The sequence below is a fragment of the Heptranchias perlo genome, chromosome 23 (genome assembly GCF_035084215.1).
Source record: "Heptranchias perlo isolate sHepPer1 chromosome 23, sHepPer1.hap1, whole genome shotgun sequence".
Classification (NCBI taxonomy): domain Eukaryota; kingdom Metazoa; phylum Chordata; class Chondrichthyes; order Hexanchiformes; family Hexanchidae; genus Heptranchias; species Heptranchias perlo.
Genome location: NC_090347.1, coordinates 724,379 through 861,878, shown reverse-complemented (window position 1 = coordinate 861,878; position 137,500 = coordinate 724,379). Strand labels below are relative to the sequence as shown.

Below are 137,500 nucleotides of genomic sequence, written 5' to 3'. Positions count from 1 at the left end.
GAGAGGGGGGCTGGGGGCTGTGGGCGGAGAGGGGGCTGTGAGCGGAGAGGGGGGGCGGGGGCTGTGAGCGGAGAGGGGGGCGGGGGGCTGTGGGCGGAGAGGGGGCTGTGAGCGGAGAGGGGGGGGCGGGGGCTGTGAGCGGAGAGAGGGGGCGGGGGCTGTGGGCGGAGAGGGGGGCGGGGGGCTGTGAGCGGAGAGGGGGGGCGGGGGCTGTGGGCGGAGAGGGGGGCGGGGCTGTGGGCGGGGAGGTGGGCGGGGCTGTGGGCGGAGAGGGGGGCGGGGGCTGTGGGCGGAGAGGAGGGCGGGGGCTGTGGGCGGAGAGGGGGGCGGGGGCTGTGGGCGGGAGAGGGGGGGCGGGGGCTGTGGGCGGAGAGGGGGCGGGGGGCTGTGGGCGGAGAGGGGGGGCGGGGGCTGTGGGCGGAGAGGGGGGGCGGGGGCTGTGGGCGGAGAGGGGGGCGGGGGCTGTGGGCGGAGAGGGGGCTGTGAGCGGAGAGGGGGGCGGGGGCTGGGAGCGGAGAGGGGGGCGGGGGCTGTGGGCGGAGAGGGGGCTGTGAGCGGAGAGGGGGGGGCGGGGGGCTGTGAGCGGAGAGGGGGGCGGGGCTGTGGGCGGAGAGGGGGCTGTGAGCGGAGAGGGGGGGGCGGGGGCTGTGAGCGGAGAGAGGGGGGCGGGGGCTGTGGGCGGAGAGGGGGGCGGGGGCTGTGAGCGGAGAGGGGGGCGGGGGCTGTGAGCGGAGAGGGGGGCGGGGGCTGTGGGCGGAGAGGGGGGCGGGGCTGTGAGCGGAGAGGGGGGCGGGGGCTGTGGGCAGAGAGGGGGGCGGGGGCTGTGGGCAGAGAGGGGGGCGGGGGCTGTGAGCGGAGAGGGGGGCGGGGGCTGTGGGCAGAGAGGGGGGCGGGGGCTGTGGGCAGAGAGGTGGGCGGGAGCTGTGGGCAGAGAGGGGGGCAGGGGCTGTGGGCATGGGCGGGGGGCGGTGGTACGGGGTGGTGTTGCTGGCCTTATCTCCTCCATTTTGCCCAAACTCAAACTCCCTTCCACCGTCCAGTGCCCCGGACACTCCTTCAGGTGAAACAGTGATTTACTTGGACTTCTTTCAATTTACTGGACTGTATTCGCTGCTCACGATGCAGCCTCCTCCACACTGGGAGACCAAACCCAGACTGGGTGATCGCTTTGCTGAACACCTCCGCTCTGTCCGCCAGCGTGACCCTGACCTGCCGGTCACTCGCCATTTTAATTCCTGTCCCACTCCCACTCTGACCTCTCTGTCCTCGGCCTCTTACACTGTTCCAATGAAGCTCAACGTAAGCTCATGAACAGAACCTCATCTTTCATTGAGGGACTTTACAACCTTCCAGACTCAACACTGATTTCAATAACTTCAGATCAGAACCACTGCTCCCATTTTTTCGGACAGCAGGTGCTGGTCATGGTTCTGATGTTACCATTTACAGCTCCTCCACACCCATCTTTTGTCTCTTTACCTGTCCCATTCCCACCCTCCTTGCCTTGCACCATCATCCCTTATGTCATTTAATCACTCTGCCCCCACTCCAACACAGACCTTCCCTTTTATTCTTTCCTCCCCCCCTTTCCCTGGCTCTGTACTTGCTTAAAAACTGTTTAATGTTTAATATTTTCCAGTTCTGACGAAGAGTCTTCGACCTGAAACGTTAACTCTTTCTCCACAAATGCGGCCTCACTTGTTCAGCTTCAGCAGCATTTTGTTTCCATCTCCTTTACCAAGATGGCGGCGGGGAAGGCACTGCCGCCATGGCCACTCGAGCGGGGCGCTCCTTTACCAAGATGGCGGCACTAACTTCCTTCGTCACCATGGCAACAGCCAAAGGGAGACGCGTATTAGCGCCACGGTGTATTCGGATGTTCAGCTCCATATTTGAATTTAGATTGTGAGCCGAGGGCTGCGGCTTTGCATTGCCCTCGGTTCCTGCCTTATAATCTGTATATTCCCGCTCCAGCGACAGGCCGCCGGAGACACCGGAACTCAGTGACCGCCCGCCCTCCGCGCGCTCCAAAACATCGCCGCGATTGACGTCTCGGGCACCCCAATCAGATCTCGGAGTACGGTACGCCTCACGCCGCAATAACCAATCAGACAGGAGCGGGGCGGGTTTCGCCAGGGCCGCCCCCTCTAGGCTGCGCGCGCAGCGCCGGGATGCTTGCGGCCTAAGATGGCGGCGGTTCGTGTGCGCCTGGTCTTCGATTACCCGCCGCCGCTGCTCCCCGCCGGCCGCATGTGCTGGCTCCTCCTGCAGCTCGAGCAGTGCCGGGTGGTGGCCGACCTGGAGAGCATCATCCGGCAGCGCTTCGGCTTCAGCGGCCGCACCCTGCTCCATCTCTTCCTCGACGGCTGCCTGCTGCCTCCCAACGAGAGCGTCTACCTGGTGCGCGACAACGACTCCATCAGGTAGTGTTTGTGGCGGGGAGCCTCCGCATCGGGCCCGAGAAACAGGGCTCTCCTCACCGACCCGCGGCCTGACAAGCGGCCCGCCCAGCTGTGCAAAATCCCCCCCGCCCCCCGGGATGGGACTGTGCAAAATCCCCCCCGCCCCCCCGGGATGGGACTGTGCAAAATCCCCCCCGCCCCCCCGGGATGGGACTGTGCAAAATCCCCCCCGCCCCCCCGGGATGGGACTGTGCAAAATCCCCCCCGCCCCCCCGGGATGGGACTGTGCAAAATCCCCCCCGGGATGGGACTGTGCAAAATCCCCCCCGGGATGGGACTGTGCAAAATCCCCCCCGGGATGGGACTGTGCAAAATCCCCCCCGGGATGGGACTGTGCAAAATCCCCCCCGGGATGGGACTGTGCAAAATCCCCCCCGGGATGGGACTGTGCAAAATCCCCCCCGGGATGGGACTGTGCAAAATCCCCCCCGGGATGGGACTGTGCAAAATCCCCCCCGGGATGGGACTGTGCAAAATCCTCCCACCCCCCAGCTAAAGTAAACATTGGTCCCTTAGAGGATGAGACTGGGGAAATAATAATGGAAACAAGGAAATGGCAGAGGAATTGAACAGATATTTTGTATCTGTCTTCACAGTAGGAGACACTAATAACATACCAATAATAGTAGAAAATCAAGGGGCAAAGGGGAGGGAGGAACTAAAAACAATCACTATCACTAGAGAAAAATGATGTGGAGATGCCGGTGATGGACTGGGGTTGACAACTGTAAACAATTTTACAACACCAAGTTATAGTCCAACAAATTTATTTTAAAATCCACAAGCTTTCGGAGGCTTCCTCCTTCCTCAGGTGAATTTGAGGAAGGAGGAAGCCTCCGAAAGCTTGTGGAATTTAAAATAAATTTGTTGGACTATAACTTGGTGTTGTAAAATTGTTTACAGTTACTAGAGAAAAAGTACTAGGTGAACTAATGGGTCTAAAGGCTGACAAGTCCCCTGGACCTGATGGCTTGCATCCGAGGGTCTTAAAGGAAGTGGCTACAGAGATAGTGGATGCATTGGTTGTAATCTTCCAGAATTCACTAAATTCTGGAAAGGTTCCAGCGGATTGGAAAACCGCAAACGTAACACCCCTATTCAAGAAGGGAGTGAGACAGAAAGCAGGTAACTATAGACCAGTTAGCCTAACATCTGTCATTGGGAAAATGCTAGAATCCATTATTAAGGAAGTAGTAGCAGGACATTTGGAGTCTCATAATACAATCAAGGAGAGTCCACATGGTTTTATGAAGGGGAAATCATGTCTGTCAAATTTATTAGAGTTCTTTGAGGAAGTAACGGGCAGGGTGGATAAAGGGGAACCAATGGATGCAGTATATTTGGATTTCCAAAAGGCATTCAATAAGGTGCCACATAAAAGATTACTGCACAAGATCAGAGCTCATGGTGTTGGGGGTAATATACTGGCATGGATAGAGGATTGGCTAACTAACAGAAAACAAAGAGTTGGGATAAAAGGGTCATTTTCAAAATGGCAATCTGTAACTAGTGGGGTGCCGCAGGGATCAGTGCTGGGGCCTCAACTATTTACAATATATATCAATGACTTGGATGAAGGAACAGAGTGTCTTGTGGCCAAATTTGCTGATGATACAAAGATAGGTGGAAAAGCAAGTTGTGATGAGGACACAAAGTGTCTGCAAAGGGATATTGACAGGTTAAGCGAATGGGCAAAAATTTGGCAGATGGAATATAATGTGGGAAAATGTGAAGTCATCCACTTTGGGAGGAAAAATAAAAAAGCAAAATATTATTTGAATGGAGAAATATTACAAAATGCTGCGGTACAGAGGGATCTGGGTGTCCTCGTACATGAAACACAAAAAGTCAACATACAGGTGCAGCAGGTAATCCGGAAGGCAAACGGAATATTGGCCTTTATTTCTAGGGGGATGGAGTTTAAAAGCAGGGAAGTCATGCCAGAACTGTACAGGGTGCTGGTGAGACCACACCTGGAGTACTGCGTACAGTTCTGGTGCCCTTATTTAAGGAAGGACATACTTGCATTGGAGGCAGTTCAGAGAAGGTTCACTAGGTTGATTCCGGGTATGGAAGGGTTGTCTTATGAGGAAAGATTGAACAGGTTGGGTCTATACTCATTGGAGTTTAGAAGAATGAGAGGAGATCTTATTGAAACATACAAGATTCTGAGGGGACTCGATAGGGTAGATGCTGAGAGGATGTTACCCTCATGGGGGAATCTAAAACTAGGGGGCATAGTCTCAGAATAAGGGGTCGCCTGTTTAAGATGGAAATGAGGTGGAATTTCTTCTCCCAGAGGGTCGTGAATCTTTGGAATTCTTTACCCCAAAAAGCTGTGGAGGCTGAGTCATTGAATACATTCAAGGCTGAGATAGACAAATTTTTGATCAGCAAGGGAGCAAGTGTCAGTGGAGGAGCATTTATGGAACAGCGATCATAGTATCATAAGGTTTAGATTAGCTACGGAAAAGGACAAGGAGCAGTCTAGAGTAAAAATACTCAATTGGAGGAGAGCGAATTTCAGTGGTTTAAGAACGGATCTGGCCCGGGTAAATTGGAATCAAAGATTGGCAGGTAAAACTGTAATCGAACAATGGGCGGCCTTTAAGGAGGAAATGGTTCGGGTACAGTCTAGGTACATTCCCAAGAGGGAGAAATGTAGGGCAACTAAAGACAGAGCTCCCAGGATGACAAAAGCGATAGTGAGAGTAAGATGAAGCCGAAAAAAGAGGGCGTATGACAGATGTCAGGTTGATAATACAAGTGAGAACCAGGCAGACTATGGAAAGTTCAGAGACGTGTAAAAGGAAATGAGAGGCAAAGAGAGAGTACAAGAATAAATTGGTGTCCAACATAAAAGGGAATCCAAAAGCCTTCTATAGGCATGTTAGCAGTAAACGGATAGTAAGAGGAGGGGTGGGGCCAATTGGGGACCAAAAAGAAAACTACGCATGGAGGCAGAGGGGATGGCTGAGGTACTAAATGAGTACTTTGCATCTGTCTTTACCAAGGACAATAAAAGAGGAGGTAGTTGAGATTCTGGATGGGCTAAAAATTGATGATAGGAGGTACCAGAAAGGCTGGCTGGACTTAAAGTAGATAAGTCACCCGGTCCGGATAGGATGCAGTTTAACCTCGGTGGTGGGGAAACTTAGAAATGATAATCTGGGACAAAATTAATAATCACTTGGACATGTGTGGATTAATAAGGGAAAGCCAGCACGGATTTGTTATTTATATTTAACTAACCTGATAGAGTTTTTTGATGAAGTAACAGAGAGGGTCCCTGAGGCAATGCAGTTGATGTGGTGTATATGGACTTTCAAAAGACGTTTGATAAAGTGCCACATAATAGGCTTATCAGCAAAATTGAAGCCCATGGAATAAAAGGGGCAGTAGCAGCATGGATACAGAATTGGCTAAGTGACAGGAAACAGAGAGTAGTGGTGAGCGGTTGTTTTTCGGACTGAAGGGAGGTGTACAGTGGTGTTCCCCAGGGGTCGGTGCTGGGACCACTGCTTTTCTTGATATATATTAATGACTTGGACTTGGGTGTACAGGGCACAATTTCAAAATTTGTGGATGACACAAAACTCGGAAGTGTAGTGAACAGTGAGGAGGATAGTGAAAGACTTCAAGAGGATATAGACAGGCTATTTCTTATGTTCTTACGGTGAAATGGACAGACACATGGCAGATAAAATTGAACACAGAGAAGTGCGAAGAGATACATTTTGGCAGGAAGAATGAGGAGAGGCAATATAAACTAAAGGTACAATCCTGAAGGGGTACAGGAACAGAGAGACCTGAGGATATATGTTAACAAATCGTTGGAGAAGGCGGTTAAAAAAGCATATGGGATCCTGGGCTTTATAAATAGAGGCAAAGAGTACAAAAGTATGGAAGTCGTGGTGAACCTTTATAAAACACTGGTTCGGCCGCAACTGGAGTATTGTGTCCAATTCTGGGCACAGCACTTCATGAAAGATGTGAAGGCCTTAGAGAGGGTGCAGAAAAGATTTACTAGAATGATTCCACGGATGAGGGACTTCAGTTATGTGGAGAGACTGGAGAAGCTGGGGTTGTTCTCCTTAGAGCAGAGAAGGTTGCGAGGAGATTTGATAGAAGTATTCAAAATTATGAAGGGTCCAGACAGCAGATAGAGAGAAATTGTTCCCCTTGTCGGAAGGGTCAAGAACCAGAGGTCATAGATTTAAGTTGTATGGCAAAAGAACCAAAGGCGACATGAGGGAAAACTTTTTTACGGAGCGAGTTGTTATGATCTGGAATGCACTGCCTGAAAGGGTATCTTATTGAAACATACAAGATTCTGGGGGGACTCGATAGGATAGATGCTGAGAGGATGTTACTCCTCATGGGGGAATCTAAAACTAGGGGACATAGTCTCAGAATAAGGGGTTGCCCGTTTAAGACGGAAATGAGGAGGAATTTCTTCTTCCAGAGGGTCGTGAATCTTTGGAATTCTTTACTCCAAAAAGCTGTGGAGGCCGAGTCATTGAATACACTCAAGGCTAAGTTAGACAAATTTTTGATCAGCGAGGGAGTCAAAGGATATGGGGAAAGGGCGGGAAAGTGGAGTTGAGGTAAAAATCAGATCAGCCATGATCTCATTAAATGGCGGAGCAGGCTCGAGGGGCCGAATGGCCTGCTGCTGCTCCTGTGTCTTACGGTCTTATGGAAGCAGATTCAATCGTGGCTTTCAAACACTGCACTGTGTAGCGGATAGCACAGGTCCGCTCTCCTGCCCGCTGTGCATTTCATTGCTTTATTGAAATATCACCTTCCTGGGTGTTAAAGGGAAATAATATTTGACTCTGTTTGCATTCCTTTATCTGTGTTCCTCAGTGCTCCCTTTTTCCTGTGCTTTATGCTTCGACTGCTTGGTAGCTACAGTCTGGGAGTTGACACTCTGTGTAGATCCTTCTATCTAGTGCCTACGTGATTGGCTGCTCCCAAATGACGGTGTCATGGGGGGAAGGGGCCTGTTCTCCAACTGCATGAACCAGAGGTTGTAAAAGCTCCAAGTGCAGGAGGTGACAGACGCCGATAAGGACACAGGTAGACTTTTAAAACGTACAATAATAGAAAACGTAATGGTCGATGCAGTGAGATGAATGTAACCTGTGCCGGTGTTTAAATCTTACACGATGGTTACCAGGAGCTTTAATTGGCTTAGAGGAATTTTCCTGGGCACCAATGGGTAAGTTGCACAGCTCCAAGAGCATTTCCAACATTCAGGATTACATGGCAGTCTAGTTAAAGCATTGCCATTGAACGGTGAGTCAAAGTGTGAAGCTGCCACAGTCCAAGTGGGGCCATATTTTCCTTGCATGTTCTCAATAACAACGTGCATTTATACAGTGCCTCTAATGTAGTAAAATGTCCCAAGGCGCTTCACAGGAGTGTAATCAGACAAAGTTAACACCGAGCCGAAAAAGGCGATGTTGGGAGGGGTGACTAAAAGCTTGGTCAAAGAGGTAGGTTTTAAGGAGGGTCTTGAGAGGGTAGAGAGGCAGAAAGGTTTAGGGAGGGAATTCCAGAGCTTGGGGCTCAGGCAGCTGAAGGCACGGCCGTCAATGGTGGAACGTAGGAAGTGGGGGGATGTGCAAGGGTCCAGAATTGAAGGAGAGCAGAGATCTTGGAGGGTTGTAGGGCTGGGGGAGATTACAGAGATAGGGAGAGATTTGAAAACAAGGATAAGAATTTTAAATATGAGGCGTTGCCGGACTGGGAGCCAAGTTAGGTCAACAAGCACAGGGGGTGCTATTCTCGACATTAAATAGCCAACATCTCTCGACAATTGTCCCCTGGTCCCCGATGTGCCTATTACGACGTCTTCTCCCACTGTGAGTAGTCTTAAAGGGGCCACCAGCTGGGTTAAACACAGCTGCGTGTTTGCAACTGAACAAGGCAAGTATTTGGCAGATTGTCCGAGGGCAGTGCCAATGCAGCAGCTGGCGTAAATCGTTCCTTGTTAGTGCCTTAAAAATACTGGTCATTTGACTGTTTTATGTTCTCCATTTGCAGAGTCAAACAGGAGGAACTGATAACAGAAAATGGATTTGCGACCAGCAACTCTCCAGATCGGCCGAGCGTGAAGCCAAAGAAGAGACATCGACACCGGTCTGTGGAAAAACATCAGCTGGGGAGTGAAAATGGTCAGAAAAAGAAAAGGCGAAAAGATGCAGGACTGAGTGAGGAGCAGAGGCACGATTCCACAGGAGAGACAGTTTCGAACGTAAGTACAGAGTGTTCGAGGAAGAGAAAGAAGGAGACAGAAGGTGATGAGAAGTATAACGTTCAAAAGAAGCACTGCAAAAAGAAAAAGGATAAATCTGGCAAAGATCAAATGGAAAGCGATCGATCCACCAAAAGAGCCCAGTCTGGAGCATTGGGAAAAGCTTTCCCAGAGCCCACTGCTGTGAGGTCCCTCCCTAAACTGGGGGGGAAGAAAAATGCTTCAAATAACCCCGCCTTTCAGAGAAAGGTGGCAGCACAGGATTCGGACAGCGAGATATCGTCCGGTGACCTCAGTGAGAATGACTGTCCGCGGCCAAAGAACCCAGCACCGCCAGCTGCCAGCACCAGCACCAAGGGCATGAAGGGCCTGGACTCTGGCAGCTCGGCGAGTAAGAGTTGTACTGCTCAGAGCACCGGGAAGAGGCCTGTGCAGACAAACACTGCCACCAAAATGGTGGGAGCAAAGGCAGACAGCAGCTCCGACTCACTGAGCAGCGACTTGGAAAGGCCCCCGGTTAAGAAAGCATCTACCCCAAAACCTGGAGCCCCGTCTTTGGCGGACGGAAGCATTTCTGGCCTGTCTAAAAATGGCGCCATCTCTAACGCCGCAAGGAGCTCGTCTGAAGCTTCTTCTGACTCCCAAGATTCAGAATCGGACAGACCCGCGGGAGCAGAGACTACCGAGCAAAGCAAAACCGGACTTCAGCCCACCGCTCCCACCCTGCCACCCAATCAAGCAAGGAATGGCGGCTTTGGACGGGGGAACGGACGGGGCCGCGGGCGAGGGTTTGGCACCTTCCCGTGGGATGGTGCTGGCGGTCGGCAGCATCGCAATCTGTTCCGAGGGAGGGGCCGGGGAGCTGCTCTCTTTTGCTATAACTATGAAAACAGCCAGGACCCAAAACCCGGAGAATCAAATGAAACTGTAACGGACAAGCCTGCTATTGTGGAGGTGAGTGGACGTGAGAGGAAACATGCAGCCGTTTCATTGTGTTAAACCCCCCCCCACCCCCCCCCCCCACGCCCAGAGAAGGTAAATAGATTTATAGTACAAATCTAATCTTCAAACCAATTCTCGATTGGTGCAGCAATAATTCTTGGGAGGGAGGAACAGGGTAAACAGTAGAAATGGTGAAACTGCCCCCAGCAGTGGGCCTCCAGCCTCTGGCAGACCATCCACTGTCATTCCTTTGACACCCATTGGTAGATACCCTGCTGTGGGTCGTACTACACCACACAGACTGGAGATTTAAACCCTGACTCGTGGCGTGTGTGTCAATCTCAGACAGGGCACTAAAAGTGGCTTCAGCAATTTTGTTATGGGGGCAGAGGATGGGGAGGAAAATCCTGCTCCTGATCATTGCCCAGTGACCCCTGCTGGGGGGGGCGCTGTTGGATATCTGGCGAGGACAGAATCAGGCTTGGCTGTGATGCCTCTCATGGTCAAATAGCTTGGCACGGTTTCTGGACTTACACATAAATTGCCAGTTTGTTGAGGTCCCAGACGGCTAAGTAACCACTGTGGACCTGTACCCCAGCAAGAGGCAGTGCCTTCAGGAAATGGCAGGGGATTGGCCATAAATAAAATGTTTCCTTGGAGGGATTGGAAACATTCTGCTTTTCTGGAATTTGTTGAAGACAGGATCTGATTTTTAACAAGTGTTTTGCAGTTTAGGGGCAGAGCTGTTGGTCTGAAGAGCTTTATCACCTTTTCTGCGCCCCATTGGCTGGGCATTGCTAAAAACCACGGCAATTTGGTTACTGAGGTCACAGTGACGGCATGACTGGTGTTACTGTCATGGCTTCCCACCCCCACTCCTTCACTGTGGATACTTAGAGTATCTCTGGGTACTGCGAGGATCGGTGCTTGGGCCTCAGCTATTTACAATCGACATTAATGACTTAGATGAAGGGACCGAGTGTAAAGTATCCAAGTTTGCTGACGTTACAAAGCTAGGTGGGAAAGTAAGCTGTGAGGAGGACACAGTCTGCAAAGGGATATAGACAGGTTAAGTGAATGGGCAAGAAGGTGACAGATGGAGTATAATGTAGGGAAATGTGAGGTTATTCACTTTGGTAGGAAGAATAGAAAAACACTTTTTTTTAAATGGTGAGAAACTATTAAATGTTGGTGTTCAGAGAGACTTGGGTGTCCTTCTACAAGAAACACAAAAAGTTAGTATGCAGGTACAGCAAGCAATTAGGAAAGCAAATGGAATGTTGTGGAATGTTGGCCTTTATTGCAAGGGGGTTGGAGTACAAGAGTAAGGAAGTCTTGCTACAATTATACAGGGCTTTGGTGAGACCTCACCTGGAGTACTGTGTACAGTTTTGTTCTCCTTATCTAAGGAAGGATATATTCGCCTTGGAGGCGGTGCAACGAAGATTCACTAGATTAATTCCTGGGATGAGAGGGTTGTCCTGTGAGGAGAGATTGAGTCGAATGGGCCGATACTCTCTGGAGTTTAGAAGAATGAGAGGAGACCTTGTTGAAACATATAAGTTTCTGAGAGGTTTTGACAGGATAGATGCTGAGAGATTGTTTCCCCTGGCTGGAGAGTCTAGAACTAGGGGGCATAGTCTCAGGTCAGCCATTTAAGACTGAGACGAGGAGGAATTTCTTCATGCAGAGGATTGTGAATCTTTGGAATTCTCTACCCCAGAGGGCTGTGGATGCTGAGTCATTGAATATATTCAGGGCTGAGATCGATAGATTTTTGGACTCTCGGGGAATCAAGGGATATGGGGATTGGGCGGGAAAGTGGAGTTCAGGTCGAAGATCAGCCGTGATCTTATTGAATGGCGGAGCAGGTTCGAGGGGCCGAATGGCCTACTCCTGCTCCTATTCCTCACATTCTCTCACGTCCCCTGGAAAACATGACAGTTCTGTCACACAAGAGTTTTGAACGCAGAGAGGCCCGAAACCTCCTGTGTACACACTCTGCAGAGAGCCCTGATACCGTCGTGTGTACGCACACTGCAGAGAGCCCTGATACCGTCGTGTGTACGCACACTGCAGAGAGCCCTGATACCGTCGTGTGTACACACACTGCAGAGAGCCCTGATACCGTCGTGTGTACGCACACTGCAGAGAGCCCTGATACCGTCGTGTGTACACACACTGCAGAGAGCCCTGATACCGTCGTGTGTACGCACACTGCAGAGGGCCCTGATACCGTCGTGTGTACGCACACTGCAGAGAGCCCTGATACCGTCGTGTGTACACACACTGCAGAGAGCCCTGATACCGTCGTGTGTACGCACACTGCAGAGAGCCCTGATACCGTCGTGTGTACGCACACTGCAGAGGGCCCTGATACCGTCGTGTGTACGCACACTGCAGAGAGTCCTGATAATGTCGTGTGTACGCACACTGCAGAGAGTCCTGATAATGGCGCGTGTACGCGCGGGGCAGGGCGCCCCGGCCCCGGCGCGTGCACGCGCCGGGGCAGGGCGCGTGCCCTCTAGTTTATATTGCCTCTCCTCATTCTTCCTGCCAAAATGTAACAGTTTGCACTTCTGTGTTAAATTTCATCTGCCATGTGTCCGCCCGTGCCACCAGCCTGTCTGTATCCTCTTGAAGTCTATCACTATTCTCCTCAATGTTTACTACCCTTCCAAGTTTTGTGTCATCTGCAAATTTTGAAATTGTGCCCTGTACAACCAAGTCCAAGTCTTTAATATATATCAAGAAAAGCAGCGGTCCCAGCACTGACCCCTGGGGAACACCACTGTACACCTCCCTCCAGTCTGAAAAACAACCATTCACCACTACTCTCTGCTTCCTGTCTCTTTGCCAATTTCGTATCCATGCTGCTACTGCCCCTTTTATTCCATGCGCTTCAATTTTGCTGACGAGCCTATTTTGTGGCACTTTATCAATGGCCTTTTGAAAGTCCATATACACCACATCAACTGCAATGGCCTCATCAACCCTCTCTGTTACCTTTTCAAAAAACTTAATCAAGTTAAACAGGCTTTGCCTTTAACAAATCCGTGCTAGCCTGATGCTGACCTGCGTGTGCACACTGCAGAGAACCCCGATGCTGTCCTGCGTGTGCACACACTGCAGAGAACCCCGATGCTGTCCTGCGTGTGCACACACTGCAGAGAACCCCGATGCTGTCCTGCGTGTGCACACACTGCAGAGAACCCCGATGCTGCCCTGCGTGTGCACACACTGCACGGTCACTGTAGATAGCTATGTGGATGTTGAGACTGTGTGAGACTCTTGTACTCAGTCTAACTTTGTACAGACAATGAAACACGTTCCCCATGAATAGAGAAATGGGACCCTTTTAATTCAACAATTCATTACATTGCCTTTTCATTAACCCGTCTGTTTCGTTCTGAACCGTGACCACCACTGTTCCATTGCCATATTCTCCTTGCCCTCCTCCGTAGTGAGCAATAAGTTTGTAGAAATGTGGCCCAGTTGGGGGACACTGCAGTCGGGCCTGGGTACGGTGCAGAAAGTGACAGCCTGTGGCGCTCTCCACTCCCTTCACTTTGTTGCCTTTGTGTTTCTCCCTTTGAACAGAATCCCCCGGACGTTCCAAAGAGGGACTACAGCAAGTTTCCACTCCTGGCAGCACCACCTCAAGTGGGAGAAAGAATTGCCTTCAAGGTAACCCCTCTGCATTGTTTCTAAACGTGTTCTGAATTTGTTTTATGAAAGTCCCGACCTTGATTACACTAAAGACTAAACTATGTGTCTGTAACAATAACTCTACGAGATTCTTTGCTGTAAAATTGATGTTGCCGTCCTTGAGAGGGTTGCAGAGACTTGCAGGGAAGATAACTCCAGACAGCTGGCATTTCAATTATCTGACCAAGTTAGATAAGTTGGCGACTTTGAGTTTACATCCTTGAAATTTTCAAGCTTATGAAGAGAGTTGACAAAAAGTGGGTGAAGGGTTGAAATCCCTGGGACACGAGCTTAAAAATGAGAACCTCAGGAATAAGAGGAGAAATCGGGGTGACGTATTCACCCAGCGGGTAATGGAGCCGTGGGATTAGTTCCCAGGGGTGAAACTGGGGTCAGGGGATAATTGGACGTGTTTCTCCAGGGAGGAGGGGTTCAGGGTTATGGTGACAGGGTGTGAGGAGGGGACAATATATCAGGAAGGATCGAGCTTTTCCTGTTCTCATGAATCTCCACAATCTAATGTTACTGTTTTTGATTTTCTCCCAAGGTGTTGGAGCTGTCTGATAATTACACACCTGAGTTGTCAGATTACAAGGTATTTTAAAAATATTTAAATAAAACAAATGAACATTAATTTTGCACTAGCTTCAATTTAATTCAACATACCTGGTGGGAATGTGTACGCACACAGCACACTCAAGTCATTCAACAAACAGCTGGATGCTGTGAGACAGATTGTAGGTTTAATGGGAGGATCAATTAAGTGGACTGAATGCCGTCCCTCGTCTTCAATTGCCTTTGGAGGGAGGTGGCGAGAGTTGGCACTGGCTGGTGCGGGGAGGGTGGGCGCTGTGCGGGGAGGGTGGGCGCTGTGCGGGGAGGGTGGGCGCTGTGCGGGGAGGGTGGGCGCTGTGCGGGGAGGGTGGGCGCTGTGCGGGGAGGGTGGGCGCTGTGCGGGGAGGGTGGGCGCTGTGCGGGGAGGGTGGGCGCTGTGCGGGGAGGGTGGGCGCTGTGCGGGGAGGGTGGGCGCTGTGCAAGGCTCGGTGATGAAGCAGGATTAAGTGGAGAATGGTAGTGATACCATTGTATTGGAGATGGAGTGGGGGTAGGGTAGGGGGTATTGTTGGTGATGGAGAAGGGTTAGTTGGAGATTGAGCAGAGCGAGTTGTAACAGCCAGGGCCCTTTCCATGTTCTTGCAGTCTGACTCTTCTGAAAATTCTCTCTTTTGAAGGAAGGAAGAATCATGAATTACAATCCCAGTACACAAGAGGTGGAACTCAGTGTCGATTCCATATCAACAGGTGAGGGCCTCTGCGGCGATTGTTGTGCACACAGGAAAAGCATTGAATCTACGAGAGCTGACAGTTACGTAGTGCTTTAATGTAATAAATATCCCAAGTTTCTCAACAGAGGCAGAAACAACAGTAGAGGAACATCTGTGAATTGTACATAATTTCAGTAATTGAAGACCAAAAGTACTTCCTTTCAAATATTTCTCGGTGGCTCCCCTGCTGGCTCAGTGAGTTTATCCTGTGTGGTACTAAGCCATATAAGCCGGAGAGGCCTAGGTTCCCTCCCATGCCTGTGCTCAGCCAGGGCTATGGTAGAGGCTACAATTAACCTGAGTGACCATGGGAAAGGGAGGGGAGAAATCAGCCCGGGTACCTGTTCCTGCTTTACTACCCTGTGATCTCTGCTGGGAGCCATGTGTGTCTGTTGAGTGAGAACAGGATTGGGTTCAGTTGTGATGCCCCCACAGTTGAGATGCCCGGTGACTCGCTACCTAGGCTTATGGATAAAGTATTGGTGAGATATTAATGGGCAGGTGGCACTTGTGGAACCTGTACCCAGGAGGGGGAAACTGGCAGGTCAGATGTGAGAATGTTCACCAATCTCCCTTGTTATAAACACTGGTCTCAATAATTTCATGGTGACACAATTATCAAAGCTGATTGAAACTTCAGTCGCAGGGAGCCGACTGTTCCAGACTCTTGTACTCCAGTCCCTGTTCGTGGTGGAGTGAGTAGAATTCGATAGTTCACTGTTCCACTCATATTTCAGGCTTGCTTCATACATTGTACTACTTTATTCCAGAAAGTTCCAAAGAGCCTGGAAAGTTTGACCTTATTTATCAAACTGAGAATGGAGAGGAGCTGGTGGAGTATGCAGTGACTAGGAAGCCTCAGGTACGTGCAGTGGGATATTAATACGACCCTTTATCTTCACCGAGGGAAGCTCAGGCACTCGTTATATTTCTATTGTATATCACGTGGAGGGGTTACAAAGAAATATAAATGCAAATCTTTCTAACACCTTTCACGACCTCAGGACGTCCCAAATCGCTTCACAGCCAGTTAATTTTTGAAGTGTAGTCACTGCTGTAGGAAATGTGACAGCCAATCTGCGCACAGCAAGATCCCACAAACGGCAATGTGATAATGACCAGATCATCTGTTTTTAGTGATGTTGGTTGAGGGATAAATATTGGTCCAGGACACTGGGGAGAACTCCCCTGCTCTTCTTTGAATAGTGGCCGTGGGATCTTTTACATCCACCTGAGAGGGCGGACGAGGCCTCGGTTTAACATCTCATCCGAAAGGTGCCACCTCTGACAGTGCCGCATTCCCTCAGTGATCAGTAGTCTCTGGAGTGGGACTTGAGCATGTTGGAGATGGTGGGTGGGTGTGAGTGTGAGAAAGAGGGGTTGTGGGCACGAGGTTGTGTTCAAATCGCACTGTCATATTTAGTTACAAATAATTTCAGTGTCAAAATATAAAAGTATGACTGGTTTTGATAGTGTGGATAGGGAGAAACTGTTTCCAGTGGTGGAAGGGTCGGTAACCAGGGGACACAGATTTAAAATAATTGGCAAAAGAGCCAGAGGGGAGATGAGGAGAAATGTTTTTAAGCAGCGAGTTGTCCTGATCTGGAATGTGCTGCCTGAAAGGGCGGTGGAAGCGGATTCAATAATAACTTTCAAAAAGGAATAAAAGAAAAGAAATTAATTGCATTTATGTAGAGCCTTTCACGACTTCAGGACATAAAGGCTATGGGGAAAGAGCAGGATAGTGGGGTCTAATTGGACAGTTCGTCCAAAGAGCAGGCACGATGGGCCGAATGGCCTCCTGCGCTGTATGATTCTATAATGTGAATTCCCAGCCCATTAATAGTCCCCTGTTTCTGTCCTTGCCGTGTTCTTACAGGTAACGGAAAGTTGGAACTCGCTGGTTGAACCTCGTCTGATCATCACACCCGCTGCTGAGGCAGTGCCCGTGGAGCTGGCCTAATAAACTCTCCCACCTCCCTCTCTCGATGTGCGCACTCTGCAGCAATGGTTCTGCTAACCCAGCTACTCCCCTGTATAACACGAGTCTTCATTACACTTACCTTAGGGTCCTGTGTCCGGGGTTTGAGGAACGGTGGGAGGCTGTACATTTTCAGATTTTTTTAAATGAAAGATCTGAGGTTGCACTTGTGGTGAATCGGTACCTTGTGAATTGTTTAATAAATGCTTTTTTTGTAATCTTGTTTTTATTTTTGTTTCTATTGTTTTCTATCTTCGCACACTTTCCTTGGAGAACAGTGTGAAGTAGAGGGAGGATTCTCAGGCTGATTAACAGTATGACAGGCCGTGACATGAACACTCCTCCCATGGCTGGAACCATCTTTATGCCGGCCAATAGGGGGGTTAGTCCTATCTGGGGATGGGTTTATGGGCTCCCACAACCCGTACGATGAGGGGGGGGCCACCCAAACCCACCGGACACAAGAACCCCGCTGGATGGCAACCCAGAATTCAGAGCCGGGGGTTCCGGCCCCCGCTCCCCGCGCCTTCTGACTCATGCGGGAATGTTACCACTAAACCAAAGGCTATGTTTCTGATACTTTTGCTCTAGTACTAATTACATTCCCCCATCCCTCCTCACTGACCTTCTAGTACTCCTGCAGTTTGGTGATTATTCTGGTCATTTTCTGACACTTCCAGGAATTCCCTCCCTAACAGCACTGTGGGAGAACCTTCACCACACGGACTGCAGTGGCTCACCACCACCTTCTCGAGGGCAATTAGGAATGGGCAATAAATGCCGGCCTCGCCAGCGACGCCCACATCCTGAGAATGAATCCATCTTTTTAATCTTCCCCTGCCGCTCTGTAACAATGGGCCCTGGTGTTCTCTGATGCATCATCTTATTGTTATGCACTGGACCATTTATTAAACTAATGTTTTAATTTTTAACAAAATCATAATTAGAGTGGAGCTTAGTGCATGGTATGATGTTGGTACTGAGTGCGTGCAGCCCTGAACATCTCTGCTTCTGTGCTGATTTATCTGATCTCTGCTGGAACAGATAGTGCTATTAGTCTCAGCTTATGGGTTAGCGTGGGGGGAAAAGTCAGCCAGCTCCTTGCTCCCAATCACCATGCACTGACCCCTGCACCATGAGGACAGAATTGGCTCAGTCGTGATGTTCCCCATAGTTGAATAGTCTGCCGTCACGTATTCTTGGCACAGATGGGAAGAATGGTCGTTCTGCTATACCATGCTCTTTTCCTTGCATAAAACACTGCACCCTCGTATCGTGGGAGGGAGAAGTCGAACTGAGATTGGCACCTTAGTGGCGAGGTGCTGGTTTGGAGCAGACACTTACCTGCCGAGCTCACACTGGCCAAGTCCACAATAACCAACTCAGACTGAAACCAGGTCAATGCCGGTGTTCACTAATAACTCAAATGCACAGAGCCTAGGCCTGGTGCTGACTCTGGACATCAGGTCTGTGTGCTGCATCACCCCTAACAGGCTCCTTAAAAGCTACAAGTGGGAGGCAGGAGAAGGGTTTGTGTTGGAGGTACCCGTCCCGGAGCTGTACAGGCGAAGGTTTCTACTGGCGAGTCCCGCCTCACACAGCTGCCAGAAGCAGCGAGACCCCTTCACCGGAAACACCCTGCGATCGGCCAGGTGAAGTAATCTCCGTCATGGAGTGAGTGCACTGAGAAGCAATGCAGTGAAAAATTTCCCTGCAGCAATGCAGCAAATCTTCACAAAGAAAAGTGGAGACTGCAAGGAACAATCCCATAGAATCAGAAATTTCAATACCAAATGAGACCGACGTTCAGCCCCCGGTCCCGCTGGCACTGTTTCCCTCTCCAATCTCATCCCATTTTCCCAAATCCTTTAATTCTTTTTCAAATCTTTAGCAAACTCCCTCCTGAATGCTTGACTCTGTTTCAGTAACCCTTGTGGTAATGTAGTCTGCATCATAATCATCCTTTGCATAAAAATAAGATTCCTTCGAACATCCCCTTTTGCTTCTAATACTAATCCTGAATTTATTCTACCTTGTGCTGATTCACTGACGAGTGGAAGTGATCTCTCTCAATTCCCCCTCTCAAGCCTGTATTTCCCCACTGACCCTCTCTGTTCCAGTGCGTGCATCCCTAGTCTCTCCTGATCACAGAGCCCGTCTTTCTCTGCTCTGCTCCCCACTTCTGCCTATTTTTGAGCTGCAAAGCGGGGACCTGGTGACACCATCTCCCCCCCCCCCCCCCCGACTTGTAGTTTTGCTGGATGCACTTCCTTGTGCCTCTGAGACGATGCCATGTTAATGATATTCAAACTGGGGTCAAGTGATGTCAGTGGTTAGTAGGACTAAGAAAGAGGTTCTGCTGAGGGAGTTTGAGCAGCTAGAGACTAAATTAAAGAGCAGAACCACAAAGGTGATAATCTCCGGATTATTACCTGAGCCACGAGCAAATTGGCACAGGGTAAATCAGATCAGAGAGATGAATGTGTGGCTCAAAGATTGGTGTGGGAGAAGTGGGTTTCGATTCATGGGGCACTGGCACCAGTACTGGGGAAAGAGGGAGCTGTTCCGTTGGGATGGGCTTCACCTGAACCATGATGGGACCAGTGTTCTGGCAAACTGAATAACTAGGGCGGTAGAGAAGGCTTTAAACTAAATGGGGGGGGGGGGGTGGAGGGCTCAGGTGGGGCGAAGTTTAGATTGATAAAGAGAAAAGACAAGGAAGTAGTACAGGAAAGTGATGGGGGTAATGATAAACACAGTGTGTCAGGAAGGGACAGAGTGTACAAACATAAGAGTGCACTAGCAAATGGGGCCGGGGTAGGAAAGAATGGTAAAAAGACAAAATTAAAGGTTCTTTATCTGAATGCGCGCAGCATTCGTAATAAGATAGATGAATTGACGGCACAAATAGAAACAAATGGGTATGATCTCGTGGCCATTACAGAGACGTGGTTGCAAGGTGACCAAGGTTGGGAGCTAAATATCCAGGTTATTTAACATTTCGGAAGGATAGGAAAAAAGGTAAAGGTGGTGGGGTAGCTCTGTTAATAAAGGATGAAATTGGTATAATAGTGAGAAATGATCTTGGCTCAGAAGATCAAGATGTCGAATCAATTTGGGTGGAGGTAAGAAATAGCAAGGGAAAGAAATCACTGGTGGGAGTAGTATATAGGCCCCCTAACAGTAGCTACACTGTCGGGCAAAATATAAATCAGGAAATAAGGGGGGATTGTAAAAAAGGTAATGCAATAATAATGGGCGATTTTAACTTTCACATAGATTGGACAAATCAAATTAGCAAAAGTAGCCCTGAGGAGGAGTTTATAGAGTGTATTAGGGACTGTTTCTTAGACCAATATGTCGGGGAACCAACCAGGGAACAGGCCATTTTGGATCTGGTAATGGGTAACAAAACAGGATTAATTAATGATCTCAAAGTAAAGGATCCCTTGGGAATCAGTGATCATAACATGATAGAATTTCACATCCAGTTTGAGAGCAATTATCCTGGGTCTTAAACTACTGTATTAAACTTAAATACGGGCAATTATAAAGGAAAGAGGGTGGAATTGGCTAAAGTGGACTGGGTAAACAGATTAGATGGTATGATGGTGGATAAGCAGTGGCAAACATTTAAAAAGATATTTTATGACTTGCAACAAAAATATATCCCTGTGAGGAGGAAAGACTCCACAAAAAGGGTGAACCAACCATGGGTAACTAAGGAAGGTTAAAAGAAAAAGCATACAACATGGCAAAGATTACTGGTAAGCCCGAAGATTGGGAAAACTTTAAAAACCAGCAAAGGATGACTAAAAGAATAATAAAGAGGGAGAAGATAAATTCTGAGAGTAAACTAGCAAGAAATATAAAAACTGACAGTAAAAGCTTCTACAAGGATATAAAAAGGAAGAGGGTAGCTAAAGTAAACATTGGTCCCTTACAGGATGAGACCAGGGAAATAATAATGGAAAACAAGGAAACGGCAGAGGAATTGAACAGATATTTTGTATCTGTCTTCACAGTAGAAGACACTAATAACATACCAATAATAGTAGAAAATCAAGGGGCAAAAGGGAGGGAGGAACTAAAAACAATCACTATTACAAGAGAAAATGATGTGGAGATGGCGGTGATGGACTGGGGTGGACAAATGTAAGGAATCTTACAACACCAGGTTATAGTCCAACAGTTTTATTTGAAAATCACAAGCTTTCGGAGGCTTTCTCCTTCGTCAGGTGAGTGGGATTCCATGGAAGGTACCGCATATATAGTCAGAGAACAATGCCTGGTGATTACAGATAATCTTTCCAACTGCCCGTTGTCAAGGCAATCAAAGGAGTCGAATAGTGTTCAGACAGAGAGACATTACATACAGGACTACTGAATATACAAACGGTCAGAACCCAAAGACAGAGAGAGAGGGAGAGAAACATCCGAAAGGAAGAGAAAGAAAGAGAATGATCAGTTGTATTAAAAACAGATAACTTTTTTTCGCTGGTGGGGTTACGTGTAGCGTGACATGAACCCAAGATCCCAGTTGAGGCCATCCTCATGGGTGCGGAACTTGGCTATCAATTTCTGCTGGACGATTTTGCGTTGTCGTGTGTCTCGAAGGCCGCCTTGGAGAACGCTTACCCGAAGATCGGTGGCTGAATGTCCTTGACTGCTGAAGTGTTCCCCGACTGGGAGGGAACCCTCCTGTCTGGCGATTGTTGCGCGGTGTCCGTTCATCCGTTGTCGCAGTGTCTGCATGGTCTTGCCAATGTGCCATGCTCCGGGGCATCCTTTCCTGCAACGTATGAGGTAGACAACGTTGGCCGAGTCACAGGAGTATGAACCATGTACCTGGTGGGTGGTGTCCTCTCGTGTGATGGTGGTATCTGTGTCGATGATCTGGCATGTCTTGCAGAGGTTGCCGTGGCAGGGTTGTGTGGTGTCGTGGACGCTGTTCTCCTGAAAGCTGGGTAATTTGCTGCAAACGATGGTCTGTTTGAGGTTGGGTGGCTGTTTGAAGGCGAGTAGTGGAGGCGTGGGGATGGCCTTAGCGAGGTGTTCGTCGTCATCGATGACATGTTGAAGGCTGCGGAGAAGATGGCGTAGTTTCTCCGCTCCGGGGAAGTACTGGACGATGAAGGGTACTCTGTTGGTTGGGTCCCGTATTTGTCTTCTGAGGAGGTCTATGCGATTTTTCGCTGTGGCCCTTCGGAACTGTCGATCGACGAGTCGAGCGTCATATCCCGTTCTTACGAGGGCGTCTTTCAGCGTCTGTAGGTGTCCATCGCGTTCCTCCTCGTCTGAGCAGACCCTGTGTATTCGCAGGGCCTGTCCATAGGGGATGGCCTCTTTGACGTGGTTAGGGTGGAAGCTGGAAAAGTGGAGCATCGTGAGGTTGTCCGTGGGCTTGCGGTAGAGTGAGGTGCTGAGGTGCCCGTCTTTGATGGAGATTCGTGTGTCCAAGAAAGAAACCGATTCTGAGGAGTAGTCCATGGTGAGTCTGATGGTGGGATGGAACTTGTTGATGTTATCGTGTAGTCTCTTCAGTGATTCTTCGCCGTGGGTCCATAGGAAGAAAATGTCGTCGATGTATCTGGTGTATAGCGTTGGTTGGAGGTCATGTGCAGTGAAGAAGTCCTGCTCGAACTTGTGCATGAAAATGTTGGCGTATTGGGGTGCGAATTTGGTCCCCATGGCTGTTCCGTGTGTTTGGGTAAAGAACTGGTTATCGAAGGTGAAGACATTGTGATCCAGGATGAAGCGGATAAGTTGTAGGATGGCGTCTGGAGATTGGCTGTTGTTGGTGTTGAGTACTGAGGCTGTTGCAGCGATGCCGTCATCTTGGGGGATACTGGTGTAGAGTGCCGAGACGTCCATCGTGGTAAGAAGTGTTCCTGGTTCAACTGGTCCGTGGGTACTGAGTTTTTGTAGGAAGTCTGTAGTGTCGCGACAGAAGCTGGGGGTTCCCTGTATGATGGGTTTCAGGATGCCCTTGACGTATCCAGAGAGGTTCTCACACAGGGTTCCGTTGCCTGATACGATAGGACGTCCGGGTGTGTTGGCTTTGTGTATCTTTGGGAGGCAGTAGAAGTCTCCCACGCGGGGAGTACGTGGGATGAGAGCACGTAGGATGCTTTGAAGGTCTGGATCGAAGGTCTTGATCAGTTTGTTGAGCTGGTGGGTGTGTTCTTTGGTCGGATCTGCGGGTAACCGTCTGTAGTGTTCCTGGTTGTCCAGTTGTCGGTATGCTTCTTTGCAATAGTCCGTTCTGTTCTGTATGACGATGGCTCCTCCTTTGTCCGCTGGTTTGATGACGATGTTGCGGTTGGTCTTGAGAGCGTCGATGGCGTTGCGTTGTGCTCGGGTGACATTCTGGACTGTCTTGTGAGTGCGGCTGATGAATCTGGCGTTGACGCATCTCCTGACAGCTTGAGCATACATGTCAAGCTTAGGGCAGCGACCCTCCGGAGGAGTCCAGTTTGACTCTTTCTTCTTCGGTTGCTGTACCGCGGATCCCTCTGCTGTTCCGGATCGTTGATTGTCTCATTGGGTTCGCTGCTGAAATCTTGGGATTTGTGGAAGAATTCCCGGAGTCTCATTCTCCTGATGAATTCCTCTGTGTCCGCCGCGAGACTAGTGGGGTCCATTTTGGTGGTGGGTCTGAAATTGAGCCCTCGGCTGAGAACTTCGATTTCGTCTGGTTGAAGGGTGTGGTCGGACAAATTGACAATAGACTTCCCTGTGGTTGCAACCGTGGTACCAGGGGAGGCTCAGTTGATGCCGAGTTTCTCAAGCTTCCTGCTCTTGGTTTTCATGTAGGCAGGGTAGTTCCGTTGCCTCGTCTGTTTGGCGATGTCTCGTAGCTGGTCTGCTGTGTCCTGAGTACAGGTTGAGAGTATGGACTCTATCTTGGTTTCGAGGTTGCGGCGTCTGCGGTAGAGTTGGTGTACGAGATGGTTGCGGAGTGTGCGAGAGGTACGACGGCAGAGTCTCTCAGCGTAATCTGAGTTGTATGTCGACTTGAGTGGGTTCGTGATCTGTAGTCCTTTCGGGATCTTGTCTGCTTTCTTGCAGCTCTGTAAAAACTTGATGTCTGTGTCGATATGCGCTATCTTCTTGGAGATCCTCTCCACTGTGAGCCGGCAGTTTGTGGTGTCGATAGTAGCCATGATGTGGAGATGCCGGTAATGGACTGGGGTGGTAAGGAATCTTACAACACCAGGTTATAGTCCAACAGTTTTATTTGAAAATCACAAGCTTTCGGAGGCTTTCTCCTTCGTCAGGTGAGTGTGGGATTCCATGGAAGGTTACCGCATATATTGTCAGAGAACAATGCCTGGTGATTACAGATATTCTTTCCAACTGCCCGTTGTCAAGGCAATCAAAGGAGTCGAATAGTGTTCAGACAGAGAGACATTACATGCAGGACTACTGAATATACAAACGGTCAGAACCCAAAGACAGAGAGAGAGAGAGAGAGAGAGAAACATCCGAAAGGAAGAGAAAGAGAGAGAATGATCAGTTGTATTAAAAACAGATAACTCTTTTTTCGCTGGTGGGGTTATGTGTAGCGTGACATGAACCCAAGATCCCGGTTGAGGCCGTCCTCATGGGTGCTGAACTTGGCTATCAATTTCTGCTCGACAATTTTGCGTTGTCGTGTGTCTCGAAGGCCGCCTTGGAGAACGCCTCCGAAAGCTTGTGATTTTCAAATAAAACTGTTGGACTATAACCTGGTGTTGTAAGATTCCTTACTAGAGATAAAGTACTAGGTAAACTAATGGGTCTAAATGCTGACAAGTCCCCTGGAACTGATGGCTTGCCTCCGAGGGTCTTAAAGGAAGTGGCTACAGAGATAGTGGATGCATTGGTTGTAATCTTCCAGAATTCACTAGATTCTGGAAAGGTCCCAACGGATTGGAAAACCGCAAACGTAACACCCCTATTCAAGAAGGGAGTGAGACGGAAAGCAGGTAACTATAGACCAGTTAGCCTAACATCTGTCATTGGGAAAATGCTAGAATCCATTATTAAGGAAGTAGTAGCAGGACATTTGGAGACTCATAATACAATCAAGGAGAGTCAACATGGTTTTATGAAAGGGAAATCGTGTATGACAAATTTATTAGAGTTCTTTGAGGAAGTAACGGGCAGGGTGGATAAAGGGGAAGCAATGGATGCAGTATATTTGGATTTCCAAAAGGCATTCGAAAGGTGCCACATAAAAGATTACTGCACAAGATAAGAGCTCATGGTGTTGGGGGTAATATACTGGCATGGATAGAGGATTGGTTAACTCACAGAAAACAGAGAGTCGGGATAAAAGGGCCATTTTCAAAATGGCAATCTGTAACTAGTGGGGTGCCGCAGGGCTCAGTGCTGGGGCCTCAACTATTTACAATATATATCAATGACTTGGATGAAGGCACAGAGTGTCTTGTGGCCAAATTTGCTGATGATACAAAGATAGGTGGAAAAGCAAGTTGCGATGAGGACACAAGGGGGTCAATTTTCAGATGGCCGAGCAGGTGCGTTCGTGGCGGCGGGGCTCCTAGAATTGGGAATTCCTGGAGCGGGTCCGGAGCCCGGCTCCATCCCGCCCACTTCCAGGTTCCCCAATGACGAGAATCGGTGCGTGCGCAGCCCCCGCATGTGGGACTCCCACTGGCAATCAAAGCCGGCGGGATTCACTTAAGATCATTATCTGGGTACTTGAGGTCGTTTACAGACCTTGTTCGTTGGAGATTTTAGGAGGATTCGGATTTTGGACTACCCAGACCGTGTTTCCCATGCTGGGGGAAACACTCCCTGTTCAAACAGACATGTTGCAGCCAGCAGCCAGTGGCAGCTGCAAAGGTCCATTTAACAGGTGCGGGGTAAACCCTCATTCATTGCAGCAGGGCACTCTGTCACCTCAGGCAAAGTTTTGCCTGCCACACCGTTGTCTCCACACTCCAAATTATTAAATCATACCCTAAACTCTGTTGTCCAAACACATTTACCTCCTTTGCGGACTCCCTCACACTCACACCGTCAGGATGGTCGGCGGGGGGGGTCCATTGTTGCATTCATCACTGCATTGGAGGATGAGCAGCATCACCACCCTCGCCAGGCACGCCGTCCACCTCCGCCACGTGGAGCTACACAACACAGTGCTGCGCCACAGGCACCTGCACAAAGTAGTCGTGAACTACACATACACCCACTGTAGGGTGACCCAATGGGTGGCATCAAGGGTGTTCATGGAGAACCTTATGAAAGGGCATTATTGCACAAGCCAGTCAAGAATGGCCAAGACGTGGCAGTAGTGGTGACAATATAATATGTAATGTGAGTTGATCAGAAATCAAATATAAGTAAAAACCATGACAAACCCTCAAACACCCTTGTGCATCCCCTTCATGCTCATGACACGTTTGTCTTACGCTTCCTATTACACATATGTGATGCATGCCCTGTGGCTGCAGCACAGGTAGTGGCAGGTGGGGTGAGGCTGACTGTGAAAGAGATGCATGAGAAGGTGAGTGTGAGACAGAGCCATGAGATTGTATGAGGATTGGGTTGAGTGGTAGTGGTGGGATGAGTACTGGGGAGGTGAGTAAGTGCAGGTAAGATGAGGATGAGGTTTGAGTGGGTGTGAGGAGTGATGTGATAGAGTAGTGTTGGCAGTGCAGAAGAGATGTGAGGTGAGGGCGGTGATGTGGCAGACTGAGTGTAGGGGAATGAGTAAGTGTACTCACTTCGGCTGACCTGGTTAGGTCATTGGAGCGCCTCCTGCACTGTATGCAGGTGCGTGATATGTTGGTGGTGCTGGTGACTTCCTCTGCCACCTCGAGCCAGGCATTGGTGGTGGCAGAGGCAGGCCGCTTCCTCCCGTCTGCCGGGGAGAAGATCTCTGTCCTCCCCCTCCTCCTCACCCCATCCAGTAGGACCTGGAGTGAGGCATCGTGAAACCTGGGAGCAGCCTTCCCCCTGGGCTGCTCCATGTTGTAATTTTGCCTATTTTCTGCAGCATTAGTCAGTGGAGGACTGCCCCTTTAAATAGAGCTCCTCCAGCTGACAGCCGATGATGCGGGTGCGCAGTCCGCCCTCTGCGCAGCTTTCCAGCGCGAAACCCGGAAGCCAAGGTAAGTGGCTTCAATTTATTTACGATCGCATGGGGAACCCACCGATTTTACTGGGCGGGTTACCCACGCACCCAGTCGACCCCCCACTGGCAACCCACCTCCCTCCTAATATCATTCCCAAAATGTCTGCAAAGGGATATTGACAGGTTAAGCGAATGGGCAAAAATTTGACAGATAGAATATTATGTGGGAAAATGTGAAGTCATCCACTTTGGAAGAAAAATAAAAAAGCAAAATATTATTTGAATGGAGAAATACTACAAAATGCTGCGGTACAGATGGATCTGGGTGTCCTCGTACATGAAACACAAAAAGTCAACATACAGGTGCAGCAGGTAATCCGGAAGGCAAACGGAATATTGGCCTTTATTTCTAGGGGGATGGAGTATAAAAGCAGGGAAGTCATGCTACAACTGTGCAGGGTGCTGGTGAGACCACACCTGGAGTACTGCGTACAGTTCTGGTGCCCTTATTTAAGGAAGGACATACTTGTATTGGAGGCAGTTCAGAGAAGGTTCACTAGGTTGATTCCGGGTATGGAAGGGTTGTCTTATGAGGAAAGATTGAACAGGTTGGGTCTATACTCATTGGAGTTTAGAAGAATGAGAGGAGATCTTATTGAAACATACAATATTCTGAGGGGACGCGATAGGATAGATGCTGAGAGGATGTTACCCCTCATGGGGCAATCTAAAACTAGGGGACATAGTCTCAGAATAAGGGGTTGCCCATTTAAGACGGAAATGAGGTGGAATTTCTTCTCCCAGAGGGTCGTGAATCTTTGGAATTCTTTACCCCAAAAAGCTGTGGAGGCTGAGTCATTGAATACATTCAAGGCTGAGTTAGACTAATTTTGATCAGCAAGGGAGTCAAAGGATATGGGGAAAGGGCGGGAAAGTGGAGTTAAGGTAAAAATCAGATCAGCCATGATCTCATTAAATGTCAGAGCAGGCTCGAGGGGCCGAATGGCCTACTCCTGCTCCTATCTCTTATGGTCTTATGGTCTAATACAGAACCAAACAATACAAATCGCAACCCCTCAGATAATGAAGCAGTCCGAGCCCGCACACAGCAAGACCTGGACAACATCCAGGCTTGGGCTGATAAGTGGCAAGTAACATTCACGCCAGACAAGTGCCAGGCAATGACCATCTCCAACAAGAGAGAGTCTAACCACCTCCCCTTGACATTCAACAGCATTACCATCGCCGAATCCCCCACCATCAACATCCTGGGGGTCATCATTGACCAGAAACTTAACTGGACCAGCCACATAAATACTGTGGCTACAAGAGCAGGTCAGAGGCTGGGTATTCTGCAGCGAGTGACTCACCTCCTGACTCCCCAAAGCCTTTCCACCATCTACAAGGCACAAGTCAGGAGTGTGATGGAATACTCTCCACTTGCCTGGATGAGTGCAGCTCCAACAACACTCAAGAAGCTCGACACCATCCGGGACAAAGCAGCCCGCTTGATTTGCAACCCATCCACCACCCTAAACATTCACTCCCTTCACCACTGGTGCACAGTGGCTGCAGTGTGTACCATCCATAGGATACACTGCAGCAACTCGCCAAGGCTTCTTCGACAGCACCTCCCAAACACACGACCTCTACCACCTAGAAGGACAAGGGCAGCAGGCACATGGGAACAACACCACCTGCACGTTCCCCTCCAAGTCAGACACCATCCCGACTTGGAAATATATCGCCGTTCCTTCATTGTCGCTGGGTCAAAATCCTGGAACTCCCTTCCTAACAGCACTGTGGGAGAACCTTCACCACACGGACTGCAGCGGTTCAAGAAGGCGGCTCACCACCACCTTCTCAAGGGCAATTAGGGATGGGCAATAAATGCCGGCCTCGCCACCGACGCCCACATCCCATGAACGAATAAAAAAAAAATCAACTCACCAATACAGAACTAAATAATACTAACCAACTCAACAATACAGAACCAATTAACACTAACCAACTCACCAAGACAGAACCAAACAATATTAACCAACTACCAATAGGGAACCAAATAATACCAACCAACTCAACAATACAGAACCAATTAATAATAACCAACTCACCTATACAGAACCTATAACGGGTATGGTAGCATAGTGGTTATCTTATTGGACTAGTAATCCAGAGGCCTAGACGAATATTCTGAAGTCATGAGTTCAAATCCCGCCATAGCAGCTGGGGAATTTAAATTCAATTAATTAAAATAAAATCTGGAATTGAAAAAATACTAGTATCAGTAATGATGGCCATGAAGCTACCGGATTGTTGTAAAAACCCATCTGGTTCACTAATGCCCTTTCGGGAAGGAAACCTGCTGTCCTTACCCGGTCTGGTCTACATGTGACTCCAGACCCACAGCAAAGTGGTTGATTATTTAATCGCCCTGTGAAAAGGTTTGGCAAGCCACTCAGTTGTTCAAGAAGGCGGCTCACCACCACCTTCTCAAGGGCAATTAGGGATGGGCAATAAATGCCGGCCTCGCCAGCGACGCCCACATCCCATGAACAAATTTTAAAAAGGAACAAATAATACTCACCAATACAGAGCCAAATAATACTAAACAACTCACCAATACAGAGCCAAATAATACTAAACAACTCACCATTACAGGGGCAAGACTGGCAGCTCAATATTCCGGGGTACAGAATCTTCAGGCGAGACAGAGGGGGAGGTATAAGAGGAGGGGGGGTCGCAATATTAATTAAAGAATCAATTACTGCCATAAGGAGGGATGATATATTAGCAGGTTCCTCAAATGAGGCCATATGGGTGGAGCTTAAAAACAAAAAGGGGGCAAGCACTTTGATGGGAGTGTACTATAGGCCCCCAAACAGTCAGGGGGAGATAGAGGAACAGATATGTAGGCAAATCTCAGAAAATTGTGCAAATAATAGGGTAATAATAGTGGGGGATTTCAACTTCCCCAATATTAACTGGGATACTCAGAGTGTAAAAGGCTTAGAGGGTACAAAATTCTTAACGTGCATCCAGGAGAGCTTTTTGAGCCAGCATGTAGAAAGTCCAACAAGAGAGGGGGCGGACTGGACCTAATTCTAGGGAATGTGGCCGGCCAAGTGGAAGAAGTGCTAGTAGGTGAGCACTTTGGTGACAGTGACCATAATTCGGTGAGATTTAAGGTGGTCATGGAAAAGGACAGGGAGGGGCCGGAAATAAAGGTTCTAAATTGGGGGAAGGCCGATTTTAATAGGATAAGGCAGGATCTGGCCAAAATGGACTGGGATCAGCTGCTTGTAGGAAAATCCGCATCGGAGCAATGGGAGTCTTTCAGAAGGGAGATTGAGACCATACAATGGCAACATGTTCCCGTAAAGGTCAAGGGTGGTTCCAAGAACTCCAGGGAACCTTGGATGTCAGGGGATATATGAGAATGGATTAGGAAAAAAAGGAGGGCTTTTGGCAGATACAAAAGGCTAAAGACGGAGGAAGCCCTAGAGGAGTACAAAAAGTGCAGGGGGATACTTAAAAAAGAAATTAGGAGATCAAGGAGGGGCCATGAAATAACACTGGCGAGCAAAATAAAGGAAAATCCTAAGATGTTTTATAAGTATATTAAGGGTAAGAGGATGACTAGGGAAAAAATAGGGCCTATTAGGGACAAAAATGTCATAACTATGACTCTAACTCACCAATATCGAGCCAAATAATACTAACCAACACAGAACCATAAAACTGCTAACTAATACCAATCAAATCTCTTATACAGAAGCAAATAATAGGAATGAATTCACCAATAGAGAACTAAATAATACTAACCAGAACCAAATAACAGGCACCAACTCACCAATACAGAGCCAAATAATAGAGTCATAGAGTCATAGAGTTATACAGCACGGATAGAGGCCCTTCGGCCCATCGTGTCCGCGCCGGCCATCAGCCCTGTCTACTCTAATCCCATATTCCAGCATTTGGTCCGTAGCCTTGTATGCTATGGCATTTCAAGTGCTCATCCAAATGCTTCTTGAATGTTGTGAGGGTTCCTGCCTCCACAACCCTTTAATACTAATGAACTCACCAAAAGTAGAACCAATTAATACACACAAATACAGAACCAAATAATTCTCACCAATATACAAGCAAATAATAATAACCAACTCAACAATACAAAACCAAATAATACTAATGAACTCATCAATAGAGAACCAAATAATACTAACCAACTACCAATACAGAGCCAAATAAAACTAACCAGCTCAACAACACAAATCCAAATAATACCAACCATCTCAACAATACCGAAACAAATAATACTAATGAACTCACCAATACAGAGCCAAATAATGCGAAACAACTCACCAATACAGAGCCAAATAATGCGAAACAACTCACCAATACAGAGCCAAATAATGCGAAACAACTCACCAATACAGAGCCAAATAATACAAACCTACTCACCAGTACATAACCAAATAATACTAACCAACTCAGCAATACAGAACCAAATAATACTAACCAACTCACCAATACTGAACTAAATAATACTAATCAACTCACCAATACAGAACCAAATTATACTAACCAACTCAACAATACAAAAAAATACTAACCATCTCACCAATACCAAAACAAATAATACTAACAAACTCACCAATACGGAACCAAATAATACTAACCAATCACCAATACAGAGCCAAATAATACGAACCAAATCACGAATACAGAACCAAATAATACTAACCAACTCAACACAGAACGAAACAATACTAACCAACTCAACACAGAACCAAATAATACTAAGCAACTCACCAATAGAGAAGCAAATAATACTAACCAACACACAAATACAGAACCAAATAACACTAATCAACTCACCAATATAGAACCAAGCAATACTAACCAACTTGCCAATGCAGAACCAAATCATACTAACCAATCACCAAGACAGAACCAAATAATATTAACCAACTCACCAAAACAGTATGAAATAATACTAACCAACTCACCAATACAGAACCAAATAATACTACTGTGGCTACAAGAGCAGGTCAGAGGCTGGGTATTCTGCGGCAAGTGACTCATCTCCTGACACCCCAAAGCCTTTCCACCATCAACAAGGCACAAGTCAGGAGTGTGATGGAATACTCTCCACTTGCCTGGATGAGTGCAGCTCCAACAGCTCAAGAAGATCGACACCATCCAGGACAAAGCAGCCCGCTTGATTGGCACCCCATCCGTCACCCTGCACATTCACTCCCTTCACCACCGGCGCACCGTGGCTGCAGTGTGCACCATCCACAGGATGCACTGCAGCAACTCGCCAAGGTTTCTTCGACAGCACCTCCCAAACCCGCAACCTCTACCACCTAGAAGGACAAGGGCAGCAGGCACATGGGAACACCACCACCTGCACATTCTCCTCCAAGTCACACACCATCCCGACTTGGAAATATATCGCCGTTCCTTCATTGTCGCTGGGTCAAAATCCTGGAACTCCCTTCCTAACAGCACTGTGGGAGAACCTTCACCACACGGACTGCAGCGGTTCAAGAAGGCGGCTCACCACCACCTTCTCAAGGGCAATTAGGGATGGGCAATAAATGCTGGCCTTGCCAGGGACACCCACATCCCATCAACGGATAAAAAAAAATAATAGTAACCAACTCATCAATCCATAACCAAATAATACTAACCATTCTCAGCAATACAGAGCCAAATAATACTAACCAACACACAAGTACAGAACCATTTAATACTAAATAACTCACGAATATAGGATCAAAAAATACTAACCAACTAAGCAATACAGAACCAGATAATACTATCCAACTCATCAATAAAGAACCAAATATTAATAACCAACTCACCAATACAGAACCAAATAATACGAACCAACTCACCAATACAGAATTTTTTTTTTATTCGTTCATGGTGCTCTTGTAGCCACAGTATTTATGTGGCTGGTCCAGTTAAGTTTCTGGTCAATGGTGACCCCCAGGATGTTGATGGTGGAGGATTCGGCGATGGTAATGCCATTGAATGTCAAGGGGAGGTGGTTAGACTCTCTCTTGTTGGAGGTGGTCATTGCCTGGCACTTGTCTGGCGCGACTGTTACTTGCCACTTATCAGCCCAAGCCTGGATGTTGTCCAGGTCTTGCTGCATGCGGGCTCGGACTGCTTCATTATTTGAGGGGTCGCGAATGGAACTGAACACTGTGCAATCATCAGCGAACATCCCCATTTCTGACCTTATGATGGAGGGAAGGTCATTGATGAAGCAGCTGAAGATGGTTGGGCCTAGGACACTGCCCTGAGGAACTCCTGCAGCAATGTCCTGGGGCTGAGATGATTGGCCTCCAACAACCACGACCATCTTCCTTTGTGCTAGGTATGACTCCAGCCACTGGAGAGTTTGCCCCCTGATTCCCATTGACTTCAATTTTACTCGGGCTCCTTGGTGCCACACTCGGTCAAATGCTGCCTTGATGTCAAGGGCAGTCACTCTCACCTCACCTCTGGAATTCAGCTCTTTTGTCCACGTTTGGACCAAGGCTGTAATGAGGTCTGGAGCCGAGTGGTCCTGGCGGAACTCAAACTGAGCATCGGTGAGCAGGTTATTGGTGAGTAAGTGCCGCTTGATAGCACTGTCGATGACACCTTCCATCACTTTGCTGATGATTGAGAGTAGACTGATGGGACGGTAATTGGCCGGATTGGATTTGTCCTGCTTTTTGTGGACAGGACATACCTGGGCAATTTTCCACATTGTCGGGTAGATGCCAGTGTTGTAGCTGTACTGGAACAGTTTGGCTCGAGGCGCAGCTAGTTCTGGAGCACAAGTCTTCAGCACTACAACTGGGATGTTGTCGGGGCCCATAGCCTTTGCTGAATCCAGTGCACTCAGCCGTTTCTTGATATCACGTGGAGTGAATCGAATTGGCTGAAGACTGGCTTCTGTCATGGGGAGATATCAGGAGGAGGCCGAAATGGATCATCCACTCGGCATTTCTGGCTGAAGATGGTTGCAAACGCTTCAGCCTTGTCTTTTGCACTCACATGCTGGACTCCGCCATCATTGAGGATGGGGATGTTTGCAGAGCCTCCTCCTCCCGTTAGTTGTTTAATTGTCCACCACCATTCACGACTGGATGTGGCAGGACTGCAGAGCTTTGATCTGATCCGTTGGTTGTGGAATCGCTTAGCTCTGTCTATAGCATGTTGCTTCCACTGTTCAACACGCATGTAGTCCTGAGTTGTAGCTTCACCAGGTTGGCACCTCATTTTTAGGTACGCCTGGTGCTGCTCCTGGAAGCCAGTCTTCGGCCAATTCGATTCACTCCACGTGATATCAAGAAACGGCTGAGTGCACTGGATACAGCAAAGGCTATGGGCCCCGACAACATCCCAGCTGTAGTGCTGAAGACTTGTGCTCCAGAACTAGCTGCGCCTCTAGCCAAGCTGTTCCAGTACAGCTACAACACTGGCATCTACCCGACAATGTGGAAAATTGCCCAGGTATGTCCTGTCCACAAAAAGCAGGACAAATCCAACCCGGCCAATTACCGCCCCATCAGTCTACTCTCAATCATCAGCAAAGTGATGGAAGGTGTCGTCGACAGTGCTATCAAGCGGCACTTACTCACCAATAACCTGCTCACCGATGCTCAGTTTGGGTTCCGCCAGGACCACTCGGCTCCAGACCTCATTACAGCCTTGGTCCAAACATGGACAAAAGAGCTGAATTCCAGAGGTGAGGTGAGAGTGACTGCCCTTGACATCAAGGCAGCATTTGACCGAGTGTGGCACCAAGGAGCCCTAGTAAAATTGAAGTCCATGGGAATCAGGAGGAAAACTCTCCAGTGGCTGGAGTCATACCTAGCACAAAGGAAGATGGTAGTGGTTGTTGGAGGCCAATCATCTCAGCCCCAGGACATTGCTGCAGGAGTTCCTCAGGGCAGTGTCCTTGGCCCAACCATCTTCAGCTGCTTCATCAATGACCTTCCCTCCATCATAAGGTCAGAAATGGGGATGTTCGCTGATGACTGCACAGTGTTCAGTTCCATTCGCAACCCCTCAGATAATGAAGCAGTCCGAGCCCGCATGCAGCAAGACCTGGACAACATCCAGGCTTGGGCTCATAAGTGGCAAGCAACATTCGCGCCAGATAAGTGCCAGGCAATGACCATCTCCAACAAGAGAGAGTCTAACCACCTCCCCTTGACATTCAATGGCATTACCATCACCGAATCCCCCACCATCAACATCCTGGGGGTCACCATTGACCAGAAACTGAACTGGACCAGCCATATAAATACTGTGGCTACGAGAGCAGGTCAGAGGCTGGGTATTCTGCGGCGAGTGACTCACCTCCTGACTCCCCAAAGCCTTTCCACCATCTACAAGGCACAAGTCAGGAGTGTGATGGAATACTCTCCACTTGCCTGGATGAGTGCAGCTCCAACAACACTCAAGAAGCTCGACACCATCCAAGATAAAGCAGCCCGCTTGATTGGCACCCCATCCACCACCCTAAACATTCACTCCCTTCACCACCGGCGCACTGTGGCTGCAGTGTGCACCATCCACAGGATGCACGGCAGCAACTCGCCAAGGCTTCTTCAACAGCACCTCCAAAACCCGCGACCTCTACCACCTAGAAGGACAAGAGCAGCAGGCGCATGGGAACAACACCACCTGCACGTTCCCCTCCAAGTCACACACCATCCCGACTTGGAAATATATCGCCGTTCCTTCATTGTCGCTGGGTCAAAATCCTGGAACTCCCTTCCTAACAGCACTGTGGGAGAACCGTCACCACACGGACTGCAGCGGTTCAAGAAGGCGGCTCACCACCACCTTCTCAAGGGCAATTAGGGATGGGCAATAAATGCTGGCCTCGCCAGTGACGCCCACATCCCGTGAACGAATAAAAAAAAAAAATGCTCTTCTACACTCCTCATTGAACCAGGGTTGATCCCCTGGCTTGTTGGTAATGGTAGAGTGAGGAATATGCCGGGCCATGAGGTTACAGATTGTGCTGGAATACAATTCTGCTGCTGCTGATGGCCCACAGCGCCTCATGGATGCCCAGTTTTGAGCTGCTCGATCTGTTCTGAATCTATCCCATTTAGCACGGTGGTAGTGCCACACAACACGTTGGATGGTGACCTCAGTGCGAAAACAGGACTTCGTCTCCACGAGGACTGTGCGGTGGTCACTCCTACCAATACTGTCATGGACAGGTGCATTTGCGACAGGTAGATTGGTGAGGACGAGGTCAAGTAAGTTTTTCCCTCGTGTTGGTTCGCTCACCACCTGCCGCAGGCCCAGTCTGGCAGCTATGTCCTTCAGGACTCGGCCAGCTCGGTCAGTAGTGGTGCTACCGATGCCACTCTTGGTGATGGACATTGAAGTCCCCCACCCAGAGTACATTCTGTGCCCTTGCTACCCTCAATGCTTCCTCCAAGTGGTGCTCAACATGGAGGAGGACTGATTCATCAGCTGAGGGAGGGTGGTAGGTGGTAATCAGCAGGAGGGCTCCTTGCCCATGTTTGACCTGATGCCATGAGATTTCATGGGGTCCAGAGTCAATGTTGAGGACTCCCAGGGCCACTCCCTCCTGACTGTATATCAATGTACCGCCACCTCTGGTGGGTCTGTCCTGGCATGGTGATGGAAGAGTCTGGGACATTGGCTGAAAGGTATGATTCTGTGAGTATGGCTATGTCAGGCTGTTGCTTGATTAGTCTGTGGGACAGCTCTCCCAATTTTGGTTCAAGTCCCCTGATGTTAGTGAGGAGGACTTTGCAGGGTTGACTGGGCTTGGTTTGCCGTTGTCGTGTCCGGTGCCTAGTGGTCCGATGCCGGGTGGTCCGTCTGGTTTTATTCTTAATATGACTTTTTGTAGTGAGATTTTACAACTGAGTGGCTTGCTAGGCCATTTCAGAGGGCAATTAAGAATCAACCACATTGCTGTGGGTCTGGAGTCACATATAGGCCAGACCGGGTAAGGGCGGCAGGCTTCCTTCCCTGAAGGACATTAATGAACCAGATGGGTTTTTACGACAATCCAGTAGTTTCATGGCCACCATTACTGATACTAGTATTTTAATTCCAGATTTTTATTTAATTAATTGAATTTAAATTCACCAGCTGCCGTGGCGGGATTTGAACTCATGACTCTGGATTGCTAGTCCAGTAACATAAACACTATGCTACCGTACCCCTAATCAAATTATACTTACCAACTCACCAATATAGAAGAAGATAATACTAACCAACACACCAATACCGAAACAAATAATACTAACAAACTCACCAATACGGAGCCAAATAACACTGAACAACTCACCAATACAGAACAAAATAATACTACCCAACTGACAAAAACAGACCCAGATAATACTAACGAACTCACCAATACAGAACCAAATATAAATAACGATCTCACTAATACGGTACTAAATAATACTAAACAATGCACCAATACAGAACCAAATAATACTAACCAACTCACCATTACAGAGTCAAATAATACCAACCAACTCACCAATACAGAACCAAATAATACTAACCAATTACCAATACAGAAACAAATAATACTAACCAACTCATCAATATAGAAGCAATTAATACCAATTAACTCATCAATAGAGAACCAAATAATAGTAACAATCTCATCAATACCAAAACAAATAATACTAGTGAACTCAACAGTGCAGAGCCAAATAATATGAAACAACTCACCAAAACAGAGACAAAAATAATAAACAACTCACAAATAGAGAACCAAATAATACGAACCAACTCACCAATACACAATCAAATAATACTGACCAACTCACCAATACACAATCAAATAATACTGACCAACTCACCAATACACAATCAAATAATACTGACCAACTCACCAATACACAATCAAATAATACTGACCAACTCACCAATACACAATCAAATAATACTGACCAACTCACCAATACACAATCAAATAATACTGACCAACTCACCAATACACAATCAAATAATACTGACCAACTCACCAATACAGAACCAAATAATACTAAACAACATAAGAACATAAGAACATAAGAAATAGGAGCAGGAGTAGGCCAATCGGCCCCTCGAGCCTGCTCCGCCATTCAATAAGATCATGGCTGATCTGATCCTAACCTCAAATCTAAATTCATGTCCAATTTCCTGCCCGCTCCCCATAACCCCTAATTCCCTTTACTTCTAGGAAACTGTCTATTTCTGTTTTAAATTTATTTAATGATGTAGCTTCCACAGCTTCCTGGGGCAGCAAATTCCACAGACCTACCACCCTCTGAGTGAAGAAGTTTCTCCTCATCTCAGTTTTGAAAGAGCAGCCCCTTATTCTAAGATTATGCCCCCTAGTTCTAGTTTCACCCATCCTTGGGAACATCCTTACCCCATCCACCCGATCAAGACCCTTCATAATCTTATATGTTTCAATAAGATTGCCTCTCATTCTTCTGAACTCCAATGAGTAGAGTCCCAATCTACTCAACCTCTCCTCATATGTCCACCCCCTCATCCCCGGGATTAACCGAGTGAACCTTCTTTGTACTGCCTCGAGAGCAAGTATGTCTTTTCTTAAGTATGGACACCAAAACTATATGCAGTATTCCAGGTGCGGTCTCACCAATACCTTATATAACTGCAGCAATACCTCCCTGTTTTTATATTCTATCCCTCAGCAATAAAAGCCAACATTCCGTTGGCCTTCTTGATCACCTGCTGCACCTGCAAACTAACTTTTTGATGATCTTGCACTAGGACCCCCAGATCCCGTTGTACTGCAGTACTTTCCAGTTTCTCGCCATGAAGATAATAACTTGCTCTCTGATTTTTCCTGCCAAAGTGCATAACCTCACATTTTCCAATATTGTATTGCATCTGCCAAATCTCCGCCCACTCACCCAGCCTGTCTATATCCCCTTGTAGGTTTTTTATGTCCTCCTCACTCTCTACCTTCCCTCCCATCTTTGTATCATCTGCAAACTTTGATATGTTACACCCGGCCCCCTCCTCCAAATCGTTAATATAGATTGTAAAGAGTTGGGGACCCAGCACCAACCCCTGCGGAACACCACTGGCTACTGGTTGCCAGTCCGAGAATGAACCATTTATCCCAACTCTCTGCTTCCTGTTAGATAACCAATCCTCCACCCATGCCAGAATATTACCCCCAATCCAGTGATTCTTTATCTTGAGCAATAATCTTTTATGTGGCACCTTGTCGAATGCCTTCTGGAAGTCTAAATACACTACATCCACTGGTTCCCCTTTATCCACCCTGTACGTTATGTCCTCAAAGAACTCAAGCAAATTTGTCAGACATGACTTCCCCTTCATAAAGCCATGCTGACTTTGTCCTATTAAATTATGTTTATCCAAATGTTCCACTACTGTCTCCTTAATAATAGACTCCAAAATTTTACCCACCACAGATGTTAGGCTAACTGGTCTATAATTTCCAGCCTTCTGCCTACTACCCTTTTTAAATAAGGGTGTTACATTAGCAGTTTTCCAATCTGCTGGGACCTTTGCCGAGTCCAGCGAATTTTGGAAAATTATTACCAAAGCATCCACAATCCCTATTGCCACTTCCCTCAAGACCCTAGGATGTAAGCCATCAGGTCCAGGGGATTTATCCGCCTTAAGTCCCATTAATTTACTGAGTACCAATTCCTCAGTGATTTTAATCGTATTTAGTTCCTCCCCCCTCCCCCTCTAGAGTCCCCTGTTTGTCCAGTGTTGGGATATTCTTAGTGTCCTCGACTGTAAAGACTGAAACAAAATATTTGTTCAGCATTTTTGCCATCTCCATGTTTCCCACCATTAATTTCCCGGTCTCATCCTCTAAAGGACCTACGTTTGCCTTAGCCACTCTTTTTCTTTTTATATAACTGTAGAAACTCTTGCTATCTGTTTTTATATGTTTTGCTAATTTATTTTCAAAATCTATCTTCCCTTTCTTAATCAATCCTTTAGTTACTTTTTGCTGTCTTTTGAAGAATTCCCAATCTTCTATCCTCCCACTAAGTTTGGCTACCTTATATGTCCTTGTTTTTAGTCGGATACTATCCTTAATTTCTTTACTTAGCCACGGATGGCTGTCATTTCTTTTACTCCCTTTTTTCCTCAGTGGAATATATTTATTTTGAAAGTTGTAAAATAACTCCTTAAATGAACACCACTGCTCATGTACCGTCTTACCCTTTAATCTATTTTCCCAGTCCACTTTAATCAATTCCGCTCTCATACCATCATAGTCTCCTTTATTCAAGCTCAGTACGCTTGTTTGAGAACCAACCTTCTCACCCTCTAATTGGATATGGAATGTAACCATGTTATGGTCACTCATTCCAAGGGGATCCTTAACTAGGACATTATTAATTAATCCTGGCTCATTACACAGGACCAGGTCCAAGGTTCCCTGCCCCCTTGTAGGATCTTACCAATACAGAACCAAATAATACTAACCAACTCACCAATACAGAATCAAATAATACTAAATAACTCACCAATACAGATCCAAATAATACTAAACAACTCACCAATACAGAACCAAATAATACTAACCAACTCACCAATACAGAACCAAATAATACTAAACAACTCACCAATACAGATCCAAATAATACGAAACAACTCACCAATACAGAACCAAATAATACAAAACAACACAACAATACAGAAACAAATAACACTAACCAACTCACGAATAGGAACATAGGGACATAGGAACAGGAGTAGGCCATTCAGCCCCTCGTGCCTGCTCCGCCATTTGATAAGATCATGGCTGATCTGTGATCCAGCTCCATATACCTGCCTTTGGCCCATATCCCTTAATACCTTTGGTTGCCAAAAGGCTACCTATCTCACATTTAAATTTAGCAATTGAGCTAGTATCAATTGCCATTTGCGGAAGAGAGTTCCAAACTTCTACCACCCTTTGTGTGTAGAAATGTTTTCTAATCTCACTCCTGAAAGGTCTGGCTCTAATTTTTAGACTGTGCCCCCTACTCCTAGAATCCCCAACCAGCGGAAATAGTTTCTCTCTATCCACCCTATCCGTTCCCCTTAATATCTTATAAACTTCGATCAGATCACCCCTTAACCTTCTAAACTCGAGAGAATACAACCCCAATTTGTGTAATCTCTCCTCGTAACTTAACCCTTGAAGTCCGGGTATCATTCTAGTAAACCTACGCTGCACTCCCTCCAAGGCCAATATGTCCTTCCGAAGGTGCGGTGCCCAGAACTGCTCACAGTACTCCAGGTGCGGTCTAACCAGGGTTTTGTATAGCTGCAGCATAACTTCTGCCCCCTTGTACTCTAGTCCTCTAGATATAAAGGCCAGCATTCCATTAGCCTTATTGATTATTTTTTGCACCTGTTCATGACACTTCAATGATCTATGTACCTGAACCCCTAAGTCCCTTTGGACATCCACTGTTTTTAACTTTTTACCATTTAGAAAGTACCCTGTTCTATCCTTTTTTGATCCAAAGTGGATGACCTCACATTTGTCTACATTGAATTCCATTTGCCACAGTTTTGCCCATTCACCTAATCTATCAATATCCCTTTGTAATTTTATGTTTTCATCTACACTGCTTACAATGTCACCAATCTTTGTGTCATCAGCAAACTTTGATATGAGACTTTCTATGCCTTCATCTAAGTCGTTAATAAATATTGTGAATAATTGAGGCCCCAAGACAGATCCCTATGGGACTCCACTAGTCACATCCTGCCAATGTGAATACCTACCCATTATCCCTACTCTCTTTCGCCTTTCGCTCAGCCAATTTCCTAACCAAGTCCATACTTTTCCCTCGATTCCATGAGCTTCTAACTTAGCTAACAGTCTCTTATTTGGGACCTTATCAAATGCCTTCTGGAAGTCCATATAAATAACATCCATTGACATTCCCCTGTCCACTACTCTATAGTGTACAGAATACAGAATACAGAACCAAATATTACTAACCAACTCACCAATACGGAACCAAATAATAGTTACCAACTCACCAATACAAAACCCAAATAACACGAACCAACTCACCAATACTGAACCAAATAATACTAACCAACGCACCAATACATAATCAAAAAATATTAACCAACTCACCAATAGAGAGCCAAATAACACTTCCCAACTCACCATTACAGAACCAAATAATGCTAACCAATTCACCAAGACAGAAGCGAATAATACTAACAAACTCACCAATACAGATCCAAATAACACTAACCATCTCTCCAATACAGAACCAAATAATGCTGACCAATTCACCATTACAGAGTCAAATAACACAAACCAACTCACCAATGCAGAACTAAATAATATATATAACTCATCAATAGAGAAACAAATAATACCAAACAACACACCAATACAGAACCAAATAACACTAAACAACACACCAATACAGAACCAAATAATACTAAAGAACACACCAATACAGAAACAAATAATACTAACCACCTCACCAATACAGAACAAAATAATGCTAACCAATTCACCAATACAGAAGCAAATAATACACACCAACTCACCAATAAAGAACCAAGTAATACCAACCAACTCACCAATACAGAACCAGGTTCTGCCAGGACCACTCGGCTCCAGACCTCATTACAGCCTTGGTCCAAATATGGACAAAAGAGCTGAATTCCAGAGGTGAGAGTGAGTGCCCTTGACATCAAGGCAGCATTTGACCAAGTGTGGCACCAAGGAGCCCTAGTAAAATTGAAGTCAATGTGAATCAGGGGGAAAACTCTCCAGTGGCTGGAGTCATACCTAGCACAAAGGAAGATGGTAGTGGTTGTTGGAGGCCAATCATCTCAGCCCCAGGGCATTGCTGCAGGAGTTCCTCAGGGCAGTGTCCTAGGCCCAACCATCTTCAGCTGCTTCATCAATGACCTTCCCTCCATCATAAGGTCAGAAATGGGGATGTTCGCTGATGATTGCACAGTGTTCAGTTCCATTTGCAACCCCTCAAATAATGAAGCAGTCCGTGCCAGCATGCAGCAAGACCTGGACAACATCCAGGCTTGGGCTGATAAGTGGCAAGTAACATTCGCGCCAGATAAGTGCCAGGCAATGGCCATCTCCAACAAGAGAGAGTCTAACCACCTCCCCTTGACATTCAACAGCATTACCATCGCTGAATCCCCCACCATCAACATCCTGGGGGGGTCACCATTGACCAGAAACTTAACTGGACCAGCCATATAAATACTGTGGCTACAAGAGCAAGTCAGAGGCTGGGTATTCTGCGGCGAGTGACTCACCTCCTGACTCCCCAAATCCTTTGCACCATCTAAAAGGCATAAGTCAGGATTGTGATGGAATACTCTCCCCTTGCCTGGATGAGTGCAACTCCCACAACACTCAAGAAGCTCAACACCATCCAGGACAAAGAAGCTCGCTTGATTGGCACCCCATCCACCACCCTAAACATTCACTCCCTTCACCACCGGCTCACTGTGGCTGCAGTGTGTACCATCCACAGGATGCACTGCAGCAACTCGCCAAGGCTTCTTCGACACCAAAACAAGACCAAGTAATACTAACCAACTCACCAATACTGAACCAAGTAATACTAACCAACTCACCAATACGGAACCAAATAATACTAACCAACTCACCAATAATGAACCAAATAATACTAACCAACTCACCAATACAGAACCAAACGATACCAGCCAACTCACCAATACAGAACCAAATAATACTCATAAATTCACCAATGCAGAACAAAATAATACTAACCAACTCACCAATACAGAACCAACTAATACGAAACAACTCACCAATACAGAACCAAATAATGCGAACCAACTCACCAATACAGAACCAAATAATACCCATAAACTCACCAATACAGAACCAACACAGTGTGCTGAGAGTTCGGTACGTGTGGGAGTTTGGTAAAGTGGGGGAAGGAGGTGCTGCTTTGCCTTGCTTTTCCTGCAGAGCGGTAGTGGACCTGAGAGCGGTGAGCGGCGGTAAAGAGCGAGACCAGAGCGGGGATATAAACAGCGCGGAGAGAGCGAGAGTTCAGTCGGTGAGCGGCGGGAGAGAGCGAGACCAGAGCTTACTCTGAGAGCGAGACTCTGAGACCAGCGGCAGAGTTCAGGGTGACGTCACCAGTCAGAAAGTGACGCGGCACAGAGGAGGCAGCTGATTGGTGAGTAGGTTCAGGTGAGTATTTCTACCATTTTACTGTAAGTAAAGTAATAAGAAAGGGAAGATCTGCAGGTTTTATAGCAGATAGTGTTTTTTTTTAGTGAACCTAGGTCCCTAGTATAGTTAACATTTTCTAATTTCAACGTAATTTAAAAGGGGTAACTCAGCTAAGGCAAGTCATGGCAGCAGACCTCGCACCCGTGATATGCTCCTCCTGCAAGATGTGGGAAGTCATGGACACTACCAGTGTCCCTGCCGACCATGTGTGCGGGAAGTGTGTCCACCTGCAGCTACTGACCGATCGTATCTCGGAGCTGGAGCTGCGGGTGGACTCACTGTGGAGCATCCGCGATGCAGAGAAACTCGTGGATAGCACGTTTAGCGAGTTGGTCACACCGCAGGTAAAGGGTATACAGGCAGGAAGTGAATGGGTGACCACCAGGAAGAGTAAGAGATGCAGGCAGGTAGTGCAGGGGTCCCCTGTGTCCATCCCCCTCTCAAACAGATATGCCACTTTGGATGCTGTTGGGGGGGATGACTTATCAGGGGAAGGCAGCAGCAGCCAACTTCCTGGCACCACGGGTAGCTCTGCTGCACAGGCTGGGAGGAAAAAGAGTGGCAGAGCTATAGTGATAGGGGACTCAATTGTAAGGGGAATAGACAGGCGTTTCTGCGGCCGCAACCGAGACTCCAGGATGGTGTGTTGCCTCCCTGGTGCAAGGATCAAGGACGTCTCGGAGCGGCTACAGAACATTTTGGAGGGGGAGGGCGAACAGCCAGCTGTCGTGGTGCACATAGGCACCAACGATATAGGTAAAAAAGGGGATGAGGTCCTAAAAGCAGAATATAGGGAGTTAGGAGGTAAATTAAAAAATAGGACCTCAAAGGTAGTAATCTCAGGATTGCTGCCAGTGCCACGTGCTAGTCAGAGTAGAAATAGGAGGATATTTCAAATGAATACGTGGCTAGAGGAATGGTGCAAGGGGGAGGGATTCAAATTCCTGGGACACTGGAAACGGTTCTGGGGGAGGTGGGACCAGTACAAACCAGACGGTCTGCACCTGGGCAGGGCCGGGACCGCTGTCCTAGGAGGAGTGTTTGCTAGTGCTGTTGGGGAGGGTTTAAACTAAAGTGGCAGGGGGTTGGGAACCTGAGCAGGGAGAGAGAGGAAAGCGTAACAGGAAGGGACAGAAGGTATGGAGTAATAGGTAAAGTGTTAAAAAAGGAAAAAGCAGGAACTAAGCGTCACAAAACAGATTTGAAAGTTCTTTATCTGAATGCACGTAGCATTCGTAATAAAATGGACGAGTTAACGGCACAAATAACTACGTATGGGTATGATCTTGTGGCCATTACAGAAACATGGCTGCAGGGTGACAACGACTGGGAATTAAATATGCCAGGGTATTTAACAATCAGGAAGGACAGGCAGGAAGGAAGGGGAGGTGGGGTGGCTATGTTAATAAAGGAAGGAATCACTGTAATACAGAGAAATGATATTGGGACAAAGCATCAAGATAATGAAACAGTTTGGGTGGAGATAAGGAATAATAAGGGAAAAAAAACATTAGTGGGCGTAGTATATAGGCCTCCTAATAGTTGCAACTCTGCTGGAAGAAGTATTAATCAGGAGATAGTCGGGGCATGTAATAAGGGAACAGCCATAATTATGGGGGATTTAATTATCATATTAACTGGACAAATCAAATTGGGCAGAGCAGCCTTGAGGACGAGTTCATTGAGTGCATCAGGGATGGATTTCTTGAGCAGTATGTAACTGATCCTACAAGGGGGCAGGCAACCTTGGACCTGGTCCTGTGTAATGAGTCAGGATTAATTAATAATGTCCTAGTTAAGGATTCCCTTGGAACGAGCGACCACAACATGGTTGAATTCCATATCCAATTAGAGGGTGAGAAGGTTGATTCTCAAACAAGCGTACTGAGCTTGAATAAAGGAGACTATGATGGTATGAGAGCGGAATTGATTAAAGTGGACTGGGAAAATAGATTAAAGGGTAAGACGGTACATGAGCAGTGGTGTTCATTTAGGGAGTTATTTTACAACTTTCAAAATAAATATATTCCACTGAGGAAAAAAGGGTGTAAAAGAAATGACAGCCACCCGTGGCTAAGTAAAGAAATCAAGGATAGTATCCGACTAAAAACAAGGACATATAAGGTAGCCAAACTTAGTGGGAGGATAGAAGATTGGGAATTCTTCAAAAGACAGCAAAAAGTAACTAAAGGATTGATTAAGAAAGGGAAGTTAGATTATGAAAAGAAATTAGCAAAAAATATAAAAACAGATAGCAAGAGTTTCTATAGTTATATAAAAAGAAAAAGGGTGGCTAAGGCAAACGTAGGTCCCTTAGAGGATGAGACCGGGAAATTAATGGTGGGAAACACGGAGATGGCAAAAATGCTGAACAAATATTTTGTTTCAGTCTTTACAGTAGAGGACACCAAGAATATCCCAACACTGGACAAACAGGGGACTCTCGGGGGGGAGGAGCTAAATACGATTAAAATCACTCAGGAGATGGTACTCAGTAAAATAATGGGACTCAAGGCGGATAAATCCCCTGGACCTGATGGCTTACATCCTAGGGTCTTGAGGGAAGTGGCAGTAGGGATTGTGGATGCTTTGGTGATAGTTTTCCAAAATTCCCTGGACTCAGGAGAGGTCCCGGCAGATTGGAAAACTGCTAATGTAACACCGTTATTTAAAAAGGGTAGTAGGCAGAAGGCTGGAAATTATAGGCCAGTTAGCTTAACATCTGTGGTGGGTAAAATTTTGGAGTCTATTATTAAGGAGACAGTAACGGAACATTTAGATAAGCATAATTTAATAGGACAAAGTCAGCATGGCTTTATGAAGGGGAAGTCATGTCTGACAAATTTGCTTGAGTTCTTCGAGGATATAACGTATAGGGTGGATAAAGGGGAACCAGTGGACATAGTGTATTTAGACTTCCAGAAGGCATTCGACAAGGTGCCACATAAAAGATTATTACTTAAGATAAAAAATCACGGGATTGGGGGTAATATTCTGGCATGGGTGGAGGATTGGTTATCGAACAGGAAGCAGAGAGTTGGGATAAATGGTTCATTTTCGGACTGGCAACCAGTAACCAGTGGTGTTCCACAGGGGTCGGTGCTGGGTCCCCAACTCTTTACAATCTATATTAACGATTTGGAGGAGGGGACCGAGTGCAACATATCAAAATTTGCAGATGATACAAAGATGGGAGGGAAAGTAGAGAGTGAGGAGGACATAAAAAACCTGCAAGGGGATATAGACAGGCTGGGTGAGTGGGCAGAGATTTGGCAGATGCAATATAATATTGGAAAATGTGAGGTTATGCACTTTGGCAGGAAAAATCAGAGAGCAAGTTATTTTCTTAATGGCGAGAGACTGGAAAGTACTGCAGTACAAAGGGATCTGGGGGTCCTAGTGCAAGAAAATCAAAAAGTTGGTATGCAGGTGCAGCAGGTGATCAAGAAAGCCAACGGAATGTTGGCTTTTATTGCTAGGGGGATAGAATATAAAAACAAGGAGGTATTGCTGCAGTTATATAAGGTATTGGTGAGACCGCACCTGGAATACTGCATACAGTTTTGGTCTCCATACTTAAGAAAAGACATACTTGCTCTCGAGGCAGTACAAAGAAGGTTCACTCGGTTAATCCCGGGGATGAGGGGGCGGACATATGAGGAGAGGTTGAGTAGATTGGGACTCTACTCATTGGAGTTCAGAAGAATGAGAGGCGATCTTATTGAAACATATAAGATTGTGAAGGGTCTTGATCGGGTGGATGCAGTAAGGATGTTCCCAAAGATGGGTGAAACTAGAACTAGGGGGCATAATCTTAGAATAAGGGGCTGCTCTTTCAAAACTGAGATGAGGAGAAACTTCTTCACTCAGAGGGTAGTGGGTCTGTGGAATTTGCTGCCCCAGGAAGCTGTGGAAGCTACATCATTAGATAAATTTAAAACAGAAATAGACAGTTTCCTAGAAGTAAAGGGAATTAGGGGTTATGGGGAGCGGGCAGGAAATTGGACATGAAGCTGAGTTCGGATCGGTCAATGCCCTGTGGGTGGCGGAGAGGGCCCAGGGGCTATGTGGCCGGGTCCTGCTCCGACTTCTTGTGTTCTTTAGATTTGTGGTTGGGATCAGATCAGCCATGATCTTATTGAATGGCGGAGCAGGCTCGAGGGGCCGATTGGCCTACTCCTGCTCCAATTTCTTATGTTCTTATCTTCTTATGTTCTAACTCACCAATGCAGAACCAAATAATACTAACCAACTCACCAACACAGAACCAAATAGTACTAACCAACTCACCAATACAGAACCAAATAATACTAAACAACTCACCAATACAGAACCAAATAATACTAACCAACTCGCCAATACAGAACCAAATAATACCCATAAACTCACCAATACAGAACCAAATAATACTAACCAACTCGCCAATACAGAACCAAATAATACCCATAAACTCACCAATGCAGAACCAAATAATACTCATAAACTCACCAATGCAGAACCAAATAATACTCATAAACTCACCAATGCAGAACCAAATAATACTAACCAACTCACCAATACAGAACCAAATAATACTCATAAACTCACCAATGCAGAACCAAATAATACTAACCAACTCACCAATACAGAACCAAATAATACTAAACAACTCACCAATACAGAACCAAATAATACTAACCAACTCACCAATACAGAACCAAATAATACTAACCAACTCACCAATGCAGAACCAAATAATACTCATAAACTCACCAATGCAGAACCAAATAATACTAACCAACTCACCAATACAGAACCAAATAATACTAAACAACTCACCAATACAGAACCAAATAATACTAACCAACTCACCAATACAGAACCAAATAATACTCATAAACTCACCAATGCAGAACCAAATAATACTAACCAACTCACCAATACAGAACCAAATAATACTAAACAACTCACCAATACAGAACCAAATAATACTAACCAACTCGCCAATACAGAACCAAATAATACCCATAAACTCACCAATACAGAACCAAATAATACCCATAAACTCACCAATGAAGAACCAAATAATACTAACCAACTCACCAATACAGAACCAAATAATACTCATAAACTCACCAATGCAGAACCAAATAATACTAACCAACTCACCAATACAGAACCAACTCTCGGCTGGAATTCCTGCTAGATGGTCAACACAATCGGTTAAATCAGGTTTGGACTTCTTTCCAGTCGGTGTCAATCTTTGGCTGGAAATTGGACAATCACAGAACCTGAAAGAATGTGAGGTGAAACAGTCACCTGTCACTGGCAAGCTCCAAGGCATTGCAGAAACATTGGAAAGAGTGCTTTTTCTATTTGTTGTCAGGATGGGGATGACGCTGGCTAGGCCGGCATTTATTGCCCATCCCTTGTCCTGAAAAGGTGGTGGGCCTTCTTCTTGAACCACTGTAGCCCCTTTAATGATGGCATTCCCATAATTATGTTAGGTAGGGAATTCCAGGATATTGGCCCAGTAACAATGAAGCAACGGTGATATATGTCTAAATCAGGATAGTTTGTGACATGGATGTGATGGTCATTAATATATACTCGGAGCATGAGGCATCCAAGTGAAACCACACTCAGTGCCTTCCCCTCATTGCAATCTAACTCTCCTTATGACTCCCATCGACTTCCTTCCCTTTAGACAGTTACTGATCTTCATCCATGTGATACCCACCGAGTAGGTCTAGGTACAAAACATCAAATGCCATTCCTTGTCAGTTTGGTTTCATCTCCTCTAGAATATCAAATTCAAATAAAGTTCTCTGCCATATAACGACCAAAAGATGCCCCCTGTTTATTGCTAAGGGTTAATACTGTCCATTCTGTTGAATTGATGCTCCTGGTGTTTATTACTAAGGATTGCTACTTTCTGCACTGTTCAATTATTGCTGTAACTATTTATTACTAAAGATTGGTACTGCCTGGGATGAGCTGATACTTCCAGTGTTTATTACAAATGATTGGTGCTGCCTGTGCTGCTGAAGTGATGTTCACAGCGTTTAGTTTTGAGGCTCGGTACTGTCTGTGGTGCTGAATTAATGCTCCCTATTTATTGCTGAGGCTCGGTACTGTCTGTGGTGCTGAATTAATGCTCCCTATTTATTGCTGAGGCTCGGTACTGTCTATGGTGCTGAATTAATGCTCTCCGTTTATTGGGGGTTATGTGCACAAATCTTTGATGGTGCAGGACAAATTGAGAAGGCTGTTAAAAAAGCATATGGGATCCTGGGTTTTATAAATAAAGGCATAAGAGTACAAAAGCAAGGAAGTTATGCTAAACCTTTATAAAACACTGGTTAGGCCTCAGCTGGAGTATTGTGTTCAATTCTGGGCACCACACTTTAGGAAGGATGTCAAGGCCTTAGAGAGGGTGCAGAGGAGATTTACTGGAATGGTGCCAGGGATGAGGGACTTCAGTTATTTGGAGAGACTGGAGAAGCTGGGATTGTTCTCCTTAGAACAGAGAAGGATAAGGGGAGATTTGATAGAGGTGTTCAAAATCATGAAGGGTTTTGAGAGAGTAAATAAGGAGAAACTGTTACCAGTGGCAGCGAGTTGTTATGATCTGGAATGCGATGCCCGAAATGGCGGTGGAAACTGATTCAATAACAACTTTCAAAACAGAATTAACTAAATATTTGAAGGGGAAACATTTACAGGGCAATGGGGAAAGAGCAGCAGAGTGGGATTGATTGGATCGCTCTTTAAAAGAGCCGGCACAGGCACGATGGGCCGAATGGCCTCGTCTTGTGCTGTACCCACTAATTTCACTAACAAGTCTATTATGTGGCAATTTATCAAGTCCATTTGAAAGTTCATTTACATATCATCAACCACACTCCCCTCATCAACCCTCTCCGTTACGCCATCAAAGAACTCAATCAAGTTCGTCAAACACAATTTGCCTTTAACCAATCCGTGCTGACTTTCATTTATTAGCCCAGACTTTTCCAAGTGCCAATTAATTTTGTCCTAGATTATTGTGTCTAAAAGTTTCCCCACCACCGATGTTAGTCCTGACTGGCCTGTAATTGCCGGGTTTATCCCCCTCCCCTTTTTTGAACAGGGGTGTAACATTTGCAATCCTCCAGTCCTCCGGCACCGCCCCCATATCTAATGAGGATTGGAAGATTGTGGCCAGAGTCTCCGCAACTTCCACCCTTACTCCCCTCACTAACCCAGGATGCCTCCCATCTGGACCGGGTGACTTTTCTACTTTGAGTACTGACAATCTCAAGTCCCTCCTCTTTATCTATTTATATCCTCTCCAATATCACTACTCCCTCCTCCTTTACTGCTACAATGGCAGCATCCTCTTCTCCAGTGAAGACCGATGTGAAATATTCATTTAGTACCTCGGCCGTGCCCTCTGCCTCCACAAGAAGGTCTCCATTTTTTGCCCCTTATTAGTCTCACCCTTCCTTTGACTACTTTTAGTATTTATATGTTTATAAAAGACTTCTGGGTCCCCGTTTATGTTAGCCGCTGATCTATTCTCATACTCTCCCTTTGTCACTCTTATTCCCTTGTACTTTCTGTATTTAGCCTGGTTCTCTACGATATTATGAACCTGACATTTATCATAAGCCCCCTTTTTTCTGTTTCATTTTAATCTCTATAACTTTAGTCATCCAGGGAGCTCTAGCTTTGGATGCCCTTCCTTTCTCCCTTGTGGGAATGTGTCTACTCTGCACCTGAACCATCTCCTCCTTGTTCCTCCCATTGTTCAATTACTGATTTGCCTGCCACTTTTTAATTCCAATCCACCTGGGCAAGATCCCTTTTCAACTGAGTGAAATTTGCCCTCCTCCAGTTAACTATTTTCATATTTGATTGTTCCTTGTCCTTTTCCATAACTATTCTTTTTTTTATTATTAGTTCATGGGATGTGGGCGTCGCTGGGGAAGTCAGCATTTATTGCCCATCCCTAATTGCCCTTGAGAAGGTGGTGGTGAGCCGCCTTCTTGAACCGCTGCAGTCCGTGTGGTGAAGGTTCTCCCACAGTGCTGTTAGGAAGGGAGTTCCAGGATTTTGACCCAGCGACGATGAAGGAACGGCGATATATTTCCAAGTCGGGATGGTGTGTGACTTGGAGGGGAACGTGCAGGTGGTGTTGTTCCCATGTGCCTGCTGCTCTTGTCCTTCCAGGTGGTAGAGGTCGTGGGTTTGGGAGGTGCTGTCGAAGAAGCCTTGGCGAGTTGCTGCAGTGCATCCTGTGGATGGTTTGTTGCTGAGGGTCGGTACTCTCGGTGCGGGATTAATGCTCTGTGTTTATTGCTGAGGGTTGATACTCTCAGTGCTGGATTAATGCTCTATGTTTGTTGCTGAGGGTCGGTACTCTTGGTGCTGGATTAATGCTTTGTGTTTGTTGCTGAGGGTCGGTACTCTCGGTGCTGGATTAATGCTCTGTGTTTATTGCTGAGGGTCAGTACTCTCGGTGCTGGATTAATGCTCTGTGTTTGTTGCTGAGGGTCAGTAATCTCGGTGCTGGATTAATGCTGTGTTTATTGCTGAGGGTCGGTACTCTCGGTGCGGGATTAATGCTCTGTGTTTATTGCTGAGGGTTGATACTCTCAGTGCTGGATTAATGCTCTATGTTTGTTGCTGAGGGTCGGTACTCTTGGTGCTGGATTAATGAACTGTGTTTGATGCTGAGGGTCGGTACTCTCGGTGCTGGATTAATGCTCTGTGTTTGTTGCTGTGGTTTAGTACTCTCGGTGCTGGGTTAATGCTCTGTGTTTGTTGCTGAGGGTCGGTACTCTCGGTGCTGGATTAATGCTCTGTGTTTGTTGCTGAATGTTGGTACTTTTGGTGCTGGATCAATGCTCCGTGTTTATTGCTGAGAGTCGGTACTCTTGGTTCTGGATTAATGCTCTGTGTTTGTTGCTGAATGTTGGTACTTTTGGTGCTGGATTAATGCTTTGTGTTTATTGCTGAGGGTTGGTACTCTTGCTGTGGTATTAATGCTCTGTGTTTATTGCTGAGGGTTAGTACTCTCGGTGCTGGATAAATGCTCTGTGTTGATTGCTGAGGGTCGGTATTCTCGGTGCTGGATTAATGCTCTGTGTTTATTGCTGAGGGTTGATACTCTCAGTGCTGGATTAATGCTCTATGTTTGTTGCTGAGGGTCGGTACTCTTGGTGCTGGATTAATGCTCTGTGCTTGTTGCTGAGGGTCGGTACTCTCAGTGCTGGATTAATGCTCTGTGTTTGTTGCTGTGGGTCGGTACTCTCGGTGCAGGATTAATGTTCTGTGTTTGTTGCTGAGGATTGGTACTCTCGGTGCTGGATTAATGCTCTGTGTTTCTTGCTGAGGGTCGGTACTCTCCATGCTGGATGAATGCTCTGTGTTGATTGCTGAGGGTTAGTACTCTTGGTGCTGGATTAATGAACTGTGTTTGATGCTGAGGGTCGGTACTCTCGGTGCTGGATTAATGCTCTGTGTTTGTTGCTGTGGTTTAGTACTCTCGGTGCTGGGTTAATGCTCTGTGTTTGTTGCTGAGGGTCGGTACTCTCGTTGCTGGATTAATGCTCTGTGTTTGTTGCTGAGGGTCGGTATTCTCTTGCTGGATTAATGCTCTGTGTTTATTGCTGAGGGTCGGTACTCTCAGTGCTGGATTAATGCTCTGTGTTTTTTGCTGAGGGTCGGTATTCTTGGTGCTAGATTAATGCTCTGTGTTTGTTGCTGAATGTTGGTACTTTTGGTGCTGGATCAATGCTCCGTGTTTATTGCTGAGAGTCGGTACTCTTGGTTCTGGATTAATGCTCTGTGTTTGTTGCTGAATGTTGGTACTTTTGGTGCTGGATTAATGCTTTGTGTTTATTGCTGAGGGTTGGTACTCTTGCTGTGGTATTAATGCTCTGTGTTTACTGCTGAGGGTGGGTAATCTCGGTGCTGGATTAATGCTATGCATTTATTGCTGAGGGTTAGTACTTTCGGTGCTGGATTAATGCTCTGTGATTGTTGCTGAGGGTCGGTACTCTCGGTGCTGAATTAATGCTACGTGTTTATTGCTGAGGGTTGGTACTCTCAGTGCTGGATTAATGCTCTGTGTTTGTTGCTGAGGGTTGGTACTTTCGGTGCTGGATTAATGCTCTGTGTTTATTGCTGAGGGTCGGTTCATTTGCTGCGGCATTATTGCTCTGTGTTTATTGCTGAGGGTCAGTACTCTCGGTGCTAGATTAATGCTCTGTGTTTATTGCTGAGGGTCGGTACTCTCGGTGCTGGATTAATGCTCTGTGTTTATTGCTGAGGGCTAGTACTCTCGGTGCTAGATTAATGTTCTGTGTTTATTGCTGGAGGTCGGTACTCTCGGTGCTGGATTAATGCTCTCTGTTTATTGCTAAGGGTCAGTACTCTCGGTGCAGGATTAATGCTCCCTGTTTATTGCTGATGGTTAGTACTCTCGGTGCTAGATTAATGTTCTGTGTTTATTGCTGGGGGTCAGTACTCTCGGTGCTGGATTAATGCTCTGTGTTGATTGCAGAGGTCAGTACTCTCGGTGCTGGATTAATGCTCTGTGTTTATTGCTGAGGGTCGGTACTCTCGGTGCTGGATTAATGCTCTGTGTTTGTTCCTGTGGTTTAGTACTCTCGGTGCTGGGTTAATGCTCTGTGTTTGTTGCTGAGGGTCGGTACTCTCGGTGCTGGATTAATGCTCTGTGTTTGTTGCTGAGGGTGGGTACTCTCAGTGCTGGATTAATGCTCTGTGTTTGTTGCTGAGGGTTGGTACTCTCGGTGCTGGATTAATGCTGTGTGTTTATTGCTGAGGGTTGGTACTCTCGGTGCTGGATTAATGCTCTGTGTTTATTGCTGAGGGTCGGTACTCTCGGTGCTGGATTAATGCTCTGTGTTTGTTGCTGAGGGTCGGTACTCTCGGTGCTGGATCAATGCTGTGTGTTTATTGCTGAGGGTTGGTACTCTCGGTGCTGGATTAATGCTCTGTGTTTGTTGCTGAGGGTCGGTACTCTCGATGCTGGATTAATGCTCTGTGTTTGTTGCTGAGGGTCGGTACTCTCGGTGCTGGATTAATGCTCTGTGTTTATTGCTGAGGGTTGGTACTCTCGGTGCTGGATTAATGCTCTGTGTTTGTTGCTGAGGGTCGTTACTCTCGGTGCTGGATTAATGCTCTGTGTTTGTTGCTGAGGGTCGGTACTCTCGGTGCTGGATTAATGCTCTGTGTTTGTTGCTGAGGGTTGGTACTCTCGGTGCTGGATTAATGCTCTGTGTTTGTTGCTGAGGATTGGTACTCTCGGTGCTGGATTAATGCTCTGTGTTTATTGCTGAGGGTTGGTACTCTCGGTGCTGGATTAATGCTCTGTGTTGATTGCTGAGGGTTGGTACTCTCGGTGCTGGATTAATGCTCTGTGTGTATTGCTGAGGGTTGGTACTCTCGGTGCTGGATTAATGCTCTGTGTTTGTTGCTGAGGGTTGGTACTCTCGGTGCTGGATTAATGCTCTGTGTTTGTTGCTGAGGGTTGGTACTCTCGGTGCTGGATTAATGCTCTGTGTTTGTTGCTGAGGGTTGGTACTCTTGGTGCTGGATTAATGCTCTGTGTTTGTTGCTGAGGGTTGGTACTCTCGGTGCTGGATTAATGCTCTGTGTTTGTTGCTGAGGGTTGGTACTCTCGGTGCTGGATTAATGCTCTGTGTTTGTTGCTGAGGGTTGGTACTCTCGGTGCTGGATTAATGCTCTGTGTTTGTTGCTGAGGGTTGGTACTCTCGGTGCTGGATTAATGCTCTGTGTTTGTTGCTGGGGGTCGGTACTCTCGGTGCTGGATTAATGCTCTGTGTTTATTGCTGAGGGTTGGTACTCTCGGTGCTGGATTAATGCTCTGTGTTTGTTGCTGAGGGTTGGTACTCTCGGTGCTGGATTAATGCTCTGTGTTTGTTGCTGAGGGTTGGTACTCTCGGTGCTGGATTAATGCTCTGTGTTTGTTGCTGAGGGTCGGTACTCTCGGTGCTGGATTAATGCTCTGTGTTTGTTGCTGAGGGTCGGTACTCTCGGTGCTGGATTAATGCTCTGTGTTTGTTGCTGAGGGTTGGTACTCTCGGTGCTGGATTAATGCTCTGTGTTTGTTGCTGAGGGTTGGTACTCTCGGTGCTGGATTAATGCTCTGTGTTTGTTGCTGAGGGTTGGTACTCTCGGTGCTGGATTAATGCTCTGTGTTTGTTGCTGAGGGTTGGTACTCTCGGTGCTGGATTAATGCTCTGTGTTTGTTGCTGGGGGTCGGTACTCTCGGTGCTGGATTAATGCTCTGTGTTTATTGCTGAGGGTTGGTACTCTCGGTGCTGGATTAATGCTCTGTGTTTGTTGCTGAGGGTTGGTACTCTCGGTGCTGGATTAATGCTCTGTGTTTGTTGCTGAGGGTTGGTACTCTCGGTGCTGGATTAATGCTCTGTGTTTATTGCTGAGGGTTGGTACTCTCGGAGCTGGATTAATGCTGTGTGTTTGTTGCTGAGGGTCGGTACTCTCGGTGCTGGATTAATGCTCTGTGTTTGTTGCTGAGGGTGGCTACTCTCGGTGCTGGATTAATGCTCTGTGTTTGTTGCTGAGGGTCGGTACTCTCGGTGCTGGATTAATGCTCTGTGTTTGTTGCTGAGGGTCGGTACTCTCGGTGCTGGATTAATGCTCTGTGTTTGTTGCTGAGGGTTGGTACTCTCGGTGCTGGATTAATGCTCTGTGTCTGTTGCTGAGGGTTGGTACTCTCGGTGCTGGATTAATGCTCTGTGTTTATTGCTGAGGGTCGGTACTCTCGGTGCTGGATTAATGCTCTGTGTTTGTTGCTGAGGGTTGGTACTCTCGGTGCTGGATTAATGCTCTGTGTTTGTTGCTGAGGGTTGGTACTCTCGGTGCTGGATTAATGCTCTGTGTTTGTTGCTGAGGGTCGGTACTCTCGGTGCTGGATTAATGCTCTGTGTTTGTTGCTGAGGGTCGGTACTCTCGGTGCTGGATTAATGCTCTGTGTTTATTGCTGAGGGTTGGTACTCTCGGTGCTGGATTAATGCTCTGTGTTTGTTGCTGAGGGTCGGTACTCTCGGTGCTGGATTAATGCTCTGTGTTTGTTGCTGAGGGTCGGTACTCTCGGTGCTGGATTAATGCTCTGTGTTTGTTGCTGAGGGTTGGTACTCTCGGTGCTGGATTAATGCTCTGTGTTTGTTGCTGAGGGTTGGTACTCTCGGTGCTGGATTAATGCTCTGTGTTTGTTGCTGAGGGTTGGTACTCTCGGTGCTGGATTAATGCTCTGTGTTTATTGCTGAGGGTTGGTACTCTCGGTGCTGGATTAATGCTCTGTGTTTGTTGCTGAGGGTTGGTACTCTCGATGCTGGATTAATGCTCTGTGTTTGTTGCTGAGGGTTGGTACTCTCGGTGCTGGATTAATGCTCTGTGTTTATTGCTGAGGGTTGGTACTCTCGGTGCTGGATTAATGCTCTGTGTTTGTTGCTGAGGGTTGGTACTCTCGGTGCTGGATTAATGCTCTGTGTTTGTTGCTGAGGGTTGGTACTCTCGGTGCTGGATTAATGCTCTGTGTTTGTTCCTGAGGGTTGGTACTCTCGGTGCTGGATTAATGCTCTGTGTTTGTTGCTGAGGGTCGGTACTCTCGGTGCTGGATTAATGCTCTGTGTTTGTTGCTGAGGGTTGGTACTCTCGGTGCTGGATTAATGCTCTGTGTTTGTTGCTGAGGGTTGGTACTCTCGGTGCTGGATTAATGCTCTGTGTTTATTGCTGAGGGTTGGTACTCTCGGTGCTGGATTAATGCTCTGTGTTTGTTGCTGAGGGTTGGTACTCTCGGTGCTGGATTAATGCTCTGTGTTTGTTGCTGAGGGTCGGTACTCTCGGTGCTGGATTAATGCTCTGTGTTTGTTGCTGAGGGTCGGTACACTCGGTGCTGGATTAATGCTCTGTGTTTATTGCTGAGGGTTGGTACTCTCGGTGCTGGATTAATGCTCTGTGTTTGTTGCTGAGGGTCGGTACTCTCGGTGCTGGATTAATGCTCTGTGTTTGTTGCTGAGGGTCGGTACTCTCGGTGCTGGATTAATGCTCTGTGTTTATTGCTGAGGGTTGGTACTCTCGGTGCTGGATTAATGCTCTGTGTTTGTTGCTGAGGGTTGGTACTTTCGGTGCTGGATTAATGCTCTGTGTTTGTTGCTGAGGGTTGGTACTCTCGGTGCTGGATTAATGCTCTGTGTTTGTTGCTGAGGGTCGGTACTCTCGGTGCTGGATTAATGCTCTGTGTTTATTGCTGAGGGTTGGTACTCTCCGTGCTGGATTAATGCTCTGTGTTTGTTGCTGAGGGTCGGTACTCTCGGTGCTGGATTAATGCTCTGTGTTTATTGCTGAGGGTTGGTACTCTCGGTGCTGGATTAATGCTCTGTGTTTGTTGCTGAGGGTTGGTACTCTCGGTGCTGGATTAATGCTCTGTGTTTGTTGCTGAGGGTTGGTACTCTCGGTGCTGGATTAATGCTCTGTGTTTGTTGCTGAGGGTTGGTACTCTCGGTGCTGGATTAATGCTCTGTGTTTGTTGCTGAGGGTTGGTACTCTCGGTGCAGGATTAATGCTCTGTGTTTGTTGCTGAGGGTCGGTACTCTCGGTGCTGGATTAATGCTCTGTGTTTGTTGCTGAGGGTTGGTACTCTCGTTGCTGGATTAATGCTCTGTGTTTATTGCTGAGGGTTGGTACTCTCGGTGCTGGATTAATGCTCTGTGTTTATTGCTGAGGGTTGGTACTCTCGGTGCTGGATTAATGCTCTGTGTTTATTGCTGAGGGTTGGTACTCTCGGTGCTGGATTAATGCTCTGTGTTTGTTGCTGAGGGTTGGTACTCTCGGTGCTGGATTAATGCTCTGTGTTTATTGCTGAGAGTTGGTACTCTCGGTGCTGGATTAATGCTCTGTGTTTGTTGCTGAGGTTTGGTACTCTTGGTGCTGGATTAATGCTCTGTGTTTGTTGCTGAGGGTCGGTACTCTCGGTGCTGGATTAATGCTCTGTGTTTGTTGCTGAGGGTCGGTACTCTCGGTGCTGGATTAATGCTCTGTGTTTATTGCTGAGGGTTGGTACTCTCGGTGCTGGATTAATGCTCTGTGTTTATTGCTGAGGGTCGGTACTCTCGGTGCTGGATTAATGCTCTGTGTTTATTGCTGAGGGTCGGTACTCTCGGTGCTGGATTAATGCTCTGTGTTTATTGCTGAGGGTTGGTACTCTCGGTGCTGGATTAATGCTCTGTGTTTATTGCTGAGGGTTGGTACTCTCGGTGCTGGATGAATGCTCTGTGTTTGTTGCTGAGGGTTGGTACTCTCGGTGCTGGATCAATGCTGTGTGTTTATTGCTGAGGGTTGGTACTCTCCGTGCTGGATTAATGCTCTGTGTTTGTTGCTGAGGGTCGGTACTCTCGGTGCTGGATTAATGCTCTGTGTTTGTTGCTGAGGGTCGGTACACTCGGTGCTGGATTAATGCTCTGTGTTTATTGCTGAGGGTTGGTACTCTCGGTGCTGGATTAATGCTCTGTGTTTGTTGCTGAGGGTCGGTACTCTCGGTGCTGGATTAATGCTCTGTGTTTGTTGCTGAGGGTCGGTACTCTCGGTGCTGGATTAATGCTCTGTGTTTATTGCTGAGGGTTGGTACTCTCGGTGCTGGATTAATGCTCTGTGTTTATTGCTGAGGGTTGGTACTCTCGGTGCTGGATTAATGCTCTGTGTTTATTGCTGAGGGTTGGTACTCTCGGTGCTGGATTAATGCTCTGTGTTTATTGCTGAGGGTTGGTACTCTCGGTGCTGGATTAATGCTCTGTGTTTATTGCTGAGGGTTGGTACTCTCGGTGCTGGATTAATGCTCTGTGTTTATTGCTGAGGGTTGGTACTCTCGGTGCTGGATTAATGCTCTGTGTTTATTGCTGAGGATTGGTACTCTCGGTGCTGGATTAATGCTCTGTGTTTATTGCTGAGGGTTGGTACTCTCGGTGCTGGATTAATGCTCTGTGTTTATTGCTGAGGGTTGGTACTCTCGGTGCTGGATTAATGCTGTGTGTTTGTTGCTGAGGGTTGGTACTCTCGGTGCTGGATTAATGCTCTGTGTTTGTTGCTGAGGGTCGGTACTCTCGGTGCTGGATTAATGCTCTGTGTTTATTGCTGAGGGTTGGTACTCTCGGTGCTGGATTAATGCTCTGTGTTTGTTGCTGAGGGTTGGTACTTTTGGTGCTGGATTAATGCTCCGTGTTTATTGCTGAGGGTTGGTACTTTTGGTGCTGGATTAATGCTCTGTGTTTATTGCTGAGGGTCGGTATTCTCTGTGCTGGATTAGTGCTCTGTGCTTATTGCTGAGGGTCGCTACTCTCGGTGCTGGATTAATGCTCTGTGTTTATTGCTGAGGGTTAGTATTCTCGGTGCTGGATAAATGCTCTGTGTTTGATGCTGTGGTTTGGTACACTCGGTGCTGGATAAAAGCTCTGTGATTGTTGCTGAGGTTCGGTACTCACGGTGCTGGATTAATGCTCTGTGTTTATTGCTGAGGGTCGGTTCTCTTGCTGCGGCATTATTGCTCTGTGTTTATTGCTGAGGGTTGGTACTCTCGGTGCTGGATTAATGCTCTGTGTTTATTGCTGAGGTTTGGAACTCTCGGTGCTAGATTAATGCCCTGTGTTCATTGCTGAGGGTCGGTACTCTCGGTGCTGGATTAATGCTCTGTGTTTGTTGCTGAGGGTCGGTACACTCGGTGCTGGATTAATGCTCTGTGTTTATTGCTGAGGGTTGGTACTCTCGGTGCTGGATTAATGCTCTGTGTTTGTTGCTGAGGGTCGGTACTCTCGGTGCTGGATTAATGCTCTGTGTTTGTTGCTGAGGGTCGGTACTCTCGGTGCTGGATTAATGCTCTGTGTTTCTTGCTGAGGGTTGGTACTCTCGGTGCTGGATTAATGCTCTGTGTTTATTGCTGAGGGTTGGTACTCTCGGTGCTGGATTAATGCTCTGTGTTTATTGCTGAGGGTTGGTACTCTCGGTGCTGGATTAATGCTCTGTGTTTATTGCTGAGGGTTGGTACTCTCGGTGCTGGATTAATGCTCTGTGTTTATTGCTGAGGGTTGGTACTCTCGGTGCTGGATTAATGCTCTGTGTTTATTGCTGAGGGTTGGTACTCTCGGTGCTGGATTAATGCTGTGTGTTTGTTGCTGAGGGTTGGTACTCTCGGTGCTGGATTAATGCTGTGTGTTTGTTGCTGAGGGTTGGTACTCTCGGTGCTGGATTAATGCTCTGTGTTTGTTGCTGAGGGTCGGTACTCTCGGTGCTGGATTAATGCTCTGTGTTTATTGCTGAGGGTTGGTACTCTCGGTGCTGGATTAATGCTCTGTGTTTGTTGCTGAGGGTTGGTACTTTTGGTGCTGGATTAATGCTCCGTGTTTATTGCTGAGGGTTGGTACTTTTGGTGCTGGATTAATGCTCTGTGTTTATTGCTGAGGGTCGGTATTCTCTGTGCTGGATTAGTGCTCTGTGCTTATTGCTGAGGGTCGCTACTCTCGGTGCTGGATTAATGCTCTGTGTTTATTGCTGAGGGTTAGTATTCTCGGTGCTGGATAAATGCTCTGTGTTTGATGCTGTGGTTTGGTACACTCGGTGCTGGATAAAAGCTCTGTGATTGTTGCTGAGGTTCGGTACTCACGGTGCTGGATTAATGCTCTGTGTTTATTGCTGAGGGTCGGTACTCTCGGTGCTGGATTAATGCTCTGTGTTTATTGCTGAGGGTCGGTACTCTCGGTGCTGGATTAATGCTCTGTGTTCATTGCTGAGGGTCGGTACTCTCGGTGCTGGATTAATGCTCTGTGTTTATTGCTGAGGGTCGGTACTCTCGGTGCTGGATTAATGCTCTGTGTTTTTTGCTGAGGATTGGTACTCTCGGTGCTGGATTAATGCTCTGTGTTTGTTGCTGAAGGTTAGTACACTTCGTGATGGATTAATGCTCTGTGTTTGTTGCTCTGGGTCGGTACTCTCGGTGCAGGATTAATGTGCTGTGCTTTTTGCTGAGGATTGCGACTCTCGGTGCTGGATTAATGCTCTGTGTTTCTTGGTGAGGGTCGGTATTCTCGGTGCTGGATTAATGCTCTGTGTTGATTGCAGAGGTCACTACTCTCGGTGCTGGATTAATGCTCTGTGTTGATTGCAGAGGTCAGTACTCTCGGTGCTGGATTAATGCTCTGTGTTTATTGCTGAGGGTCGGTACTCTCGGTGCTGGATTAATGCTCTGTGTTTGTTCCTGTGGTTTAGTACTCTCGGTGCTGGGTTAATGCTCTGTGTTTGTTGCTGAGGGTCGGTACTCTCGGTGCTGGATTAATGCTCTGTGTTTGTTGCTGAGGGTGGGTACTCTCGGTGCTGGATTAATGCTCTGTGTTTGTTGCTGAGGGTTGGTACTCTCGGTGCTGGATTAATGCTGTGTGTTTATTGCTGAGGGTTGGTACTCTCGGTGCTGGATTAATGCTCTGTGTTTATTGCTGAGGGTCGGTACTCTCGGTGCTGGATTAATGCTCTGTGTTTGTTGCTGAGGGTCGGTACTCTCGATGCTGGATCAATGCTGTGTGTTTATTGCTGAGGGTTGGTACTCTCGGTGCTGGATTAATGCTCTGTGTTTGTTGCTGAGGGTCGGTACTCTCGATGCTGGATTAATGCTCTGTGTTTGTTGCTGAGGGTCGGTACTCTCGGTGCTGGATTAATGCTCTGTGTTTATTGCTGAGGGTTGGTACTCTCGGTGCTGGATTAATGCTCTGTGTTTGTTGCTGAGGGTCGGTACTCTCGGTGCTGGATTAATGCTCTGTGTTTGTTGCTGAGGGTCGGTACTCTCGGTGCTGGATTAATGCTCTGTGTTTGTTGCTGAGGGTTGGTACTCTCGGTGCTGGATTAATGCTCTGTGTTTGTTGCTGAGGGTTGGTACTCTCGGTGCTGGATTAATGCTCTGTGTTTATTGCTGAGGGTTGGTACTCTCGGTGCTGGATTAATGCTGTGTGTTTGTTGCTGAGGGTCGGTACTCTCGGTGCTGGATTAATGCTCTGTGTTTGTTGCTGAGGGTGGCTACTCTCGGTGCTGGATTAATGCTCTGTGTTTGTTGCTGAGGGTCGGTACTCTCGGTGCTGGATTAATGCTCTGTGTTTATTGCTGAGGGTCGGTACTCTCGGTGCTGGATTAATGCTCTGTGTTTGTTGCTGAGGGTCGGTACTCTCGGTGCTGGATTAATGCTCTGTGTTTGTTGCTGAGGGTCGGTACTCTCGGTGCTGGATTAATGCTCTGTGTTTGTTGCTGAGGGTTGGTACTCTCGGTGCTGGATTAATGCTCTGTGTTTGCTGCTGAGGGTTGGTACTCTCGGTGCTGGATTAATGCTCTGTGTTTGTTGCTGAGGGTTGGTACTCTCGGTGCTGGATTAATGCTCTGTGTTTGTTGCTGAGGGTTGGTACTCTCGGTGCTGGATTAATGCTCTGTGTTTGTTGCTGAGGGTTGGTACTCTCGGTGCTGGATTAATGCTCTGTGTTTGTTGCTGAGGGTCGGTACTCTCGGTGCTGGATTAATGCTCTGTGTTTATTGCTGAGGGTTGGTACTCTCGGTGCTGGATTAATGCTCTGTGTTTGTTGCTGAGGGTTGGTACTTTCGGTGCTGGATTAATGCTCTGTGTTTATTGCTGAGGGTTGGTACTCTCGGTGCTGGATTAATGCTCTGTGTTTGTTGCTGAGGGTTGGTACTCTCGGTGCTGGATTAATGCTCTGTGTTTGTTGCTGAGGGTTGGTACTCTCGGTGCTGGATTAATGCTCTGTGTTTGTTGCTGAGGGTTAGTACTCTCGGTGCTGGATTAATGCTCTGTGTTTGTTGCTGAGGGTTGGTACTCTCGGTGCTGGATTAATGCTCTGTGTTTGTCGCTGAGGGTTGGTACTCTCGGTGCTGGATTAATGCTGTGTGTTTATTGCTGAGGGTTGGTACTCTCGGTGCTGGATTAATGCTCTGTGTTTGTTGCTGAGGGTTGGTACTCTCGGTGCTGGATTAATGCTCTGTGTTTGTTGCTGAGGGTTGGTACTCTCGGTGCTGGATTAATGCTTTGTGTTTGTTGCTGAGGGTCGGTACTCTCGGTGCTGGATTAATGCTCTGTGTTTGTTGCTGAGGGTTGGTACTCTCGGTGCTGGATTAATGCTCTGTGTTTATTGCTGAGGGTTGGTACTCTCTGTGCTGGATTAATGCTCTGTGTTTGTTGCTGAGGGTTGGTACTCTCGGTGCTGGATTAATGCTGTGTGTTTATTGCTGAGGGTTGGTACTCTCGGTGCTGGATTAATGCTCTGTGTTTATTGCTGAGGGTCGGTACTCTCGGTGCTGGATTAATGCTCTGTGTTTATTGCTGAGGGTTGGTACTCTCGGTGCTGGATTAATGCTCTGTGTTTGTTGCTGAGGGTTGGTACTCTCGGTGCTGGATTAATGCTCTGTGTTTGTTGCTGAGGGTTGGTACTCTCGGTGCTGGATTAATGCTCTGTGTTTATTGCTGAGGGTTGGTACTCTCGGTGCTGGATTAATGCTCTGTGTTTGTTGCTGAGGGTCGGTACTCTCGGTGCTGGATTAATGCTCTGTGTTTATTGCTGAGGGTTGGTACTCTCGGTGCTGGATTAATGCTCTGTGTTTGTTGCTGAGGGTTGGTACTCTCGGTGCTGGATTAAAGCTCTGTGTTTGTTGCTGAGGGTTGGTACTCTCGGTGCTGGATTAACGCTCTGTGTTTGTTGCTGAGGGTTGGTACTCTCGGTGCTGGATTAATGCTCTGTGTTTATTGCTGAGGGTTGGTACTCTCGGTGCTGGATTAATGCTCTGTGTTTGCTGCTGAGGGTTGGTACTCTCGGTGCTGGATTAATGCTCTGCGTTTATTGCTGAGGGTTGGTACTCTCGGTGCTGGATTAATGCTCTGTGTTTATTGCTGAGGGTTGGTACTCTCGGTGCTGGATTAATGCTCTGTGTTTGTTGCTGAGGGTTGGTACTCTCGGTGCTGGATTAATGCTCTGTGTTTATTGCTGAGGGTTGGTACTCTCGGTGCTGGATTAATGCTCTGTGTTTATTGCTGAGGGTTGGTACTCTCGGTGCTGGATTAATGCTCTGTGTTTGTTGCTGAGGGTTGGTACTCTCGGTGCTGGATTAATGCTCTGTGTTTGTTGCTGAGGGTTGGTACTCTCGGTGCTGGATTAATGCTCTGTGTTTGTTGCTGAGGGTTGGTACTCTCGGTGCTGGATTAATGCTCTGTGTTTGTTGCTGAGGGTTGGTACTCTCGGTGCTGGATTAATGCTGTGTGTTTGTTGCTGAGGGTTGGTACTCTCGGTGCTGGATTAATGCTCTGTGTTTGTTGCTGAGGGTTGGTACTCTCGGTGCTGGATTAATGCTCTGTGTTTGTTGCTGAGGGTTGGTACTCTCGGTGCTGGATTAATGCTCTGTGTTTGTCGCTGAGGGTTGGTACTCTCGGTGCTGGATTAATGCTGTGTGTTTATTGCTGAGGGTTGGTACTCTCGGTGCTGGATTAATGCTCTGTGTTTGTTGCTGAGGGTTGGTACTCTCGGTGCTGGATTAATGCTCTGTGTTTGTTGCTGAGGGTTGGTACTCTCGGTGCTGGATTAATGCTTTGTGTTTGTTGCTGAGGGTCGGTACTCTCGGTGCTGGATTAATGCTCTGTGTTTGTTGCTGAGGGTTGGTACTCTCGGTGCTGGATTAATGCTCTGTGTTTATTGCTGAGGGTTGGTACTCTCTGTGCTGGATTAATGCTCTGTGTTTGTTGCTGAGGGTTGGTACTCTCGGTGCTGGATTAATGCTGTGTGTTTATTGCTGAGGGTTGGTACTCTCGGTGCTGGATTAATGCTCTGTGTTTATTGCTGAGGGTTGGTACTCTCGGTGCTGGATTAATGCTCTGTGTTTATTGCTGAGGGTTGGTACTCTCGGTGCTGGATTAATGCTCTGTGTTTGTTGCTGAGGGTTGGTACTCTCGGTGCTGGATTAATGCTCTGTGTTTATTGCTGAGGGTTGGTACTCTCGGTGCTGGATTAATGCTCTGTGTTGATTGCTGAGGGTTGGTACTCTCGGTGCTGGATGAATGCTCTGTGTTTATTGCTGAGGGTTGGTACTCTCGGTGCTGGATTAATGCTCTGTGTTTGTTGCTGAGGGTTGGTACTCTCGGTGCTGGATTAATGCTGTGTGTTTATTGCTGAGGGTTGGTACTCTCGGTGCTGGATTAATGCTCTGTGTTTGTTGCTGAGGGTTGGTGCTCTCGGTGCTGGATTAATGCTCTGTGTTTGTTGCTGAGGGTTGGTACTCTCGGTGCTGGATTAATGCTCTGTGTTTGTTGCTGAGTGTTGGTACTCTCGGTGCTGGATTAATGCTGTGTGTTTGTTGCTGAGGGTTGGTACTCTCGGTGCTGGATTAATGCTCTGTGTTTGTTGCTGAGGGTTGGTACTCTCGGTGCTGGATTAATGCTCTGTGTTTGTTGCTGAGGGTTGGTACTCTCGGTGCTGGATTAATGCTCTGTGTTTGTTGCTGAGGGTTGGTACTCTCGGTGCTGGATTAATGCTCTGTGTTTGTTGCTGAGGGTTGGTACTCTCGGTGCTGGATTAATGCTCTGTGTTTGTTGCTGAGGGTTGGTACTCTCGGTGCTGGATTAATGCTCTGTGTTTATTGCTGAGGGTTGGTACTCTCGGTGCTGGATTAATGCTCTGTGTTTGTTGCTGAGGGTTGGTACTCTCGGTGCTGGATTAATGCTCTGTGTTTGTTGCTGAGGGTTGGTACTCTCGGTGCTGGATTAATGCTCTGTGTTTGTTGCTGAGGGTTGGTACTCTCGGTGCTGGATTAATGCTCTGTGTTTGTTGCTGAGGGTTGGTACTCTCGGTGCTGGATTAATGCTCTGTGTTTGTTGCTGAGGGTTGGTACTCTCGGTGCTGGATTAATGCTCTGTGTTTGTTGCTGAGGGTTGGTACTCTCGGTGCTGGATTAATGCTCTGTGTTTGTTGCTGAGGGTTGGTACTCTCGGTGCTGGATTAATGCTGTGTGTTTGTTGCTGAGGGTTGGTACTCTCGGTGCTGGATTAATGCTCTGTGTTTGTTGCTGAGGGTTGGTACTCTCGGTGCTGGATTAATGCTCTGTGTTTGCTGCTGAGGGTTGGTACTCTCGGTGCTGGATTAATGCTCTGTGTTTGTTGCTGAGGGTTGGTACTCTCGGTGCTGGATTAATGCTCTGTGTTTGTTGCTGAGGGTTGGTACTCTCGGTGCTGGATTAATGCTCTGTGTTTGTTGCTGAGGGTCGGTACTCTCGGTGCTGGATTAATGCTCTGTGTTTGTTGCTGAGGGTTGGTACTCTCGGTGCTGGATTAATGCTCTGTGTTTATTGATGAGGGTTAGTACTCTCGGTGCTGGATTAATGCTCTGTGTTTGTTGCTGAGGGTTGGTACTCTCGGTGCTGGATTAATGCTCTGTGTTTGTTGCTGAGGGTTGGTACTCTCGGTGCTGGATTAATGCTCTGTGTTTGTTGCTGAGGGTTGGTACTCTCGGTGCTGGATTAATGCTCTGTGTTTGTTGCTGAGGGTTGGTACTCTCGGTGCTGGATTAATGCTCTGTGTTTATTGCTGAGGGTCGGTACTCTCGGTGCTGGATTAATGCTCTGTGTTTATTGCTGAGGGTTGGTACTCTCGGTGCTGGATTAATGCTCTGTGTTTGTTGCTGAGGGTTGGTACTCTCGGTGCTGGAATAATGCTCTGTGTTTATTGCTGAGGGTTGGTACTCTCGGTGCTGGATTAATGCTCTGTGTTTGTTGCTGAGGGTTGGTACTCTCGGTGCTGGATTAATGCTCTGTGTTTGTTGCTGAGGGTTAGTACTCTTGGTGCTGGATTAATGCTCTGTGTTTGTTGCTGAGGGTTAGTACTCTCGGTGCTGGATTAATGCTCTGTGTTTGTTGCTGAGGGTCGGTACTCTCGGTGCTGGATTAATGCTCTGTGTTTGTTGCTGAGGGTTGGTACTCTCGGTGCTGGATTAATGCTGTGTGTTTATTGCTGAGGGTTGGTACTCTCGGTGCTGGATTAATGCTCTGTGTTTATTGCTGAGGGTTGGTACTCTCGGTGCTGGATGAATGCTCTGTGTTTGTTGCTGAGGGTCGGTACTCTCGGTGCTGGATTAATGCTCTGTGTTTATTGCTGAGGGTTGGTACTCTCGGTGCTGGATGAATGCTCTGTGTTTGTTGCTGAGGATTGGTACTCTCGGTGCTGGATTAATGCTCTGTGTTTATTGCTGAGGGTTGGTACTCTCGGTGCTGGATTAATGCTCTGTGTTTGTTGCTGAGGGTCGGTACTCTCGGTGCTGGATTAATGCTCTGTGTTTGTTGCTGAGGGTTGGTACTCTCGGTGCTGGATTAATGCTCTGTGTTTGTTGCTGAGGGTCGGTACTCTCGGTGCTGGATTAATGCTCTGTGTTTGTTGCTGAGGGTTGGTACTCTCGGTGCTGGATTAATGCTCTGTGTTTTTTGCTGAGGGTTGGTACTCTCGGTGCTGGATTAATGCTCTGTGTTTGTTGCTGAGGGTTGGTACTCTCGGTGCTGGATTAATGCTCTGTGTTTATTGCTGAGGGTTGGTACTCTCGGTGCTGGATTAATGCTCTGTGTTTGTTGCTGAGGGTTGGTACTCTCGGTGCTGGATTAATGCTCTGTGTTTGTTGCTGAGGGTTGGTACTCTCGGTGCTGGATTAATGCTCTGTGTTTGTTGCTGAGGGTTGGTACTCTCGGTGCTGGATTAATGCTCTGTGTTTGTTGCTGAGGGTTGGTACTCTCGGTGCTGGATTAATGCTCTGTGTTTGTTGCTGAGGGTTGGTACTCTCGGTGCTGGATTAATGCTCTGTGTTTATTGCTGAGGGTTGGTACTCTCGGTGCTGGATTAATGCTCTGTGTTTGTTGCTGAGGGTTGGTACTCTCGGTGCTGGATTAATGCTCTGTGTGTTTATTGCTGAGGGTTGGTACTCTCGGTGCTGGATTAATGCTCTGTGTTTGTTGCTGAGGGTTAGTACTCTCGGTGCTGGATTAATGCTCTGTGTTTGTTGCTGAGGGTTGGTACTCTCGGTGCTGGATTAATGCTCTGTGTTTGTTGCTGAGGGTTAGTACTCTCGGTGCTGGATTAATGCTCTGTGTTTGTTGCTGAGGGTTGGTACTCTCGGTGCTGGATTAATGCTCCGTGTTCTCACACTGAGCGTGATGTCATCCCATCCATGTTTGCCCGCTCCTGGATGCTGATGGCGGCCGCCTGCCTCCTGCGCCTCGCATCCCGTTGAGAGGCTGCGGTGAGCCGGGGCGATGGAGGGAGAAGGAGCGGGACCGGCGGGGGAGGAAAGTCTGGCGCAGTTTGTGCAGCGGCTGCGGGCGGTCTTTGATGCGGTGGCCGAGGACACGGACGGATTTCTCCGGGTCGAACATTTCATCCACCTGGGACTGCAATTCGGGGAAGGAGACGAGGTGAGAGAGAAATCGGCAAATCGGCAAATCGGCGACATATCGATAGGTCGGCGGGTCATTGGTGATTTGTGCGGTGGAAAGTCGTTCTCAGAGATCCGGTTAAAGGAATCCTGTCTGTTATTGGGGATGTAGAGCCTGGAATCCTGTCTGTTATTGGGGATGATGAGCCTGGAATCCTGTCTGTTATTGGGGATGATGAGCCCGGAATCCTGTCTGTTATTGGGGATGATGAGCCCGGAATCCTGTCTGTTATTGGGGATGATGAGCCTGGAATCCTGTCTGTTATTGGGGATGATGAGCCCGGAATCCTGTCTGTTATTGGGGATGATGAGCCTGGAATCCTGTCTGTTATTGGGGAGGATGAGCCTGGAATCCTGTCTGTTATTGGGGATGATGAGCCTGGAATCCTGTCTGTTATTGGGGAGGATGAGCCCGGAATCCTGTCTGTTATTGGGGATGATGAGCCTGGAATCCTGTCTGTTATTGGGGAGGATGAGCCCGGAATCCTGTCTGTTATTGGGGATGTAGAGCCTGGAATCCTGTCTGTTATTGGGGATGATGAGCCCGGAATCCTGTCTGTTATTGGGGATGATGAGCCCGGAATCCTGTCTGTTATTGGGGAGGATGAGCCCGGAATCCTGTCTGTTATTGGGGATGTAGAGCCTGGAATCCTGTCTGTTATTGGGGATGATGAGCCCGGAATCCTGTCTGTTATTGGGGATGTAGAGCCTGGAATCCTGTCTGTTATTGGGGAGGATGAGCCTGGAATCCTGTCTGTTATTGGGGATGATGAGCCCGGAATCCTGTCTGTTATTGGGGAGGATGAGCCCGGAATCCTGTCTGTTATTGGGGATGTAGAGCCTGGAATCCTGTCTGTTATTGGGGATGATGAGCCCGGAATCCTGTCTGTTATTGGGGATGTAGAGCCTGGAATCCTGTCTGTTATTGGGGAGGATGAGCCTGGAATCCTGTCTGTTATTGGGGATGATGAGCCCGGAATCCTGTCTGTTATTGGGGATGATGAGCCTGGAATCCTGTCTGTTATTGGGGAGGATGAGCCCGGAATCCTGTCTGTTATTGGGGATGTAGAGCCTGGAATCCTGTCTGTTATTGGGGAGGATGAGCCTGGAATCCTGTCTGTTATTGGGGATGATGAGCCCGGAATCCTGTCTGTTATTGGGGATGATGAGCCTGGAATCCTGTCTGTTATTGGGGATGATGAGCCCGGAATCCTGTCTGTTATTGGGGATGATGAGCCCGGAATCCTGTCTGTTATTGGGGATGTAGAGCCTGGAATCCTGTCTGTTATTGGGGAGGATGAGCCCGGAATCCTGTCTGTTATTGGGGATGTAGAGCCTGGAATCCTGTCTGTTATTGGGGAGGATGAGCCCGGAATCCTGTCTGTTATTGGGGATGTAGAGCCTGGAATCCTGTCTGTTATTGGGGAGGATGAGCCTGGAATCCTGTCTGTTATTGGGGATGATGAGCCCGGAATCCTGTCTGTTATTGGGGAGGATGAGCCCGGAATCCTGTCTGTTATTGGGGATGATGAGCCTGGAATCCTGTCTGTTATTGGGGATGATGAGCCCGGAATCCTGTCTGTTATTGGGGAGGATGAGCCCGGAATCCTGTCTGTTATTGGGGATGATGAGCCCGGAATCCTGTCTGTTATTGGGGAGGATGAGCCCGGAATCCTGTCTGTTATTGGGGATGATGAGCCTGGAATCCTGTCTGTTATTGGGGATGATGAGCCCGGAATCCTGTCTGTTATTGGGGAGGATGAGCCTGGAATCCTGTCTGTTATTGGGGAGGATGAGCCTGGAATCCTGTCTGTTATTGGGGATGATGAGCCCGGAATCCTGTCTGTTATTGGGGAGGATGAGCCCGGAATCCTGTCTGTTATTGGGGATGATGAGCCCGGAATCCTGTCTGTTATTGGGGAGGATGAGCCCGGAATCCTGTCTGTTATTGGGGATGATGAGCCTGGAATCCTGTCTGTTATTGGGGATGATGAGCCCGGAATCCTGTCTGTTATTGGGGATGATGAGCCCGGAATCCTGTCTGTTATTGGGGATGATGAGCCTGGAATCCTGTCTGTTATTGGGGAGGATGAGCCCGGAATCCTGTCTGTTATTGGGGATGATGAGCCCGGAATCCTGTCTGTTATTGGGGAGGATGAGCCCGGAATCCTGTCTGTTATTGGGGATGATGAGCCTGGAATCCTGTCTGTTATTGGGGATGATGAGCCCGGAATCCTGTCTGTTATTGGGGAGGATGAGCCCGGAATCCTGTCTGTTATTGGGGAGGATGAGCCTGGAATCCTGTCTGTTATTGGGGAGGATGAGCCTGGAATCCTGTCTGTTATTGGGGATGATGAACCCGGAATCCTGTCTGTTATTGGGGATGATGAGCCTGGAATCCTGTCTGTTATTGGGGAGGATGAGCCTGGAATCCTGTCTGTTATTGGGGATGATGAGCCCGGAATCCTGTCTGTTATTGGGGATGATGAGCCTGGAATCCTGTCTGTTATTGGGGATGATGAGCCTGGAATCCTGTCTGTTATTGGGGATGATGAGCCCGGAATCCTGTCTGTTATTGGGGATGATGAGCCCGGAATCCTGTCTGTTATTGGGGATGATGAGCCTGGAATCCTGTCTGTTATTGGGGATGATGAGCCCGGAATCCTGTCTGTTATTGGGGATGATGAGCCTGGAATCCTGTCTGTTATTGGGGAGGATGAGCCTGGAATCCTGTCTGTTATTGGGGATGATGAGCCTGGAATCCTGTCTGTTATTGGGGAGGATGAGCCCGGAATCCTGTCTGTTATTGGGGAGGATGAGCCCGGAATCCTGTCTGTTATTGGGGATGTAGAGCCTGGAATCCTGTCTGTTATTGGGGATGATGAGCCCGGAATCCTGTCTGTTATTGGGGATGATGAGCCCGGAATCCTGTCTGTTATTGGGGAGGATGAGCCCGGAATCCTGTCTGTTATTGGGGATGTAGAGCCTGGAATCCTGTCTGTTATTGGGGATGATGAGCCTGGAATCCTGTCTGTTATTGGGGATGATGAGCCCGGAATCCTGTCTGTTATTGGGGATGATGAGCCCGGAATCCTGTCTGTTATTGGGGATGTAGAGCCTGGAATCCTGTCTGTTATTGGGGAGGATGAGCCTGGAATCCTGTCTGTTATTGGGGATGATGAGCCTGGAATCCTGTCTGTTATTGGGGATGATGAGCCTGGAATCCTGTCTGTTATTGGGGAGGATGAGCCCGGAATCCTGTCTGTTATTGGGGATGATGAGCCCGGAATCCTGTCTGTTATTGGGGATGATGAGCCTGGAATCCTGTCTGTTATTGGGGAGGATGAGCCCGGAATCCTGTCTGTTATTGGGGATGTAGAGCCTGGAATCCTGTCTGTTATTGGGGATGATGAGCCTGGAATCCTGTCTGTTATTGGGGATGATGAGCCCGGAATCCTGTCTGTTATTGGGGATGATGAGCCCGGAATCCTGTCTGTTATTGGGGATGTAGAGCCTGGAATCCTGTCTGTTATTGGGGAGGATGAGCCTGGAATCCTGTCTGTTATTGGGGATGATGAGCCTGGAATCCTGTCTGTTATTGGGGATGATGAGCCTGGAATCCTGTCTGTTATTGGGGATGATGAGCCCGGAATCCTGTCTGTTATTGGGGATGATGAGCCTGGAATCCTGTCTGTTATTGGGGATGATGAGCCCGGAATCCTGTCTGTTATTGGGGATGATGAGCCTGGAATCCTGTCTGTTATTGGGGAGGATGAGCCTGGAATCCTGTCTGTTATTGGGGATGATGAGCCCGGAATCCTGTCTGTTATTGGGGATGATGAGCCTGGAATCCTGTCTGTTATTGGGGATGTGGCTGGAATCCTGTCTGTTATTGGGGATGTGGCTGGAATCCTGTCTGTTATTGGGGATGTGGCTGGAATCCTGTCTGTTATTGGGGATGTGGCTGGAATCCTGTCTGTTATTGGGGATGTGGCTGGAATCCTGTCTGTTATTGGGGATGTGGCTGGAATCCTGTCTGTTATTGGGGAGGATGAGCCTGGAATCCTGTCTGTTATTGGGGATGATGAGCCCGGAATCCTGTCTGTTATTGGGGATGATGAGCCCGGAATCCTGTCTGTTATTGGGGATGATGAGCCCGGAATCCTGTCTGTTATTGGGGATGATGAGCCTGGAATCCTGTCTGTTATTGGGGATGATGAGCCCGGAATCCTGTCTGTTATTGGGGATGATGAGCCTGGAATCCTGTCTGTTATTGGGGATGATGAGCCTGGAATCCTGTCTGTTATTGGGGATGTAGAGCCTGGAATCCTGTCTGTTATTGGGGATGATGAGCCTGGAATCCTGTCTGTTATTGGGGATGTAGAGCCTGGAATCCTGTCTGTTATTGGGGATGTAGAGCCTGGAATCCTGTCTGTTATTGGGGATGATGAGCCTGGAATCCTGTCTGTTATTGGGGATGATGAGCCCGGAATCCTGTCTGTTATTGGGGATGATGAGCCCGGAATCCTGTCTGTTATTGGGGATGATGAGCCCGGAATCCTGTCTGTTATTGGGGATGATGAGCCCGGAATCCTGTCTGTTATTGGGGATGATGAGCCTGGAATCCTGTCTGTTATTGGGGATGATGAGCCTGGAATCCTGTCTGTTATTGGGGATGATGAGCCTGGAATCCTGTCTGTTATTGGGGAGGATGAGCCTGGAATCCTGTCTGTTATTGGGGATGATGAGCCTGGAATCCTGTCTGTTATTGGGGATGATGAGCCTGGAATCCTGTCTGTTATTGGGGATGATGAGCCTGGAATCCTGTCTGTTATTGGGGAGGATGAGCCTGGAATCCTGTCTGTTATTAGGGATGATGAGCCTGGAATCCTGTCTGTTATTGGGGATGATGAGCCTGGAATCCTGTCTGTTATTGGGGATGATGAGCCTGGAATCCTGTCTGTTATTGGGGATGATGAGCCTGGAATCCTGTCTGTTATTGGGGATGATGAGCCTGGAATCCTGTCTGTTATTGGGGAGGATGAGCCTGGAATCCTGTCTGTTATTAGGGATGATGAGCCTGGAATCCTGTCTGTTATTGGGGATGATGAGCCTGGAATCCTGTCTGTTATTGGGGATGATGAGCCTGGAATCCTGTCTGTTATTGGGGATGATGAGCCTGGAATCCTGTCTGTTATTGGGGAGGATGAGCCTGGAATCCTGTCTGTTATTGGGGAGGATGAGCCTGGAATCCTGTCTGTTATTGGGGATGATGAGCCTGGAATCCTGTCTGTTATTGGGGATGATGAGCCTGGAATCCTGTCTGTTATTGGGGAGGATGAGCCTGGAATCCTGTCTGTTATTGGGGATGATGAGCCCGGAATCCTGTCTGTTATTGGGGATGATGAGCCCGGAATCCTGTCTGTTATTGGGGATGATGAGCCCGGAATCCTGTCTGTTATTGGGGATGATGAGCCCGGAATCCTGTCTGTTATTGGGGATGATGAGCCTGGAATCCTGTCTGTTATTGGGGATGATGAGCCTGGAATCCTGTCTGTTATTGGGGATGATGAGCCCGGAATCCTGTCTGTTATTGGGGATGATGAGCCCGGAATCCTGTCTGTTATTGGGGATGATGAGCCTGGAATCCTGTCTGTTATTGGGGATGATGAGCCCGGAATCCTGTCTGTTATTGGGGATGATGAGCCCGGAATCCTGTCTGTTATTGGGGATGATGTGGCTGGAATCCTGTCTGTTATTGGGGAGGATGAGCCTGGAATCCTGTCTGTTATTGGGGATGATGAGCCCGGAATCCTGTCTGTTATTGGGGATGATGAGCCTGGAATCCTGTCTGTTATTGGGGATGATGAGCCCGGAATCCTGTCTGTTATTGGGGATGATGTGGCTGGAATCCTGTCTGTTATTGGGGATGATGAGCCCGGAATCTTGTCTGTTATTGGGGAGGATGAGCCCGGAATCCTGTCTGTTATTGGGGATGATGAGCCCGGAATCCTGTCTGTTATTGGGGATGATGTGGCTGGAATCCTGTCTGTTATTGGGGATGATGTGGCTGGAATCCTGTCTGTTATTGGGGATGATGAGCCCGGAATCCTGTCTGTTATTGGGGATGATGAGCCCGGAATCCTGTCTGTTATTGGGGATGATGAGCCCGGAATCCTGTCTGTTATTGGGGATGATGAGCCCGGAATCCTGTCTGTTATTGGGGATGATGAGCCCGGAATCCTGTCTGTTATTGGGGATGATGAGCCCGGAATCCTGTCTGTTATTGGGGATGATGAGCCTAGAATCCTGTCTGTTATTGGGGAGGATGAGCCTGGAATCCTGTCTGTTATTGGGGATGATGAGCCCGGAATCCTGTCTGTTATTGGGGATGATGAGCCTGGAATCCTGTCTGTTATTGGGGATGATGAGCCCGGAATCCTGTCTGTTATTGGGGATGATGTGGCTGGAATCCTGTCTGTTATTGGGGATGATGAGCCCGGAATCTTGTCTGTTATTGGGGAGGATGAGCCCGGAATCCTGTCTGTTATTGGGGATGATGAGCCCGGAATCCTGTCTGTTATTGGGGATGATGTGGCTGGAATCCTGTCTGTTATTGGGGATGATGTGGCTGGAATCCTGTCTGTTATTGGGGATGATGAGCCCGGAATCCTGTCTGTTATTGGGGATGATGAGCCCGGAATCCTGTCTGTTATTGGGGATGATGAGCCCGGAATCCTGTCTGTTATTGGGGATGATGAGCCCGGAATCCTGTCTGTTATTGGGGATGATGAGCCCGGAATCCTGTCTGTTATTGGGGATGATGAGCCCGGAATCCTGTCTGTTATTGGGGATGATGAGCCTAGAATCCTGTCTGTTATTGGGGATGATGTGGCTGGAATCCTGTCTGTTATTGGGGATGATGAGCCCGGAATCCTGTCTGTTATTGGGGATGATGAGCCCGGAATCCTGTCTGTTTGTCACAGCACAGGAGGAGGCCACTTGGCCCATCGGGCCTGTGACCACCCTTTGAACGAGCCATTCAATCAGTCCCATTCCCCATGCCCCTTCCCCATTGCCCTGCAAATTTTTTCCCTTCATGTATTTATCCAATTCCCTTTTGAAAGTTATTATTGAATCTGCTTCCACCGCCCTTTCAGGCAGCGCGTTCCAGATCAGAACAACTCGCTGCTTAAAATGTTTCCTCATGTCGTCTCTGGTTCTTTTGTCGATCACCTTAAATCCGTGTCCTCTGGTCACCGACCCTCCGCCACTGGAAACAGTTTCTCCTTATTTACTCTCTCAAAACTGTTCATGATTTTGAACACCTCGATCAAATCTCCCCTTAACCCTCTCTGTTCCAAGGAGAACAACCCCAGCTTCTCCAGTCTCTCCACATAACTGAAGTCCCTCATCCCTGGTACCATTCTGGTAAATCTCCTCTGCACCCTCTCCAAGGCCTTGACATCCTTCCTAAAGTGTGATGTCCAGAATTGAACACAATACTCCAGCTGAGGCCGAAGCAGTGATTTATAAAGGTTTAGCATAACTTCCTTGCTTTTGCACTCTATGCCTCTGTTTAATGGGGATGGTGTGCAGCCTCTCCTTCCCTCGCTGTCTCGGTTACTATCACTCCCAGAGCTTCGTCACTGCTGCTATTTCTGGGCTGCGATGCAGGAATTGCAGCCTGAACTATCACCTCCCACAATGTGTGGCGGGTAAAATACCCAATCCCTCAGGAAAATAATTCAGGAAAGAAACCCGGCCAGCAATTCAGTCCAAAGTACATTGTGGAGAATAAAAGCAGCAAAAGATCAGGCAACGGTTTGTTTTTATAAATGATTAATGACACGGATACAGTGATTAAAACCAGGGGCTCATTCTGTGGGACCTGAATTGAAAGGGAATTGTTCAGGCAGAGACCCCAATCTCCAGCAGACTGGCAGGTCCCTCACCCTCTCACGCTTCACCCCCTCACCTTTCACCCCCTCACCCTCTCACCCTCTCACCCTCACCCTCTCACCCTCACCCTCTCACTCTCACCCTCTCACCTTTGACCCTCTCACCCTCACCCTCTCACTCTCACCCTCTCACCTTTGACCCTCTCACCCTCACCCTCCCACTCTCACCCTCTCACCTTTGACCCTCTCACCCTCACCCTCTCACCCTCTCACCCTCACCCCCTCAACCTCACCCTCTCACCCTTCACCCCCTCACCTTTCACCCCCTCACACTCACCCTCTCACCCCTCACCCTCACCCTCTCACCCCCTCACCCTCTCACTCTCAGCCTCTCACCCTTCACGCCCTCACCCTCTCACCTCTCACCCCCTCACCCTCACCTCTCACCCTCTCACCCTCACCCCCTCAACCTCACCCTCTCACCCTTCACCCCCTCACCCTCTCACCTCTCACCCCCTCACCCTCACCCTCACCCTCTCACCCTTCACCCCCTCACCCTCACCCTCACCCTCTCACCCCTTACCCCCTCACCCCCACCCTCACCTCTCGCCCCCTCACCTCTCGCCCCCTCACCTCTCACCCTCACATCCCCTCATCCCATCATCCCTTCGCCCTCACTCCCTCACCTCCTGACCCCCTGACCCTTTTGCCCCTCACCCACGACCCCCTCACCCCCTCCCCATCCCCAGCCCCTGGGGTCTGCCATTAAAGTGAAATGGAGTCAGGAATGGAGTGCAGAATGCAAGAAGTGTCAGACGGGGAGGGAGGGTTTTGGCAGTGGCGGGTTGTGACCCTGGGGAACCCACACGCACCCCTTGACAACAGGTCCTGATGAGAGAGGGATGGACGAGGCCAGTTCAAGATCTCCCAGGAGAAGAGGCCAGCTGCTGGGTTACTGGGGGGTTTCGAGCTGATACCCTCCCTCCCCATCCCCAGACCCCTCTCCATCCCTCTCTGGGGATTGGAGAGAAGTGATGATCACAGGACTGGGAACACGGCCTCAGGCTGTAATCTACAGGGTCCAACTCCATTACCCGAATACATTACTCAATATATCAATATATATATCACCACCTATAAATATGTCAAGAGAAAAAGATTAGTGAAGACAAATGTAGGTCCCTTACAGTCAGAAATGGGGGAAATTATAATGTGGAACAAAGAAATGGCAGAACAATTAAACACATACTTTGGTTCTGTCTTCACAAAGGAGGACACAAATAACCTGCCAGAAATGTTAGGGAACCGAGGGTCCAGTGAGAGGGAGGAACTGAAGGAAATCAGTATTAGTAAAAAAAATAGTGCTAGGGAAATTAATGGGGCTAAAGGCTGACAAATCCCCAGGGCCTGATAATCTACATCCCAGAGTACTAAAGGAAGTGGCCCTGGAAATAGTGGATGCATTGGTGATCATCTTCCAAAATTCTATAGACTCTGGAACAGTTCCTACAGATTGGAGGGTGGCAAATGTAATCCCACTATTTAAAAAAGGAGGGAGAGAAAAAACAGGGAATTACAGACCAGTTAGCCTAACATCAGTAGTGGGGAAAATGCTAGAGTCTATTATAAAAGATGTGATAACAGAACACTTGGAGGGCATTAACAGGATTGGACAAAGTCAGCATGGGTTTATGAAAGGGAAATCATGCTTAACAAATCTACTGGAGTTTTTTGAGGATGTAACTAGTAGAATAGATAGGGGAGAACCAGTGGATGTGGTGTATTTGGATTTTCAGAAGGCTTTTGATAAGGTCCCACACAAGAGGTTAGTGTGCAAAATTAAAGCACATGGGATTGGGGGGAATATACTGGCATGGATTGAGAATTGGTTGACAGACAGGAAACAGAGAGTAGGAATAAACGGGTCTTTTTCGGGGTGGCAGGCAGTGACTGGTGGGGTACCGCAGGGATCAGTGCTTGGGCCCCAGCTATTCACAATATATATCAATGATTTGGATGAGGGGACTAAATGCAACATTTCCAAGTTTGCAGACGACACAAAGCTGGGGTGGAATGTGAGCTGTGGGGAGGATGCAAAGAGGCTGCAATGTGATTTAGACAAGTTGGGTGAGTGGGCAAGAACATGGCAGATGCAGTATAATGTGGATAAATGTGAGGTTATCCACTTTGGTTGTAAAAACAGAAAGGCAGATTATTATCTGAATGGTGATAGATTGGGAAAAGGGGAGGTGCAACGAGACCTGGGTGCCCTTGTACACCAGTCGCTGAAAACGAGCATTCAGGTGCAGCAAGCAGTTAGGAAGGCGAATGGTATGTTGGCCTTCATTGCAAGAGAATTTGAGTACAGGAGCAGGGATGTCTTTCTGCAGTTGTATGGGGCCTTGGTGAGACCACATCTGGAGTATTGTGTGCAGTTTTGGTCTCCTTATCTGAGGAAGGATGTCCTTGCCATGGAGGGAGTGCAACGAAGAAAGACTTGCTTTTATAAAGCGCTTTTCACAACCTCAGGACGTCCCAAAGTGCTTTACAGCCAATGAAGCATTTTTGAAGTGTTGTCACTGTTGTAATGTAGGAAACGCGGCAGCCAATTTGCGCACAGCAAGATCCCACAAACAGCAATTGGATAATGACCAAATAATCTGTTTTTTATTGATGTTGTTTGAGGGATAAAAATTGGCCCCAGGACACCAGGGATATCTCCACTGCTCTTCTTCCAAATAGAGGCTGTGGGAACTTTTACATCCACCTGAGAGGGCAGAAAGGGCTTCGATTTAACATCTGAACCATGCTGGGACCAGTGTTCTGGCAAACCGAATAATTAGGGCGGTAGAGAAGGCTTTAAACTAAATAGAGGGGGGGAGGGATCAGGTGGGGCGAAGTTTTGATTGATAAAGAGAAAAGACAAGGAAGTAGTACAGGAAAGTGATGGGGGTAATGATAAACACAGTGTGTCAGGAAGGGACAGAGCGTACAAACATAAGAGTGCACTAGCAAATGGGGCCGGGGTAGGAAAGAACGGAAAAAAAACAAAATTAAAGGTTCTTTATCTGAACGCGCAGCATTCGTAATAAGATAGATGAATTGACGGCACAAATAGAAACAAATGGGTATGATCTCGTGGCCATTACAGAGACGTGGTTGCAAGGTGACCAAGGTTGGGAGCTAAATATCCAGGGTTATTTAACATTTCGGAAGGATAGGAAAAAAGGTAAAGGTGGTGGGGTAGCTCTGTTAATAAAGGATGAAATTGGTATAATAGTGAGAAATGATCTTGGCTCAGAAGATCAAGATGTCGAATCAATTTGGGTGGAGGTAAGAAATAGCAAGGGAAAGAAATCACTGGTGGGAGTAGTATATAGGCCTCCCAACAATAGCTACACTGTCGGGCAAAATATAAATCAGGGAATAAGGGGGGATTGTAAAAAAGGTAATGCAATAATCATGGACAATTTTAACTTTCACATTGATTGGACAAATCAAATTAGCAAAAGTAGCCCTGAGGAGGAGTTCATAGAGTGTATTAGGGACTGTTTCTTAGACCAATATGTTGGGGAACCAACCAGGGAACAGGCCATTTTGGATCTGGTAATGGATAACGAAACAGGATTAATTAATGATCTCAAAGTAAAGGATCCCTTGGGAAGCAGTGATCATAACATGATGAATTTCACATCCAGTTTGAGAGCGAGGATCTTGGGTCTGAAACTACTGTATTAAACTTAAATAAGGGCAATTATAAAGGAATGAGGGCGGAATTGGCTAAAGTGGACTGGGTAAACAGATTAGATGGTATGATGGTGGATAAGCAGTGGCAAACATTTAAAAAGATATTTTATGACTCACAACAAAAATATATCCTTGTGAGGAGGAAAGACTTCACAAAAAGGGTGAACCAACCATGGCTAACTAAGGAAGTCAAGGATGGTATCAGGTTAAAAGAAAAAGCATACAACATGGCAAAGATTACTGGTAAGCCCGAAGATTGGGAAAACTTTAAAAACCAGCAAAGGATGACTAAAAGAATAATAAAGAGGGAGAAAATAAATTATGAGAGTAAACTAGCAAGAAATATAAAAACTGACAGTTAAAGCTTCAACAAGTATATAAAAAGGAAGAGGGTAGCTAAAGTAAACATTGGTCCCTTAGAGGATGAGACTGGGGAAATAATAATGGAAAACAAGGAAATGGCAGAGGAATTGAACAGATATTTTGTATCTGTCTTCACAGTAGGAGACACTAATAACATACCAATAATAGTAGAAAATCAAGGGGCAAAGGGGAGGGAGGAACTAAAAACAATCACTATCACGAGAGAAAAAGTACTAGGTGAACTAATGGGTCTAAAGGCTGAAATGTCCCCTGGACCTGATGGCTTGCATCCGAGGGTCTGAAAGGAAGTGGCTACAGAGATAGTGGATGCATTGGTTGTAATCGTCCAGAATTCACTAGATTCTGGAAAGGTCCCAGCGGATTGGAAAACCGCAAACGTAACACCCCTATTCAAGAAGGGAGTGAGACAGAAAGCAGGTAACTATAGACCAGTTAGCTTAACATCTGTCATTGGGAAAATGCTAGAATCCATTATTAAGGAAGTAGTAGCAGGACATTTGGAGACTCATAATACAATCAAGGAGAGTCAACATGGTTTTATGAAAGGGAAATCGCGTATGACAAATTTATTAGAGTTCTTTGAGGAAGTAACGGGTAGGGTGGATAAAGGGGAAGCAATGGATGCAGTATGTTTGGATTTCCAAAAGGCATTCGAGAAGGTTCCACATAAAAGGTTACTGCACAAGATAAGAGCTCATGGTGTTGGGGATAATATACTGACATGGATAGAGGATTGGCTAACTAACAGAAAACAGAGAGTCGGGATAAAAGGGTCATTTTCAAAATGGCGATCTGTAACTAGTGGGGTGCCGCAGGGCTCAGTGCTGGGGCCTCAACTATTTACAATATATATCAATGACTTGGATGAAGGAACAGAGTGTCTTGTGGCCAAATTTGCTGATGATACAAAGATAGGTGGAGAAGCAAGTTGTGATGAGGACACAAAGTGTCTGCAAAGGGATATTGACAGGTTAAGAGAATGGGCAAAAATTTGGCAGATGGAATGTGGGAAAATGTGAAGTCATCCACTTTGGGAGGAAAAATAAAAAATAAAAATATGATTTGAATGGAGAAATACTACAAAATGCTGCGGTACAGAGAGATCTGGGTGTCCTCGTACATGAAACACAAAAAGTCAACATACAGGTGCAGCAGGTAATCCGGAAGGCAAACAGAATATTGGCCTTTATTTCGAGGGGAATGGAGTAAAAAGCAGGGAAGTCATGCTCCAACTGTACAGGGTGCTGGTGACACAGTGTGGTTAATTGTGTTCTATAGAATGGGGACACGGTGTGGTTTACTGTGTTCTATAGAATGGTGACACGGTGTGGTTTATTGTGTTCCATAGAATGGTGACACAGTGTGGTTTATTGTGTTCTATAGAATGGTGACACAGTGTTATTTATTGTGTTCTGTAGAATGGTGACAGAGTGTGGTTTATTGTGTTCTATAGAATGGTGACACAGTGTGGTTTACTGTGTTCTATAGAATGGTGACACAGTGTGGTTTATTGTGTTCTATAGAATGGTGACACAGTGTTATTTATTGTGTTCTGTAGAATGGTGACAGAGTGTGGTTTATTGTTTTCTATAGAATGGTGACACGGTGTGGTTTACTGTGTTCTATAGAATGGTGACACGGTGTGGTTTATTGTGTTCTATAGAATGGTGACGCAGTGTGGTTTATTGTGTTCTATAGAATGGTGACACAGTGTTATTTATTGTGTTCTGTAGAATGGTGACACAGTGTGGTTTATTGTGTTCCATAGAATGGTGACACAGTGTGGTTTATTGTGTTCTGTAGAATGGTGACACAGTGTGGTTTATTGTGTTCTATAGAATGGTGAAACAGTGTGGTTTATTGTGTTCTATAGAATGGTGACACAGTGTGGTTAATTGTGTTCTATCGAATGGTGACACAGTGTGGTTTATTGGGTTCTCTCGAATGGTGACACAGTGTGGTTTATTGTGTTCTATAGAATGGTGACACAGTGTGGTTTATTGTGTTCTATAGAATGGGGACACGGTGTGGTTTATTGTGTTCTATAGAATGGTGACGCAGTGTGGTTTACTGTGTTCTATAGAATGGTGACACGGTGTGGTTTATTGTGTTCTATAGAATGGTGACACAGTGTGGTTTACTGTGTTCTATAGAATGGTGACACAGTGTGGTTTATTGTGTTCCATAGAATGGTGACACAATGTGGTTTATTGTTTTCTGTGGAATGGTGACACAGTGTGGTTTATTGTGTTCTCCAGAATGGTGACACAATGAGGTTTATTGTATTCTCTCGAATGGTGACACGGTGTGGTTTATTGTGTATTGTGGAATGGTGACACAGTGTGGTTTATTGTGCTCTGTAGAATGGTGACACAGTGTGTTTTATTGTGTTCCATAGAATGGTGACACAGTGTGTTTTATTGTGTTCCATAGAATGGTGACACGGTGTGGTTTATAGTGTTCGATAGAATGGTGACACAGTGTGGTTTATTGTGTTCAATAGAATGGTGACACAGTGTGGTTTATTGTGTTCTATAGAATGGTGATACAGTGTGGTTTATTGTGTTCTATAGAATGGTGATACAGTGTGGTTTATTGTGTTCTATAGAATCGTGACACAGTGTGGTTTATTGTGTTCAATAGAATGGTGACACAGTGTGGTTTATTGTGTTCAATAGAATGGTGACACAGTGTGGTTTATTGTGTTCTATAGAATGGTGATACAGTGTGGTTTATTGTGTTCTATAGAATGGTGACACAGTGTGGTTTATTGTGTTCTATAGAATGGTGACACAGTGTGGTTTATTGTGTTCTATAGAATGGTGACACAGTGTGGTTTATTGTGTTCAATAGAATGGTGAGACAGTGTGGTTTATTGTGTTCTATAGAATGGTGACACAATGTGGTTTATTGTGTTCTATAGAATGGTGACACAGTGTGGTTTATTGTGTTCTATAGAATGGTGACACAGTGTGGTTTATTGTGTTCTATAGAATGGTGACACAGTGTGGTTTATTGTGTTCAATAGAATGGTGAGACAGTGTGGTTTATTGTGTTCTATAGAATGGTGACACAATGTGGTTTATTGTGTTCTATAGAATGGTGACACAGTGTGGTTTATTGTGTTCAATAGAATGGTGAGACAGTGTGGTTTATTGTGTTCTATAGAATGGTGACACAGTGTGGTTTATTGTGTTCTATAGAATGGTGACACAGTGTGGTTTATTGTGTTCAATAGAATGGTGAGACAGTGTGGTTTATTGTGTTCTATAGAATGGTGACACAGTGTGGTTTATTGTGTTCTATAGAATGGTGATACAGTGTGGTTTATTGTGTTCTATAGAATGGTGACACAGTGTGGTTTATTGTGTTCTATAGAATGGTGACACAGTGTGGTTTATTGTGTTCAATAGAATGGTGACACAGTGTGGTTTATTGTGTTCTATAGAATGGTGATACAGTGTGGTTTATTGTGTTCTATAGAATGGTGACACAGTGTGGTTTATTGTGTTCAATAGAATGGTGACACAGTGTGGTTTATTGTGTTCTATAGAATGGTGACACAGTGTGGTTTATTGTGTTCAATAGAATGGTGACACAGTGTGGTTTATTGTGTTCTATAGAATGGTGATACAGTGTGGTTTATTGTGTTCTATAGAATCGTGACACAGTGTGGTTTATTGTGTTCAATAGAATGGTGACACAGTGTGGTTTATTGTGTTCAATAGAATGGTGATACAGTGTGGTTTATTGTGTTCTATAGAATGGTGAAACAGTGTGTTTTATTGTGTTCTATAGAATGGTGACACGGTGTGGTTTATTGTGTTCAATAGAATGGTGACACAGTGTGGTTTATTGTGTTCTATAGAATGGTGACACAGTGTGTTTTATTGTGTTCTATAGAATGGTGACACAGTGTGGTTTATAGTGTTCGATAGAATGGTGACACAGTGTGGTTTATTGTGTTCAATAGAATGGTGACACAGTGTGGTTTATTGTGTTCTATAGAATGGTGACACAGTGTGTTTTATTGTGTTCTGTAGAATGGTGACACAGTGTGGTTTATTGTGTTCTCTAGAATGGTGACACAATGTGGTTTAAGTGTTCCATAGAATGGTGACACAGTGTGGTTTATTGTGTTCTCTCGAATGGTGACACAATGTGGTTTAAGTGTTCCATGGAATGGTGACACGGAGTGGTTTATTGTGTTCTCTAGAATGGTGACACCGTGTGGTTTATTGTGTTCTCTAGAATGGTGACACCGTGTGGTTTATTGTGTTCTCTAGAATGGTGACACAGTGTGGCTTATTGTGTTCTTTCGAATGGTGACATAGTGTGGTTTATTGTGCTCTATATAATGGTGACACAGTGTGGTTTATTGTGTTCTATAGAATGGTGACACAGTGTGGTTTATTGTGTTCTCTGGAATGGTGACACAGTGTGGGTTCAGTGTTCCATAGATTGGTGACACAGTGTGGTTTATGGTGTTCTATAGAATGGTAACACCGTGTGGTTTATTTTGTTCTATTTAATGGTGACACAGTGTGGTTTATTGTGTTCTGTGGAATGGTGACACGGTGTGGTTTATTGTTTTCTATAGAATGGTGACACGGAGTGGTTTATTGTGTTCGATAGAATGGTGACACAGTGTGGTTTATTGTGTTCTATAGAATGGTGACACAGTGTGGTTCATTGTGTTCTTTCGAATGGTGACACCGTGTGGTTTATTGTGTTCTCCAGAATGGTGAAACAGTGTGGTTTATTGTGTTCCATAGAATGGTGACACGGAGTGGTTTATTGTGTTCTTTAGAATGGTAACACAGTGTGGTTTATAGTGTTCTCCAGAATGGTGACACAGTGTGGTTTATTGTGTTCTATAGAATGGTGACAAAGTGTGGTTTATAGTGTTCTCTATCATGGTGAAACAGTGTGGTTTATTGTGTTGTATAGAATGGTGACACAGTGTGGTTTATTGTGTTCTATAGAATGGTGACACAGTGTGGTTTATTGTGTTCGATAGAATGGTGACAGAGTGTGGTTTATTGTGTTCTATAGAATGGTGACAAAGTGTGGTTTATAGTGTTCTCTATAATGGTGAAACAGTGTGGTTTATTGTGTTCTATAGAATGGTGACACAGTGTGGTTTATTGTGTTCTATAGAATGGTGACACAGTGTGGTTTGTTGTGTTCTATCGAATGGTGACAGAGTGTGGTTTATTGTGTTCTATAGAATGGTGACAAAGTGTGGTTTATAGTGTTCTCTAGAATGGTGAAACAGTGTGGTTTATTGTGTTCTATAGAATGGTGACAAAGTGTGGTTTATTGTGTTCTATAGAATGGTGACAAAGTGTGGTTTATTGTGTTCTATAGAATGGTGACACAGTGTGGTTTATTGTGTTCGATAGAATGGTGACACAGTGTGGTTCATTGTGTTCTCTAGAATGGTGAAACAGTGTGGTTTATTGTGTTCTATTGAATGGTGACACAGTGTGGTTTATTGTGTTCTATAGAATGGTGACACAGTGTGGTTTATTGTGTTCGATAGAATGTTGACACAGTGTGGTTCATTGTGTTCTCTAGAATGGTGAAACAGTGTGGTTTATTGTGTTCTATTGAATGGTGACACAGTGTGGTTTATTGTGTTCTATAGAATGGTGACACAGTGTGGATTATTGTGTTCTATCGAATGGTGACACAGTGTGGTCTATTGTGTTCTGTAGAATGGTGACACAGTGTGGTTTATTGTGTTCTATAGAATGGTGACACAGTGTGGTTTATTGTGTTCTATAGAATGGTGACACAGTGTGGTTCATTGTGTTCTATAGAATGGTGACACAGTGTGGTTTATTGTGTTCTCTAGAATGGTGACACAGTGTGGTTTGTTGTGTTGTATTGAATGGTGAAACAGTGTGGTTTATTGTGTTCCATAGAATGGTGACACAGTGTGGTTTATTGTGTTCTATAGAATGGTGACACAGTGTGGTTTGTTGTGTTGGATTGAATGGTGACATGGTGTGGTTTATTGTGTTCTGTGGAATGGTGTCACAGTGTGGTTTATTGTGTTCTATAGAATGGTGACACTGTGGTTTATTGTGTTCTGTGGAATGGTGACACAATGTGTTTTATTGTGCTCCGTGGATTGGTGATACAATGTGGTTTATTGTGTTCAATAGAATGGTGATACAGTGTGGTTTATTGTGTTCTATGGAATGGTGATACAGTGTGGTTTATTGTGTTCTATAGAATCGTGACACAGTGTGGTTTATTGTGTTCAATAGAATGGTGATACAGTGTGGTTTATTGTGTTCGATAGAATGGTGACACAGTGTGTTTTATTGTGTTCCATAGAATGGTGACATGGTGTGGTTTATTGTGTTCTATAGAATGGTGACACGGTGTTTCTTATTGTGTTCTATAGAATGGTGACACTGTGGTTTATTGTGTTCTGTGGAATGGTGACACAATGTGTTTTATTGTGCTCCGTGGATTGGTGATACAATGTGTTTTATTGTGTTCTATAGAATGGTGACACAGTGTGGTTTATTGTGTTCCATAGAATGGTGACATGGTGTGGTTTATTGTGTTCTGTGGAATGGTGTCACAGTGTGGTTTATTGTGTTCTATAGAATGGTGACACTGTGGTTTATTGTGTTCTGTGGAATGGTGACACAATGTGTTTTATTGTGCTCCGTGGATTGGTGATACAATGTGTTTTATTGTGTTCTATAGAATGGTGATACAGTGTGGTTTATTGTGTTCTATGGAATGGTGATACAGTGTGGTTTATTGTGTTCAATAGAATGGTGATACAGTGTGGTTTATTGTGTTCTATGGAATGGTGATACAGTGTGGTTTATTGTGTTCTATGGAATGGTGATACAGTGTGGTTTATTGTGTTCTATAGAATCGTGACACAGTGTGGTTTATTGTGTTCAATAGAATGGTGATACAGTGTGGTTTATTGTGTTCAATAGAATGGTGATACAGTGTGGTTTATTGTGTTCTATGGAATGGTGATACAGTGTGGTTTATTGTGTTCTATAGAATCGTGACACAGTGTGGTTTATTGTGTTCAATAGAATGGTGATACAGTGTGGTTTATTGTGTTCGATAGAATGGTGACACAGTGTGTTTTATTGTGTTCCATAGAATGGTGACATGGTGTGGTTTATTGTGTTCTATAGAATGGTGACACGGTGTTTCTTATTGTGTTCTATAGAATGGTGACACTGTGGTTTATTGTGTTCTGTGGAATGGTGACACAATGTGTTTTATTGTGCTCCGTGGATTGGTGATACAATGTGTTTTATTGTGTTCTATAGAATGGTGACACAGTGTGGTTTATTGTGTTCGACAGAATGGTGACACAGTGTGGTTTATTTTGTTCTATTGAATGGTGACACAGTGTGGTTTATTGTGTTCAATAGAATGGTGATACAGTGTGGTTTATTGTGTTCTATAGAATGGTGACACAGTGTGGTTTATTGTGTTCTATAGAATGGTGACACAGTGTGGTTTATTGTGTTCTATAGAATCGTGACACAGTGTGGTTTATTGTGTTCAATAGAATGGTGACACAGTGTGGTTTATTGTGTTCTATAGAATGGTGAAACAGTGTGTTTTATTGTGTTCTATAGAATGGTGACACGGTGTGGTTTATTGTGTTCAATAGAATGGTGACACAGTGTGGTTTATTGTGTTCAATAGAATGGTGACACAGTGTGGTTTATTGTGTTCTATAGAATGGTGAAACAGTGTGTTTTATTGTGTTCTATAGAATGGTGACACGGTGTGGTTTATTGTGTTCTATAGAATGGTGAAACAGTGTGTTTTATTGTGTTCTATAGAATGGTGAAACAGTGTGTTTTATTGTGTTCTATAGAATGGTGACACGGTGTGGTTTATTGTGTTCAATAGAATGGTGACACAGTGTGGTTTATTGTGTTCTATAGAATGGTGAAACAGTGTGTTTTATTGTGTTCTATAGAATGGTGACACGGTGTGGTTTATTGTGTTCAAGAGAATGGTGACACAGTGTGGTTTATTGTGTTCTATGGAATGGTGAAACAGTGTGTTTTATTGTGTTCTATAGAATGGTGACACGGTGTGGTTTATTGTGTTCAATAGAATGGTGACACAGTGTGGTTTATTGTGTTCTATAGAATGGTGAAACAGTGTGTTTTATTGTGTTCTATAGAATGGTGACACGGTGTGGTTTATTGTGTTCAATAGAATGGTGACACAGTGTGGTTTATTGTGTTCAATAGAATGGTGACACAGTGTGGTTTATTGTGTTCTATAGAATGGTGAAACAGTGTGTTTTATTGTGTTCTATAGAATGGTGACACGGTGTGGTTTATTGTGTTCAATAGAATGGTGACACAGTGTGGTTTATTGTGTTCTATAGAATGGTGACACAGTGTGTTTTATTGTGTTCAAAAGAATGGTGACACGGTGTGGTTTATAGTGTTCGATAGAATGGTGACACAGTGTGGTTTATTGTGTTCAATAGAATGGTGACACAGTGTGGTTTATTGTGTTCTATAGAATGGTGACAAAGTGTGGTTTATTGTGTTCTATAGAATGGTGACACAGTGTGTTTTATTGTGTTCTGTAGAATGGTGACACAGTGTGGTTTATTGTGTTCTCTAGAATGGTGACACAATGTGGTTTAAGTGTTCCATAGAATGGTGACACAGTGTGGTTTATTGTGTTCTCTCGAATGGTGACACAATGTGGTTTAAGTGTTCCATGGAATGGTGACACGGTGTGGTTTATTGTGTTCTCTAGAATGGTGACACCGTGTGGTTTGTTGTGTTCTCTAGAATGGTGACACCGTGTGGTTTATTGTGTTCTCTAGAATGGTGACACAGTGTGGCTTATTGTGTTCTTTCGAATGGTGACATAGTGTGGTTTATTGTGCTCTATATAATGGTGACACAGTGTGGTTTATTGTGTTCTATAGAATGGTGACACAGTGTGGTTTATTGTGTTCTCTGGAATGGTGACACAGTGTGGGTTCAGTGTTCCATAGATTGGTGACACAGTGTGGTTTATGGTGTTCTATAGAATGGTAACACCGTGTGGTTTATTTTGTTCTATTTAATGGTGACACAGTGTGGTTTATTGTGTTCTGTGGAATGGTGACACGGTGTGGTTTATTGTTTTCTATAGAATGGTGACACGGAGTGGTTTATTGTGTTCGATAGAATGGTGACACAGTGTGGTTTATTGTGTTCTATAGAATGGTGACACAGTGTGGTTTATTGTGTTCTATAGAATGGTGACACAGTGTGGTTTATTGTGTTCTTTCGAATGGTGACACCGTGTGGTTTATTGTGTTCTCCAGAATGGTGAAACAGTGTGGTTTATTGTGTTCCATAGAATGGTGACACGGAGTGGGTTATTGTGTTCTATAGAATGGTAACACAGTGTGGTTTATAGTGTTCTCTAGAATGGTGACACAGTGTGGTTTATTGTGTTCTATAGAATGGTGACAAAGTGTGGTTTATAGTGTTCTCTATAATGGTGAAACAGTGTGGTTTATTGTGTTCTATAGAATGGTGACACAGTGTGGTTTATTGTGTTCTATAGAATGGTGACACAGTGTGGTTTGTTGTGTTCTATCGAATGGTGACAGAGTGTGGTTTATTGTGTTCTATAGAATGGTGACAAAGTGTGGTTTATAGTGTTCTCTAGAATGGTGAAACAGTGTGGTTTATTGTGTTCTATAGAATGGTGACAAAGTGTGGTTTATTGTGTTCTATAGAATGGTGACAAAGTGTGGTTTATTGTGTTCTATAGAATGGTGACACAGTGTGGTTTATTGTGTTCTATAGAATGGTGACACAGTGTGGTTTATTGTGTTCGATAGAATGGTGACACAGTGTGGTTCATTGTGTTCTCTAGAATGGTGAAACAGTGTGGTTTATTGTGTTCTATTGAATGGTGACACAGTGTGGTTTATTGTGTTCTATAGAATGGTGACACAGTGTGGTTTATTGTGTTCTATCGAATGGTGACACAGTGTGGTCTATTGTGTTCTGTAGAATGGTGACACAGTGTGGTTTATTGTGTTCTATAGAATGGTGACACAGTGTGGTTTATTGTGTTCTATAGAATGGTGACACAGTGTGGTTTATTGTGTTCTCTAGAATGGTGACACAGTGTGGTTTGTTGTGTTGTATTGAATGGTGAAACAGTGTCGTTTATTGTGTTCCATAGAATGGTGACACAGTGTGGTTTATTGTGTTCTATAGAATGGTGACACAGTGTGGTTTGTTGTGTTGGATTGAATGGTGAGACAGTGTGGTTTATTGTGTTCTATAGAATGGTGACACAGTGTGGTTTATTGTGTTCTATAGAATGGTGACACAGTCTGGTTTGTTGTGTTGTATTGAATGGTGACACAGTGTGGTTTATTGTGTTCTATAGAATGGTGACACAGTGTGGTTTATTGTGTTCCATAGAATGGTGACATGGTGTGGTTTATTGTGTTCTATAGAATGGTGACACGGTGTTTCTTATTGTGTTCTATAGAATGGTGACACTGTGGTTTATTGTGTTCTGTGGAATGGTGACACAATGTGTTTTATTGTGCTCCGTGGATTGGTGACACAGTGTGGTTTATTGTGTTCTATAGAATGGTGACACAGTGTGGTTTATTGTGTTCTACAGAATGGTGACACAGTGTGGTTTATTGTGTTCTGTGGAATGGTGACACAATGTGTTTTATTGTGTTCTATCGAATGGTGACACGGTGTGGTTTATTTTGTTCTATTGAATGGTGACACAGTGTTGTTTATTGTGTTCTATAGAATGGTGACACAGTGTGGTTTATTGTGTTCTATAGAGTGGTGACACATTGTGGTTTATTGTGTTCTATACAATGGTGACACAGTGAGGTTTATTGTGTTCTATGGAATGGTGACACGGTGTGGTTTATTGTGTTCTATGCAATGGTGACACAGTGTGGTTTGTTGTGTTCTATCGAGTGGTGACACATTGTGGTTTATTGTGTTCAATACAATGGTGACACAGTGTGGTTTATTGTGTTCTATGGAATGGTGACACAGTTTGGTTTATTGTGTTGTATCGAATGGTGACACAGTGTGGTTTATTGTGTTCTATTGAATGGTGATACAGTGTGGTTTATTGTGTTCTATAGAATGGTGACACAACGTGGTTTATTGTGTTCTATTGAATGGTGACACAGTGTAGTTTATTGTGTTCTATAGAATGGTGACACCGTGTGGTTTATTGTGTTCTATAGAATGGTGACACAGTGTGGTTTATTGTGTTCTGTAGAATGGTGACACGGTGTAGTTTATTGTGTTCTATAGAATGGTGACACCGTGTGGTTTATTGTGTTCTATAGAATGGTGACACAGTGTGGTTTATTGTGTTCTATAGAATGGTGACACGGTGTGGTTTATTGTGTTCTAAAGAATGGTGACACAGTATTATTTATTGTGTTCTGTAGAATGGTGACACAGTGTGGTTTATTGTGTTATGTATAATGGTGACACGGTGTGGTTTATTGTGTTCTGTAGAATGGTGACACAGTTTGGTTTATTGTGTTCTATAGAATGGTGACACAGTGTGGTTCATTGTGTTCTATAGAATGGTGACACAGTGTGGCTTATTGTGTTCGGTGGCATGGTGACACAGTGTGGTTTATTGTGCTCCGTGGAATGGTGACACAGTGTGTTTTATTGTGTTCTATAGAATGGTGACACAGTGTGGTTTATTGTGTTCTATAGAATGGTGACACAGTGTGGTTTATTGTGTTCTATAGAATGGTGACACAGTGTGGTTTATTGTGTTCTCTAGAATGGTGACACAGTGAGGTTTACTGTGTTCTATAGAATGGTGACACAGTGTGGTTTATTGTGTTGTATTGAATGGTGACACAGTGTAGTTTATTGTGTTGTATTGAATGGTGACACAGTGTGGTTTATTGTGTTGTATTGAATGGTGACACAGTGTGGTTTATTGTGCTCCGTGGAATGGTGACACAGTGTGTTTTATTGTGTTCTATAGAATGGTGACACAGTGTGGTTTATTGTGTTCTATAGAATGGTGACACAGTGTGCTTTATTGTGTTCTATAGAATGGTGACACAGTGTGGTTTATTGTGTTCTCTAGAATGGTGACACAGTGAGGTTTACTGTGTTCTATAGAATGGTGACACAGTGTGCTTTATTGTGTTGTATTGAATGGTGACACAGTGTAGTTTATTGTGTTCTATTGAATGGTGATACAGTCTGGTTTATTGTGTTGTATTGAATGGTGACACAGTGTAGTTTATTGTGTTCTATTGAATGGTGATACAGTCTGGTTTATTGTGTTGTATTGAATGGTGACACAGTGTGGTTTATTGTGTTCTATAGAATGGTGACACTGTGTGGTTTATTGTGTTCTATAGAATGGTGACACAGTGTGGTTTATTGTGTTCTATAGAATGGTGACACAGTGTGGTTTATTGTGTTCTATGGAATGGTGACACAGTGTAGTTTGTTGTGTTGTATTGAATGGTGACACAGTGTGGTTTATTGTGTTCTACAGAATGGTGACACAGTGTGGTTTTTTGTGTTCCATAGAATGGTGACATGGTGTGGTTTATTGTGTTGTATTGAATGGTGACACAGTGTGGTTTATTGTGTTCTATAGAATGGTGACACAGTGTGGTTTAATGTGTTCTATAGAATGGTGACACAGTGTGGTTTGTTGTATTGTATTGAATGGTGACACAGTGTGGTTTATTGTGTTCCATAGAATGGTGACACAGTGTGGTTTGCTGTATTGTATTGAATGGTGACACAGTGTGGTTTATTGTGTTCCATAGAATGGTGACATGGTGTGGTTTATTGTGTTCTATAGAATGGTGACACAGTGGTTTATTGTGTTCTCTAGAATGGTGACACAGTGAGGTTTATTGTGTTCTCCAGAATGGTGACACGGTGTGGTTTATTGTGTTCGGTGGAATGGTGACACAGTGTGATTTATTGTGCTCCGTGGAATGGTGACACAGTGTGATTTATTGTGTTCTATAGAATGGTGACACTGTGGTTTATTGTGTTCTATTGAATGGTGACACAGTGTGGTTTATTGTGTTCTATAGAATGGTGACACAGTGTGGCTCATTGTGTTCGGTGGCATGGTGACACAGTGTGGTTTATTGTGTTCTGTGGAATGGTGACACAGTGTGTTTTATTATGTTCTATCGAATGGTGACACAGTGTGGTTTATTTTGTTCTATTGAATGGTGACACAGTGTGGTTTATTGTGTTCTATAGAATGGTGACACAGTGTGGTTTATTGTGTTCTCCAGAATGGTGACACAGTGTGGTTTGTTGTGTTCTGTGGAATGGTGACACAGTGTGTTTTATTGTGTTCTATTGAATGGTGACACAGTGTGGTTTATTGTGTTCTATAGAATCGTGACACAGTGTGGTTTATTGTGTTCTATAGAATCGTGACACAGTGTGGTTTATTGTGTTCTGTGGAATGGTGACACAGTGTGCTTTATTGTGTTCTATGGAATGGTGACACGGTGTGGTTTATTGTGTTCTGTGGAATGGTGACACAGTGTGTTTTACTGTGTTCTGTAGAATGGTGACACAGTGTGGTTTATTGTGTTCTCTAGAATGGTGACACAGTGTGGTTTATTGTGTTCTGTAGAATGGTGACACAGTATGGTTTATTGTGTTCTGTAGAATGGTGACACAGTGTGGTTTATTGTGTTCTGTAGAATGGTGACACAGTGTGGTTTATTGTGTTCTATAGAATGGTGACACCGTGTGGTTTATTGTGTTCTGTAGAATGGTGACACAGTGTGAGTTATTGTGTTCTGTAGAATGGTGACACAGTGTGGTTTATTGTGTTCTGTAGAATGGTGACACAGTGTGGTTTATTGTGTTCTGTAGAATGGTGACACAGAGTGGTTTATTGTGTTCTGTAGAATGGTGACACAGTGTGGTTTATTGTGTTCTATAGAATGGTGACACAGTGTGGTTTATTGTGTTCTATAGAATGGTGACATGGTGTGGTTTATTGTGTTCTGTGGAATGGTGACACAGTGTGGTTTATTGTGTTCTGTGGAATGGTGACACAGTGTGGTTTATTGTGTTCTGTAGAATGGTGACACGGTTTGGTTTATTGTGTTCTATAGAATGGTGACACATTGTGGTTTATTGTGTTCTCTCCAATGGTGACACAGTGTGGTTTATTGTGTTCTCTTGAATGGTGATACAGTGTGGTTGATTGTGTTCTATAGAATGGTGACACAACGTGGTTTATTGTGTTCTATTGAATGGTGATACAGTGTGGTTGATTGTGTTCTATAGAATGGTGACACAGTGTGGTTTATTGTGTTCGATAGAATGGTGACACGGTGTCATTTATTGTGTTCTGTAGAATGGTGACACAGTGTAGTTTATTGTGTTCTGTGGAATGGTGACACAGTGTGGTTTATTGTGTTCTGTGGAATGGTGACACAGTGTGGTTTATTGTGTTCTGTGGAATGGTGACACAGTGTAGTTTATTGTGTTCTATTGAATGGTGACACCGTGTGGTTTATTGTGTTCGATAGAATGGTGACACGGTGTGGTTTATTGTGTTCTGTGGAATGGTGACACATTGTTGTTTATTGTGTTCTGTGGAATGGTGACACAGTGTGGTTTATTGTGTTCTGTGGAATGGTGACACAGTGTGGTTTATTGTGTTCTGTGGAATGGTGACACAGTGTGGTTTATTGTGTTCTGTGGAATGGTGACACAGTGTAGTTTATTGTGTTCTATTGAATGGTGACACCGTGTGGTTTATTGTGTTCGATAGAATGGTGACACGGTGTGGTTTATTGTGTTCTGTGGAATGGTGACACAGTGTGGTTTATTGTGTTCTGTGGAATGGTGACACAGTGTGGTTTATTGTGTTCTGTAGAATGGTGACAACGTGTGGTTTATTGTGTTCCATAGAATGGTGACACGGTGTTATTTATTGTGTTCGATAGAATGGTGACACAGTGTAGTTTATTGTGTTCTGTAGAATGGTGACACAGTGTGGTTTATTGTGTTCTGTAGAATGGTGACACAGTGAAGTTTATTGTGTTCAAAAGAATGGTGACACAGTGTGGTTTATTGTGTTCTCTAGAATGGTGACACAGTGTGGTTTATTGTGTTCTATAGAATGGTGACACAGTGTGGTTTATTGTGTTCTCTAGAATGGTGACACAGTGTGGTTTATTGTGTTCTATAGAATGGTGACACAGTGTGGTTTATTGTGTTCTTTCGAATGTTGACGCAGTGTGGTTTATTGTGTTCTATAGAATGGTGACACGGTGTGGTTTATTGTGTTCTCTGGAATGGTGACACAGTGTGGTTTATTGTGTTCTATCGAATGGTGACACAGTGTGGTTTATTGTGTTCTCTAGAATGGTGACACAGTGTGATTTATTGTGTTCTCTAGAATGGTGACACAGTGTGGTTTATTGTGTTCTCTAGAATGGTGACACAGTGTGGTTTATTGGGTTCTCTAGAATGGTGACACAGTGTGGTTTGTTGTGTTCTATAGAATGGTGACACAGTTTGGTTTATTGTGTTCTATAGAATGGTGACACGGTGTGGTTGATTGTATTCTCTCGAATGGTGACACTGTGGTTTGTTGTGTTCTATAGAATGATGACACAGTGTGGTTTATTGTGTTCTATCGAATGGTGACACAGTGTAGTTTATTGTGTTCTATTGAATGGTGACACCGTGTGGTTTATTGTGTTCGATAGAATGGTGACACTGTGTGGTTTATTGTGTTCTGTGGAATGGTGACACAGTGTGGTTTATTGTGTTCTGTGGAATGGTGACACAGTGTGGTTTATTGTGTTCTGTGGAATGGTGACACAGTGTGGTTTATTGTGTTCTGTGGAATGGTGACACAGTGTGGTTTATTGTGTTCTGTGGAATGGTGACACAGTGTGGTTCATTGTGTTCTGTGGAATGGTGACACAGTGTAGTTTATTGTGTTCTATTGAATGGTGACACCGTGTGGTTTATTGTGTTCGATAGAATGGTGACACGGTGTGGTTTATTGTGTTCTGTGGAATGGTGACACAGTGTGGTTTATTGTGTTCTGTGGAATGGTGACACAGTGTGGTTTATTGTGTTCTGTAGAATGGTGACAACGTGTGGTTTATTGTGTTCCATAGAATGGTGACACGGTGTTATTTATTGTGTTCGATAGAATGGTGACACAGTGTAGTTTATTGTGTTCTGTAGAATGGTGACACAGTGTGGTTTATTGTGTTCTGTAGAATGGTGACACAGTGAAGTTTATTGTGTTCAAAAGAATGGTGACACAGTGTGGTTTATTGTGTTCTCTAGAATGGTGACACAGTGTGGTTTATTGTGTTCTATCGAATGGTGACACAGTGTGGTTTATTGTGTTCTTTCGAATGTTGACGCAGTGTGGTTTATTGTGTTCTATAGAATGGTGACACAGTGTGGTTTATTGTGTTCTGTAGAATGGTGACACAGTGTGGTTTATTGTGTTCTTTCGAATGTTGACGCAGTGTGGTTTATTGTGTTCTTTCGAATGTTGACGCAGTGTGGTTTATTGTGTTCTATAGAATGGTGACACAGTGTGGTTTATTGTGTTCTGTAGAATGGTGACACAGTGTGGTTTATTGTGTTCTGTAGAATGGTGACACAGTGTGGTTTATTGTGTTCTTTCGAATGTTGACGCAGTGTGGTTTATTGTGTTCTATAGAATGGTGACACAGTGTGGTTTATTGTGTTCTATAGAATGGTGACATGGTGTGGTTTATTGTGTTCTATAGAATGGTGACACAGTGTGGTTTATTGTGTTCTGTAGAATGGTGACACAGTGTGGTTTATTGTGTTCTTTCGAATGTTGACGCAGTGTGGTTTATTGTGTTCTATAGAATGGTGACACAGTGTGGTTTATTGTGTTCTATAGAATGGTGACATGGTGTGGTTTATTGTGTTCTATAGAATGATGACACGGTGTGGTTTATTGTGTTCTCTGGAATGGTGACACAGTGTGGTTTATTGTGTTCTATCGAATGGTGACACAGTGTGGTTTATTGTGTTCTCTAGAATGGTGACACAGTGTGGTTTATTGTGTTCTCTAGAATGGTGACACAGTGTGGTTTATTGGGTTCTCTAGAATGGTGACACAGTGTGGTTTATTGTGTTCTATAGAATGGTGACACAGTGTGGTTTATTGTATTCTCAAGAATGGTGACACTGTGGTTTATTGTGTTCTATAGAATGGTGACACGGTGTGGTTTATTGTATTCTCTAGAATGGTGACACAGTGTGGTTTATTGTGCTCCGTGGAATGGTGACACAGTGTGTTTTATTGTGTTCTGTGGAATGGTGACACAGTGTGGTTTATTGTGCTCCGTGGAATGGTGACACAGTGTGTTTTATTGTGTTCTATAGAATGGTGACACAGTGTGGTTTATTGTGTTCAAAAGAATGGTGACACAGTTAAGTTTATTGTGTTCTGTAGAATGGTGACACAGTGTGGTATATTGTGTTCTATAGAATGGTGACACAGTGTGGTTTATTGTGTTCTGTAGAATGGTGACACAGTGTGGTTTATTGTGTTCTGTAGAATGGTGACACAGTGTGGTTTATTGTGTTCTGTAGAATGGTGACACAGTGTGGGATATTGTGTTCTATAGAATGGTGACACAGTGTGGTATATTGTGTTCTATAGAATGGTGACACAGTGTGGTATATTGTGTTCGATAGAATGGTGACACAGTGTGGTATATTGTGTTCTATAGAATGGTGACACCGTGTGGTTTATTGTGTTCTGTAGAATGGTGACACAGTGTGGTTTATTGTGTTCTATAGAATGGTGACACAGTGTGGTTTATTCTGTTCTGTAGAATGGTGACGCAGTGTGTTTTATCGTGTTCAATGGAATGGTGACACAGTGTAGTTTATTGTGTTCTATTGAATGGTGACACGGTGTGGTTTATTGTGTTCGAAAGAATGGTGACACAGTGTTATTTATTGTGTTCTGTAGAATGGTGACACAGTGTGGCTTAATGTGTTCTATTGAATGGTGACACGGTATGGTTTATTGTGTTCCATAGAATGGTGACATGGTGTGGTTTATTGTGTTGTATTGAATGGTGACACAGTGTGGTTTATTGTGTTCGATAGAATGGTGACACGGTGTTTCTTATTGTGTTCTCTCGAATGGTGACACTGTGGTTTATTGTGTTCCCTAGAATGGTGACACAGTGAGGTTTATTGTGTTCTCCAGAATGGTGACACGGTGTGGTTTATTGTGTTCTGTGGAATGGTGACACAGTGTGGTTTATTGTGTTCTATAGAATGGTGACACAGTGTGGTTTATTGGGTTCTCTGGAATGGTGACACAGTGTGGTTTATTGTGTTCTATCGAATGTTGACACAGTGTGGTTTATTGTGTTCTCCAGAATGGTGACACAGGGTGGTTTATTGTGCTCCGTGGAATGGTGACACAGTGTGGTTTATTGTGTTCTATAGAATGGTGACACAGTGTGGTTTATTGTGTTCTCTGGAATGGTGACACAGTGTGGTTTATTGTGTTCTATCGAATGTTGACACAGTGTGGTTTATTGTGTTCTCCAGAATGGTGACACAGTGTGATTTATTGTGTTCTCTAGAATGGTGACACAGTGTGGTTTATTGGGTTCTCTCGAATGGTGACACAGTGTGGTTTATTGGATTCTATAGAATGGTGACACAGTGTGGTTTATTGTGTTCTATAGAATGGTGACACAGTTTGGTTTATTGTATTCTCTAGAATGGTGACACTGTGGTTTATTGTGTTCAATAGAATGGTGACACGGTGTGGTTTATTGTGCTCCGTGGAATGGTGACACAGTGTGTTCTATTGTGTTCTGTAGAATGGTGACATAGTGTGGTTTATTGTGTTCTGTAGAATGGTGTCACAGTGTGGTTTATTGTGCTCCGTGGAATGGTGACACAGTGTGTTTTATTGTGTTCTGTGGAATGGTGACACAGTGTGGTTTATTGTGTTCTATCGAATGTTGACACAGTGTGGTTTATTGTGTTCTCCAGAATGGTGACACAGTGTGATTTATTGTGTTCTCTAGAATGGTGACACAGTGTGGTTTATTGGGTTCTGTCGAATGGTGACACAGTGTGGTTTATTGGGTTCTATAGAATGGTGACACAGTGTGGTTTATTGTGTTCTATAGAATGGTGACACAGTTTGGTTTATTGTATTCTCCAGAATGGTGACACTGTGGTTTATTGTGTTCTATAGAATGGTGACACGGTGTGGTTTATTGTGCTCCGTGGAATGGTGACACAGTGTGTTTTATTGTGTTCTGTAGAATGGTGACATAGTGTGGTTTATTGTGTTCTGTAGAATGGTGTCACAGTGTGGTTTATTGTGCTCCGTGGAATGGTGACACAGTGTGTTTTATTGTGTTCTGTGGAATGGTGACACAGTGTGGTTTATTGTGCTCCGTGGAATGGTGACACAGTGTGGTTTATTGTGTTCTATAGAATGGTGACACAGTGTGGTTTAATGTGTTCTATTGAATGTTGACACATTGTGGTTTATTGTGTTCGATAGAATCGTGACACAGTGTGGTTTATTGTGTTCTTTAGAATCGTGACACAGTGTGGTTTATTGTGTTCTGTGGAATGGTGACACAGTGTGCTTTATTGTGTTCTATGGAATGGTGACACGGTGTGGTTTGTTGTGTTCTGTGGCATGGTGACACAGTGTGTTTTATTGTGTTCTGTGGAATGGTGACACAGTGTGGTTTATTGTGCTCCGTGGAATGGTGACACAGTGTGTTTTATTGTGTTCTATAGAATGGTGACACAGTGTGGTTTAATGTGTTCTATAGAATGGTGACACAGTGTGGCTTATTGTGTTCTGTAGAATGGTGACACCGTTTGGTTTATTGTGTTCTGCAGAATGGTGGTACAGTGTAGTTTATTGTGTTCGAAAGTATGGTGACACAGTGTGGTTTATTGTGTTCAAAAGAATGGTGACACAGTTAAGTTTATTGTGTTCTGTAGAATGGTGACACAGTGTGGTTGATTGTGTTCTGTAGAATGGTGACACAGTGTAGTTTATTGTGTTCTATAGAATGGTGACACAGTGTGGTTTATTGTGTTCAAAAGAATGGTGACACAGTTAAGTTTATTGTGTTCTGTGGAATGGTGACACAGTGTGGTTTATTGTGTTCTATCGAATGTTGACGCAGTGTGGTTTATTGTGTTCGAGAGAATGGTGACGCAGTGTGTTTTATCGTGTTCAATGGAATGGTGACACAGTGTAGTTTATTGTGTTCGAAAGAATGGTGACACGGTGTGGTTTATTGTGTTCGAAAGAATGGTGACACAGTGTTATTTATTGTGTTCTGTAGAATGGTGACACAGTGTGGCTTAATGTGTTCTATTGAATGGTGACACGGTATGGTTTATTGTGTTCTATATAATGGTGACACGGCGTGGTTTATTGTGTTCTATAGGATGGTGACACAGTGTGGTTTATTGTGTTCGATAGAATGGTGACACAGTGTGATTTATTGTGTTCTATAGAATGGTGACACGGTGTGGTTTATTGTGTTCTATAGAATGGTGACACAGTGTGGTTTTTTGTGTTCCATAGAATGGTGACATGGTGTGGTTTATTGTGTTGTATTGAATGGTGACACAGTGTGGTTTATTGTGTTCGATAGAATGGTGACACGGTGTTTCTTATTGTGTTCTATAGAATGGTGACACTGTGGTTTATTGTGTTCTCTAGAATGGTGACACAGTGAGGTTTATTGTGTTCTCCAGAATGGTGACACGGTGTGGTTTATTGTGTTCTGTGGAATGGTGACACAGGGTGGTTTATTGTGCTCCGTGGAATGGTGACACAGTGTGTTTTATTGTGTTCTATAGAATGGTGACACAGTGTGGCTTATTGTGTTCGGTGGCATGGTGACACAGTGTGGTTTATTGTGCTCGAGAAAATGGTGACACGGTGTGGTTTATTGTGTTCCATTGAATGGTAACACAGTGAGGTTTATTGTTTTCTCTAGAATGGTGACACTGTGTGGTTTATTGTGTTCTATAGAATGGTGACACGGTGTTTCTTATTGTGTTCTATAGAATGGTGACACAGTTAGGTTTATTGTGTTCTCCAGAATGGTGACACGGTGTGGTTTATTGTGTTCTGTGGATTGGTGACACAGTGTGGTTTATTGTGCTCCGTGGAATGGTGACACAGTGTGTTTTATTGTGTTCTGTAGAATGGTGACACAGTGTGTTTTATTGTGTTCTATTGAATGGTGACACGGTGTGGTTTATTGTGTTCAATGGAATGGTGACACGGCGTGGTTTATTGTGTTCTATATAATGGTGACACGGTGTGGTTTATTTTGTTCTATTGAATGGTGACACAGTGTGGTTTATTGTGTTCTGTAGAATGGTGACACAGTGTGGTTTATTGTGTTCAATAGAATGGTGACACAGTGTGGTTTATTGTGTTCTGTAGAATGGTGACACAGTGTGGTTTATTGTGTTCAATAGAATGGTGACACAGTGTTGGTTATTGTGTTCTGTAGAATGGTGACACAGTGTGGTTTATTGTGTTCAATAGAATGGTGACACAGTGTGGTTTATTGTGTTCTGTAGAATGGTGACACAGTGTGGTTTATTGTGTTCAATAGAATGGTGACACAGTGTGGTTTATTGTGTTCTGTAGAATGGTGACACAGTGTGGTTTATTGTGTTCTTTCGAATGGTGACACAGTGTGGTTTATTGTGTTCCATAGAATGGTGACATGGTGTGGTTTATTGTGTTCTATGGAATGGTGACACAGTGTGGTTTATTGTGTTGTATTGAATGGTGACACAGTGTGGTTTATTGTGTTCTATAGAATGGTGACACAGTGTGGTTTATTGTGTTCCATAGAATGGTGACATGGTGTGGTTTATTGTGTTCTATAGAATGGTGACACTGTGGTTTATTGTGTTCTCTAGAATGGTGACACAGTGAGGTTTGTTGTGTTCTCCAGAATGGTGACACGGTGTGGTTTATTGTGTTCTGTGGAATGGTGACACAGTGTGGTTTATTGTGCTCCGTGGAATGGTGACACAGTATGTTTTATTGTGTTCTATAGAATGGTGACACAGTGTGGTTTATTGTGTTCTGTAGAATGGTGACACAGTGTGGTTTATTGTGTTCTGTAGAATGGTGACAGTGTGGTTTATTGTGTTCTGTGGAATGGTGACACAGTGTGGTTTATTGTGTTCTGTAGAATGGTGACACAGTGTGGTTTATTGTGTTCTGTGGAATGGTGACACAGTGTGGTTTATTGTGTTCTGTAGAATGGTGACAGTGTGGTTTATTGTGTTCTGTGGAATGGTGACACTGTGTCGTTTATTGTGTTCTATAGAATGGTGACACGGTGTGGTTTATTGTGTTCTATAGAATGGTGACATTGTGTGGTTTATTGTGTTCTGTGGAATGGTGACACAGTGTGGTTTATTGTGTTCTACAGAATGGTGACACAGTGTGGTTTATTGTGTTATGTAGAATGGCGACACAGTGTGGTTTATTGTGTTCTATAGAATGGTGACACAGTGTGGTTTATTGTGTTCTATAGAATGGTGACACAGTGTGGTTTATTGTGTTCTGTGGAATGGTGACACTGTGTCGTTTATTGTGTTCTATAGAATGGTGACACGGTGTGGTTTATTGTGCTCTATAGAATGGTGACACAGTGTGGTTTGTTGTGTTCGAAAGAATGGTGATACAGTGTGGTTTATTGTGTTCTGTAGAATGGTGACACAGTGTGGTTTATTGTGTTCTGTAGAATGGTGACACGGTGTCATTTATTGTGTTCTATACAATGGTGACACAGTGTCGTTTATTGTGTTCTGTAGAACGGTGACACAGTGTGGTTTATTGTGTTCTATACAATGGTGACACAGTGTGGTTTATTGTGTTCTAAAGAATGGTGACACAGTGTGGTTTATTGTGTTCTATAGAATGGTGACACTGTGTGTTTTGTTGTGTTCTATAGAATGGTGACACAGTGTGGTTTATTGTGTTCTATAGAATGGTGACATAATGTGGTTTATTGTGTTATGTGGAATGGTGAAACAGTGTGTTTTATTCTGTTCCATTGAATGGTAACACAGTGTGGTTTATTGTTTTCTCTAGAATGGTGACACAGTGTGGTTTATTGTGTTCTATCGAATGGTTACACAGTGTGGTTTATTGTGTTCTATAGAATGGTGACAACGTGTGGTTTATTGTGTTCTCTAGAATGGTGACACAGTGTGGTTTATTGTGTTCTATCGAATGGTGACACAGTGTGGTTTATTGTGTTCTATCGAATGGTGACACAGTGTGGTTTATTGTGTTCCATAGAATGGTGACATGGTGTGGTTTATTTTATTGTATTGAATGGTGACACAGTGTGATTTATTGTGTTCTATAGAATGGTGACACGGTGTGGTTTATTGTGTTCTCTTGAATGGTGACACAGTGTGGTTTATTGTGTTCTATCGAATGGTGACACAGTGTGGTTTATTGTGTTCTCCAGAATGGTGACACAGTGTGATTGATTGTGTTCTCTAGAATGGTGACACAGTGTGGTTTATTGGGTTCTCTAGAATGGTGACGCAGTGTGGTTTATTGGGTTCGATAGAATGGTGACACAGTGTGGTTTATTGTGTTCTATAGAATGGTGACACGGTATGGTTTATTGTGTTCTATATAATGATGACACGGCGTGGTTTATTGTGTTCTATAGGATGGTGACACAGTGTGGTTTATTGTGTTCTATAGAATGGTGACACAGTGTGGTTTATTGTGTTCCATAGAATGGTGACATGGTGTGGTTTATTGTGTTGTATTGAATGGTGACACATTGTGGTTTATTGTGTTCGATAGAATTGTGACACGGTGTTTCTCATTGTGTTCTCTCGAATGGTGACACTGTGGTTTATTGTGTTCTCCAGAATGGTGACACGGTGTGGTTTATTGTGTTCTGTGGAATGTTGACACAGGGTGGTTTATTGTGCTCCGTGGAATGGTGACACAGTGTGTTTTATTGTGTTCTATAGAATGGTGACACAGTGTGGTTTATTGTGTTCTATAGAATGGTGACACAGTGTGTTTTATTGCGTTCTATAGAATGGTGACACAGTGTGGTTTATTGTGTTCTGTGGAATGTTGACACAGGCTGGTTTATTGTGCTCCGTGGAATGGTGACACAGTGTGTTTTATTGTGTTCTATAGAATGGTGACACAGTGTGGTTCATTGTGTTCTATAGAATGGTGACACAGTGTGGTTTATTGTGTTCTGTAGAATGGTGACACAGTGTGGTTTATTGTGTTCAAAAGAATGGTGACACAGTGACGTTTATTGTGTTCTATAGAATGGCGACACAGTGTGGTTTATTGTGTTCTCTAGAATGGTGACACAGTGTGGTTTATTGTGTTCTATAGAATGGTGACACAGTGTGGTATATTGTGTTCTTTCGAATGTTGACGCAGTGTGGTTTATTGTGTTCTATAGAATGGTGACACAGTGTGGTTTATTGTGTTCTCTGGAATGGTGACACAGTGTGGTTTATTGGGTTCTCTCGAATGGTGACACAGTGTGGTTTATTGGGTTCTATAGAATGGTGACACAGTGTGGTTTATTGGGTTCTATAGAATGGTGACACAGTGTGGTTTATTGTGTTCTCTGGAATGGTGACACAGTGTGATTTATTGTGTTCTCCAGAATGGTGACACAGTGTGGTTTATTGTGTTCTCTAGAATGTTGACACAGTGTGGTTTATTGTGTTCTATCGAATGGTGACACAGTGTGGTTTATTGTGTTCTATAGAATGGTGACACAGTGTGGTTTATTGTGTTCTATAGAATGGTGACACAGTGTGGTTTATTGTGTTCTCTGGAATGGTGACACAGTGTGGTTTATTGGGTTCTCTCGAATGGTGACACAGTGTGGTTTATTGGGTTCTATAGAATGGTGACACAGTGTGGTTTATTGGGTTCTATAGAATGGTGACACAGTGTGGTTTATTGTGTTCTCTGGAATGGTGACACAGTGTGATTTATTGTGTTCTCCAGAATGGTGACACAGTGTGGTTTATTGGGTTCTCTCGAATGGTGACACAGTGTGGTTTATTGGGTTCTGTAGAATGGTGACACAGTGTGGTTTATTGTGTTCTATAGAATGGTGACACAGTTTTGTTTATTGTGTTCTATAGAATGGTAACACAGTGTGGTTTATTGTGTTCTATCGAATGTTGATGCAGTGTGGTTTATTGTGTTCTGTGGAATGGTGACACAGTGTGGTTTATTGTGTTCTGTGGAATGGTGACACAGTGTGTTTTATTGTGTTCTGTGGAATGGTGACACAGCGTGGTTTATTGTGTTCTATAGAATGGTGACACAGTGTGGTTTATTGTGCTCCATGGAATGGTGACACAGTGTGGCTTGATGTGTTCTATAGAATGGTGACACAGTGTGGCGTATTGTGTTCTGTAGAATGGTGACACCGTTTGGTTTATTGTGTTCTGTAGAATGGTGACACAGTGTGGTATATTGTGTTCTATGGAATGGTGACACAGTGTAGTTTATTGTGTTCGAAAGAATTGTGACACAGTGTGGTTTATTGTGTTCTGTAGAATGGTGACACAGTGTGGTTTATTGTGTTCTATAGAATGGTGACACAGTGTGGTTTATTGTGTTCAAAAGAATGGTGGCACAGTTAAGTTTATTGTGTTCTGTAGAATGGTGACACAGTGTGGTTTATTGTGTTCTATAGAATGGTGACACAGTGTGGTTTATTGTGTTCTATCGAATGTTGACGCAGTGTGGTTTATTGTGTTCGAGAGAATGGTGACGCAGTGTGTTTTATCGTGTTCAATGGAATGGTGACACAGTGTAGTTTATTGTGTTCGAAAGAATGGTGACACGGTGTGGTTTATCGTGTTCGAAAGAATGGTGACACAGTGTTATTTATTGTGTTCTGTAGAATGGTGACACAGTGTGGCTTAATGTGTTCTATTGAATGGTGACACGGTATGGTTTATTGTGTTCTATATAATGGTGACACGGCGTGGTTTATTGTGTTCTATAGGATGGTGACACAGTGTGGTTTATTGTGTTCTATAGAATGGTGACACAGTGTGATTTATTGTGTTCTATAGAATGGTGACACGGTGTGGTTTATTGTGTTCTATAGAATGGTGACACAGTGTGGTTTATTGTGTTCCATAGAATGGTGACATGGTGTGGTTTATTGTGTTGTATTGAATGGTGACACAGTGTGGTTTATTGTGTTCGATAGAATGGTGACACGGTGTTTCTTATTGTGTTCTATAGAATGGTGACTCTGTGGTTTATTGTGTTCTCTAGAATGGTGACACAGTGAGGTTTATTGTGTTCTCCAGAATGGTGACACGGTGTGATTTATTGTGTTCTGTGGAATGGTGACACAGTGTGGTTTATTGTGCTCCGTGGAATGGTGACACAGTGTGTGTTATTGTGTTCTATAGAATGGTGACACAGTGTGGTTTATTGTGTTCGGTGGCATGGTGACACAGTGTGGTTTATTGTGTTCTGTGGAATGGTGACACAGTGTGTTTTATTGTGTTCTATCGAATGGTGACACAGTATGGTTTATTTTGTTCTATTGAATGGTGACACAGTGTGGTTTATTGTGTTCTATAGAATGGTGACACAGTGTGGTTTGTTGTGTTCTCTGGAATGGTGACACAGTGTGGTTTATTGTGTTCTGTGGAATGGTGAAACAGTGTGTTTTATTGTGTTCTATTGAATGGTGACACAGTGTGGTTTATTGTGTTCTATAGAATCGTGACACAGTGTGGTTTATTGTGTTCTGTAGAATCGTGACACAGTGTGGTTTATTGTGTTCGATAGAATGGTGACACAGTTTGGTTTATTGTATTCTGTGGAATGGTGACATAGTGTGGTTTATTGTGTTCAACAGAATGATGACACAGTGTGGTTTATTGTGTTCTATAGAATGGTGACACAATGTGGTTTATTGTGTTCTGTGGAATGGTGACACAGTGTGGTTTATTGTGTTCTCTAGAATGGTGACGCAGTGAAGTTTATTGTGTTCTCTAGAATGGTGACACGGTGTGGTTTGTTGTGTTCTGTGGCATGGTGACACAGTGTGGTTTATTGTGTTCTGTCGAATGGTGACACAGTGTGGTTTATTGTGTTGTATCGAATGGTGACACAGTGTGGTTTATTGTGTTCTATAGAATGGTGACATGGTGTGGTTTATTGTGTTCTGTGGAATGGTGACACTGTGTGGTTTATTGTGTTCTATAGAATGGTGACACAGTGTGGTTTATTGTGTTCTGTGGAATGGTGACACAGTGTGGTTTATTGTGTTCTGTGGAATGGTGACACTGTGTCGTTTATTGTGTTCTATAGAATGGTGACACGGTGTGGTTTATTGTGCTCTATAGAATGGTGACACAGTGTGGTTTATTGTGTTCTGTGGCATGGTGACACAGTGTGGTTTATTGTGTTCTGTAGAATGGTGACACAGTGTGGTTTATTGTGTTGTATCGAATGGTGACACAGTGTGGTTTATTGTGTTCTATAGAATGGTGACATGGTGTGGTTTATTGTGTTCTGTGGAATGGTGACACTGTGTGGTTTATTGTGTTCTATAGAATGGTGACACAGTGTGGTTTATTGTGTTCTGTGGAATGGTGACACAGTGTGGTTTATTGTGTTCTGTGGAATGGTGACACTGTGTCGTTTATTGTGTTCTATAGAATGGTGATACAGTGTGGTTTATTGTGTTCTGTGGAATGGTGACACTGTGTCGTTTATTGTGTTCTATAGAATGGTGACACGGTGTGGTTTATTGTGTTCTATAGAATGGTGACACGGTGTGGTTTATTGTGCTCTATAGAATGGTGACACAGTGTGGTTTGTTGTGTTCTATAGAATGGTGATACAGTGTGGTTTATTGTGTTCTGTAGAATGGTGACACGGTGTCATTTATTGTGTTCTATACAATGGTGACACAGTGTAGTTTATTGTGTTCTGTATAACGGTGACACAGTGTGGTTTATTGTGTTCTGTACAATGGTGACACAGAGTGGTTTATTGTGTTCTATAGAATGGTGACACAGTGTGGTTTATTGTGTTCTAAAGAATGGTGACAACGTGTGGTTTATTGTGTTCTCTAGAATGGTGACACAGTGTGGTTTATTGTGTTCTATAGAATGGTGACACAGTGTGGTTTATTGTGTTCTATAGAATGGTGACACAGTGTGGTTTATTGTGTTCTATAGAATGGTGACACAGTGTGGTTTATTGTGTTCTATCGAATGGTGACACAGTGTGGTTTATTGTGTTCTATAGAATGGTGACACAGTGTGGTTTATTGTGTTCTATAGAATGGTGACATGGTGTGGTTTATTTCATTGTATTGAATGGTGACACAGTGTGGTATATTGTGTTCTTTCGAATGTTGACGCAGTCTGGTTTATTGTGTTCTGTAGAATGGTGACACAGTGTGATTTATTGTGTTCTATAGAATGGTGACACGGTGTGGTTTATTGTGTTCTATAGAATGGTGACACGGTGTGGTTTATTGTGTTCTCTGGAATGGTGACACAGTGTGGTTTATTGTGTTCTATCGAATGGTGACACAGTGTGATTTATTGTGTTCTCTAGAATGGTGACACAGTGTGATTTATTGTGTTCTCTAGAATGGTGACACAGTGTGGTTTATTGGGTTCTCTAGAATGGTGACACAGTGTGGTTTATTGTGTTCCATCGAATGGTGACACAGTGTGGTTTATTGTGTTCTCTAGAATGGTGACACTCTGGTTTATTGTGTTCTGCAGAATGATGACACAGTGTGGTTTATTGTGTTCTGTAGAATGGTGACACAGTGTGTTTTATTGTGTTCTGTGGAATGGTGACACAGTGTGGTTTATTGTGCTCCGTGGAATGGTGACACAGTGTGGTTTATTGTGTTCTATCGAATGGTGACACAGTGTGGTTTATTGTGTTCTCTGGAATGGTGACACAGTGTGGTTTATTGTGTTCTCTGGAATGGTGACACAGTGTGGTTTATTGTGTTCTATAGAATGTTGACGCAGTGTGGTTTATTGTGTTCTGTAGAATGGTGACACAGTGTGGTTTATTGTGTTCTCCAGAATGGTGACACAGTGTGGTTTATTGTATTCTCTAGAATGGTGACACTCTGGTTTATTGTGTTCTACAGAATGGTGACACAGTGTGGTTTATTGTGCTCCGTGGAATGGTGACACAGTGTGTTTTATTGTGTTCTGTGGAATGGTGACACAGTGTGGTTTATTGTGTTCTGTGGAATGGTGACACAGTGTGTTTTATTGTGTTCTATAGAATGGTGACACAGTGTGGTTTAATGTGTTCTATAGAATGGTGACACAGTGTGGCTTATTGTGTTCTGTAGAATGGTGACACCGTTTGGTTTATTGTGTTCTGCAGAATGGTGGTCCAGTGTAATTTATTGTGTTCGAAAGAATGGTGACACAGTGTAGTTTATTGTGTTCAAAAGAATGGTGACACAGTTAAGTTAATTGTGTTCTGTAGAATGGTGACACAGTGTGGTATATTGTGTTCTATAGAATGGTGACACAGTGTAGTTTATTGTGTTCTATAGAATTGTGACACAGTGTGGTTTATTGTGTTCTGTAGAATGGTGACACAGTGTGGTTTATTGTGTTCTATAGAATGGTGACACAGTGTGGTTCATTGTGTTCTATAGAATGGTGACACAGTGTGGTTCATTGTGTTCTATAGAATGGTGACACAGTGTGGTTTATTGTGTTCTGTAGAATGGTGACACAGTGTGGTTTATTGTGTTCTATAGAATGGTGACACAGTGTGGTTCATTGTGTTCGATAGAATGGTGACACAGTGTGGTTTGTTGTGTTCTATAGAATGGTGACACAGTGTGGTTTATTGTGTTCTATAGAATGGTGACACAGTGTGGTTCATTGTGTTCTATAGAATGGTGACACAGTGTGGTTTATTGTGTTCAAAAGAATGGTGACACAGTTAAGTTTATTGTGTTCTGTAGAATGGTGACACAGTGTGGTTTATTGTGTTCTATAGAATGGTGACACAGTGTGGTTTATTGTGTTCTATCGAATGTTGACGCAGTGTGGTTTATTGTGTTCTATAGAATGGTGACGCAGTGTGTTTTATCGTGTTCAATGGAATGGTGACACAGTGTAGTTTATTGTGTTCGAAAGAATGGTGACACGGTGTGGTTTATTGTGTTCGAAAGAATGGTGACACAGTGTTATTTATTGTGTTCTGTAGAATGGTGACACAGTGTGGCTTAATGTGTTCTATTGAATGGTGACACGGTGTGGTTTATTGTGTTCGAAAGAATGATGACACTGTGGTTTATTGTGTTCTATAGAATGGTGACACGGTGTTTCTTATTGTGTTCTCTAGAATGGTGACACAGTTAGGTTTATTGTGTTCTCCAGAATGGTGACACGGTGTGGTTTATTGTGTTCTGTGGATTGGTGACACAGTGTGTTTTATTGTGTTCTATTGAATGGTGACACGGAATGGTTTATTGTGTTCTATATAATGGTGACACGGTGTGGTTTATTGTGTTCAATGGAATGGTGACACGGCGTGGTTTATTGTGTTCTATATAATGGTGACACGGTGTGGTTTATTTTGTTCTGTTGAATCGTGACACAGTGTGGTTTATTGTGTTCTATAGAATGGTGACACGGTGTGGTTTATTGTGTTCTATAGAAAGGTGACACCGTGTGGTTTATTGTGTTCAATAGAATGGTGACACAGTGTGGTTTATTGTGTTCTGTAGAATGGTGACACAGTGTGGTTTATTGTGTTCTTTCGAATGGTGACACAGTGTGGTTTATTGTGTTCCATAGAATGGTGACATGGTGTGGTTTATTGTGTTCGATAGAATGGTGACACAGTGTGGTTTATTGTGTTCTATAGAATGGTGACACAGTGTGGTTTATTGTGTTCGAAAGAATGGTGACAGAGTGTGGCTTATTGTGTTCGGTGGCATGGTGACACAGTGTGGTTTATTGTGTTCTGTGGAATGGTGACACAGTGTGTTTTATTGTGTTCTATCGAATGGTGACACAGTGTGGTTTATTTTGTTCTATTGAATGGTGACACAGTGTGGTTTATTGTGTTCTATAGAATGGTGACACAGTGTGGTTTGTTGTGTTCTCTGGAATGGTGACACAGTGTGGTTTATTGTGTTCTGTGGAATGGTGAAACAGTGTGTTTTATTGTGTTCTATAAAAGGTGACACGGTGTGGTTTATTGTGTTCAATAGAATGGTGACACAGTGTGGTTTATTGTGTTCTGTAGAATGGTGACACAGTGTGGTTTATTGTGTTCTTTCGAATGGTGACACAGTGTGGTTTATTGTGTTCCATAGAATGGTGACATGGTGTGGTTTATTGTGTTCGATAGAATGGTGACACAGTGTGGTTTCTTGTGTTGTATTGAATGGTGACACAGTGTGGTTTATTGTGTTCTATAGAATGGTGACACAGTGTGGTTTATTGTGTTCCATAGAATGGTGACATGGTGTGGTTTATTGTGTTCTATAGAATGGTGACACTGTGGTTTATTGTGTTCTCTAGAATGGTGACACAGTGAGGTTTATTGTGTTCTCCAGAATGGTGACACGGTGTGGTTTATTGTGCTCCATGGAATGGTGACACAGTGTGTTTTATTGTGTTCTATCGAATGGTGACACAGTGTGGTTTATTGTGTTCTCTAGAATGGTGACACAGTGTGATTTATTGTGTTCTCTAGAATGGTGACACAGTGTGGTTTATTGGGTTCTCTAGAATGGTGACACAGTGTGGTTTATTGTGTTCCATCGAATGGTGACACAGTGTGGTTTATTGTGTTCTATCGAATGGTGACACAGTGTGGTTTATTGTGTTCTATCGAATGGTGACACAGTGTGGTTTATTGTGTTCTCTAGAATGGTGACACAGTGTGATTTATTGTGTTCTCTAGAATGGTGACACAGTGTGGTTTATTGGGTTCTCTAGAATGGTGACACAGTGTGGTTTATTGTGTTCCATCGAATGGTGACACAGTGTGGTTTATTGTGTTCTATCGAATGGTGACACAGTGTGGTTTATTGTGTTCTCTAGAATGGTGACACTCTGGTTTATTGTGTTCTGCAGAATGATGACACAGTGTGGTTTATTGTGTTCTGTAGAATGGTGACACAGTGTGTTTTATTGTGTTCTGTGGAATGGTGACACAGTGTGGTTTATTGTGCTCCGTGGAATGGTGACACAGTGTGGTTTATTGTGTTCTATCGAATGGTGACACAGTGTGGTTTATTGTGTTCTCTGGAATGGTGACACAGTGTGGTTTATTGTGTTCTCTGGAATGGTGACACAGTGTGGTTTATTGTGTTCTATCGAATGGTGACACAGTGTGGTTTATTGTGTTCTATAGAATGTTGACACAGTGTGGTTTATTGTGTTCTATAGAATGGTGACACAGTGTGGTTTATTGTGTTCTATAGAATGGTGACACAGTGTGGTTTATTGTGTTCTCTGGAATGGTGACACAGTGTGGTTTATTGTGTTCTCTGGAATGGTGACACAGTGTGGTTTATTGTGTTCTATCGAATGGTGACACAGTGTGGTTTATTGTGTTCTATAGAATGTTGACACAGTGTGGTTTATTGTGTTCTGTAGAATGGTGACACAGTGTGGTTTATTGTGTTCTATAGAATGGTGACACAGTGTGGTTTATTGTGTTCTGTAGAATGGTGACACAGTGTGGTTTATTGTGTTCTATAGAATGTTGACACAGTGTGGTTTATTGTGTTCTGTAGAATGGTGACACAGTGTGGTTTATTGTGTTCTATAGAATGGTGACACAGTGTGGTTTATTGTGTTCTGTAGAATGTTGACACAGTGTGGTTTATTGTGTTCTGTAGAATGGTGACACAGTGTGGTTTATTGTGTTCTATAGAATGGTGACACAGTGTGGTTTATTGTGTTCTATAGAATGGTGACACAGTGTGGTTTATTGTGTTCTATAGAATGTTGACGCAGTGTGGTTTATTGTGTTCTGTAGAATGGTGACACAGTGTGGTTTATTGTGTTCTCCAGAATGGTGACACAGTGTGGTTTATTGTGTTCTGTAGAATGGTGACACAGTGTGGTTTATTGTGCTCCGTGGAATGGTGACACAGTGTGTTTTATTGTGTTCTGTGGAATGGGTGACACAGTGTGGTTTATTGTGTTCTGTGGAATGGTGACACAGTGTGTTTTATTGTGTTCTGTGGAATGGTGACACAGTGTGGTTTATTGTGTTCTGTGGAATGGTGACACAGTGTGGTTTATTGTGCTCCGTGGAATGGTGACACAGTGTGTTTTATTGTGTTCTATAGAATGGTGACACAGTGTGGTTTAATGTGTTCTATAGAATGGTGACACAGTGTGGCTTATTGTGTTCTGTAGAATGGTGACACCGTTTGGTTTATTGTGTTCTGCAGAATGGTGGTACAGTGGAATTTATTGTGTTCGAAAGAATGGTGACACAGTGTGGTTTATTGTGTTCAAAAGAATGGTGACACAGTTAAGTTTATTGTGTTCTGTAGAATGGTGACACAGTGTGGTATATTGTGTTCTATAGAATGGTGACACAGTGTGGTTTATTGTGTTCTGTAGAATGGTGACACAGTGTGGTTTATTGTGTTCTATAGAATGGTGACACAGTGTGGTTTATTGTGTTCTATAGAATGGTGACACAGTGTGGTTCATTGTGTTCTATAGAATGGTGACACAGTGTGGTTTATTGTGTTCAAAAGAATGGTGACACAGTTAAGTTTATTGTGTTCTGTAGAATGGTGACACAGTGTGGTTTATTGTGTTCTATAGAATGGTGACACAGTGTGGTTTATTGTGTTCTATCGAATGTTGACGCAGTGTGGTTTATTGTGTTCTATAGAATGGTGACGCAGTGTGTTTTATCGTGTTCAATGGAATGGTGACACAGTGTAGTTTATTGTGTTCGAAAGAATGGTGACACGGTGTGGTTTATTGTGTTCGAAAGAATGGTGACACAGTGTTATTTATTGTGTTCTGTAGAATGGTGACACAGTGTGGCTTAATGTGTTCTATTGAATGGTGACACGGTGTGGTTTATTGTGTTCGAAAGAATGGTGACACTGTGTGGTTTATTGTGTTCTATAGAATGGTGACACGGTGTTTCTTATTGTGTTCTCTAGAATGGTGACACAGTTAGGTTTATTGTGTTCTCCAGAATGGTGACACGGTGTGGTTTATTGTGTTCTGTGGATTGGTGACACAGTGTGTTTTATTGTGTTCTATTGAATGGTGACACGGAATGGTTTATTGTGTTCTATATAATGGTGACACGGTGTGGTTTATTGTGTTCAATGGAATGGTGACACGGCGTGGTTTATTGTGTTCTATATAATGGTGACACGGTGTGGTTTATTTTGTTCTATTGAATCGTGACACAGTGTGGTTTATTGTGTTCTGTAGAATGGTGACACAATGTGGTTTATTGTGTTCTATAGAATGGTGACACGGTGTGGTTTATTGTGTTCTATAGAATGGTGACACAGTGTGGTTTATTGTGTTCTATAGAATGGTGACACAGTGTGGTTTATTGTGTTCTGTAGAATGGTGACACAGTGTGGTTTATTGTGTTCTTTCGAATGGTGACGCAGTGTGGTTTATTGTGTTCGATAGAATGGTGACACAGTGTGGTTTATTGTGTTGTATTGAATGGTGACACAGTGTGGTTTATTGTGTTCTATAGAATGGTGACACAGTGTGGTTTATTGTGTTCGAAAGAATGGTGACAGAGTGTGGCTTATTGTGTTCGGTGGCATGGTGACACAGTGTGGTTTATTGTGTTCTGTGGAATGGTGACACAGTGTGGTTTATTTTGTTCTATTGAATGGTGACACAGTGTGGTTTATTTTGTTCCATTGAATGGTGACACAGTGTGGTTTATTGTGTTCTATAGAATGGTGACACAGTGTGGTTTGTTGTGTTCTCTGGAATGGTGACACAGTGTGGTTTATTGTGTTCTGTGGAATGGTGAAACAGTGTGTTTTATTGTGTTCTATAAAAGGTGACACGGTGTGGTTTATTGTGTTGAATAGAATGGTGACACAGTGTGGTTTATTGTGTTCTGTAGAATGGTGACACAGTGTGGTTTATTGTGTTCTTTCGAATGGTGACACAGTGTGGTTTATTGTGTTCCATAGAATGGTGACATGGTGTGGTTTATTGTGTTCGATAGAATGGTGACACAGTGTGGTTTCTTGTGTTGTATTGAATGGTGACACAGTGTGGTTTATTGTGTTCTATAGAATGGTGACACAGTGTGGTTTATTGTGTTCCATAGAATGGTGACATGGTGTGGTTTATTGTGTTCTATAGAATGGTGACACTGTGGTTTATTGTGTTCTCTAGAATGGTGACACAGTGAGGTTTATTGTGTTCTCCAGAATGGTGACACGGTGTGGTTTATTGTGTTCTGTGGAATGGTGACACAGTGTGGTTTATTGTGCTCCGTGGAATGGTGACACAGTGTGTTTTATTGTGTTCTATAGAATGGTGACACAGTGTGGTTTATTGTGTTCTATAGAATGGTGACACAGTGTGGTTTATTTTGTTCTATTGAATGGTGACACAGTGTGGTTTATTGTGTTCTGTGGAATGGTGACACAGTGTGTTTTATTGTGTTCTATCGAATGGTGACACAGTGTGGTTTATTTTGTTCTATTGAATGGTGACACAGTGTGGTTTGTTGTGTTCTCTGGAATGGTGACACAGTGTGGTTTATTGTGTTCTGTGGAATGGTGAAACAGTGTGTTTTATTGTGTTCTATTGAATGGTGACACAGTGTGGTTTATTGTGTTCTATAGAATCGTGACACAGTGTGGTTTATTGTGTTCGATAGAATGGTGACACAGTTTGGTTTATTGTATTCTGTGGAATGGTGACATAGTGTGGTTTATTGTGTTCAACAGAATGATGACACAGTGTGGTTTATTGTGTTCTATAGAATGGTGACACAATGTGGTTTATTGTGTTCTGTGGAATGGTGACACAGTGTGGTTTATTGTGTTCTCTGGAATGGTGACACAGTGAATTTTATTGTGTTCTCTAGAATGGTGACACGGTGTGGTTTGTTGTGTTCTGTGGCATGGTGACACAGTGTGGTTTATCGTGTTCTGTGGAATGGTGACACAGTGTGGTTTATTGTGTTCCATAGAATGGTGACATGGTGTGGTTTATTGTGTTCTGTGGAATGGTGACACAGTGTGGTTTATTGTGTTCTATAGAATGGTGTCACAGTGTGGTTTATTGTGTTCTATCGAATGGTGACACAGCGTGGTTTATTGTGTTCTATAGAATGGTGACACAGCGTGGTTTATTGTGTTCTATAGAATGGTGTCACAGTGTGGTTTATTGTGTTGTATGGAATGGTGACACAGTGTGGTTTATTGTGTTCTATAGAATGGTGACACAGTGTGGTTTATTGTGTTCTATCGAATGGTGACACAGCGTGGTTTATTGTGTTCTATAGAATGGTGTCACAGTGTGGTTTATTGTGTTGTATGGAATGGTGACACAGTGTGGTTTATTGTGTTCTATAGAATGGTGACACAGTGTGGTTTATTGTGTTCTATTGAATGGTGACAGAGTGTGGTTTATTGTGTTCTATAGAATGGTGTCACAGTGTGGTTTATTGTGTTCTACAGAATGGTGACAGAGTGTGGTTTATTGTGTTCTATAGAATGGTGACACATTGTGGTTTATTGTGTTCTACAGAATGGTGACACAGTGTGGTTTATTGTGTTCTGTGGAATGGTGACACAGTGTGGTTTATTGTGTTCTATAGAATGGTGTCACAGTGTGGTTTATTGTGTTCTATAGAATGGTGACACAGTGTGGTTTATTGTGTTCTACAGAATGGTGACACAGTGTGGTTTATTGTGTTCTGTGGAATGGTGACACAGTGTGGTTTATTGTGTTCTATAGAATGGTGACACAGTGTGGTTTATTGTGTTCTATAGAATGGTGACACAGTGTGGTTTATTGTGTTCTATAGAATGGTGACACAGTGTGGTTTATTGTGTTCTATAGAATGGTGACACAGTGTGGTTTATTGTGTTCTATAGAATGGTGACACAGTTTGGTTTATTGTGTTCTATAGAATGGTGACACAGTGTGGTTTATTGTGTTCTATAGAATGGTGACACAGTGTGGTTTTTTTGTGTTCTATAGAATGGTGACACAGTGTGGTTTATTGTGTTCTATAGAATGGTGACACAGTGTGGTTTATTGTGTTCTATAGAATCGTGACACAGTTTGGTTTATTGTGTTCTATAGAATGGTGACGCAGTGTGGTTTATTGTGTTCTGTGGAATGGTGACACAGTGTGGTTTATTGTGTTCTATCGAATGGTGACACAGTGTGGTTTATTGTGTTCTGTGGAATGGTGACACAGTGTGGTTTATTGTGTTCTATAGAATGGTGACACAGTGTGGTTTATTGTGTTCTCTTGAATGGTGACACAGTGTGGTTTATTGTGTTCTCTAGAATGGTGACACAGTGTGGTTTATTGTGTTCTATAGAATGGTGACACAGTGTGGTTTATTGTGTTCTATTGAATGGTGACACAGTGTGGTTTATTGTGTTCTATAGAATGGTGACACAGTGTGGTTTATTGTGTTCTTTAGAATGGTGACACAGTGTGGTTTATTGTGTTCTATAGAATGGTGACACAGTGTGGTTTATTGTGTTCTGTGGAATGGTGACACAGTGTGGTTTATTTTGTTCTGTGGAATGGTGACACCGTGTGGTTTATTGTGTTCTATAGAATGGTGACAGAGTGTGGGTTGTTGTGTTCTATACAATGTTGACACAGTGGTTTATTGAGCTGTGCAGAATGGTGAGTCAGTGTAATTTATTGAGTTGTTTCAATTGGTGATACAGTGTGATTTATTGAGTTGTTTAGATTGGTGATACAGTGTGATTTATTGAGTTGTGTAGAATGGTGAGTCAGTGTGATTTATTGAGTTGTGTGGAATGGTGAGTCAGTGTGATTTATTGAGTTGTGTAGAATGGTGAGTCAGTGTGATTTATTGAGTTGTGTAGAATGGTGAGTCAGTGTGATTTATTGAGTTGTGTAGAATGGTGAGTCAGTGTGATTTATTGAGTTGTGTAGAATGGTGAGTCAGTGTGATTTATTGAGTTGTGTAGAATGGTGATCCAGTGTGATTTATTGTGTTCTTTCGAATGGTGACACAGTGTGGTTTATTGTGTTCCATAGAATGGTGACATGGTGTGGTTTATTGTGTTCGATAGAATGGTGACACAGTGTGGTTTCTTGTGTTGTATTGAATGGTGACACAGTGTGGTTTATTGTGTTCCATAGAATGGTGACACAGTGTGGTTTATTGTGTTCCATAGAATGGTGACATGGTGTGGTTTATTGTGTTCTATAGAATGGTGACACTGTGGTTTATTGTGTTCTCTAGAATGGTGACACAGTGAGGTTTATTGTGTTCTCCAGAATGGTGACACGGTGTGGTTTATTGTGTTCTGTGGAATGGTGACACAGTGTGGTTTATTGTGCTCCGTGGAATGGTGACACAGTGTGTTTTATTGTGTTCTATAGAATGGTGACACAGTGTGGTTTATTGTGTTCTATAGAATGGTGACACAGTGTGGTTTATTTTGTTCTATTGAATGGTGACACAGTGTGGTTTATTGTGTTCTGTGGAATGGTGACACAGTGTGTTTTATTGTGTTCTATCGAATGGTGACACAGTGTGGTTTATTTTGTTCTGTTGAATGGTGACACAGTGTGGTTTGTTGTGTTCTCTGGAATGGTGACACAGTGTGGTTTATTGTGTTCTGTGGAATGGTGAAACAGTGTGTTTTATTGTGTTCTATTGAATGGTGACACAGTGTGGTTTATTGTGTTCTATAGAATCGTGACACAGTGTGGTTTATTGTGTTCGATAGAATGGTGACACAGTTTGGTTTATTGTATTCTGTGGAATGGTGACATAGTGTGGTTTATTGTGTTCAACAGAATGATGACACAGTGTGGTTTATTGTGTTCTATAGAATGGTGACACAATGTGGTTTATTGTGTTCTGTGGAATGGTGACACAGTGTGGTTTATTGTGTTCTCTGGAATGGTGACACAGTGAATTTTATTGTGTTCTCTAGAATGGTGACACGGTGTGGTTTGTTGTGTTCTGTGGCATGGTGACACAGTGTGGTTTATCGTGTTCTGTGGAATGGTGACACAGTGTGGTTTATTGTGTTCCATAGAATGGTGACATGGTGTGGTTTATTGTGTTCTGTGGAATGGTGACACAGTGTGGTTTATTGTGTTGTATAGAATGGTGACACAGTGTGGTTTATTGTGTTCTATAGAATGGTGACACAGTGTGGTTTATTGTGTTCTATCGAATGGTGACACAGCGTGGTTTATTGTGTTCTATAGAATGGTGTCACAGTGTGGTTTATTGTGTTGTATGGAATGGTGACACAGTGTGGTTTATTGTGTTCTATAGAATGGTGACACAGTGTGGTTTATTGTGTTCTATTGAATGGTGACAGAGTGTGGTTTATTGTGTTCTATAGAATGGTGTCACAGTGTGGTTTATTGTGTTCTACAGAATGGTGACAGAGTGTGGTTTATTGTGTTCTATAGAATGGTGACACAGTGTGGTTTATTGTGTTCTACAGAATGGTGACACAGTGTGATTTATTGTGTTCTGTGGAATGGTGACACAGTGTGGTTTATTGTGTTCTATAGAATGGTGTCACAGTGTGGTTTATTGTGCTGTATAGAATGGTGACACAGTGTGGTTTATTGTGTTCTATAGAATGGTGACAGAGTGTGGTTTATTGTGTTCTATAGAATGGTGACACAGTGTGGTTTATTGTGTTCTACAGAATGGTGACACAGTGTGGTTTATTGTGTTCTGTGGAATGGTGACACAGTGTGGTTTATTGTGTTCTATAGAATGGTGACACAGTGTGGTTTATTGTGTTCTATAGAATGGTGACACAGTGTGGTTTATTGTGTTCTATAGAATGGTGACACAGTGTGGTTTATTGTGTTCTATAGAATGGTGACACAGTGTGGTTTATTGTGTTCTATAGAATGGTGACACAGTTTGGTTTATTGTGTTCTATAGAATGGTGACACAGTGTGGTTTATTGTGTTCTATAGAATGGTGACACAGTGTGGTTTGTTGTGTTCTATAGAATGGTGACACAGTGTGGTTTATTGTGTTCTATAGAATGGTGACACAGTGTGGTTTATTGTGTTCTATAGAATCGTGACACAGTTTGGTTTATTGTGTTCTATAGAATGGTGACGCAGTGTGGTTTATTGTGTTCTGTGGAATGGTGACACAGTGTGGTTTATTGTGTTCTATCGAATGGTGACACAGTGTGGTTTATTGTGTTCTGTGGAATGGTGACACAGTGTGGTTTATTGTGTTCTATAGAATGGTGACACAGTGTGGTTTATTGTGTTCTCTTGAATGGTGACACAGTGTGGTTTATTGTGTTCTCTAGAATGGTGACACAGTGTGGTTTATTGTGTTCTATAGAATGGTGACACAGTGTGGTTTATTGTGTTCTATTGAATGGTGACACAGTGTGGTTTATTGTGTTCTATAGAATGGTGACACAGTGTGGTTTATTGTGTTCTGTTGAATGTTGACACAGTGTGGTTTATTGTGTTCTATAGAATGGTGACACAGTGTGGTTTATTGTGTTCTGTGGAATGGTGACACAGTGTGGTTTATTTTGTTCTGTGGAATGGTGACACCGTGTGGTTTATTGTGTTCTATAGAATGGTGACAGAGTGTGGGTTGTTGTGTTCTATACAATGTTGACACAGTGGTTTATTGAGCTGTGCAGAATGGTGAGTCAGTGTAATTTATTGAGTTGTTTCAATTGGTGATACAGTGTGATTTATTGAGTTGTTTAGATTGGTGATACAGTGTGATTTATTGAGTTGTGTAGAATGGTGAGTCAGTGTGATTTATTGAGTTGTGTGGAATGGTGAGTCAGTGTGATTTATTGAGTTGTGTAGAATGGTGAGTCAGTGTGATTTATTGAGTTGTGTAGAATGGTGAGTCAGTGTGATTTATTGAGTTGTGTAGAATGGTGAGTCAGTGTGATTTATTGAGTTGTGTAGAATTGTGATACAGTGTGATTTATTGAGTTGTGTAGAATGGTGATACAGTGTGATTTATTGAGTTGTGTAGAATGGTGATACAGTGTGATTTATTGAGTTGTGTAGAATGGTGATACAGTGTGATTTATTGAGTTGTGTAGAATGGTGATACAGTGTGATTTATTGAGTTGTGTAGAATGGTGATACAGTGTGATTTATTGAGTTGTGTAGAATGGTGAGTCAGTGTGATTTATTGAGTTGTGTAGAATGGTGATACAGTGTGATTTATTGAGTTGTGTAGAATTGTGATACAGTGTGATTTATTGAGTTGTGTCGAATTGTGATACAGTGTGATTTATTGAGTTGTGTAGAATGGTGAGTCAGTGTGATTTATCGAGTGCTGCCGGTTGGTCCATTGTTAATGGGCGAAGCTTTGTGATTTCTCCTTCCCGATGATCTATTTGAAGCTTTTTGAAGTGAAATGAACCACCCAGTTTGATACTGAGGCAAACAGGCCTGTGGTGAATCGTGCACTGTGGGACTGAGGCAAACAGGCCTGTGGTGAATCGTGCACTGTGGGACTGAGGCAAACAGGCCTGTGGTGAATCGTGCACTGTGGGACTGAGGCAAACAATCCTGTAGTGAATCGTGCACTGTGGGACTGAGGCAAACAGGCCTGTGGGGAATCGTGCACTGTGGGACTGAGGCAAACAGGCCTGTGGTGAATCGTGCACTGTGGGACTGAGGCAAACAGGCCTGTGGTGAATCGTGCACTGTGGGACTGAGGCAAACAATCCTGTGGGGAATCGTGCACTGTGGGACTGAGGCAAACAATCCTGTGGTGAACTGTGCATTGTCGGAATGAACCATGGGATTGATGAAGGTTGATGTTCCTCCCCAGATGTCGGTGTTCTGGGGTTAAGGGCGGGAGATTTTGCCGGCTCTGCTGATGCCGATTTTTTTTTATTCGTTCATGGGATGTGGGCGTTCATGGGATATTGCCCATCCCTAATTGCCCTTGAGAAGGTGGTGGTGAGCCGTCTTCTTGAACCGCTGCAGTCCGTGTGGTGACGGTTCTCCCACAGTGCTGTTAGGAAGGGAGTTCCAGGATTTTGACCCAGCGACGATGAAGGAACGGCGATATATTTCCAAGTCGGGATGGTGTGTGACTTGGAGGGGAACGTGCAGGTGGTGTTGTTCCCATGTGCCTGCTGCCCTTGTCCTTCTAGGTGGTAGAGGTCGCGGGTTTGGGAGGTGCTGTCGAAGAAGCCTTGGCGAGTTGCTGCAGTGCATCCTGTGGATGGTGCACACTGCAGCCATGGTGCGCCGGTGGTGAAGGGAGTGAATGTTTCGGGTGGTGGATGGGGTGCCAATCAAGCGGGCTGATTTGTCCTGGATGGTGTCGAGCTTCTTGAGTGTTGTTGGAGCTGCACTCATCCAGGCAAGTGGAGAGTATTCCATCACACTCCTGACTTGTGCCTTGTAGGTGGTGGAAAGGCTTTGGGGAGTCAGGAGGTGAGTCACTCGCCGCAGAATACCCAGCCTCTGACCTGCTCTTGTCGCCACAGTATTTATATGGCTGGTCCAGTTAAGTTTCTGGTCAATGGTGACCCCCAGGATGTTGATGGTGGGGGATTCGGCGACGGTAATTCCGTTGAATGTCAAGGGGAGGTGGTTAGACTCTCTCTTGTTGGAGTTGGTCATTGCCTGGCACTTATCTGGCGCGAATGTTACTTGCCACTTATGAGCCCAAGCCTGGATGTTGTCCAGGTCTTGCTGCATGCGGGCTCGGACTGCTTCATTATCTGAGGGGTTGCGAATGGAACTGAACACTGTGCAGTCATCAGCGAATATCCCTTCAAGTATTTATCCAATTCCCTTTTGAAAGTTATTATTGAATCTGCTTCCACCGCCCTTTCAGGCAGTGAATTCCAGATCAGAACAACTCGCTGTGTAAAAAAATTCTCCTCATCTCCCCTCTGGCTCTTTTGCCGATCACATTAAATCCGTGTCCTCTGGTCACCGACCCTCCGCCACTGGAAACAGTTTCTCCTTATTTACTCTCTCAAAACCCTTCATGATTTTGAACACCTCGATCAAATCTCCCCTTAACTTTCTCTGCTCTAAGGAGAACAATCCCAGCTTCTCCAGTCTCTCCACATAACTGAAGTCCCTCATCCCTGGAACATTCTGGTAAATCTCCCCTGCACCCTCCCTAAGGCCTTGACATCCTTCCTAAAGTGTGGTGTCCAGAATTGAACACAATACTCCAGCTGAGGCCGAACCAGTGTTTATAAAGATTTCGCATAACTTCCTTGCTTTTGCACTCTATGCCTCTATTAATGAAACCCAGGATCCCATCTGCTCTTTTAACAGCCTTCTCACCTTGTCCTGCCACCTTCAAAGGCTTGTGGACCGACACCCCCAGGTCTGTTATTACCTACACCCCCAGGTCTGTTCATACCCACACCCCCAGGTCTGTTCATACCCACACCCCCAGGTCTGTTCATACCTACACCCCCAGGTCTCTTCATACCCACACCCCCAGGTCTGTTCATACCCACACCCCCAGGTCTGTTCATACCCACACCCCCAGGTCTGTTCATACCCACACCCCCAGGTCTGTTCATACCCACACCCCCAGGTCTGTTCATACCCACACCCCCAGGTCTGTTCATACCTACACCCCCAGGTCTCTTCATACCCACACCCCCAGGTCTGTTTATACCTACACCCCCAGGTCTGTTTATACCTACACCCCCAGGTCTGTTATTACCTACACCCCCAGGTCTGTTATTACCTACACCCCAGGTCTGTTCTTACCTACACCCCCAGGTCTGTTATTACCTCCACCCCCAGGTCTGTTATTACCTACACCCCCAGGTCTGTTTATACCTACACCCCAGGTCTGTTATTACCTACACCCCCAGGTCTGTTATTACCTACACCCCCAGGTCTGTTCATACCTACACCCCCAGGTCTGTTATTACCTACACCCCCAGGTCTGTTATTACCTACACCCCAGGCCTGTTATTACCTACACCCCCAGGCCTGTTATTACCTACACCCCCAGGTCTGTTCATACCCACACCCCCAGGTCTGTTCATACCCACACCCCCAGGTCTGTTATTACCTACACCCCCAGGTCTGTTCATACCCACACCCCCAGGTCTGTTCATACCTACACCCCCAGGTCTGTTATTACCTACACCCCAGGCCTGTTATTACCTACACCCCCAGGTCTGTTATTACCTACACCCCCAGGTCTGTTCATACCCACACCCCCAGGTCTGTTATTACCTACACCCCCAGGTCTGTTCATACCCACACCCCCAGGTCTGTTCATACCTACACCCCCAGGTCTGTTATTACCTACACCCCAGGCCTGTTATTACCTACACCCCCAGGTCTGTTATTACCTACACCCCCAGGCCTGTTATTACCTACACCCCCAGGTCTGTTCATACCCACACCCCCAGGTCTGTTATTACCTACACCCCCAGGTCTGTTCATACCCACACCCCCAGGTCTGTTCATACCTACACCCCCAGGTCTGTTATTACCTACACCCCAGGCCTGTTATTACCTACACCCCCAGGTCTGTTATTACCTACACCCCCAGGCCTGTTATTACCTACACCCCCAGGCCTGTTATTACCTACACCCCCAGGTCTGTTCATACCCACACCCCCAGGTCTGTTCATACCCACACCCCCAGGTCTGTTATTACCTACACCCCCAGGCCTGTTCATACCTACACCTCAGGTCTGTTATTACCCACACCCCCAGGTCTGTTATTACCTACACCCCAGGTCTGTTCATACCTACACCTCAGGCCTGTTCATACCTACACCTCAGGTCTGTTATTACCCACACCTCAGGTCTGTTATTACCTACACCCCAGGTCTGTTATTACCCACACCCCAGGTCTGTTATTACCTACACCCCAGGTCTGTTATTACCCACACCCCAGGTCTGTTATTACCTACACCCCAGGTCTGTTATTACCTACACCTCAGGTCTGTTATTACCTACACCCCAGGTCTGTTATTACCTACACCTCAGGTCTGTTATTACCTACACCCCAGGTCTGTTATTACCTACACCCCAGGTCTGTTATTACCTACACCTCAGGTCTGTTATTACCTACACCCCAGGTCTGTTATTACCTACACCCCCAGGTCTGTTATTACCTACACCCCAGGTCTGTTATTACCTACACCCCAGGTCTGTTATTACCTACACCTCAGGTCTGTTATTACCTACACCCCAGGTCTGTTATTACCTACACCCCCAGGTCTGTTATTACCCACACCCCAGGTCTGTTATTACCTACACCCCAGGTCTGTTATTACCTACACCTCCGGTCTGTTCATACCCACACCCCCAGGTCTGTTCATACCCACACCCCCAGGTCTGTTCATACCTACACCCCCAGGTCTGTTATTACCTACACCCCCAGGTCTGTTCATACCCACACCCCCAGGTCTCTCTGTTCCTGACCTATGGACGCAGCAATGGCTCTGACTATATGCGGTAACCTTCATGGAATCCCACACTCACCTGACGAAGGAGAAAGCCTCTGACAGCTTGTGATTTTCAAATAAAACAGTTGGACTATAACCTGGTGTTGTAAGAGTCCTTACATTCGTCCACCCCAGTCCATCACCGGCATCTCCACATCATCTTTAAATAGTGAAGTCATTGTGGAGACCTGCAGAACCTGGAACAAATTGTGGAATTTATATAACTGACAAAAGCAGGCAGCTTTCACCAGTGTCTGTTAATGCCGCTCAGACACAGCTTCTCAACAGTCGTCTCAGCACTGACATCACGCACTGCTCTGTGGTGACACAGTTACAGAGAGAGGGAGGTGCAGATCTATAAAAAGCAGCGATGTAGACAGGGAGTGCGATGGTGATGGAATGTGACTCACAGGCGAGTGTGAACTGGAGGAATGATAGAGAGGAGATGTGATTCAGTTGTGTACAGTGCTGGGAGAGGTGGAGATTGCAGATACACCATATACGGTCACAGACCCAGAGCACGTGGACCACCAGACAGGAGAGAGCAGGTGAAAGTTCACACAGAGAAGGTGCAAACAAATCAATAAATAATCAGTGAGAGTCTCGGGAAATTGCTCAGTGTGTTTATTTCAGGTTGGTTTTGTTTAGTTGTGCTCAGGATCAGGGACAGATGGTCGTTCCCCCCCTGCCGGGATCTTCCCCCCCCCCACCGAACTTTTAGATGGGTGACTCTGCCCCTCACACAGTGCCCACACTGGGACAGTTCGACTCAAAATCCTCCAATAACCACCTCTCCAACACAACCTTTCACCTTTCGATTTTATCATCACCAATGAGGTCACTTCTCCACTGAACTTTCCTCTCTTGTTCTGGGCAGTTGGCCAAACACGAGTTCAGTGCACAGACACACGTGGCATAAGAAACATCCACCCGACAATGTGGAAAATTGCCCAGGTATGTCCTGTCCACAAAAAGCAGGACAAATCCAATCCGGCCAATTACCGTCCCATCAGTCTACTCTCAATCATCAGCAAAGTGATGGAAGGTGTCGTCGACAGTGCTATCAAGCGGCACTTACTCACCAATAACCTGCTCACCGATGCTCAGTTTGGGTTCCGCCAGGACCACTCGGCTCCAGACCTCATTACAGCCTTGGTCCAAACATGGACAAAAGAGCTGAATTCCAGAGGTGAGGGGAGAGTGACTGCCCTTGACATCAAGGCAGCATTTGACCGAGTGTGGCACCAAGGAGCCCTAGTAAAATTGAAGTCAATGGGAATCAGGGGGAAAACTCTCCAGTGGCTGGAGTCATACCTAGCACAAAGGAAGATGGTAGTGGTTGTTGGAGGCCAATCATCTCAGCCCCAGGACATTGCTGCAGGAGTTCCTCAGGGCAGTGTCCTAGGCCCAACCATCTTCAGCTGCTTCATCAATGACCTTCCCTCCATCATCCCCGGATCCCCACCATCTCTGATTCCCCACTATCAACATCCTGCTTCCTGCCTGCCACCCTCTGGAGCTCTGTCATTCACACTGAGCTCTTCCTGTGATTTACTACCAGATGGGCTCACACAGAGGTTATAGAGAAAGTGCCCAGAGATTATTTGAAAGGGACTTACTCAAAGCATCACTGAGGATGCCCCCAGAACCCAAGCCGCACTAGTCCGATAATCCAACTGACCCCATTCCCACCCCATACCCACCCTACCCACCCCATACCCACCCTACCGACCCCATACCCACCCTACCCACCCCATACCCAACCTACCCACCCCATACCCACCCTACCGGCCCCATATCCACCCTACCCACCCCATACCCACCCTACCGGCCCCATACCCACCCTACCCACCCCATACCCACCCCATACCCACCCTACCGGCCCCATATCCACCCTACCGGCCCCATACCCACCCCATACCCACCCTACCCACCCCATACCCACCCCATACCCACCCTACCCACCCCATACCCACCCCATACCCACCCTACCCACCCCATACCCACCCCATACCCACCCTACCGGCCCCATACCCACCCTACCCACCCCATACCCAACATACCCACCCCATACCCACCCTACCGACCCCATACCCACCCTACCCACCCCATATCCACCCTACCGGCCCCATACCCACCCCATACCCACCCTACCCACCCCATACCCACCCCATACCCACCCTACCCACCCCATACCCACCCTACCCACCCCATACCCACCCCATATCCACCCTACCGGCCCCATACCCACCCCATACCCACCCTACCGGCCCCATACCCACCCTACCGGCCCCATATCCACCCTACCCACCCCATACCCAACCTACCCACCCCATACCCACCCCATACCCACCCTACCGACCCCATACCCACCCTACCCACCCCATATCCACCCTACCGGCCCCATACCCACCCCATACCCACCCCATACCCACCCTACCGGCCCCATACCCACCCTACCGGCCCCATATCCACCCTACCCACCCCATACCCACCCTACCAGCCCCATACCCACCCTACCCACCCCATATCCACCCTACCGGCCCCATACCCACCCCATACCCACCCCATACCCACCCTACCGGCCCCATACCCACCCTACCCACCCCATACCCACCCTACCGGCCCCATACCCACCCTACCCACCCCATACCCACCCCATACCCACCCTACCGGCCCCATACCCACCCTACCGACCCCATACCCACCCTACCCACCCCATACCCACCCTACCCACCCCATATCCACCCTACCGGCCCCATACCCACCCCATACCCACCCCATACCCACCCTACCGGCCCCATACCCACCCTACCCACCCCATACCCACCCCATACCCACCCTACCGGCCCCATACCCACCCTACCCACCCCATACCCACCCTACCGGCCCCATACCCACCCTACCCACCCCATACCCACCCTACCCACCCCATACCCAACCTACCCACCCCATACCCACCCCATTCCCACCCCATACCCACCCTACTGACCCCATACCCACCCCATACCCACCCTACCCACCCCATACCCACCCCATACCCACCCTACCCACCCCATACCCAACCTACCCACCCCATTCCCACCCCATACCCACCCTACTGACCCCATACCCACCCTACCGACCCCATACCCACCCCATACCCACCCTACCGACCCCATACCCACCCTACCGGCCCCATACCCACCCTACTGGCCCCATACCCACCCCATACCCACCCTACCCACCCCATACCCACCCTACCGGCCCCATACCCACCCTACTGGCCCCATACCCACCCCATACCCACCCTACCAAGTATCTAACCCATGCTGTACCTGCCCTGGGAGTGTTTGACAATGAATGGTGAAATTGGAACCTATGTTGTGTTGAACTGTGGTGTGATGGGAAGCTGGCTGCTGTATCCCTGGTGCCCCGTGAGGTGGGGAAAGTGGATGTAATCACGGCTGATCGGGGAGTCTAGTTGGGCAATGTTGACCTGTGTGGAGTGAGCTGGATGGGAGAGTGTGGGGAACTGAAAATAACAGGAACTCTCTGTTTCCACAGCTGCAGAAAGTGGCCAAGTGCCTGGACCCAAGGAACCTGGGAAGGATTAGCTTCCAGGATTTCTGTCATGGTGTCTTTACAATCAAAGGTAAGGACTGAGTCTGATCGAGAACCTAAACATTGTCTTTGCTCCTCGTTCTTACATTTTAAAATCTCCTGTATCTGAGCAACGGAGAATATGGTCCCATCCATCGCTGCTCTGTGCTGTCCGACTCATCTCCGCCCGCTGGGGCAGAGCAAGGAAAACCAGCCAGGGTTCCTGGTTTAGTGATTCCTGCTGCAGAGTTTGTGTGTGGCCACCGTCTGGCCCCATTGTGAGGACCTCCACAGTCGAATACCTTGCTGCCACTCACTGCGTGATCTCACATGGTCCATTGTACCTGTACCCAGGGAGAGTCAGTTCCCATGGAACTGTACTCCAGGGACAGTTGGTCACAGGCATGGGTTTATCTCCCCTAACCCTTGAAAGATTGTGGTCATAACCTCTACTATTTCTTTCTGACTTCCCTGAGCATTCCCGGACGTGTTGTCTGGAGCCTTTCCCCCATTGTCCTTGTCTGTAATTTCCCCCCTTGGTGATCCAGTCCCACTCTCACATTCTCCTGTGAACTCTGAGGTATTGAACTATTAATTGTGCGGCACAGCTGGAGGTGCCTCCTCTCCTGCTTCACAAATCTCCTGCCAATGATGTCCAGCTGTTTTGTCTTGACCACAATAACCGACACATCTGGCAACTGCTGTGTTTAATTGTGCTTCTGTTTGTCTGCACAGGATGTGAGGATTTATTAAAGAATGGGCAGTACCCAGAGAACGCACCTGTGCCTCAGTATGAACCAGAGTTCGAAGATTACTACTATCACCAGGTAATCCACGAGACCCCAGACCCGAGACCCCAGACCCAAGACCCCAGACCCCAGACCCCAGACCCCAGACCTGAGACCCCAGACCCCAGACCCAGACCCCAGACCCCAGACCCAGACCCCAGACCCCAGACCTGAGACCCCAGACCCGAGACCCCAGACCCCAGACCCAAACCCGAGACCCCAGACCCCAGACCCGAAACCCCAGACCCAAAACCCCAGACCCAAACCCCAGACCCAAGACCCCAGACCCCAGCCCCCAGATCCGAGACCCAGACCCGACCCCAGATCGAGACCCCAGACCCCAGACCCAAACCCGAGACCCCAGACCCGAAACCCCAGACCCGAAACCGCAGACCCAGACCCCAGACCCAGGACCCCAGACCCCAGACCCCAGACCCCAGATCCGAGACCCAGACCTGAGACACCAGACCCAGACCCCAGACCCCAAACCCAAGACCCCAGACCCCAGACCCCAGATCCGAGACCCAGACCCAAGACCCCAGACCCAAACCCGAGACCCCAGACCCCAGACCCGAAACCCCAGACCCAAAACCCCAGACCCAAACCCCAGACCCAAGACCCCAGACCCCAGACCCCAGATCCGAGACCCAGACCCGACCCCAGATCGAGACCCCAGACCCCAGACCCAAACCCGAGACCCCAGACCCGAAACCCCAGACCCGAAACCGCAGACCCAGACCCCAGACCCAGGACCCCAGACCCCAGACCCCAGACCCCAGATCCGAGACCCAGACCTGAGACACCAGACCCAGACCCCAGACCCCAAACCCAAGACCCCAGACCCCAGACCCCAGATCCGAGACCCAGACCCAAGACCCCAGACCCAGACCCGAGACCCGAGACCCCAGACCCGAGACCCCAGACCCCAGACCCCAGACCCCAGACCCCAGACCCGAGACCCCAGACCCCAGACCTGAGACCCCAGACCCCAGACCCGAGACCCCAGACCTGAGACCCGAGACCCCAGATCCGAGACCCCAGACCTGAGACCCCAGACCCCAGACCCGAGACCCCAGACCTGAGACCCCAGACCCCAGACCCAGACCCCAGACCCGAGACCCCAGACCCAGACCCCAGACCCCAGACTCCAGACCCCAGACCGAAGACCACAGACCAGAGACCCCAGACCTGAGACCCCAGACCCCAGACCCCAGATCCGTGACCCCAGACCTGAGACCCCAGACCCAAGACCCGAGACCCCAGATCCAAGACCACAGACCCCAGACCTGAGACCCCAGATCCGAGACCCGAGACCCGAGACCCCAGATCCGAGACCCCAGACCTGAGACCCCAGACCCCAGACCCAGACCCCAGACCTGAGACCCCAGACCCCAGACCTGAGACCCCAGACCCGAGACCCCAGACCCGAGACCCCAGACCCAGACCCCAGACCCAAGACCCCAGACCCCAGACCCCAGATCCGAGACCCAGACCCGACCCCAAATCGAGACCCCAGACCCCAGACCCAAACCCGAGACCCCAGACCCGAAACCCCAGACCCGAAACCCCAGACCCAGACCCCAGACCCAAGACCCCAGACCCCAGACCCCAGATCCGAGACCCAAGACCCCAGATCCGAGACCCAGACCCACGACCCCAGACCCCAGACCCAGAACCCCAGACCCGAGACCCCAGACCCAAGAACCCAGACCCCAGACCCAGACCCGAGACCCCAGACCCCAGACTCCAGACCCCAGACCTGAGACCCCAGACCCCAAACCCGAGTCCCGAGACCCCAGACCCGAGACCCCAGACCCGAGACCCGAGACCCCAGATCCGAGACCCCAGACCTGAGACCCCAGACCTGAGACCCCAGACCCGAGACCCCAGACCTGAGACCCCAGACCCCAGACCCAGACCCCAGACCCGAGACCCCAGACCCAGACCCCAGACCCCAGACTCCAGACCCCAGACCGAAGACCACAGACCAGAGACCCCAGACCTGAGACCCCAGACCCGAGACCCGAGACCCCAGATCCGTGACCCCAGACCTGAGACCCCACACCCAAGACCCGAGACCCCAGATCCAAGACCACAGACCCCAGACCTGAGACCCCAGATCCGAGACCCGAGACCCGAGACCCCAGATCCGAGACCCCAGACCTGAGACCCCAGACCCCAGACCCAGACCCCAGACCCCAGACCTGAGAACCCAGACCCCAGACCTGAGACCCAAGACCCAGACCCGAGACCCCAGACACCAGACCCTAGACCTGAAACCCCAGGCCCCACCCGAGACTTCAGACCTGGGTCCCCAGACACGAGACCCAGGACCCCAAAGCTCAGACCCAGACACCAGACCCCAGACCCAGGAACCCAGACCTGAGACCCCAGACACCAAACCCAGGACCGCAGACCCCAGTCCCCAGACCCCAGACGTTAGATACCGGACCCAGGACCCCAGACTCCAGACCTCAGACCTCAGACCTGAGACCCCAGACCCCAGAACCCAGACTCCAGACTCCAGACCTGAAGCTCGGGTCGGCTGATGTTTGTCAGGATTTGCCCAATCGTAAAATTGCCTGAGTTCACAGGCATATCATTCGCTTGCCAGGAACACGTGAATGTGATTGGTGGAGACGAGGTGCTGGGTAAGCAGAGCGATGGGAGGGGTTAATCCTCCATTAATTCCCCCCGAGACCTGTCCCCAATAACTGTCCCAAGTCAGTGTTTCCACATCTCTCCCTGATCCCCATCACTGCCTCTTACACCATTCACAGGAGACATTAATCCTTCATTCCCATTAATTTAGCGCTAAAATTGGATCAGAGACTAGTCTCAGGGCTGTGGCTAGGTTAAAATCAGGGCACGCGCACACTCACATACATGTACACTCACGCACACACTCACACACACCGCACACGCACACACACCGCACACGCACATACATGTACACTCACGCACACACTCACACACATGTGCACACACTCACACACACCACACACGCACACACATGCACACACTCACACACACCGCACACGCACACACACCGCACACGCACACACGCGCACACGCGCACACACTCACGCACACACTCACACACACCACACGCACACACACGTGCACACACTCACGCACACACACACTCACGCACACACGCAGGCATGCACACACGTGCACGCACACACGCCCACACATTCACGCACACGCACGCAGGCATGCACACGCTCACACACGCATGCAGGCATGTACATGTGCACACACACCCACGTGCACACACACATTCACACACACACACACAAACACGCACACACACACGCACACACCAACATGCGCACACATATGCACACAGGCATGCACATGTGCACACACACCCACGTGCACACACACATTCGCACACACACACAAGCAGGCATGAACACACGTGCGCACACATGTGAACGTACACGCAAACACACACATGCGCACACACCAACACGTGCACACACACACGCAGGCATGCACACACACGCACATGCAGACGCACACGCACACATGTGTAACATTCCCAGCAGGAAGGATCGGAGCATCGAGCTATGGGCAGCATTCCCGGCACAAATTCTCCCCACTGCTTCCCTCTCGATGTAACTTGTTCTGTAGAAGCCCACAGGAGGTGACCTGGAATCAGTTTCTGGAACACTGTGAGTTTCTGATGTTCCCAGAATGTGTTCAGTGAGTTTATTAATATCGAGGAGTGTGGATTCATGTGATATCCTGGAGAGAACGAGCTCAGTGTGACCTGATTTGATGCCATGTGCAGAGAGTTTAATGAGATATCAGGATATTCTTCAACATTCGTACTGGAGGAGCAGGAGAGGCGGAGGCACTGAGGAGTGAGGAGCGGGAGTGACCTGTTAACCCCTGACCCTGACAGGGAGAGTGGGAGTGACCTGCTGATCCCTGACCCTGACGGGGTCAGACGCTGCTCTTTGGCCCAGGTGGATTGGAATCAAAAATGATCAGTTAAATCAGTAACTGAATAATGGGAAGCCTTCAGGGAGTCGACACATTCCCAGGAGGGGGAAGGAAGGGCACCCAGAGCTCGAGCTCCCTGGATACTAAAGATATAGAGATTGAAATGAAACAGAAAAAGGAGGTTTATGATAAATGTAAGATTCATAATTCAGAGAACCAGGCTGAATACAGGAAGTACAGAGAAGATCAAAAAAGGGAATAAGAGGGGCAAAGAGAGAGAATGAGAATAGATTAGCAGGTAATTTAAAAGGGAATCCAAAAGTCTGTTGTAAACATATAAATAGTAAAAGGGCAGTGAAAGGGAGGGTGGGACCGATTGGGGCAAAAAAAGACCTTCTTGTGGAGACAGAGGGCACGGCCGAGGTACTAAATGAATATTTCACATCGGTCTTCACTGGAGAAGAGGATGCTGCCATTGTAGCAGTAAAGGAGGAGGTAGTAGTGATATTGGAGAGGATAAAAATAGATAAAGAGGAGGTACTTGAGATTGTCAGTACTCAAAGTAGAAAAGTCACCCGGTCCAGATGGGAGGCATCCTGGGTTAGTGAGGGGAGTAAGGGTGGAAGTTGCGGAGACTCTGGCCACAATCTTCCAATCCTCATTAGATATGGGGGCGGTGCCGGAGGACTGGAGGATTGCAAATGTTACAAAAATAGGGGAGAGGGAAAAACCCGGCAATTCATAGAAACATAGAAAGTTACGGCACAGAAGGAGGCCATTCAGCCCATTGTATCCGTGCTGGCCGAAAAATAGCCACCCAGCTTAATCCCACTTTCCAGCACTTGCTCTGTAGCCCTGTGGGTCACGGCTCTTCAGGTGAACATCCAGGTATTTTTTTAATGAGTTGAGGGTTTCTGCCTCTCCCACCCTCTCAGGCAGTGAGTTCCAGAGCCCCACCACCCTCTGGGTGAAAATATTTCTCCTCAGCTCCCCTCTAATCCTTCTACCAATTACTTTAAATCCATGCCCCCTGATCACTGACCTCTCTGCAAAGGGAAATAGGTCCTTCCTATCCACTCTATCTAGTCCAGTCATAATTTTGTACACTTCAATTAAATCTCCCCTCAGCCTCCTTTGTTCCAAAGAAAACAACCCCCAGCCTATCCAATCTCACCTCATAGCTAAAATTCTCCAGTCCTGGCAACATCCTCGTAAATCTCCTCTGCACCCTCTCTAGTGCAATCACATCTTTCCTGTAATGTGACCAGAACTGTACGCAGTACTCAAGCTGTGGCCTAACTAATGTTTTATACAGTTCCAGCATAACCTCCCTGCTCTTATATTCTATGCCTCGGCAAATAAAGGAAAGTATCCCTTGTGCCTTCTTAACCACCTTATCTCCCTGTCCTGCAACCTTCAGGGATCTGTGGACATGCACTCCAAGGTCCCCACTTCCTCTACACCTCTCAGTATCCTCCCATTTATTGTGTATTCCCTTGCCTTGTTTGCTGTCTCCAAATGCATTACCTCACACTTCTCTGGATTGAATTCCATTTGCCACTTTTCTGCCCACCTGACCAGTCCATTGATATCTTCCTGCAGTCTACAGCTTTCTTCCTCACTATTAACCACACGGACAATTTTTTGTGTCATCCGCAAACTTCTTGATCATGCCCCCTACATTCAAGTCCAAATCATTAATATATATCACAAAAAGCAAAGGACCTA

The 137,500-nt window shown here is 45.7% G+C and overlaps 1 protein-coding gene and 1 pseudogene across 1 annotated transcript; both read left to right on the top strand.

Annotated features, from left to right (window-relative positions):
- The first annotated feature begins 2,156 nt into the window (after window positions 1-2,156).
- coil (coilin p80) lies at window positions 2,157-16,898 on the top strand. Its single transcript, XM_068003785.1, has 7 exons — window positions 2,157-2,423; window positions 8,514-9,678; window positions 13,267-13,353; window positions 13,922-13,969; window positions 14,607-14,676; window positions 15,470-15,561; window positions 16,579-16,898. The coding sequence occupies exons 1-7, from the start codon at window positions 2,188-2,190 to the stop codon at window positions 16,660-16,662; spliced, it is 1,782 nt and encodes a 593-aa protein (XP_067859886.1). The 5' UTR covers window positions 2,157-2,187; the 3' UTR covers window positions 16,663-16,898.
- A 52,506-nt stretch (window positions 16,899-69,404) lies between these two features.
- LOC137341437 (uncharacterized) lies at window positions 69,405-133,985 on the top strand (annotated as a pseudogene).
- Window positions 133,986-137,500: the final 3,515 nt, after the last annotated feature.

What these genes read in the sequence shown, in the direction of transcription:
- coil (XM_068003785.1), top strand. Translation starts at nt 2,188, where the DNA reads ATGGCGGCGGTTCGTGTGCGCCTGGTCTTCGATTACCCGCCGCCGCTG. An exon ending in ACAAGCCTGCTATTGTGGAG is followed by an intron (nt 9,679 to 13,266) that starts GTGAGTGGACGT and finishes CCCTTTGAACAG; the next exon opens with AATCCCCCGGACGTTCCAAA. An exon ending in GAGAAAGAATTGCCTTCAAG is followed by an intron (nt 13,354 to 13,921) that starts GTAACCCCTCTG and finishes TTTTCTCCCAAG; the next exon opens with GTGTTGGAGCTGTCTGATAA.